Here is a 138,095-nt window from a genome sequence, read left to right on the forward strand (position 1 = left end):
CTGACCACGGAGCACTGGGGATCAGGGCCTGGCCTTGACTTCTCTGGATTTCAGTGTCCACTTCTGAAAAATAAGAGAGCTGGTGTAGATCATCCTTAGGGTCTCCTCCTGGATAAAAATTCTGTAAGGTTACACCACAGAGTGGTTCAGAGTTTCAGCTTTGGAGTTGGGCAAACTTGCATTTGGATCCCATGAGCTATGCATGCTTGGACAAGTTACTTTACCTCTCTGAGCCCGGGGTAATAATGTAGAGATAAGTATGATAATTCTACCGAGTGTTTAGCACAGGGCCTGGCACTTCCTGAATGCTCAGTGAATGATGGTGATGATATGGGTGATGACTCTATTTACCAAAATCACTGTATCACATGGCAGCAGGTGGTTTCAACACCAACAGCCTGAGTGCCATGGGCGTTTGGAAGGATCTGACTCACTCAGGGGCCGATCCGGGAGTCAGTTCTGCAGTGGGATTAAGAAAGCACAATTCCGGGGCACCTGCGGGTGGGGGCGGGGCGGGTGGCGGTCAGTCAGTTAAGCATCTGACTCTTGATTTCGGCTCAGGTCATGGTCTCTCGGTTCATGGGATCGAGCCCTGCGTCGGGTTGCACGCTGATGGTGCAGAGCCTGCTTGGGATTCTCTCTCCCTTCTCTCTGCCTCACCCCCACTTGCACTGCCTCTCTCAAATAAAGAAACTTAAAAAAAACAAAACAAAACACAAAAACCACAAGTCCAAGGGGGGACCACATGACGTTTGGGCTGAGGGCTAGGTGACCCATCCTCCAGCTCTTCTTCCACTCCTTCCTGAGGATATGGAGCCTGAGTCCTGGGCTCTCCTCTCTGCTGTGGGGGCAGGGGGTGCTGGCAACAAAGAGGACAGTTGAGTCCTCGGCCTGACTTCTCTGCAGCTTCGTTGTGACATTCTGAACTGCAGACAAGGTCAGTCCTGCAGCCACCTGGGCCTCCTGTCCCCACAGAAAGAGTGGACAGTAAGAAGCCAGAAAGATAAAAATGTCATGAATTTGTTTTACAATTTTTTTATATTTCTTTTTGAGAGAGAGACAGAGCACAAGCCAGGGAGGGGAGGAGAGAGAGGGAGACACAGAATCCGAAGCAGGCTCCCGGCTCCGAGCTGTCCGCACAGAACCCCACACGGGGCTCGAACTCACCAACCGTGAGATCATGACCTGAGCCGAAGTCAAACGCTTAATCGACTGAGCCACCCAGGCGCCCCAGAAAGATAAAAAAATTTTTAAAGCCGAAGATGCTCCCTGACCTTTTCTGAGGGTATGCCAGTCTTTTCTTTTCTTCTTCTCCTTTTCCTCTTCCTTTTTTTCTTGGGATTCCTCTTTTTGCTCAGTAGGTTGGGGCCCCTCTGGGTAGGACGGAGGCTTTCCTGGTCAGGAAGTCTTCCAGGGAAGTCACTTCCAGGTTGATCTGCTCCTACGAGGCCCTGGCTAATGTTTGCTGACTGCAGAAGTGACTTTCTTTTCCTTTTTTTTTTTTTTTTTTAACGTTTATTTATTTTTGAGACAGAGAGAGACAGAGCATGAACGGGGGAGGGTCAGAGAGAGGGAGACACAGAATCCGAAACAGGCTCCAGGCTCTGAGCCGTCAGCACAGAGCCCGACGCGGGGCTCGAACTCACGGACTGCGAGATCATGACCTGAGCCGAAGTCGGCCGCTCAACCGACTGAGCCACCCAGGAGCCCCTGCAGAAGTGACTTTCAACTCCAACCACAGCGGTCCAGTTCTTCTCTTGCTCCAGCTCCGAGGAGTGGGACCACAGCAGCCTGCCCTCTCCTGGTTTTTATTCCATTCTCTTCCTGCACCCCTTCCTCCACCCTGCGCCTTCTGCTCTGTGTGCTCTGTGATCTCGCCGGCCCCCTGGCCCACCCACACCTTCACCCTCCTATCTCCATGTCCAGCTCTAGCCTTTCTCATGAACTGCAGATAATTCCTTTCAGTCAAGGCTTTCCCCCACCCTCACGCCAGGTTCTTCCCCCCACAGGTGAGTGTCTTGCCGTCCACCCCAGCCCAGGGGTCAGCCTTGACCTGTCCCTCCTCCACTGCACAGCCAAAGCCCCGTGACGCTGGCCATTTCCCTGCACTCTGCTCTTTGCCACCCTCCGGACTGCCCCTGCCTCCTGTCCTGCGTGCAGCCTCCTGCTCCAGCCTATCGTGACCCCAGCTGCCCGTAAGGGAGCCCTCTAAACACCCTGCTCACGTCCCTGTTCCTCCGCTTAGCAGCTTGTAACACTGTCCACTGCCTTTCAGATAAATGTAAACTCCTTGGCCTGGCCTACAAAGTCCTTCCTGGCCCTGCCTCTGCTGACCTGTCCAGGCTCCTTGTTCCGAGCTCCCAGGCCCTCTCTCTGCAGTCCCTTGCATTCCAGCCTCCTTGACATTCTTGCTGGCTCTCAGGTGCGTGGCCTACTGTCACATCGCTAAGCCTTTGTATGTGCTGTGTCTTCCGCCGGGAGCACTTCCCTCCCTGCTGTCTGTCTGGCAGGCTCACAGTCATTTCTCAGGAAGCACGCAAATGCCCCCTCATCTGGGAGGCCTTCCAGATCCCTCCAGGCTCCTCTGGGTTCAGACTTGTCCTTTGCCTTTCACAGCATCTATCACACTGAATTGTAATTATTGATTTACATATCCCTTTCCCCCTCTGGACTGAAAGCTCCTTGGTGGCAGAGGTCTTTTACGTATTTGTTTTCTGACTGTCTGGAGCATAGCAGGTGCTCAGTAAATACTGGTCATTGCAAATGTCCATCCATCTCGTGATCTCGTGTCTGGATCAGAATGCGTTTTTCGATTTTGATTTTTTGCTTTCCGCGAGGAGTTCGGGTGGTTAGAAGGCAGGCGGATGGACTTGTGCTTGTTGAGTTCAGAGCTCTGGAGTCAGATCCGGGTCCTGGGCCTGGCTCTGCCGTGTATCAGCTATGCCGGTACGTGACTGAAAGCCTGCAAAGGGGTGATAATAGCATTTACCCCATAGAGCTGTTGTGAGTGTTCGTCAGCTGAGTGCTAGGATCTAGGGAGTGTTCAATAAATGACAGTTTCAAACGTAGGAGCTGCCTGAGCATTGCCTCCCGAGGCAGAGTGTGAAGGCCTGTGTTCCAGTCCCCGGTCTGCCCCTCCACACCGTGGGACCCTAGGCCAGCCACGTCCCCTCTCTGGGCTCCAGCCTTCTCTTCAGAGGCTGGGAGCAGGTGGCCTGTGAGGCCTCCGCAGGTCTGACCTGCCGTTGCCCTGTGGGGCCCGAGGAGGAGTGTCCTGGAGGGCAAGATGAATGCTCTATGTCCAGCAGAGGGCCTTGCCCGGCCCCTGGCCAACGGGGTGGGAGGGAGAAGCTCGGGTCCACTGGAGCAGGCTGGTGATGCCAGACGCCTGACTGGAGGCGGACCAAGCGGCCAGCTGCCTCTCTCCGGTCAGCCCTGCGCTTGGACCCCTCTCTCTCACCTGCTCTTCGTGGGGCAGCTGCCTCCTGCTCGTCCGGCCATGCAGTGGCTGTGGCCGCTGGCCGTCTCTCTTGCTGTGGTGTTGGCCGCGGGGCTGAGCAGAGTGTCTGGGGGTGCCGCCCTGCACTCGGGCGGGCACAGAGCCGAGGCCCAGGAGCAGCAGAGCCGGTCCAAGAGAGGCACTGAGGATGACGAGGCCAGGGAGGTGCAGCAGTATGTGCCCGAGGAGTGGGCCGAGTACCCGCGGCCCATCCACCCTGCTGGCCTGCAGCCCACCCAGGCCCTGGTGGCCACCAGCCCCAACCCAGACAAGGACGGGGGCAGCCCAGGAGGCAGGCGGGAGCCTCGGGGCAATCTGACGGGGACGCCGGGTCAGAGGCTGCAGATTCAGAACCCCCTGTACCCGGTGACCGAGAGCTCCTACAGTGCCTATGCCATCATGCTCCTGGCCCTGGTGCTGTTCGCTGTGGGCATCGTGGGTAACCTGTCGGTCATGTGCATCGTGTGGCACAGCTACTACCTGAAGAGTGCCTGGAACTCTATCCTCGCGAGCCTGGCCCTCTGGGATTTTCTGGTCCTCTTTTTCTGCCTCCCTGTTGTTATCTTCAATGAGATCACCAAGCAGAGGTTGCTGGGTGACGTTTCTTGCCGGGCCGTGCCCTTCATGGAGGTGAGTGTGTGTCCAGCTCTGGGGCTGCAATCCGTCAGGCTGTCGGAAGTGGGACATGTGGGTGTGCGGGACCCCAGAGGCCCAGAGCTCCGTCTTGCTTCTCCTCCAATTTGGGCAAGGAGACAAATGCGGTATTGGCTCCCAGGGAAACCAAGGCATCTAGGGGGTGCAGGAAGGTGTGTGGGAGCCCTGGGGGCCAGCCTTAGCCTGGTCTCTTACTTCAGGAGCAGCCTCGAGGCAGATCTCTCCCCCTTTCTCTTTACTCTGAGCTGTCCCCTTCCTGCCTTAACCCCCCTCCATCTTTCCACCGCAGAAATCGCTCCGTCAGCTGTGTGTCTCCTTTTTCTCCCTTTTTGCCACTGCCGCTGCCCTGCACCCACAAGGTATTGACTTCTGAATATCCTGCTTCCCTAAGCAGTATGTAAAGGGAGATTCCAGTCTTCTGCAGCTCCCCCAGGTCAAGTCAGTATCTACTCCCCTTGAACGCAAACGCCAGAAGGAAAGTCCCTTCCTTACTGTGACTATTGTCATCCCTCTCTAAAAGGGAAGACCTAGTTCTGGATGCTAGAGCCTGGGGGCGAGGGGCTTAATGTCAACTTATGTCTCTGACATACCGGGTATCACTGGGGCAGGTCACATCTCCTGTCCAATTTGCTTATTGCCCCACCATGGGGTAGACCAGATGGCCCCACTGGTGGGTTTATTCTACAATTCTAAAATATATCACCAACCTCATTTCTGGGAACTCCCACCTAACGACAGGCACATGAGTGATGATGGATGTATAGATCCTACACAGAGAGCCTAACCCAAACATTACAAAAATATACCAATATATGTGCATTTATGTGAGACACAGCAAGGCCACTGTGTCTATATAGGGGCACAAAATAAGCGAGCAGCCTTTTAAATTTTGGCTACGGGCGGGGCGGGAGGGAGGCTACTAATGAGGACTGGAGTAGCTGTGGCCTCCCCATGAAGGCTGCTGCTCCTCTCGAGAGTGGATGATGCTGTGGGACGTGAGTGGCTTGCCGGAGTGGAGAAGGAATCAGGATCAGGCGTCTGGACGTAGGTTCTGTTCCCAACTCGGTTCCCAGTTCACTGTATATTAGTGATGATTTCATATTTGGACAGACTGAGGCTCAGCAGTTGGGGCAGCCCTTTGTGTCCTTCCCGACCCAGGAAGACTGCCTCACCGTGGCCCAAAGGTACCCAAACCTGACAGAAGGCCCTATGGTTGGGACTAGCCCCGGCATCTTCGTTATCATCTGGGGCTTAGGACCCAGGTGCGCTGTGAAAGGTTGGGCAAGAGGACTAGATTAGAAACCAGGCTTTGCCCCTCACTAGCTGAGTGACCTAGGTCTGCTTAATCTGTCTGAACCTCAGTTTTCCCCTCTGTAAGTTGGGAATAATAATAATAACCATTTGAATGAATTCTTGAAGGATTAAATGGGAAATATCGACAAAGTCCTTAGAATTAAAATAATTCAGTAAGTGGTGGGTTTCACCAGGGAGGGTCTAAGAGCAGGAGAGGAGGAGGGCAGATGCATGTGAACTCTTGTCTGCACGAAAGCCTGCCCTGCCTGACTGCGGGTCTCAACATACCTAATACCTAGGCTGTGGCTCACAACCTCCTGGGCCACCCGCTCCACACCTCCTGGAGGATGGAGATGGTTCATGAGCTGACAGAGCCCCCCTTTAGGCTGGGTGATGGGGAGGAGTTGAGGGAAAAATACCCTGTCCCAGAACACTTCCGTAGGGGGGATCTTAGGAAGGCCCGCAGGAGGGAGCAGGAGAAGGCAACTTGGAATTTTTTTGTGTGTGTTATTTTTGGTTTTGTCCAAGCCCCAAGGCTGCTCTTCCGCAGGCCTGGGCTCCCCTGCCAAGGGAGTGGGGGGTGCCGGTTCTCACAAAGATCACTTGGTGGCTGTGCTAATGAGCCAGAGATTGTGTTCCCCCAGCCAGAAGAGGGAAGAATTTGGACAGAAGGGGGGATCTGAGCACAATCCCTGAGTGTGGTTGAGCATCATCTGATAGCTTGGGAGGGTTCTCCTCTTCCTCTCTTCTCTCTGGCACTTTCTTCCCCTGCTGCTCTGGTTTCTCTCTCTTGGCTCACAGGGTGATTTTCCTGTGTGCTCAATGAATAGCATCAGGGAGGGTGGGCCCGGGCTGTTTTGGAGGAAGGCTGCTTCCTCACACAGCCAGGCCCCTAGCTTTCTTGGATAGGATGAAGAGACAGAGAGAGAGAGAGAGAGAGAGAGAGAGAGAGTGTGTGTGTGTGTGTGTGTGACTGAGCCATGTTTCAAAAACCTTTCACCTGAGGCACATAATGGAATAATGGGATCTGGGGATGGAAGGACCCACAAAGACCCAGAACTGCTATGTCTTTGTCTTGATTCTTCGTTAGGGAAGATATTCCAGAGTCTCTCAGAGAGCATATGGGTCTGTGGGACCCAGGCCATTCATTCCCTAGCCCAAGAGGCAAAGAAGCAGGGTGGAAAGAGTCGGGCCCGTCTGTGTGTGGATCTCAACTCTGCCATCCACCTAGGGCACTCATCCTGCCCGAGCCAGTTTCTTCGTCTGTACGATGGTTGGCTGCAAGGATGTGGCGACGTACGTCAAGTGCCTGACTCGCGGAAAATACTCACTAAAGGGTGGTTGTCATTACTGTTGTTTCTACACTTACCACCCAGTTTCCCGTCTGAGCCAGAAACGCAGGCCTCCTCCCGCCTCCTGGGTTTGACCACGTGCTTCTCTCCTCCTCTACACCTTTGCCCACAGGTCTCCTCCCTGGGAGTCACCACCTTCAGCCTCTGCGCCCTGGGCATCGACCGCTTCCATGTGGCCACCAGCACCCTGCCAAAGGTGAGGCCCATCGAGCGGTGCCAGTCCATCCTGGCCAAGCTGGCTGTCATCTGGGTGGGCTCCATGATCCTGGCTGTGCCCGAGCTCCTGCTGTGGCAGCTGTCGCAGGAGCCTGCCCCCGCCACGGGCACTGTGGACTCATGCATCATGAAACCCTCGGCCAGCCTGCCCGAGTCCCTCTACTCGCTGGTGATGACCTACCAGAACGCCCGCATGTGGTGGTACTTTGGCTGCTACTTCTGCCTGCCCATCCTCTTCACGGTCACCTGCCAGCTGGTGACGTGGCGGGTGCGGAGCCCTCCCAGGAGGAAGCCGGAGTGCCGGGCAGGCAAACACGAGCAGTGCGAGAGCCAGCTCAACAGCACCGTGGTGGGCCTGACCGTGGTCTACGCCCTCTGCACCCTCCCCGAGAACGTCTGCAACATCGTGGTGGCCTATCTGTCCACTGAGCTGACTCGCCAGACCCTGGACCTCCTGGGCCTCATCAACCAGTTCTCCATCTTCTTCAAGGGAGCCATCACCCCCGTGCTCCTCCTGTGTATCTGCAGGCCGCTGGGCCAGGCCTTCCTGGGCTGCTGCTGCTGCTGCTGTGCCGAGTGTGGTGGCGCCTCGGAGGCCTCAGCCGCCAGCGGCTCGGACAACAAGCTCAAGACCGAGCTGCCCTCCTCCATCTACTTCCACAAGCCCAGGGAGTCGCCCCCGCTCCTGCCCCTGGGCACGCCTTGCTGAGGCCTGGGTGGGGGTGGGGGGGCGTGGGAGCAGGGGCCAGGTGGGGCAGGGCGGGTGCCCCCCAGCCTGTGTCTGGTGTTTCTGGCCCCATAGGTCTTGCTTCTCTGCCCGTCTTGCTGTCTAGAGGTGGACTTGGTCCCTCTTGTGGGGGTTCGGGTGTGCCAAAGCCCCTTCCCCCAGCAGGGCCTTCCCCGGCTGTTTCTTGGCGTCTCCCAGCCCTGTCCTCAGTGGGTGGTAATGCTTCCAGGTCCTTAGAACTGCCTAGAAACTCTCAGTCCCCCAGCTGGAAGCCAGAACTTCACCTGCCTCTGTCTTGGAATCTGCTGTACTTTAGTTGGCTCTTCTCTAAGCGTTGCCTGCTGACTCTCATTCATCCTAGAACAGGGGGCCTTTTGGGGGCCAGTCCTGCCTGGCTCTTCTCTAGACCAGGTCTGCCCTAGCCTTAGACATCTCCTCCTCCCGGCACCTTCTCTTCTTCCGGAGGATTTCTCTCTCTTTCTTCTTCCTTCTCTGACATCTCCTGGGTTGCCCTGTGCCAATCCCCCCTCCCCCCGCCCCTGCCCCGCCGCCATCCGCCCCGTGGTAGGTACTCCCTTGTAGAAGGCCCTTCTTCAAAAACAATAAACTAGGTAGAACTATCCCTGTGCCCACTGGAGTTTCTTGTGCCACATCCTGACAGTGCCCGGATGCACCTGGCCCTTCTCCAGGACAGGTGGCGCCCTGGGGGGATTCCTCCCGGCCGCATTTGGCCCTTTATGGCCTGTGGCTGATGTCCTGCCCAGCCTTATGGCCCTAAGGCTTTTGAGGGGCAGAGTGGATGAAGGGCTTGGGAGGTGGAGTACTAAGTCTTTGTCCTAGCCTGAGCCCAAGCATCCTTGGGAAGTCAAAAGGCGCCAAACTTATCTCTTCTGGAGCCCCCACTCTGTTCCTCCTCCTCCACAAAGCCCCCATTTTAGAGAAACCAGCAGCCTTGCTCGGTGAGCCTGGGGCCTTCCAGCCTCTCTGACTCTGAGAGCTGCTCTTTTTCAGTTTCTTAGAACAGACTGTTTTGCCCGTAGACGGCCCAGCTGCCTGCTCCCGGTCTGCCCCCACCCTGCCCCCACCACACCCCTCCCTGGCAGCCAGAGCTCCGTCCTGTGCCCCCAGAAACCCCTCAGCTCCTCCCGCCAGTCTTGCCCCGGGTGTCCCACTTCCGCCAGGTACCCCTCTGGGGTCCTTCCACAGCCCCCCTTAACCCTGTTTGGGCCTCGAGGAGCTGGCACAAGCTCAACCAGAAGGGACACCTCGGCCTAGGCCACAAATCACTCCCTGCCTCCTAAGCCCAGCTTTGTCTCAAGTGCAGCTCTGGGTCCCAGTGGCGACTTCTGCCCACCAGATCCACCTAAAACATCTGCACGGGGCCTCGGAAGGGATGATGAGGGACAGAGGTTGCTGAGTGCACTGGGCTCCTTTCTCCTCTGACCACCCCACCCACACCCCTTGGCCTCAGCCCGGCCCCGACCCAAGCCTCCTTCCCCCCCTCTCTTGGGGATCTTAATGGCCTTGTTCTCTCTTCCTGGCACCCACCCCCAGGACGGGTGACGCCAAGAGAGAGGGAGGCCGTTGCTAAGTGATAGAGCTGCCATGCACACACTCTTTGTGCTGGGGAGTGACACCCACCCATTTCTCAGCAGACCTGTTGCCACAGTGACCGAAGCCCTCAGCTGTGTCCGTAGAAACTTAAGATGGGTGGGCGGGGGGCAGGTTGGAGAGGGAGCCAAAGGCAGGCTTGCGGCACTGAGGATACGGGGGCCATTTTCTCCACCCCCGCCCAACTCCCTCTCTACCCCCGTCCCCACCCTCGTTCTAGACGCACCAGTAGCTTCCTATGGGATGTAGGGAGGGGGCCCGGGGTGAACTGAGGTGAAGTCTGGCATGGGGAGAGGGCCGAGGATGGAAGGCTGAGGGCAGGGGAGGGGGCACCTTGACATCCTGTTTGGGGGGACTTTTCCAGAGGGCACCCCCCCCACCCCTGCTTCTCCCTCCTGTTGCTTGGCCAGCTCAGGGCTGATGAGAGGGGGAAGATGGTGTCTCGAGGCCCTGCCACCAGCCCCGCCTTCCATGCCTGCCAACGTGAATGGCTTGCAAGATTAGTCAGCAGGCCAGCAGGGCCTTGGGAAAGAGCCACTGTCCCTCCGGCCTGGGCCAGCTGGGGGAACAATGTGGCGTTTGTTGCTCAGGGGTCCCAGGCTGCTGGTGGGGGGCGGGTTGGCACACTGGCGGGTGGTGGATTTGAGCTGGGATGCTCAGAGGCAGCACAGACATTCTCCCTCCCCCTCGGGGCAGACTTTAGACCAGCCCTCAGACCCCGAGGCCAGGTGGGGGGGAGAGGGCAATCCACGGAGCCTCCCCCTTCAGCTGGGAGTGGGGGGCAGAGAGCACGAGCACTTTGCATTGAGAATCACCTCCCTCCAATGGGACCGGACGTGGTCATTGAGCCTCTCAGTTTCCTCATCTGTAAAATGGGAACAACCCCTCTCTCACAGAGGACTACAGTCATTAAACGAGACAAGATATATAAAGCATGTGGCATGACGCCTGGCACCTTTTCTTCCTTCCTTTTGGGAAATGAATTCTCTAGTACTACAGACTAGGCTTGCCAGGGTACTCTCAAAACTCATCCAGGCTTTGGGACTTGAAAGGGCCCCGAACGATGATTTACATATATACGCACAGTCTGTTCCCGGTCCAACTTCCACAAATTCTTTAGGTCCTATTAGGCACCTGCTGCGTGCAGCCACTGTGGTAGGATGATGCCTGCTTGCTGGTAAGCAGCTCATCCTGTCTAACCTCCAATGTCACCCCTCATCGGGGGATTCAGGACTGGGAAAGGCAGGTCTGCCCTGACACCTGCCCCGTCCTGCTCCCCACATGAGTGACCGTCAGGCCTCTCCAGCCTCCTAGGCCAAGGGCAACTCCTGCCACCTCTGCAGCCAGGAGAGCACGGGGGCAGCCTGGTCCCACCTTCAGCCTCCTTAACCAGGGGGCACGTTTCCTATTCCTTAGGAGCTAGAAGACACCTTAAAACCACTTCTCTCCATTTGCCTAATTCCATCCACATTCTTTCCTCCAACTCCTCTGGTAAAGGGGAACTGCCTTTCCAGGCAAGTCATTTCTTTCTTTAAAAAAAAAAAAAATTTTTTTTTGGACTTTTATTTATTTTTGAGAGACAGAGCACTAGCAGGAGAGGGGCAGAGAAAGAGGGAGACACAGAATCCGAAGTAGGCTCCAGGCTCCAAGCTGTCAGCACAGAGCCTGACGCCGGGCTCGAACTCACAAACTGCGAGATCATGACCTGAGCCGAAGTCTGACGCTTAACCGACTGAGCCACCACACAGGCACCCCCCCACCGCCCCGAGTCATTTCTGACTATAAACTACCTTCAGGAGGAAGCCCTGGGCACCAAGAAGTTCAGAGCCAATAGGTGCCAATAGGTGAAGTTCAGAGCCAATAGGGCAGGCCCAGGACCCTTGAGGCCGAAGCCCTGGGATCCCTGCTCCCACATCTAAGGGAACCATGCCTCCTTCTTCCTGCAGAAGTGACTAGAAGTGACTTCCAGCAGAGGCAGGACTAGAGGACGAGAAAACAGCTGCTGTAGGGGCCTGCTCTGTTCTCCAGGGGGACGGGAGACTGAAGGGGGCGGAGCAGGGGAGAGGCGGGGCTTTCCTGCGAAACTGGGTCAAGATGGCCCCGGATTTGGGTAAGCTGGGCCTGCAAGGCTCAGAAGCCGCAGCTGTGGGCAAGGAGGAGGGGGGACCAGCTCTGAAGGCTGGGGTCAAGTAGGGAAAGGACTGGGATTGGGCACAGGAACAAGGGTACGGCCTCTCTCCCAAGAAACCGGTGGCACAGACACCAACAGAGAAGCAGGGAAGGGGGGAAGCCGTCAGGCTCTGCAGGCCCGGCACCGCCCCCTGGAGGACAATTCGCTGTGGCTGCAGGTAGGGCTCTGAATGGACTCGAGGGAGGTGCAGCCCCGCACACATCCGGGATGCAGCCCCACACTCCCGCCACGCTGACCCCAGCCCCAGGCAGGTCCTTAAACAGACTTCCTCTTTAGCTCCACTTGGCAGCTGGAAGCTCAGAGCCGACCGCATGCGAATCTGACGAGGGAGGGAGAGGGAGGCCCGGCGAGGCCCGGCACACGCGCGGGAGGCTGCTGTGTGAAGTGCCATTGTGTTCCCGGTGTGAGCGCGTGCCTCCCTCTCCGTGGCTGTTTGTGCCCAGTGTGCGGGCCAGCCAGTCATTCCGTGGCATCTAACGGACAAATAACCAGCCCCGTACACCCCCCCCGACACAAAACTGGTCATTTATTCGTGTTGTTAGGAGGCAAAAAAATGTACAGTTACAAGAATCATTTTCCAAACAGAGGTTAAATATGAGCTGAAAAGTGTAAAAAAGGAAGAGGAACATCACTTTACAAATCATTAAATTAAACACATAAACCAACAGAAAACAAAACCCAAAGAACCAACCCCCCATGCTGAGTTCTCTCCTTGTGCAACTCTGCAAAATGAGAACAGAAAATGAGGTGGCCCATGGAGTTGGGGGGGCCCCAGGAAGGGGCAGGAGCTGGGAGCCAGGAACGGGCAGGAGGGGCTGCTGGGGCGCCCCGGGCGCTGGCCTCCTGCCCCTTCCGCCTGGTGCTCTCTGGCACCTGGTTGTGCCTGGTGGCCCTACTGAGGCTGGGGTGGGGGGTGGGGGGCAGACAGGGGCACCTCCGGAGGTGGCAGTCAGCCTGTGACGTTCAAGCACTACGGGGACAAGCCAGATCGGGAAGTGGAAATGAACGCGACATGGGGATGGCCGCCAGTGCCCTGGCTGGTACCTGCCCCCCAGGTGCCAGCCTTCACTTTCCTAATCTGAACCTGCCCCAAGCCCACCCCGCATCTCTTTCCTTCTTTCCAGACCGCCCCCCTCCCGGGTCCTGACGGGCCCCTGCAGCATCAAATGGTTGATTTTAGTCTTTGCTTAAATTAAAAAATTAAAATATATATACATATATATACTGTACACACAGGACGACAACAGAAGAGTGTTGAAAAGGGCAGTGTAGGAGTGGGGCACGGGAGAGAGGAGGGCAGGGGCTATGGGGCCAGGGCTGTTAAGGGGCCGGAAGCAGGGCCGGCAGAAGGCAGAGGGAAGGGGAAGGGCGAGAGGTTAGGGGGCCAGAATGGGAACGGTTTATTTTACAATAAAATCAGGAGTTCAAACCTCAGCAGAACAGGACTCTGGGATCCCCAGAGGGCCCCTCCCCACACTGAGTGAGGAGGGGCGGGCTTAGGGGGGACGGCAGGGTGGGCGGGGAGCTCGGCTTCGGGTTTGGATGACAGCAGGTCCCTGGTCCGAGGGGGAAGGACCGCAGTCTCAGCTTCTCCGTGACTTTGAGTGTTGAATAAGCCACTGTAGGGTGATATCTGGGTGGGGGACGACAGAGAGGTTTATAGGCCTTCTAGTTTGTGCTGGGCCGACTGGGGAGGTGGAACAAACACCTTAGGGAGTGGCCTAAGCCCAGGGCTTCCAAAACTGCAACTGGGGATTGACTCTAAGGGCAGCAAAAGCCCAGAGCCATCGAGCTCCAAACAGCCCCAGATGAGTGGCGGGGGGCATCTGGGTGGCGTGAAGGACGGAGCCATGGGACGTCACAGCCAGAAGGGGCCTGGGAATCGCCTGATCTAACCCTGTGACCGTTATAGTGGGGGAAGCAAGGCTCCAGGAAGGGAGCGATTTGCCTAAGATCACACAACCAGTAGAGGGCAGAGCCGGGTGATGCTCAGATTCTGAGCTTCCCCGATGCCTGTCCTACCCCAGGAGAACCATAGAGCTTTGGGCTTCAAGGAAGGTTGTGGAGTGAAAACCTTTGAGAGTCACTGCCCCAGAACACCCAGAAGTGCCTCTCCGCTCCTCCCCTTGTCCCAGGCTCTTCCCAGAATGCCAGCAACTCCCCCATACCCACGCGCACCAATGTTGTCCTTTTCTTTGCAGGAAATGGAGTAGCAGCAGATCTCTCGGTCCTGGATGGCAGAAAGATTCCTGGGGGGAAACCAGAGTAGAACCTGCTGAGGCTAGGACTGCCCAGGAGGCCTGGGGCTGGGGGCGCCAGAGTCCTTTTCTTGCTCAGGAGCTACAATGGGGAGGGCGAGGCTCCGGGAAAGGTAGGCTCTGCTGCCACCATGTGGCGAATACTGAGAGCAGCAGCAAGCCGTCTCCCTCTCCCGTGGCCTGGGAAATCGGGGGAGCAGGGAGGAAGGACAGAGAAGAGTAGCCAAACTCACATTTTCTCAATCAGCTCCTTCTCATCCAGTGCTCCTGGAAGGTCTCGCTTGTTACCCAGGACTAAGACCTACAGAGGAGGACAAAGACTAGGTCCAGGGCTGCCGGGCCAGGCCGTCTGTTTCCTCTCCCCACCTCAACTGTGCCTGGCCTTCACCTGCCTCTGGCCAGGCCCCCAGTGACTTCCCAGCGGGCTCCCTCCCCGCCTCCCCCACTCCAATGCACTGCTGACCGGAATGCCCTGCAGCTGGGGTTTGTCCAGCAGGTTGTGCAACTCATTCTTGGAGGCCTCAATCTTCTCCTGGTCAGCGGCGTCCACCATGTACCTGGGGGACAGCAGGGTGGGGACAAGCAGGTTGACACTACAGGCTGAGAGGTAGGAAGAGAAGGACCTGCTGCTTGCGGGAGCAAACCTCTTGTTTGGGCTTGGTCACCTCTTGATCTGTGGGCTATCTAGGCCTCCTCCAGGGCCTGCCGTTATCCCGTCGTCCAAAGTCCCCTCCGAAGAAGCTGTCATGCAGGGGGTGAAGCTTGGCTCTTTGAGATTATGTGTAAATCCCTCCCAAAGTGACCCTCTTAAGTGTTCAGGGAAAGACTAGCTATGGGTGAGTGAGAAAAAAGCAAAGGATGCCCCAGAAGATTTTCTTGCAGCAAGATACTTTTAAAAAATGAGGTCAGGGCCACCTAGGTGGCTCAGTGGGTTGAGCGACCGACTTCGGCTCAGGTCGTGATCTCGTGGTCCGTGAGTTCGAGCCCCGCGTCGGGCTCTGTGCTGACAGCTTGGAGCCTGGAGCCTGCTTCGGATTCTGTGTCTCCCTTTCTGACCCTGCCCCGCTCACGCCCTGTCTCTCTCTCTCTCTCAAAAATAAACAAACATTAAAAATAATTAAAAAAAAATTTTTTTTTAATGTTTATTTATCTTTGAGACAGAGACAGACAGAGCATGAACAGGGGGAGGGTCAGAGAGAGAGGGAGACACAGAATCCGAAGCAGGCTCCAGGCTCCGAGCTGTCAGCACAGAGCCCGACGCGGGGCTCGAACTCACAGGCCGCGAGATCACGACCTGAGCCGAAGTCGGTCGCTCAACCCACTGAGCCACCCGGGCGCCCCCCCAAAAAATGTTTTTTACATGAGGTAAAAAACAATGAAAACAAAACAATCTTTTGTTTGGGCATACACATGTGAGATAAAATTATTTTTTAAAAGCAAGGGAATGAGCCATTTAAATCGCACAAAAGTCAGGAGAGCGGTGACTCTAAATTGGGGGGAGGCAGGGAGACACAGGTACTTTGAGCCGGTTGATGCTCTGGTTCTCAGATTGGCCGGGAGGTGCCCAGAGTGTTTCACAGATATTCTTATCTGCACACAAAGTAAAGGCCGGCCGTGTACGGACAGTGTGTTGCGAACCCAGCACTTTGATGGATCCAGTTCTGGACCTGTGGCTCCTACAGGTAGTGAGGTTGCGGGGCCGGGGCGGGCGGGGTGGTGGTGGGGGGCGGGGAGCCAGGTGAGGCTGAGTCCTGCCACCAGCCTGGCCCTGCACTTACACAATGGCACTCACTCCTCGGCAGTAGCGCTCCCACATGCTGCGGAATCGGGGCTGTCCCCCAATGTCCCAGAGCTGAGCGAGAAGAGGGTGACACGGTCTCAGCAGCAAGCAGGCAATCGAACCCATCTTGGCTCCCAAGTCCCCCTCACCGCTCCCCTACTCCCTGCACACACCACCCCCCCCCCCCCCCCCCCCCCCCCAGGATTCACGTGCTGTCCGGTCCTCCTGTCTCTGCACCCCTCTGACTGCCTCAGAAGTCTTGTGCTCTTTTCCGCACTATCCTAGCCTCGGCTTTCCTTCAGCTTCTCCCCCCAGGGGTCGCAGATGCCCTCCCCAACTCCCTTCCGGGTGCCCGGCCCCAACAGGCACACACGGGCTCTTCTGTGGCCCCAGCTGTGCCCAGAGTTTTGGCTTCCTGCCGCTCACCTTGATGGTCACGTTCCCTTTGGTGATTTTGCGCATGTTGAAACCCACGGTGGGGATCATGTCCTCGTTGAACTGTCCTGACTGGGAGGAAGAGTCAGAATTGGAAAAGGGGTAACAACTGACAGAACCCAGATACGCCACCTCTGGTGGCCACGGCCACAAGGCTGCAAGAGTGAGGCAGAGGCCAGGCCCGAGCTTCACAGGCACCCCTCTGCGGGGGGGCATGGGGCCATCTCCTGAGTGTCCCTTGGTTTCAGGGGGGGATGGCCATAAACAACTCAGGTGTTCACCCAGTTCCTGGGGCTCTCCCATGAACACGAGGCCTGTCTTCTTCAGGCAAACTCAAAGTCTCGCAGCCCAGACCGGGGAAAAAATTCCTCCTAAAGTCTAACCTACATCTCTCTGTTGGAACAGGAGCCCTTTTATTGTACTTAGTCTCCAGTGGAGCAGAAGAATTACCTCCCAACAAAAGAACTTCAAGCAGCTCATGATAAGCAGTGAGGGGGGATCTCAAGGGAAGGAGACATATCTTCAAACTGGCAGCAAATGTTTTGAGGGAAGGTAAAGTGGCCACCCCAACGTGCAATGCCCACCAAGTAATTTCTGGATTGTCCGGTGGTTGTGGTCTATTTGTACTACACTCCCATTTGTTAGGATGGATAATCCACACTCTGTACTCCCTGTTGACTTATGTGTCTCCCCACTGGACTGAGAGCTTCTTGGGGAGGGGAACCATGCCTCCATTAACAACATTAGCAAATGTTTGCTGAATAATTAGGAGTTGACTATAACTCCATATCCCATAACCCACTCTCGAATTCAAACGATCGTCGTTTCTCCCCCCTCTAAATGGTCTCCAAGATGTCTAGATTGCTCTAAACTAGCCCAGGCCTGCAGGCCAGACCAAACTTGCTCCAAGGTCATTTCCGTGTTCACATGTAGGACAATTTTGCTTACAACCAACCCCTCAGGTGCAGGAGATGGGACTTGCTTAACCTTGAATCTGAGGGTGACAGCCTTGTCTCTCTACCATGCCATTTGTTTGTGCTAGGTGGTAGGAATAATTTGCCTCAGGTCACGTAAGGAAGTCAGGGGCTCTGCCCCTTAGCCAAGGTGTAGGAGATGACGATTTCTTATCCAGAGCCTGTAGGCCTGAATGAAGACTGCCTGAGGATCCATCCAAATGAGAGCGAGCGATTCCCTTTTATCCAGAGGAATCACCCAAACTCATTCACCAAAGTTCTTGCAAGTGAGAACTGAGTCCTTATGACTCATGCTCATGACACGGTAGAGTAAGGGTTCCCACCCCAAGGGTCACAGGTGGACTGCAGAGAGTCCGTAAACCCCCTGAAATTGCTCCCGATGTGCATGTACAAAATTTTTGTTTGTATGGACACTTCTCTGGGGAAAGGGTGTCTAATTTTTATCAGTTATCAAAAGGGTCCCAGAGCCCTAAAAGTTAGGAATCACCGAGGGAAAGGGAGCATCCTGAAGGAGGACAGCTTTGCTTCCAGCTAAGTATGGAGGCCCTAAACACATGTGGTCTAATATCCAAACCCCAGCAAGGTGCCAGGGTGGGGGTGGGGGCACCCGCTGGACCAAAGTCCACTCCTCCCCATCGGGGCTGCTGAAGAACATAAGGGTCTAAAGAAGAAAGCCCAGTTTTTATTAACCATTCACATGGAGGAGCGTGGGCAAGACACTTCAACCTCATCGGGCCTCAAGGCTTCCTCCCGTGAAATGGGGACCAGGGTTTTTGTTTCCTAGAGACTGGCAAATAAGGCTCGCAAAGTGCTTGGAAATGGAAATGGTCTGGGTGTCGCATGAAGAGCCATCTGGCATCTCTGGCAAATAGAAGATTCATAGGCTCCCATATACCTGAAAAAGCCTGGCCTGGCACAATGTGATTTGGGGCTAGGAAAACGTTCGGGAAACCAGGCTCCCCGGTACCCAAATAGCCAGTTCAGCTGTGAATCAAAGCTAAGCTGCAACCAGGTTATGACTTCATTTCCCTGCTGATGCCTCCTGATCTCACAAGCTCCTCACTTAACTGCCAGAAGTAACCTTTTGTCTCAGCCTCGAATACCCCCTGGCTCATTCCCTCTTGGGTGGGCTCCCACTGTCTGAAAATTCTGTATACTGAGTCAAAAATTCATCTTCCTAGAACTTCCATCCCTTGTTCCAAAGACTTGGGTACCCCAAGAGTAGTTCTTCCATAGGACAGTCTTTTACACTTTTAAATATTTGAAAAGGGCTCTCTTTTTTTCCCTCAGGCAAAACATCTCCTACTTTCTCCATCACAACTTTTTGAGAGGAACTCAACAGAACACTTCTAGGTCCTTAGGAGGACTGTGAAGTCTCTGTATAATTTTTTTTTTTCCAGTTCACATTAGCCTGCTGAGTAGCTAGACACATAAACTCAACTTCTATTTACAGTCAGACCTCATAGGGGGAGTAGAAAAAGCCAAATGGGAAAAAAGCTGAGACCAACAGATGACAAATGAGTGGGCAAAGGTGATTCAGAAAGTCAGCGGTGGGCATAGGAACAAAGGCCAGGGGTCCCGATTCTTCATTTCCTTCTGAAAGACATTCTACCGTGGTTATACACAAGGTGGGCAGAAATGCCAGTGCGGGAGCCCTGGAGGATTGGAGAACACCAGTTTCCCTGATCCTAAAACTCCCGCGGAAGTCCACAAGGGGTGATTTTTCTTGGAAGGCCTCTTTAAAGGGAAATTTTGCTGGCACATTTAGGATGGTGAGCCCTTCGGGTGAGCCGAAGTGGCAAGTTGAGTATCGAACGAGGGAATGCATGGGCTAAGAGCTGTACATCACCCGAACTCTGACCTGGCAGTGTAATATGTGACTCTTGGGTTCTGTTCCTGGGTCTGATCCTGTTTTGGATATGATGCAGGTCTAGAGGAGGCCCTCCTGACGAGGAACTGGAACCCACCTGGGTACCTGTGCATCTCTGCCCAGGCGCGTGGCTTCCCTGGGGACTGGAGGTGACACCTAGGGTGAGCTGTTAGAGCAGCAACAACTTGGTCCTCCTCTTGGCCTTACCCTGGAGACGTCTCCCAGATCTAAATGCCTAGAAGCCAAGCCACCCAGGCCTGCAGGATCAGAGTCCAGGTGTTATGTTCCTGCCTAAGGGGGCCCAAGAGCCCAAGTCAATGCCAAATCTAACTAGGGGCCAAACTCTCAGACAGGAGCCCAGGGGCACATGTCGGCTAGGAGACTATCATGCCAAAAAACCAGCAGGGGCCTGAAGGTCCTGGCCTGTCGGATGAGGAACTAGGAACCACTGGGTGGAGAAAGGGGCAGGAGTCCTCTGCAAAACATGTTTGGAAAAGGAAGCCAGTGCCTAAATATGTGACCGTGGGGTACCCGCAGCTCCAGCCTCCAGCCTTCCCTCTGCCCTCCTGCCTCAGGCCATGCTCCTTCTGGGATGCTGAGATCCATCAGGGGGGCCCTCTTCTTCCGGGATGGGCCACAACACAGAGAAGTACCTGGGCTGACCGGCCATACTTCTTTGCTAACCCACATCATCGGCATTTTTGGCCAGTGTGTGGCCAATCCACAATTCTCAGAAACCCCAGTATGGGTACTGGGACCGGCGGGGGGCAACCCCAGCACCTGCCCCAAGCCTCCCTCAGCCCCACACGCCCAGTCCAGCCAAGCTCTTTAATGCAGGCCGCAGCCATTACCGCAGCCTCAGCTCACACACCCATGGAGCCCATCTTCCCTTTTTGTAAGACAGATTTTAACTCCTTCCCCACCACTCCCTGGCAGTGAAAGACTTACAATTGCCCATCTCCGTCTGGACTACCCAAAGCCCTCAGAGCCACTCTCTCCCGTGTCCCTAGAGTGGGCAGCGCCCCTCCAACTCATCCTCTGGTTGGGGCACCTCCTGCTGCAACTTCTGAGCCAGACGGAGACTCCAAACTCCCTTTACGATGCCATCCTCCCCGGACCCCCAGCTAAGACGCCGCGGGTTCCTGGAGAGGAGGAGTCTGAGCTGGTGCCAAGGGCCTCAGCTGATGCCACTACCCCCAGGGGACACCTCCCCTCTCCCTCAACAGCGCCGGGGCTTCCCCTTCCGGCAGAGAGGGGTTAAAGCCTCGGGGTGGGGCTGGGCTTGCCCAGGCCCCTTCCCCAAGCCGCTCCGGCCGCCGGGTCCCGCGACCCTCCGCACGCGGGGCGGGAAGGCCCGGGCGCTTTCGCCCCGTCATGCCCCCTCGCGCGGGGACCGGAGGGAGCCTGTCTCTGCAGGCGGCGGATCCCGCCAGCCTCGTGACCCCCAGGGGCCGCCAGGCCCAGGGCCCCAGCCGGTGTCCTCGCCCCCCTTCCCCCGCCCCCAGCCGTGCCATCCCGGCCCGGGCGGGACAGCGGGTCGCGCGCCACCCAGGTCTCCCACGGGCCGTGCTAGGCCCCAAGCGCTCGGGCCCGCTCCTCCCCCGCCCGGCGCCCGGCGGTGCCCGGCCATGCCAGGCGGCGACCCCGGCTCACCAGGGCGCGGCGCAGGCCGACACAGGCCCGACCCTCGGCCGGCGCCCCGGGCCCGCGCCCCGCGCCCCCGTACCGCGATCACGTTGACGAAGGTGGTCTTGCCGGAGTACTGCAGCCCGACCAGCGTGAGCTCCATCTCCTCCTTCCAGAACAGGGCCTTGAACCAGTCCAGCAGCTTGTTGAACAAAGCGATCATGGTCGCTGCGGCCGGCCCCGCCCGGTGCCGGCTGCCCGCCGCCCCTCGCTGCCCTCGCGCTGCGGCCCGGAGCGGCCCCTCCCCGGTGCGGCCCGGGTCCCGCGGCTCGGTGCGGGCGGAGGCTGGAGCGCAGCGGCCGACGACTCGCTGCCCCCGGATCCGCTCGCCGATGGGTGTGGCTTCGGCGCCCTCCTCCCCCTCCTCCGCCGCCGCCGCCGCCGCCGCCCTCCGCCCTCCCGCGCCGCCGCTGCCCGGCCGTGTCCGGCTCGCACCCGAGCGCGCGCCCCTCCCTCGCCCCTCGCCGGGCCCGCGGGTGGGGTGCGCGGGGAGCCCGCGAGCCTCCGGGGTAGGGCCTGCGCCTGCTGGCGTCCGGGGACACTGGGGAGAGAGGTCCCCTTCCCGGGCTGCGGCGCCCTGGCTGGCACCCCTTTCCTTCTTAAAGGGCGGTGGGCCCGAGGTGCGTGGGGTCCCCGTTAAGCAGGGTGGAGAAGGATGCTTCACCCACTTTCCAGGACGCGGAGATGAGCTCTCTATGAAAGGGAGAGAAATGGAGGCTTTTTGTTGCCTGAATCCTTGGCCTCTGAACATCTCTGGGGACGGAGTCTTATCCTCTCAAAACCTAACGGGCGGAGAGTCACAACCGTCTTTGGGTGTTTTAATACTCCATCTTGTTTTGTTAACCACAGTTTACCTGGACTGCGTGTTTAGGAAGCCTCTGGCCCAAAGTGAAACAGCTGTTTGAGGCTGAGGTTGATTTTCACTAGTATCACCATAATTCGTAGATAAAATCCTGCCGGGGTGGGGGGTGGGGGTGCCAGTGAGGGAGATCTGCAGCGGATGAAAAAGTTGGCCTGTTTTGGTAAAAGTCAAAGTTTTCTTCAGGAGGAGAACTGATGGTGGGAGATGTAAGGCAGGCAGAGATGCCTCCCTAGCCACAGGGCTGCTGAACCCAGGGGCTGGCTGTTCCCCAGTAGTTCCAGGCATCAGGGCAAACCTCCCACCTAGGAGGAGTGCTCTTTAGAATCAGGTTTTCAAACACACTCAGGTGTAGTCTCTTGTTCTGGCTAAAGGTGCATAAACTGTCAAACCATATGTCAAACCTACCCAAGATGACCAAATGATCATTTGATCATTGGTCTTGAAGCAGAGGGATCACAGAGTATCATCTTTCTAGCTTCTGCCCTTTTAGGTTCCCGTCCAGCTCCGAAGGTGCACCTCTGCCCCATTTCTTAAACCGACTACTGTGTCACTTTGTTTGATGTGTCTCAAGAAGTTGCTAGAAAAGTGCATATCCTGGGATAAGGATCGGCAGCCTATTCCTGGGTCTCTGGGGTCTTACTCTCTTGCTATAAAGAGGCCTGAGAAAAGATGGAAAGAAGGAATGAATCAGTCATCCAAAAGGTTTTTATTCTCCCACTTGGTTCCTTTTCCAGAGCTTGTACTCTCTAAGTTCTAGAATGGGGTTGGGGCCACAGTTATAGGGTGGGGAGCCTATGGGTCTATGGCCACGCGCCTGCTTCCCTCCCGGTTGGGTCTGAGCTCAGGGCAGGATCAGGCACTTGAGAGCTCTGTGCCCTCCTTCACAGGCACAGGCTGCGAGTGCCTCCCAAAGGGGTTAGGAGCAGGTGAGCCATTCCTGGGGCTGTAAGGAAGGAAGAATTCCATTGTGAGACCAAGCGGAGGTGTTACGAAAATTAACCTCAGTTTCAACGTTGCACGTGCTTCAGAAACGATGTCATGAATAAGGAGGCCCAGCTGCTCGCCAGGATCCAGCTTCTTGGGGGGTTCCACAGAGAGCTGGCATCAGTCAAGGCAGACCCCAGGGGCTGAGTGCCCGGAGAGATGGTGCCTTTCTTCATCCCCACAGGCAGCTCATTTTGGATTCAAGGACGAAGGATCTGGATGCCTTCCTGGGGAGTGTAGGTGAGCCCTGAGATAGATCTTGGGTGCCCTGGAAATTGTATTGGTGCCGAGATGATGAAAGGAGTTAGTTTTCTGGGAGAGGCTATGAGGGTCCCAACTCTGCGGTCCCAGGCTGAGGCCCCTGGTCTGCGTGCGGTGCTTCACCCAGATAGTTCATGGAAACAGCCAGGCTCTCCAGCTGTACTCTGCAAATGCAGGGGTGGATGGGGGCAGGGTGCAGGAGTTTCTTGTTTCTTGCTCCTTGTTTCTTCCTCACCGTTCGTTCTTTTATACCTCCTGGTACCCAGGGTACCTTCTGAGGTCATGAAAGGAAGACAGAAGATGCTGGGCCTCTCTCGGGAGTAGCTGGGGTGAGTGGCTGGCAATTATGGAGGCAGGGGCAGCCCTCTGGGCCTCTGAGGGGTCGCCACACTTTCCCTCTTCCAAAAGTCTCAAATGCCTGGCCTGGTCACCTCTGTAGCCTGATCCCAGGACACAGGTGTGGGCACAGGGGTAGTCTGGGTCCTTGTTCTCTTTGGGGGGGTATCCAGCCCTCACAGATGTGGGGTGAGGAAGCGGAAAGTCACTGCCGGGATGTTGAGAACTTGGCCACGGTCAGGACCAGACTTTTCCCAGCTCCTGCATCTGGCCAGTTCTTGGGCAGGGCCCAGGTGGAAGATGATCTTGGGATCACTCTCTTGCCAGGCCCAGGAAGGGGATACAGCTGGAGTGGCTTCTGGGAGCTTCTCTGATTACTTTTCCCTATGGCAGCAAAGCACTTAATGCCCATGTCGTAGACGGAGAGATGAAGCTCACAGAACACTTTAGACAAGACTGGGACACTGGTCCTTTCTCGGCTGTCTCATAAATGTCAGTACCTAGCTCGAAGTTCAGAGAGACACGGGAGGTTCCCCCAAGTGTCCACTTGGGGCTACTAGAGGAAGCAGAAGAGTGGCCGGTGGTAAAGACCTGGAGTCTGGTCCCAGTTCTTGCCGATGCAACTTCCTGTGACCGCACGTGCCGCTGAGGAAGCACCCCTTCCCCATGCCTGCCCAGGGGATCCCTCAGATCACAAGGCCCACTTTCCCCAGAACCACCTGCCCAGACGTGGGGGGATCTGGCACCTGGGCTGGTGGAGGTACCAGCAGTCAGGGGCAGGGCTCCTCCGGTAGCTGGGCTGCATACAGGGCCAGGGTGTGGTGCAGGAACTGGTATTGCTCTGTGGTCTGGATCATCCCGCCCCTGCAAGGAGAATATGCAGAGACCATGAGCACAGGAGGGGCGAGTCAAGCATCCCATAGTTCTGCAGGGAGAGTCTCCCAAAGAACCTGTCGACCCCTTCACATATGTTTATCCTTTGTGCTTTCTCCTCTTTTTTCTGCCCCTCAGACCTTCCCCACGAGCGAAGCCCCGCCCCTCTCCCCCGCCCCTTACTCAGGGCTGGGCCCCATTGCTAGCTGTGCCCAGGAGGAGAACTTTTTCCTCTCTGACCCATCGGCTCCTGGGGCAGCGCCAGGCCCCTGATTCCTCAGGCCAGGCCAGGAATATTCCTGAGCCTCAAGGTTTCTTCCTCCCTGTCTTAAAAGTAAAAATAATAATTCTGTGTATTTGTACAGTAGGTTCTCATCTTTGAAAAACATGTTCCCTATGCATTAACTCATTCCTTAACGCGGCTCCTGGAGAAGGAGCCGTCGTTTCTCTCTAGATGAAGAAACGGGGGCCCAGAGAAATACAGTGATGGCTCAGTGAGATGCAACTCAGAATCGGCACCGCGGTTCCCGGTCTCCAGATGCAGAGGGCTTCTGTGCAGTATCTGTGCTTGCCTGGTGTCTAGAACCAACCACACCCTATCCCTCCACCTTTCCCTGAGCAGGGGATTTGGAAAACCACAACCAAAAACCAAAAAAGATACAAGGCTCAGATATCCGCAGAGTGGCATATTTAATTCTAGGCCGCCAAGCTAAAATTTTAGATAGAGATTCTTTCCTGGGTGTTAGTTGCACAAGGAAACCGCTCTTTAAGCCATGGGCCCTTTCCTTTCTGGAAGGAAGTGCTTGATGGTGATGAGCCTCTAAGTGCCCTGGTGCCCAGGAAGCACTGATGCCACTCCTTCACATCGTTAGTCCTATTTACGTTCATAGACCCACCTGTCCAGCCGCAGTTGGCACACGATACCCAGAATGTCCACTTCCCCTCGGGCCTTCAGCTGTTGACAGCCAATTCGGGTGGCGATGAAGCAGCCAGTCCGGCCAATCCCTGCACTGGGTACAGCCAGGGAGGGGACAGGGAGGTCACAGGAGACCAGAGAACATGGGGGCCAGGCCTCAAACTACAGAGAAAGCCGTAGGGCCCCCTATTTTGGGGGTGGGGACATGAGGGCTGAGGAAGGTAGCAACACCTTCACAGGTTAGAGCTGGCACTGGAGCAGTTTCCATTTCGTCTAGCCTCACCATAAACCTATCCCAGGTCACCCTCCAGCCCCCGTGGACATTTCGAGGAGCTCTCTTCTGCTCAGCGGCAGGCAGTGGTTTCCAACTGTCCGCGTTGCCTTTGACCTTGTTGAGCCCTTGAGCCCTGCTTGTCTGACCAGGACACCATCTCCACAGCTGCTGACACTCAGCCCCCTTCTCCCACCTCGGGTCCCTCCCACAGCTGTCCCCTCCACGCTGCTGTGTCTTGCCCTTTGTTCCAAAACCTTTTCAAGGACTCCCCGTCTTTGGGAAGGCTTCTTATCTGAAGCCCTGGTAGAAGCCACTCACGACCTCCCAACACTTATGTCCAGGTGCGCCCTGTGGGGAAGAGGCTCATGGGCCCCCTCTGTCTATACTTGTGCCAGTATGTTCTATTCAGGGTAGGTACCCCCAAATGGTTACCTTATCGTAAGCTTGTCCCCCGTGGTACCCCCCCCACCCCACTCCACCCCACCCCAATCGGATTCTTAGTATGTAGCCAAAGCATTCCTTTGAAATGACACTTAGCTAGTCTTATGAGGCCCCTTGTGATCTGGCCTTCCGGACTGCTTTCTCATCACTCTCCTTCCCTTCCCCCACATGACCTCCAAGGCCCCATCTTCTAACTCTGCTCCCAGCAATGTCCATTTACAAATTTCATCTCAGGGGGTGCCTGGGTGTCTTAGCCGGCTGAGCATCAGACTCCTGATTTCAGCTCAGGTCATGATCCAAGGGCATGGGATGGAGCCCCATGTAGGGCCCCTTGCTGAGTGTGAAGCTCCTCTCCCTCTGCTCCTCTCCCTTGCTTGTGCTCTCTCTCTCTCTTAAAAAAAAAAAATTCATCTCGGAGCCTTTGCACATGCTGTTCCATCTGCCTGGAACGCTTCCTCTTTCCACTCTTCACTTGATGAATTCACCTTTCAGATTTTAGCTTAGTTTGATGTCCTTTCTCCTGGAAAACCTTCTCTGGCCAGTCTGGGATGGGCGACTTGGTTCTGTGCTCCCCTACACCTCCCACTGTGCTGTGCTTAATCATTTGATCTGCTGTCTTTCCCACCAGACTATAAAACCAGCAGGGCAGAAACTGAGCTGTCTCCTCGGCATCTAACACTGTGCCTGACAGTAACTCGTTCTCAATCAGTAGTTGTTGAATAAATGAGTTTCTCGGAGCACCCGCGTGGCTCAGTCGATTAAGCGTCCGACTTCAGCTCAGGCCATGATCTCACGGTTTGTGAGTTCTAGCCCCGCATCGGGCTCTGTGCTGCCGGCTCAGAGCCTGGAGCCTGCTTCAGATTCTGTGTCTCCCTCTCTCTGCCCCTCCCCTGCTCACACTGTCTGTCCCTCTCTCTCGAAAGTAAAACATTAAATTTAAAAAAAAAAAATTAAAAAATAAATGAATTTCTCAACACCGGGGACCATGTTTATTTCCCTCCCCAGAAGACTGGGAAGCTTTCTGATGTTCTGTCCCCTCTCTGGCTTGTACCTGAATGTCCAGCCCAGATGGCCAGGTTCTGCATGAAGGAGAGAATGAGCTGAATGACCTAGAGATTCCCATCCTAGGTAAGACTTGGGCCTGCCCGGTGCTGTCCTTAGACCCCTTCCAAGAAGAGACCCAATGGCAGGGAATGGGGCACCTGCTCATAGGCTGCTGGGGAGGGCGGGGCCACATACCTGCAGTGGACTACGATGGGCCCAGTGTTGGCAGCTGTCTCTGGGCTTTCCTCCACCTCGGCCACCAGGCGCAGCAGAGGCCCAGCCGATTCTGGGGTCTGGTGATCAGGCCAGGCAGAGAAGAGGACATGTTTCACTACCCGGCACTCCTCCTGGTGCTGGCATAGGAACAAGGCATGAGAACCAAGGTCAGGGTAGGGGGCACTGGCAGCCTTCTTCTCTGGCACCAGAGGAGGGCAAGGGCTAGAATCCCCCCCTGGGTCAGTCATGGACCCTGAGCAGGCCAGGTCAGCCCTTCTCCTGCTCATCATACTCCACCATTCCCTCCTCTGAAATGCTGGAGGGAATGCTGTCCAGGGAGCGGGGGAAGACCCAAGTTCAAGTCCTGGCTGTGCTTCTAACTAGCATATGACTTTGGGCAAGTCCCTTAACCTTATTTACTTAGAAGAAGGAGACCGTGATATCTTATTGGTTTGCTTCTCAGGATGCTTGGAGGATAGGAGTTGAGAAAGAAATGCTTTGAAAAGTATAAAATGCTATATGATAATAGAAGGCATTTTAAAGCACTTCACATGTGTCATTATACATCTGCCTGGACTTCCGGTGGTTCCTTCAGCATGACTCTGGGACCCCTCCTCTCCTCTCCTGGGCCATTCAGCATGGATGGGCAGATGGGCCTTCCTGGTGGTTTCTGCTTGGCTAGTTGGCTCTGCCCTGTTAGACTAGGGCAGTACCCACGTTCTCTTGCTTTTTGCCTCAAGCTATTCTTCTAGATGTGCGTTCAAGAAGGTTTCGATGAATAAACCCTTGGATCCCAGTAAAGGTCAGGCCTGAGTTTCAGCGATGCTGGAGACAGCCTGACCTCCCTGTACCTGGATGGTGAGCTGCCGCACAGTGTATTCTGGACATTCTTTTGTGCCTTGGATGCGGATCCGGAAGGGTCCATAGGTTTCCTCTTCTGTGGGCCAGTAGTGGACACATTTCTAGGAGGGAGGGAGCTGGGAGTCAGAAGGGGGAAGTGTCTATCAGCTGGAGCGGGGGCCAGGACAGCAGAGAAGGAAGTGGGGTCCCCTCCCCATTTCCCTCCCCCATCGGAGGTGCTCCGCGCTGCCTGGCTCAGTACCCAGGGGCTGGGCTCTCCTGCAGGTGAAGTGCTTACCCCACCCCCCATTCTGGCTGTGGAGAGCCCCGATGGTGTATATCTCAGAAACTTTTCTGGGAAGTTCAGGCTGGGCCTGGCTATAGGTATCGTCAGCTTCCAGGAGAGGCCCTAGTCCCAAGCTGCCCTGAGTCGGGGCATGTGTTGTGGGGTAAGAAGTAACCTTTTCTGGGTTCACTAAGGACTGTGACTCCACCTCCTACCTCCTTGCCTTCTCGGAGCTGAGTGAGCATGACAATGAGTGACACTTCTTCCTGCCACACCATCTCCCAGAAGTCTGATACGGTGTTGGGCATGGGGCCCTGGGTCGCAATGTAGACCTTCTCCTGCCCGTCGTAGCCCTGGGAAGATGGATGCATAAAAGGAAGGGTGGGAAGCAGTGAGAGTAGAGCCCCAGGGAAATCCTGGACTCTGGGGGTCCTGGGGTCAGGCTGAAGACACTGAACATACACACCTGGACATACCCGTGCACACACTGGAAGGCATGTGGTGGAAAGGACACAGGCTCTGGAGGGAGGAACACGTGGGTTCAAATCTCTGTTCTGCTGCTTACTAGCTATGGCACCACAAGCAGGTTACCTAGCCTCCGTTAAGCCTCAGCTTTCTCATCTGTAAATTGGGCACAATAGCTATCTTGCAAGAATGTAGCACAAACCACATTCAACAAATCATATTGAGAGTCTAGCGCTATCAGGTCCTTTGGAAATGTTTGTTCCCTTCCTCCCCTATTGCTTTCTACTAGCACAAAATAAGAAAACGGTGTTCAACATTGGTTGAGTGAATGTTTCACTTTTACTATTACTTTTACATATATTTAGTAGCAAGACGTGGCACATTATTGCTAGCCCTTTTCTCTCCCGGTCAGAATCTCAGCTCCTCAAGATGATGAAATCCAGACAGACCACTGTTCACTAAATTTCTGCCAGCAAATAGGAGATTTGCAGAGTCCCGGGCTAACAGCTTTCAACCTCTTGGCACCTCTGACCTCTGGCCTAGCCACTTGGAGCCACTAGAGGGCGCTACTTTTACATCTACTTCGGGCCAGTAGAGGTGGGAAGCTGGGGTAGAGAAGCCGCCTTGCCTCCCTGGTTCCTATAGTTTGATGTTAAACCATTTCCTCAAAGGAGGGGCTGTTTTGGGAGGCAGTTAAGGGTAGAGAGAGAGAAAAGGGAGGCAGGGGAGCATTCCTATTTGTGTTAGCACCTTCCATGCAGACCTAAGAGCCAGGAGCCCTGGGGCTACGTGGGGGTGAGTTCAACAGGGCAACTTCCTCCATGTGTAAAGGGTTGGCAGGGATGATGTGATAACGTGCGTTAAGGAGACTGGGTGGTTTCTTCTTTTCAGCCTAACATCTGCTCTGTTTTCTCAGCTGGTGTCTTGGGGCCTCTTCGGTGTCTGTCCCATCTGGGGGGGGGGGGGGGGGGGGCATGGCAGTAGTGATTTGGAGCAGGAACCCACAGCTGGACGATATTCTCTGGGGATGTCCTCAAACACAGCGCACCCCCCGACCCCACCCCCATTCCCTGCACAGCAGCCCCAGCTAGGCCACTCACTCGGATGTAGTTGGCGTTGATGTAGTCTCCGTCTTCTTGGCTCTGTGCCCGGCCTAGACAGACACGGCTCTGGGGATCTAGGAAGTTAAAATCATCAGAGGTCAGAGGTCAAAAGGGGACCAACTAAGGTGCACTCCCAACAGGGTCAGGAAGAGGTGAGTTCCTGTGCGTATCACAGTACCCCGTGTATCGCAGGTGGTCAGAGACCCCCTAAATTACTTTATATGCAGACATTAAGGAGCCACAGAATGTTTCTGAGCAGTAGAGTGACATGTTCAAAGGAATAACTGGGGAAGGCTTACTGCGTGGTGCTGTGCAGGACGAATGAGGAAAGGGAATGGGGCCGCAGAGACCCTAATGGGCAGTTACTGAAATATTCTAGCCTTGAAGTCAGGAAGAGGATAGAGCACAATTGTACCAATAAGGCAAGGGAGGAAAAAGAGGGGTCATGGAAGAAGAGTTTTTTTCCTTTCTAAATTTATTTTAGAGAGAGAGAAAGCATGAGGCAGGGAGAGGGACAGAGGGAGAGAGAGAGAGAGAGAGAGAGAGAGAGAGAGAGAGAACCTTAAGCAGGTTCCACGCTCAGTGCTGAGCCCAACACTAGGCTCCATCCCACAACCCTGGGATCATGACCTGAGCTGAAATCAAGAGTCAGACGCTCAACGGACTGAGCCACCCAGGCACCCCAGGAAGAGTTTCTTTCTGATGGTGAATATGAGATTTGGATGAGCGACTAGCCCCAAATCCCGCAGTGGTGACGTGGGACCAAAAGTCGGGTTTCATTCTGCCACGGGGCGTGCCAGCCTCTCCCTCGAAGTGGGGAGATCCAATCCAAGCTGGAATGAAGAAGTTAGCTTGTAAGGAAAGGAGACGAGCTCTGCCAGTGCTGGCTTGGTTCTGGACGGAAGAGAATTGCAGGGAGACTTCCCTCCTGGCCGGGAGTGGGGGGGTGGGGGGGGGGTTGGGGGGGGGGGGGGGGGGGGGGGGGGGGGGGGGGGGGGGGGGGCTGGTTAGACTTAGATCAAGAACAAGGGCCGCTCCCTCCTCCCCCCCCCCATTCGATGAGTGCTGACCCACCCCTGCGGGCAAATGGCTGTCACCGCAGGAGCCGGGAGTGGTGAGCTAAGGCCTCCAGACAAGGAGTTGCTGGAGGTGGGTGGGCCAAACAAGGCTTCTCTGAGTGGGGGGAGGGGGAGAGTCTGAGGGTCTCCTGCTTGCCTCTGCAAAGCAGGAGGTGCTGATCCCTGGGCCCTTTGAGCTTGCAGGGTCAACCCCTTACAGCCCCAGGACTCCCGTCTCCAAACTCTCTCACTGCTCTCTTGCAGAGTCCCTGCATTTGACTTGCTCAAAGCCCTCTCTCTGGGAGCCATCCTGATGGTGCCTTTGCCACTGCAGACCTCTGCTGGGCATTTCCCACAGTGGAGGAAGAGGAGAAAGAAGCTGTGACCTCAGGCAAGTTATGCCCGAGGCAACTTTTCTGTGATTCCAAATCTACTCCCTGGGGTCGTTTTGAGAAATGAGTTAACATCAGCAACTCCCAGCACCGCCTGGCCCATGGTAAGCATCTGCAAATATGAGTTGCTGTATTCGCACTGTGGTTATGATCCCTGCCCAGCCTGGGGATGGTATTGGTGTTTCTCTGCTGAAAGAAAATGCTCTATGTGAGGGAGCTCTTGCCTGGCTGAGGCTGTGTGTCGACTCCTGAACCTGTCCAGCCCCAGGGACAGCATCACCTCCCTTGAAGCCCGCCGCACTTCTTACTTGGCAAGATGGTCTTATATCGGTCCTTGGAGGCGTGGCCAGGAATATCCAGGTCTTCAGAGTTGACAAAGTTTGAGGGGATCTTCTGGCAGAGGGAGGAAATGAGTGAATATAGCCGATATATCTTCCCAGCCTCCTTTGCCCCCTTCCCCTGCTTTATCTAGTAGAGCTGGGCCCTTGCTCTTCTCTCCCGGCTTCAGTAGGTCTGGATGGGGTGGAGGGCAGAAGAGGGAGCATGGGGCAGTTTTCTCCCCTGATTCGAGGGTTCTCTTTCCTGAGGTCCCAAAGAGGAGGCATCCTGCAGTACCCAAGATAGTACGGTGCCAGCTGGCTGTCTCTGATTCAGAAGGGCGGATGGACTCCGAGGAGACCCCAAGTTCTTACCAGGAATTCCTCTTCCAGCTGCTTGGGGCTGGGTGGCTGGTGCTGCAGGGCCCAGCGGGTGAGGGGGTGTCCAGCTGTGCGCAGAAAGTGTAGGGTGACCTCCCGGGGTGTGTTCACTGAGCAAATGGGCTCTACAGCTCCCAGGGACCGCACATCCAGCATCAAAGCCACATTGGAGCCTCGCCTGCGCACGGACAACCAATGCCTAGTGAGTGCCCGAGAACATCGCTGCTCTGACCATTATTATTGTTATAGGACACACCTGAGGAGGCTGCTCCTTGTTTCCCCCTTGACCCACAGGCCCGGTGGGCTCCAGGTTCAGGACCCTGCTACATGCGTCAGATCGGGGTAGCCTTGAACCCAACTGTTCTCTCCACCTGCCCACCCCTGCCCATTCCTCCCTGGCCTCCAAAGGTCAGACCTACATCCAGACCCAAGACAGCCCTGCTCCAGGGGCTGGCTGCTCAGCCCATCTTGGGGTTTGGGAAACAGGCACGAGGTTGCCGTGACACTTTATGCCCCAGACATGTAAAGGACATGCAAAGGACATGCAAATGAACACATGTGGTTTCCTTTTCCAGATTGGAGTCAACAGCTGAGGGCCCTCTGGACTCAGCTGTCAGAGCTGGAGAGGCAGATGGAAGGAATGGGACACAGTCTCAGAGCTGGGAAGGCCCCCCCCCCCCCCACTCCCAGGAAAGATCTCACCTCTCCTGCAGTCGCACATGCTTCTTGGCTGGTGCTTTGGTGGGTGGAGGCTGGGTCATGGCTGCCCCCAAAGACCAGGTCGGCAGCCGTGCTCTGGAGCACCCCCCCCCACGGTCCTGGACCATGCTGGGTGGGGTGCTGGGCCCAGGGGAGGCTTACTCAGCCATGAGGTTCACCTGAAAGACAGGAGCCCTCAGCTGTTGCCCTCTGGCCTGTCTGACTGGCCAGGAGGAGGCTCCCAAGTCCTGGCCAGCTGCCTGTTTTCTGGTACCTCTGTTTTTACTGAGGTGTCTTCTGTTCTCTGAGCAGCAATGTCATTTTCACTGCGGGAAGGCCAGGATCTCTATGAGGGGGACCCAGGGTGGTGGGGAGTCTGAGATTGGAGTAGGGGCCCAACAAGGGGTAGAGACTGTGGGGGAGGGCAGGAAAGCCTCCAGAAGGAAGGAGAGAGGGGAAGAGAGGCGGCTCAAAGCAAGAGTACAAGGGGCTCTAAGCTGGGACCCAAGTGAAAGAAGGCAAGGGAGGAAACACAAACAATTTTGTTCTGTGTAGAAGGGAGAGAGAAGGCTCACAGAAACCACCTCTAGTCCAGGCCTTCTCTGAAATGAAAGGTTTAAGGCTTCTCGAAGCGTTGGAGCCAGTTGGGGACCCTTGTAGACCCTGTCCTAACCGCTGGCAGCTTCCGAGTTCATTCTGGCTTCTGGGGTCTCTGTCCAGGGAGGTAGGCTGGGGGTGGTGGTGGGGGTGTGTTTCCTTCCTCCTCTGCCCATCCCCCCATCTCCCGCCTCTGTAACTGTCACAGGAAATGGCCTCACCAAGCCCTTGAGCATGGTGAGGCGACAGCTGGGGGTACAAGAAGGGGCATGGAGGTGGTGGGGCCATCTCCTCTTGGGGGACAGTCCCTATCTTCCAGAGCCAGGTCACGCTTCTGAGGAGCGGGGGCGGTGTTAGAGTTGCTAAGCCCGCAGGGACAGAGGTGAGGGGACAGAGTGGGCCCCGTGCAGATGTGGATGATAGAGGCTGTCCCGAAGCAGAAAGGGGTTCATCGGCCTCTGCTCTCCTTGCAGCCCCCTGCGGCTCCCCTGCCCCCCCCCCCCCCCCCTCGGGGCTATCAGCTGGGTCAGCACCCATTCGACAGCCAGGCACTCTAGCACCCAATGCGACGTTACTCACACCCTCCGTGGAGATGCCCTCCCGTCTCCCCAGGGTTCACACCACCCCAGGACCACAGGGACCCCTCCTCCCCCCTTTCAGGTACTTACTGAAGTAGCTGCGTCCCCCAGGCTGCCTCTTGCCAGCTGTCTGTCTGTCTGTTGGTTGGTCTTTGAGGGCTGAGGAGGCTTCAGGAAGCCAGCTTCCTCCCTCTGCCCCTCCTTGTTGCCACCCACGCACACCCCAGCTGCACGCTGCCCTCCCGCGCCTGCAGCCACCGCCAGGGGTCGGGTGGCTCTTGCCTGTGCCCCTTTGGGTGTGGGCTGGCTGTGTGCCAGCACTTTTGCCATGGGTCTAAGGCCCTGCTCCCTGGGGATAGACCAGGTCCTGTGGGTCTTTGTCACATTCAGCCTCTGCCTGCTTACTGGGCAGAGCTCAGCTGTCCCACATGGAACGCCTCATTGTTCCTGTTCAAGCTGGCCCTGTCCACACAATGATTTCTACTCCTCTGCTTTGGCCTCAAAGCCCTAGTCCTGGAAGCCCTTGCCCTCTCAAGCCTTGGGAGTTGACGGTCAGGCACAGGTTACGCCTTCTCAGAGCAGAGGTGGGTGTGGACTTGGAGTGGGGTGGGGGAGAAAGGAAGCAGGAATCTTTGCTCCACAAAGACCCAGGCCAGACTAGAAGGGTCGGCTTCAGGACCTGAGCCACACCCCAGCTCTCAGCTGCCTCCGGTTTGAGATGGACCAGCCAGCCCGGAAGTAGATGGCAGAGGCTGCTCGTAGAAGAGTCTGGGGGGCTTTCCCCCTGCGCGCAAGCCCTTCAGGCCTCGTCCCCAAATCCTAACATCTATTGAGAAGACTTACAGATAGTGGACAGTCTCTGGCCCTCACATGGGGGGACTCCCACGTCTTCTTCGCCTCTGGGGCATCTGGATGCCTGGGGCCTAGGAAGTGGCCCCCACGTCCGAGATTCCACTGCCCACCCCCCCCTCCCCCCCCCCCCCCCCCCCGCCTTGCCTCGGCAGGCCCCTTTCTGGCCAGCAGCCCAGCTGGTTCATGCTCGCCGCGGCTTCTTCTCCCTTGTAACATTCCAAACACCCTTCCTTTCCCAGCCCCAACACGCGCAATCCTCGTCCTCTCTCTTCCTCCCACTACTGATTCAGCTGTCAAACGGTGACAGCAGAAAAGGAATGATTTACAATAGACACAGGGGGTGGGTACACTGGAGGGGCGGTGGGGAGGGTGCTGGCCTGCTGCTGGCCTAAGGGGGAGGAGGGTTGGGATAACCCTCTGGAGCTCTGGAGGCTTCCCAGCGCCTGTCTTTTCTCCTGGAAGTGGGGACCAGGAACCGGCTCTCTTCGGAGACCCTCCAGGGCCAGCTGGTCCTGGACCCTTCTTTACTCTGGGGAGTGGTTTCCCGGAAAGGAGGCTGATCAGAGCTGGAGTAGTAGTTGGCTGTGGTACCCAGAACAGGGTGTGGTGTGTCGGGGGGGGGAGTGCAGGAGAGCCTGGCAATCCCTGGTCAACCTGTGGAAAGCGACCCGAGGCTGGCCTCTGCTCCAGCTGTTCCCCTGAGCCCACTGGGATCTCCACTAATGGGCAGTGGGGCCCTGGGGATCAAAGAAGGGGGCAGGAGGGGATTAGAAAGAGGGCCACCCCCACTGGGCCAAGCTGTCGATTGTTATCAGGAACAGGAAGCTAGGATACCACAGGGGTGGGGAGGAGGAAGCAGGCAGAGCCTTCCCCCCACTGGTCCGCCAGTGCCTCCAGGTTCCCACCAGGTCTCCGGGGTCTGAGCCCCATTGGCCTCGGGCACACCCCCTACCCTCCCAAGGCTCACCCGGCAGCAGTTTGAGGAGCTGGAAGCTGAGCTCTTGGGTGAAGAGCAAGGAGGTTGGGGGCCAGGAGATGGGAGGGGTGGTTGGTGGTGGGGGTGGGGGTAACGGCATTAGGCAAGACCCTGAGGATCTCTCAGTTCCCTTTGGGTGTGTTTGGAGGTGAGGGAATAGTCACTCTTTGCCTCCTGCCTCACCCCTCTCGCCCTCTGCTTAGAAATGCCTGGATACGCATGGAGGTGTGGGGCTAGAGCCCAGGAGGGGTGAGGGCACCACCCATAAGCCTCAGATGGTCCCAGATACCCTACAGCGCCTCCTCCCCAGACTGGCCAGGCTCCTGGAATGGGGAAAGGCCTGGAGTTCTCTGGGAGTGACTCTACCTCCAGAACCTTCCCCGTCCCCGGGGTGGAGTGACCCCAGACAGCTCTGAAACCTTCATCACTCCAGCCACTGCTTTGCCTTCCAGAGTTGGGATTTAGCTTCCAGCCACCCTTGACTCCAAAAAAAAAAAGTATAGCAATAGTTGAAAACCAGAAAGACCCGTGTGCAATCTTAATTGTGGCCCATTAGCTGTGTGACCTTGGGTGCGTTACTGAACCTCCCTGAGGCTCAGTCTCCACATGAGGGTCCTCCCTGCCCAGGGGGATGTGCCTAGCACCTCTCTGGTCTGTCAAGTGGTGCCGGGCTGTGAGCTGGAGAAGCTGGCCAGGGCAGGGGGCCAGGGGAGTGGTGTCCGGTGGGAGGGTCTGTGTTTCCTCTCCCACAGACCCCCGCTTTGTCCAGCTAGCCTGCAGGGACAGAGCTTCCTGGGCACACTGCCCTCCTCCTTGCCATCCCCCAGTCCCAGCGCTGCCAGCCACAACTCGCTGCTTTCGGGGTCAGAAGCCCCTTGCAGGGGCAGCCGTATCTGGAATTCTCAGAAGTTCTGGTTTCTTGGAGGCACCTAGGGAGCAGGCCAGGCCGCTGCCAGCCCCAGAGGCAAAGGCTGCCGCCCTGTAAAATTCCAAATTCCAGAAGGGAGGCTCTTGGGTATGGGGTCTGCTGCTGGGGGCCAGGACTCCTGGGTCCTGCACTCTCCACAGGTCTTGCTCCCCTCCCTAGACCTCTTCATTCTTCTCTGGAGAAGCCCTAGGATCATATGTCCTCCACCACCCCCACCCCCAAATCCTGGGCCAGCTTAGGCCCGCTTCTACCACAGTGTTACAGGTGCCTGCTTGCCTCTGGCTGAGTGGGGGAGGCAGAGAGGCTGGGAACTGGGAGGCCTTATCCAGGAGAAGCCAGGGAGACACTGGAGGAGACCCTTGGTGGGTGGGACAGAGAATTGCCATTAGGAAGAGTGGCCATGTCTGGGCCAGCTGGTGTGAAATCTGAAGAAAGAAGGAGACTCATCGGGCATGCCCTGGGGCCCTGCCTCTGTCCTGGCCATCCCGGAAGCCCGCCCGACCCAGTTTCCCTGACACCTTTTGGGTACCTGCCGGTGAAAGGGACTTTCCCATACCCCCTGCCCCCAGTGCTGAAGGACCACCTCAGCATCTGGGGAACCAGGGCCAGCCTGCCTGGAGATCCAGGAAAGAGCCCCATTCTTTTCCAGGTTGCTGGAAGTCGGGTCCCTGACTTTAGGACAGAAGAGAGTCTCTCCCTTTCTCCCAAGCCTGGAGCTGGTGAAATGGACATCTATTTTACAACATGGGCCTTTCTTCCTGGGGCTCTCCCCTCCCCCTCCCCCTCTATGATGTCCCTGGATGCCCCCATATACACATCCATCCAGATAAATATGTACACCCTCGCGGCTCATGCACGTGTGTGCGCACGCAGTGTGTCCATCCACACACGTGCCCAGGCTGCCGACACACACACACACACACACACACACACACACATCTCACCAGTCTGCTGCCTCCAGCCCTTTGCTGCCTTCCCACAGCCTGGCCAGAGGGATCTAGGCCTACCCTCTCCCTGGTGACCTTCCCCGAGGTGTGGGAGGAAGAGTGGGAGACTTGGCTGTCCGGATCCACCCTGCCCCTCTCCTGCCTGGTGATTATCTTCCCTCGGGTGTGGGGGGTGCCCAAGGCCTGGCTTCAGGCCCCGGGAGAGGAGGGGGAGGGCCGGAAAGGAGCTGTGTGGGACAGCTGCAGGAAGAGACCAGGCTGGCTCACATTTGGGAATCAGGATGCCTGGACCTGTCCCTCCCCTCCTCTGCCTCCTGGCTGGCTTTCTCCAGAAGGAATCGGTAAGGTGCTCTCAGATCTCAGGAGGACCCCAAGAGTTCTCTAGGGAGAGGATGTGGGTTTGTCTGTGGGAGTGGTTGCTGGGCAGGAGACACAGCCCTTGTGGTACTTTTTTTGCTGAATGGAGAGGCTTGGGCTGGGGAGTCTGCATCTTGTCTGTTAGAACCTTTCTACCCCCCTGGAGCTCCTTTTCTGTCAGCACGGCTGGCGGGGGGGGGGGGGGGGGGGGGGGTGGTGGCTGGCAGGCGTGCCTTCTACGGCCAGGGACCTTCTCCAGGACTGTCCGTAGGACTAGCTATGGAGTCTGTGCTGTCCCCCACAGGCCCCTATTGTGGCGACTCTCAAGCAGGGTCTCAACGTCCCCCCCCTCCCCATTACCTACAACCACGTCTTGACACATCGCTTCTCTTAGATTCTGAATTAGGATGTTTCCACCTCACTTCTCCCCTTTGCTGCTGCTGATTGAGACTCTGCGAGAAAGAGCAAAGAAAGAGGTGCCCCAGGTGAGGTGGATGGGGGAAGGGACAAGGGTTGGCCCTTTCTTGGGGCCTTCTCCTTTAACGTCAGTTTCCCCAGTTGCTCTCTGCACCCCCCCGCCCCGCCCTTTGAAAGAGCACATGCATGAATGTACACACGCGTGCGTGTGCGCACACACACACACACACACACACACACGGCCTGGAAAATCTGATGAGTCTGCAGTGCTCAGTTTCCAGGCCCCTATCCAGAGGCTGGGTGGGTGGCTCTGAGGTTTGGGGCTGGGTGGAGTGGGGGAAGGGCAGGCAACCCCTGGCTCTGAATTGAACCAGTGGGAGGCTGAGTGGGTTTCTCTGCGGGCCTGCCACCCCCCCCCCCCCCGAAGCTGGGGCTGGCCCCTGAGAGTCTGGCTCCCAAGAAGCAGCCTTGCCCTTCACTTTTCATACCTGCCTGTTTTCTGCGTATTCCCCCTCCCCACTTCCTGAGTTAGCGGCTGACTCCTGGGCTCCTTTCCCGGGGGCGGGGAGGGGGGGATGCCCAAAGCCATTTCTTCCCCTTCTGTTCTGCCTCCCCCTCCCCTCGCCACCATCAGCTGTCTTGAGGTGGGGACACATGGGTGAACAGTTCCAGGTGAGTAGCTGGCCTTAGGCTGGAACGAAGCAGGCCTGCTTCTAGGCCAAGTGCCAGGGAAGGTCCCCTTGCCTGCAGCCTGCTGGGGGCTGGGGGCCGGGCAGAGGCTGGGGTGGGCACCACTGATCTATGTGGACAAGGGATGTAAGTAAGCAAACGTCCTAGGGACTTAAGTAGCTCCTCAGAGAGCTCTGAGCTGAGAGGACCCTAATCCGGGGGGTTGGGAGCAGGACTGGCCTTCTCGGACCGGGCTCTTCCCCTCTCTGGAGACCAGCTTCCTCATCTGGGCAGTGGGGGTGTGGGAACAGATGGGTCCCAGGGGCCAGGTGGGCTCTTCTAGATCTATAATCGCTGTGACTCAGGGCCTTTAGGATGTGTTCTTGTGCCTCTGTCCACAAGGGCGTGGTGCCACGTGGGTGCACAGAAGGGGACACACACCCACAGCTGTGGTCCATCCGTTCCACAGCAACACATCCACGCGATGTAACCGGGACCCTCCTTTCCCTCCGCCGACTGGACAAACACTCTATCCATCTGCCACGTATTGATAGGGTCGGCAGAACCACACTCGTCTCTGGGGTCGGGGAGTGGGGAGCCAGCTGCCTTTGCTATGTGTGCCCACTCGAGAGGCCATCCCTTGCCTTGGTCTTTCCCGAGACCCCCCTGGAAGGTCAACTGCTGGAGGAGGGGTGGAGGCGGGGGAGGCAGAAGGAGAGACGGGCTTGTCTGCAGCCCACGGGGTGCAATGCCCTTCTACTTTCTGGGCCCCGGGGTCGCTCTCCCCTCGTTGAATCTTGCCAAGGCTGGGTGGGCAGAGGGGTTAGGGTCTGGACTGAGAGGCACCTCCTTGGTCTTTGGCTGCCTGCCACCTGCCATCTCGCTGAAACTCGGCCTTCCCACCCTCGCCCGCCTGCCCGTCCGCGTCCGCCCGTCAGTCAGCCAGCCAGCCAGCCAGCCAGCCAGCCAGTGGGGCAAGGGGAGGGTTGGGGGGACTGGCTCCACCCCTGCTGCCTCTTAACTTTCCTTTACAGACATCGGGATGAGGCCCTCAATCCTGTTTGCTGTCTTCCTCTGGCTCCGGGGTTTCTTGGTCCAGGTGAGGTGGGCACAGGGGGCAGGCAGGCAGCTGGGGAGCTGTTCTCCAGGGCCCGTCCAGGCTCCCACCTCTCTGTGGGGCCCCACAGCTGGTCTGCATTAGGCAGAGCAGAGGCTGTTCCTTCCCAGCCGCTGGCTCAGAGGACAGAAAGAACAAACCGCTTCTGCCTGCGTGGGGCTGCCTCCTGAACTTGGGGTGTGCCTGTGGGTGATGCCCTTTTGTCCCTGTCTGGGGGAGTGCCAGACAAGAGGACAGCCTTCTCTCTGATCTCGGCCCTGTCCCCTGCTGGCTTCCACAGACCCCAGAGCCCTCTGCCCATCTCCTCCCCCCTCCTCCCTCCTTCCTATAGGGACATGAGTGTCACACTCTGGCAAGGAGCCCAGACGGAGAGAGTGGAGGTAGGTGTCTTCAGTGGGGGAAAGGAGGTCTGGGAGGTAGGAGGGAGTGGGGGTGCAGGGTTGGTTTCTCCATGCCAGGCCTTGCCTCTGCTCTGGCCCTTTTTTTTTTTCTTTGCCTTTCCTCCTTCTTTAGGGGAGAAAGGGTATCGGGAGACTCTGAATGCACCCCTTTTCCCCAGGACCACCTCTGAAAGTGAATGTCAGCAGCCAGGGGCGGCCTACTAGCCTCTTCCTGAGCTGGGGAGCCCCAGGGCCAGACAAGTTCAGCCATGCCCTCCGCCTCACCCACCTGAGTCCCCTGGGCTCTCCAGCAGGGCCGCAGCTCCAGGCCCACACCAACGCATCCAGCTTTGAGTTCCGGGACCTGGTGCCAGGAAGTCGCTACCTGCTGGAAGTGACTGCCCTGGGACCCTGTGGGCAGAATACCACCATCATCCTCACTGTCCGCACTGGTGCGTGGGGGCGAGTAGTGTGCAGGCATTGCAAGGGATCCGAGCAGGAGGTATCTGTCCTGCAGGGTTGGCACAGGGCAGGGTAGCCAAGGAGGGCAACGTCTCTGAGGACCATGCCTGGTACCGTGACCCATTTAGAAGCATTTGAGGCACAGGGATGATGCCCCTTTGGCCCTGAACTTGGCACGTCTCTCTACCCCTGTTGCAGCCCCATCACCTGTCTGCAACCTGCAACTCCGTAGCCCTGGGAGCCCGTCCAGCCTCGAGGCCTCGTGGGGCGCTGCCCCTGGGGGGCAGGATGGCTACCAACTTCTCCTCTACCACCTAGAATCCCAGACAGTGGCACGTAACATCTCCCTGCCGCTGGGCAGCCTGGCCTGCAATTTTAGCAACCTCCTACCAGGTAGCGAGTATGTTCTGGAGGTTACCACCTGGGCTGGCAACCTCCAGGCGAACACCAGCGCCCACCAGTGGACAGGTAAGGCAGGCACCTGGCAAAGGCCCAGACCAGGCGGTTGGTGTGGGACGTGGCGGGGGCAGCCCAGAGCCTCCTAGGGAACCCTGCCCCAACATAGCTGGGCTTCTAGTCTTCCTTGCTGCCAGGGCTGGTGCCGGGATCCCACGCCAGGGCTCTTTCTCAAGCCTGACTTTGCTCTCTCCATCCCCCTTCCAGCCCCCGTGTCTCCCCACCAGCTGGTGCTGCACGCTCTGGGCACCCGTGCCCTGCGAGCCTCCTGGAACAGCTCTGAGGGGGCAGCCTGGTTCCACCTCATGCTCACAAACCTCTTGGGCGGCACCAGCCTGACTGCGGTAGTCAGACGGGGAGCCTCCAATCACACCTTCCTTCACCTCTCTCCGGGCACCCGCTACGAGCTGACGCTCAGTGCTGTTGCCGGGCCCCAACAGGCAGCGGGGCCCAATGTCACCGAGTGGACCTGTGAGTGCTTGGGGTGGGGGTGGGGGGCCAGGGGGTTACAGCGGAGGCTCCTCAGCTCTTCTGTGGCTGAGTGGTGGGATATACGTGGCGGAGGCCGGGGTTCCTTTGGAATCCTGTGGGGAAGGGATGAGGCACAGAGGGAGTGCGCCACCTGTTGGCTGGTGGCAGGTGTCCACCTGAAGAGGTGATGGCGGTGTAGTGGTCACCCCTCGAAGCCTTCGTGTGCCAGCCACAGATGATCTCATTTAGTTCTCAGACCGGCCCCACGCAGTCATGTCATCCCCAGTGTATGGTAGAGGGAGCCGAGGTTCAGAGACAGGAGGGACCCAAGGTCAAGCAGCTTGTGAGTGACCAGGCCAACCTGAGCCCGGGCTGGGTGCCTGCAGAGCCCATGTTGACGTTGCCATGTTTTTGCTCAGAGAAGCACTGTCTTGCATGGGCTACCGGTGGAGGAGCCAGACTGCCTGGGTTCTGAATTTCATCTCTGCCTCTCACTGGCTGTGGGTCTCTGGACAAGTTACTTACCTTCTCGGTGTCTCAATTTCCATTTCTTTAAACATGGCTGGTGACAGTAGCACCCTCTTCGCAGCGTTGTGGGGAGTAGACGTGAGATACTGCGCGTAGGGTACTTCGTGCCCTGCTGGCATCTATGCGCTTGGTACTTGATGCGTTATTATTTCTGTTATTGTTGTCCGTGGCCTGATCCCAGAATTCACCCAGAACGTGGCAAACGGTGGCTGCTGGCCTCTGGATGAGACGTGGTCTAGTGTTGGAGGAAGAAGCTAGTGTGAGGAGGGTAGGATCTTTCTTATCCACCGTTTAGGTCTTTCTGCATATGTTTTCTCCTTTTACCCATAGATCCTTCTGCACCCTTGGACCTGGTGGTCATTCCCCTGCCCTCAGAGCTCTGGGCAAGCTGGAAGGCAGGGTCTGGTGCTCGGGATGGCTACCTGCTCAGGCTAAGTGGGCAGGTGGAGAAGACCATCACACTGGGTCCCGGAGCCCTCAATGCCACATTCCCAGGGCCCCTGCCTGCTGGACCCTACACTCTGGAGCTGAGGGTCCTGGCCGGGCCCTATGATGCCTGGGCCCGGGCCAGTGCCTGGCTGAATGGTGAGTCTGGGCTGATGGGGAACAGGATGAGGCCCTGCCCAGGGGCACCTGCCTTGAGTGGCAGCTGGGTTCTCACTCTCCAGAATTTGCATCCTCTGCAGATTCTGCTGCCCAGCCCAGACAAAGCAATGGGACCACACTGCAGCTGGATGGGTTGGGGGCCACCAGGGAGCCCAGGAGGCGGGCACTGCTCTACACTGAGGGAACCCCAAGCCTCCTCGGAAACATCTCCGTGCCACCTGCTTCCACGCAGGTCGCTTTGCGTGAGCTGGGGCCTGGGGCCAACTACCAGGTGGACATTGTCTCGTCTCTGGGAAACACTACCCAGAGCCCCACAAGCCATACAAGTGAGTGTCAGCCACTGTCCCCTGACCCTGCGGAGCGGGGGCGGGGGAGGCCTTGCCCTGGGGAGGGAAATCTGGGTAGAGGGGAGGCTCAGAAGAGCTGGGAAAGGGCTTCACGGGGCCACAGACGCAGTATGGCCCCCTTACCAAACTGTCCCTCTCTTCAGAGCTCCTGGCACCACAGTCACTGGATGTCACTGGCAGAGGCAGCCCCTCTGACCTGACCATTGGCTGGGCCCCAGCACCAGGGTGGCAAGAAGGCTACAGGGTCACCTGGCATCCGGAGGGCAGCCAGAGGTCACCAGACAGTCTTATTGACTTGGGACCAGACAATTCCAGCCTGACTCTGAGGGGTCTAGTGCCCGGCTCCTGCTACACTGTGTCAGTGTGGACCTGGGCAGGGAACCTCAGCTCCCCCATCCAAAGGACCCGTGCCTGCACCCGTGAGTTCCCTGGCTTCAGCCTCTGGGAGGCCAGCCCAGGACAGTGGGGGTGGGGGCCCAGCTTCCCTTACTGTCCGCTCTTCTGCGTGCCTCCTCTTGACTTAGACGGTCCCGTGTCCATCCAAGGTGGGCCTTTCAGGAATCTATTGGCAAGCATTTTCCACCTCCTACCATTTGGGTGGCCATCCGCCCATCTATCCATCTATTCAACACACATTTAATGAATGCTTCCCATTTTTTAGGTATGGGGCTAGGTGCCGAGGCTAAACATTATGAACAAGACAGTCTAGGAATATTGACAAGTAAACAGAGGCTATATAAATATATGTATAAATACATATATGTGCACACACATATATAATGTGTATTATTTTACAGATCATATAAAAAACATAAATGTATGATGGGAATATGTACAACGTATTTCGAATCACATGCAACTGTGTTCTTATAGGTTAAAATTGATGACTAATGGGAAGTTTATGTGGTTCGGTCTAATCTTGTAGGACTTACAGAAGGGAAGCCTGCTTAGGGAATCAGGGAAGGCTTCCTGAAGGAGGAGGAGAAGGAGAGTGAACTGAGAAGCTTGTAGTCTGAGTCGGACAGAGAGGGGCTTTATGGAGAGGCTAAGCATGCACCAAGGCCCTCAGGAGAGAGAGGAAGAGGGAGGAAGAGAGGGGAGAGGGAGAGACAGAGACAGAGAAGGAGAGAGAGAATGAGCTTGCAGGCACTGAAGGTCAGCAGATGAGCTGGAGACCAGGACCCAAAGGGTTAAACATTTAGGTGGGTCCTGGGCCTTGTGGGGACCCTGTGAGCCAGACATCACACTGTCAAGGAGCTGACCGTGTGGGGAGGGAGCTGGATTTGTAAGCTGGCAGTGTTTGGGGCTCTCTTGGTGCCCAGGGGAAGGGGAGGCAGGGAAGACAAGGGCAGGGGGTTTGCGTCATTCCAAATCTATTTCTTCCTTGACCTTGCAGTCCCTGCTCCTCCTGCCAACTTGAGCTTGGGCCTTGCCACCCAGCCTCCTGCCCTGACCGCCTCCTGGAGTCCCCCGCCTGGGGGCAGGGATGGCTTCCAGCTGCGGCTTTACCGCCTGAGGCCCCTGACTCTGGAAAGCAAGGAAGCTCTGGCTCCCGAGACTCAGAACTTCTCCTGGACCCAGCTGCCCCCAGGCACCGCGTTCCTGGTTCAGCTGGCCACCTTGAGGGGCCCAGATGAGAGCAGCAGCACCAATGCCACCGGCTGGATGCGTGAGTGCCCCCTGCACACCCCTTCCTTCCTGGCCACCCTTGCTGGCTGGATTCCCCAGCGGGGCGAGGGGGGCTGCGAGCTCCCCTTGACCTCTTCATCATCTGTGCGCAGGCAGCTGGGTTGACTGTGGTTGATCCCTGATCTCTAGGCACCAGGACATCCTTAACTGGGAATCCCCAGGGATCCTGGAAGGTGGGCAGAACCCAGGGGCTTGCTCTTGTACAGTGGCTGGGCCGTGCCACTCTCCAGGCTCTCATATGGCCAGTACGGGAGTGGGGAGCAGTGGGGAAGGGACCCAGGACCCAGCCTCGAGCTCCCCCTGGGCTGGGAGTGTTTGAAAGCGACAGCAGTGACTCGTGTTCACTGGGCCGTTTGCTAAGTGTTCTCCCCACGTTCTCTCATTTCCTCCTCATGACAACCAGCCTAGGAGGTGGCTACTATGGCTCTGCCCATTTCACAGATCAGGAAACTGAGGCGCAGATAAGCAAAGTGACTTGTCCTGGGTTCCTCAGCCCTAAGTGGGGAGTCGGGATTCCATTTCTGACACTGTGACCCAGAGTCTGTGCTCCTAGCCACACGCTAACCTCCAGAGAGGAGCGGGGGAGGGTGCCGGTGCTGGACAGGGTCACGCAGTTACTGAAGCATGGGACACACTGAGCAGCACACAGCAGAGCTCTCTCCTTCTCCCGTGGAGCCTCCACAGCCATAGACCTGGGTTTGGAAGCTCCCTCTCACACCGGCCTCGTTCCTTCTGCCTTCTCTGAGTGCTGCATTCTTGCTAGAGCCAAAGTATAGCTGCTGTCACCCCTTCCCCCACCCTCAGAATCATCCTTCTCCAGGGTGGTGACTCCCCCACCCCCTGCTCTGTCCTCCTGATTCCTCCCAGGGGCCACGTGACCTCAGACAGGTCTGAGAGGAAGCTGGAAAGAGCACCGGCCTAGGAGGCAGGAGACCTGGGTTTTAGCTATGGCCCAGTCCCTAGAGCAAACGTTGTCCCTCTGTGAGCCTCAGTTTCCCCATTTGCAGAGGAGGTGTTGGCTGGGTGACTGGGCCAGGCTTATGTGGCTCCAGGGCCTGGGCTCCAGCTGAGGGTGAAGGGGCGCAGCTTGGGCCCCCAGACTTTGCCTGTCCTTGAGAACCTGCCCAGTCACTCAGGGGGTCTTGCAAAGCTGTTTGGGTACAGGGGCTGGTGCTGCCTCGTCCAGCCCTGCCTCCGAGAGGCCTGGCTGCTTTGGGAGGGGGAGGGGTTAATGTGTTCATGCAGTACTGTTTGAGCCGGCCCTGCTGTTGGCCTGAGCTGGTGCTTCCTGGCCTGAGAAGGATGGAGGGACACAGGAGGGAGGAGGGAGCCAGAGATGTGGTTTGCATTCTTTTCTTCTGTATTCGTTTGTCCGGGCTGCCATAACACAGCACCACAGGCTGGGGGCTTAAACAGCAGAAATTTATTGTCTCACAGTTCCAGAGGCTGGAGATCCGAGCTCAATGAGTTGGCAAGATTGAGGACGGCAGTTTCTGTCCCAGGCCCCTGTCCTTGGTTTGCAGACGGCCCCCTTCTCCCTGTGTCTTCACACAGTCTTCCCTCCGTGCGTGTCTGTGTCCAGATTTCCTCTTCTTATGAGGACCCCGGTCGTAGTGGATTAGGGTTCCATCCTCATGACGTCACTTAATTACCCCTTTGAAGATCTTATGCCCCCAAACAGTCATATTCTGGGGGTTAGGACCTCAACATGAATTTCGGGGGGACATAGTTTGGCCCACAGCACCTCTCTTCTTCTCCACCTTCCCATATCTTGCTCTCCCCACAGCTCCCCTCGCCCCTCCTCTGGTGAACGTGACCACTGAAGGTCCCACCCAGCTCCGGGCATCCTGGGTGCATGCTCCCGGGGCGCGAGACGGCTACCAGGTGACTCTGTACCAGGTGGGTGCCCAGGCAAGCGCCAGCACCGTGGGACCCGAGGTGGACAGCACAAGCTTCTCAGCTCTGACCCCAGGCACTCAGTACGAGGTGGAGATCATGTCACAGGCTGGGCCTCTCAGCACCGCAGCGGCCAATGTCTCTGGCTGGACCTGTGAGTCGCGGCTGGGAAAGGCAATGAGGGGAGGAGAGGCGGGCAAGGCTGCCTCTGAGACCCCTGGATTCTTTTCTTAGCCGCCACTCTAGTCCCATCTCCCAAATTCCGCACCTGAGGGCCTTGCCTGGAGCCAGCGAGCTTGCGGCCTCACGCACCCCACGCAGCTTGGTTCACCGGCTCTCTTTCCCTCCACAGCCCCGCTCGTGCCCAATGAGCTGTTGGTGTCGATGCAGGCGGGCAGTGCCGTAATCAACCTGGCCTGGGCCGGTGGCCCCCTGGGGCAGGGGGTGTGCCATGCCCAACTCTCAGAGGCCGGCCACCTCTCCTGGGAGCAGCCCCTGGCTCTCGGCCAAGCCCTCCTCGTTCTAAGGGACCTCACACCTGGACGCCATCTGTCCCTGTCAGTGCTGTGCCAGGCGGGGCCACTCCAGGCGTCCACTCACCCCGTCGTGCTGCCTATTGGTATGTTGGCGTGTGTCGGGGGAGGAGGAGCGGGAGGCTCCAGTCCGGGCTGCGACGCTGTCCATTCTATTCAGAGCCACCTACTCCCCTCCGGTGGGGGCTTACCCACCCCTTCCCCGGGGATATGCTTCCTGTGCTTCTCCAGATGGGCAGTGATGCCCAAAGGAGAAGTTGTTTCTCTGTGTGGCCAGGGCCTCTTCCTGTGAACATAAACGCCCAGTCCCTTTGTACCTGCTGATTCTGACAGCTGCCGCCCCAGGTGCCAGCCTCTTGGGGTGCACCGACCCCCACACAGCGCAGAACCTTTGCTTCCCACAGAGCCTGGCCCCGTGGAGGATGTGCAGTGCCAGCCCGAGGCCACTCGCCTGGCCCTGCACTGGATGATGCCCTCGGGGGATGTGGACACCTGTCTGGTGGTGGCAGAACATCTGGCTGCGGGAGGGCATGCTCACATCGTCTTCCAGGCTAACACCTCCGGGGATGCCCTCCTGTTGCCCGGCCTGCTGCCCGCTGCTTCCTATCGCATCAGTGTCACCGTGCTGGGCCGGAATGGTCTGTGGAGTCGTGTGGTCACCCTGCTGTGTGCCACTTCTGCAGAGGGTAAGCCCTTTCCACCTTCTCCGGAGCCCCCTCCGCTCCCTTAGCCTTCCTCCAACATCACCGCTGGGGTTCTCACTGCCGTGGCCCTCACTGCCGGGGACTCTCCCTGTCCCCCAACTCCCAAGCCTTCCTCTGGCCCTGATCCAGATACCATAGTATGGAGCCTCACCGCCGGCACCCCGACCCAGGGGTCTCCTGGTTCTTATTTAGTTGCACCCATCAGGCACTGGTTGCCAGGCACCGTAAGAGGTGCTGGGGATGTGACAGCATGGCCCCTGCCCTTGGCCACTGGCACCTAGTTAGGACCTCACTCTTCTCCTCTCCATCCCCAGGCTGGCGCCCCCCGGACTTAGCTGCAGCCCCCCAGCTGGAGCCTGAGGCGGGGATGGGAGTGATGATCACACGGGGTATGTTTGGCCAGGACGATGGGCAGATCCAGTGGTACGGCATCATTGCTACCACCAACATGTCACGTGAGTCCTGGGCCAGGAGGGGATGGGAGACCCTGGCTATTGCCTGGCATGGGATGGGGGGGGGGGGGGGGTCCAGATATGGACCGCTAAGGTGAAATGCCTGTGGCTGGCATGAGTGCTGGAGTAGGAAGAGAGACCCAGAACATTCTTAAAGATAGGGCTGATGTTGTGCTATGCATGGTGGGAACATGCTAGAGAAACAGGGTAGCCGCTTTGTGGGCAGGGAGAGAGGCTTCAGCCTCACTGCTGCCCTTGCGCTGCCCCTTTCTTGTTCCTCTGTAGTGGTGCGGCCTCCCCAGGAAGCCATCAACCACACGTGGTATGACCACTACTATGGAGGACAGGACTCCTACCTGGCCATCCTGCTCCCCAACCCCTTCTACCCAGGGCCCTGGGCTGTGCCGAGATCCTGGATGGTGCCTATGGGTACAGAGGACTGTGGCCAGACCCAGGAGATCTGTAACGGGCAACTCAAGCCAGGTTCCCAGTATCGGTGAGGGCTAAGACTGAGGGGGCGGGGGCTTTTAACTTTCACTGATGGGTTGTTTGCACATTCCCTCTGCAAAAGATCTGGACTGACTTACGAAGAGAAAGCATTTGTTGGCCCATAAGGGTCCACAGAGTTATTTCGACTGGGCTCCCTGGTAGGCAAGGCAAAAAGGAAAACACCCATCTGTTACATGGTTCTTTTTTTCAGGAAAAAAAGGGGGGGTGGATTCTGTTTCAGCTTTCCAAGGATGTTTAGCTACCTATGTTAGGGCTTCTTGCTGTGGGAAGGGAAGATTGAGAAGAAGTCAGGGGTAGCTTGTTCAGGTAGCGTGACACATAACCTCTTAACAGGTGTGGAGAGAGGCTCTCGCTCTCTGAGTGTCTATTGTTAATGACTCAGTGTCTCGGGAGGGGCTTTGCCCTCTTTGTTTGCCCCTCCAGAACAGAAGGTCCTGTTTCTCTGCCCCAGGTTCAGTGTCGTGGCCTTTACCAGATACAGCCCTCCTGAGACCGTTATCTCCTTCTCAGCCTTCTCAGGTAGGGTGGACACCTGGCTAGGGTTCCAGCTGGGCCCCGGGGCAGGGGAAGAGTGCTGGGACCCCCTGTTCTGGGCTCGTCCCCAACCGGCAACGGGTAGGATTGAGCTTGGATTCCAGGGAGGGCACGTCCTGCCCAGCAGAGCTGGGAGACCCAGAGCCAATGCTGAAGGTACTGCTAGCACCTGACTTGGCCTGGGTGGGCTGGGGGGGGGGGGCGAGGCATTAATGAAAGGGGTTGTCACTGCCCACGATCACACTACCTTCCTGCACTGCCCCACTCTGTGCTGTCGCTCCCAGGCCACTGGGATTCTAGAACAGCACTGTCCAATAGAAACATAAGGCAAGTCACAAGGGTGAACCACATATGTAAGTTAATATTCCCTAGTAGCTGTGTTAAACAGGTAAAAATAAAACAGGTGAAATTAGTTTTAGGAACATTTTATTTAAACTAAGCTATCAATATTATCCTATCAACATGTGATCAATTAAAAAATTCTTAATGAGGTATTTTACATTCTTTTCTTACCAAGTCTTCGAAATTCTGTGTGTATTTCATGCTCATAGCAAAGCTTAATTTGGAGTAGCCATATTTCAAACACTCCATGCCCCCTTGTGGCTAGTGGCTACCATATTGGACAGTGTAGTTCTAGAAGGTCCAGGAAGCCAGGTCCCTACCCTCTTCTTTTCTTTGAGGGTGTCAGGGAGGGGAGTAGAGCCTTTGGGGCAAGCTCAGAAGCCCGGGGCAGGGAGAGCTTGCTGGGCATTTTCAGTCCCCATGCAGGATGGTCCCCCTGGCAGCCATTTCTGGCCTCGGGTGGTATTTGGGACTTCTGAGGGGGGTTGTCACTGTGCGCTCCTCCCAGAGGCTCTCAAGTCCGGTCACCGCAGAACAGTGGGACAAGGCTACTCTACTCTACTCTCCCTTTGCACTTCATAGATCCCAGGGCCAGTGTCTCCAGGGTAGCCGTGTCCCTCCCAGCGGCAGTGGGCATCATGATGGGCTGTGTCCTCACAATCTGTGCCCTGCTGGGCCTGCTGTACTGGAGGAGGGTGAAGGGACAGAGGTGAGTGAGAGCAAAAGCTGGGGGCCAGCATGGCTGGGGGAGGAATGGCTTCTTCCCGGAGAAGCTCCCCATGCCCCTGCCCCATTGGGCTCCCTCCCACACGCCTCTTCATCCTTTGCAGGGCAGAGAAGAGTCGGTTTTCCCAAGAGCTGACAGCTTACAACCTGCGGTGAGGGCACTTTCCCATGTCTCCTCGTGGTGTGCTGGGCAGTGTGGCCATGCCTGGCACGGGTCATGGTGGCATCGCCCAGTCTCCCCAGCAGCTTGCGCCTCCGGGACTCCCTTGTCCGTCACCTCACAGCTCTGTCACACCTTCACGAGGCCTTTTCTCCAACCCTAGAGCTCATGTGGCTCCTCTCTGCCCGTTCAGCCTCCTCCCCCTCCTCCCAATTCACCTACTCCAGTCCTCACCTTACCCCTGACAACTGGGCGATATCAGGCCGAATCTCTTTCTTTCCCCGGTGATGTTAGATCTGTAATTCTCTCCTCTGGTCCCTCCTGTGCTCCCCTACACCGACTTCATGTCGAACCCACATCGGTGAGCATCGACTATGCACAGAAGCCCTCCTCAGAACCAGTGATGGTGGCAGGGGCTGAAAGCCTCGTGTGTGCCTTCACATGTAGATCCTGTCTGCTCTGCCCTCCTCCGTCTGTCCCCTTGTCTGTCTTTCTGCACTGGGGGCTGGCGGCCCAGGCTGTGCATCTGCGTGTGCAGAAAAATGCGTGCCGGCTCCATTCCAGGGGGTGTTCCAACTATCCACTGAGCTCAGGGCAGGACCCTACCGTGGGCCCACTCCCTCCCTCTCCCACCAGGCGGACCCATAGGCCAATCCCTATCCAAAGCTTCCGGCAGAGTTTTGAGGCCAAGAGTGCGCACGCTCACCAGGCTTTCTTTCAGGAGTTCGAGGTAAGGCCTCTGCTGCCCTCGGGCTCGGAGCAGAGAGGACCTGGGCCATCTAGGTTGGGCTGGGCCTGCCCTGAAGTCTGGGGGGAGCTCCCAGCCGTGCACACCCCACCCCTGTCCCTCCCCTGGTGTGGGGAGAGATGGGTCCACTTCAGAAAGCAGCGCCTGGCCCGATCTCTGCAGGAGCTGAAGGAGGTGGGCAAGGAGCAGCCCAGGCTGGAGGCGGAGCACCCCGCCAATGCCACCAAGAACCGTTACCCGCACGTGCTACCCTGTGAGTGCCGGCGAGCAGATGGCCGGGGCTGGGCCTGGACGGGGGTGGGGGGCGGTGGGGGGTGCTCCCTATGCCCGGGCACTGCACACACAGTTTTTCCCTCTGCAGATGATCACTCCCGGGTCAGGCTGACCCAGCTGGAGGGAGAGCCCCACTCCGACTACATCAATGCCAACTTCATCCCGGTAAGGGCCACCTTCAGAGCTGGCTGTGGGTGTGTCCGTTGGGGAGACTGGCTGCTTTGCAGGACACGCTGTCCTACCCTGGCTGTAGCAGTCGTCCATGAAGATCACCAGCTTGTGTTCTTTTAGGTCGACCTGGCACGTATTTATTGAGGGCCTACTGTGTGCCAGGCACTGTGCTGGGCCTGTCGGAGTCAGAGCTGGCTACCTGTATTCTTGCCTTCAAAGCAGCACACTGTGTGTGTGTGTGTGTGTGTGTGTGACAGGCACACATGCGCTGCTTGTGTGTGTCACATCTACCACTCAGTGTGACGAGTGCTGTATTAAGGGGAGAAGAGTGGTATTCAGAGAACATGAAAGAAGGAGAAATTCAGTCCACTCGAGGAGTCAAGAAAGGCTTCCTGGAGGAGGGGACGTGTAATCTCTTGAAGGATGAGTAGAATTTTGATAAAAGACGAAAGAGGGGAAAGGTTGGAAAGAACAGCCAGAGAACAGCTGGGTGCACATGCACAGACAGCGTGGGGCTGGGGTGCCGGGTTGGGGGAGGTGAGACAGCACAGGTAGATTGGGCCCGGATGAAGGAGGGGCTTGATTGTTAAGCTAAGGGCTTTGGATTTTACTTGCTGGGCCGTGGGAGCTGTGGAAGATTTTTGAGCATGGGAGAAACGTGGAGTTTGGTTTCAGAAGGGGGTTGGTGAACAGGTTGGACTGGGGAGACTATTTCTGTCACATTAGTACCTTCTTACTCTCATGTGGGCTTTTCTTGCCCCTCCAAGGTGGCGCTGGGGTGCTGGTGGTGTCTCTGAAGCCACCCCTCCTGGTTTGGATTCTTGGCGCACACATGTGGTCATGTGCACACGTGTAGGCACACTCTCCTCCCTCCTGGAAATCGCACACGGGACATTTACTGCTGTGTGCCCGGTGGGGCCTGGGGGACCGAGGTGTCACCAATTAACATGCTCCTGTCTTCTGCACTCCCCAGGGCTACAGCCACCCGCAGGAATTTATTGCCACCCAGGGCCCTCTCAAGAAAACTCTGGAGGACTTCTGGAGGCTTGTGTGGGAGCAGCAGGTCCGCATCATTGTCATGCTGACCGTGGGCATGGAGAATGGGAGGGTGAGCATGCCTTGCAGTTTCCTAGAGTGGCCACGGGGTGGCGCATGTTCTCCTTACAGGAGTTGTCCCCTTGCCATCTTAGGTCTGGTAAGGTGGGTGAGGCCTGAGAGAGGCCAATCAGTCCTGGAGGTTGGTAGGGGTCCCTAAGGCCACCCAGAATGGGAGGCAGTTAGAGGGACCAGGTACTTAAGCTCCCCGGTTGACTCCGTTTCCTCTGACCTCTGCTGTTTCTTCCCCCCCCCCCCGCTTTTTTTAAGTTCTTATTTATTTATTTTGAGAGAATGAAAGCACAAGTTGGGGAGGGGCAGACAGAGAGAGGGAGAGAGAATTCCAAGCAGGCTCAGCACTGTGAGCACAGAGCCCAATGTGGGGCTTGAACCCATGAACTGTGAGATCATGACCTGAGCCAAAATCAAGAGTCTGGTGCTTAACTGACCGAGCCACCCAAGCGCCCCTCACCTCTGCTGTATCTCATTATTTCCACTTGCTCTTGTTCTAGGCAGAGGGGGGCAAAGGCGTTGGGGGGGAAAGAATGGGGTACAGACTGTCTCAGGATGGGCGTTCTGCATCCTTTCTTTCAACAAGCCTGGTGGATGGATGTCTCTTCTGTGCCTGCTCAATGCAGAGCCCAGGGACAGAGAGAGCACCTGCTGAGTTTGTCCTCCAGCTGAAGCAGTGAGGCAAGGCCAGGCAGCCCTAAATAAAGGCATCCAATTTTGTAAAGGAGCCCAACAGCTGCCTTGAAGTCTTAAGGGTCATATGAGAGGTGTGGGGGTGATGGTGCTGGAGGCCAGCCAGAACAGAGAAGCTTCTGGATGAGGTAGCTGGGGACTCGGGTTTGTACAGAGAGCAGAATTTCAACAGGGTGGCAGAGACCAGAAAGATGACTGTGTGTGTGTGTGTGTGGGGGGGGGGGTGGTCCGGATAAACCAGGGGTGGCAGTAATGAGGCTGGGCCCACAGCCACCCCACACCCTTGCTCTGACCCTCTGGCCCTAGGTGCTGTGTGAGCATTACTGGCCAGCAGACCCTACCCCTGTCACCCATGGTCACATCACCATCCACCTGCTGGCCGAGGAGCCCGAGGAAGAGTGGACCAAGCGGGAATTGCAGCTGCAGCATGTGTGTGCCCCAGGGGACACGGCAGGGTGGGGCGGGCATTCGAGCTGAGACTCTGAGAAGGTTGCCTCACCTCCTGCGTCCCCTGGCCTCCTTCCTTCTGAGAATTGCAAGCACTCAGCCCCTGTCCAGGGAAGTTGGTTAGGGAGGGGGTAGGGAGGCACAGGGAAGGTTAAAGTGTTATCCGAAGCGACGCAGTGCGTCAAAGGTAGAACAGGGTGAAGCGACGGTTTCTGCCCTGCCCTCCCCTGCCCTGCACTCAGTTCGGGGCTCCCTGCTTCACCCCTCACCCCTTGTGCCCATCAGCCTTGCCAGGCTGTGACCTCCTGGGGCAGGAGAGCCAGGGACTGGCCTCACCCCTCTGCCTGGGCATCCCCTATAGGCCGACGCTACTCAGGAGGCTGGAGAACGAAGGGGTCAAGGGAAGCATGCGATCTGAGGGGCAGGTTTAGCTGTCACCCCGCTGAGGGTGGAGGTATCAGTCGCCCTGCCCTCAGGGATCTGGTGAAGAAAGCCGAAGGGCTGAGGCCAGGGACCCCTGCTCCCGTCCCTTCCCGTTCCCAGATTACCCAGCAGCAGCAGCGGAGGGTGAAGCAGCTGCAATTCACCACCTGGCCTGACCACAGCGTCCCTGAGGCCCCCGACTCCCTGCTCTCCTTCGTGGAACTGGTACGGGAGCAGGCCCGGGCCACCCAGGGCACCGGCCCCATCCTGGTGCACTGCAGGTGAGGGCAGGTGGGCGGGCCTGAGGGGAGGCAGGGGAGGCGGGGCTCTGGGACCTCGGGCAGGGCTCAGCCCAGGGCTGTCCCCACAGCGCGGGCGTGGGCCGCACGGGCACCTTCGTGGCCCTGTCAAGGCTGCTGCAGCAGCTGGAGGAGGAGCAGGCGGTAGACGTGTTCAACGCTGTGTATGCGCTGCGGCTGTACCGGCCCCTCATGATCCAGACCCCGGTGAGGGCTCGGCAGGCTGGGCGGGGCAGCCAGGGTCCTGAAGGAGTGGGCGGGAGGTGGGTTGTGGGGGGCGGGGGGGGGGGGAGCCCATATGCCGCGTGGGGCGGATCTGGAGAGGAACCGGGGGGGACGCGGGGGACCGGGGGGGCGGGGCTCTACCGTGTCGCCATCCTATCTGGGCTTCTGTTTCCCTTTCTGTCAAAGGGGAGGTGGGGCAGGCCTCTGGCGGCTTTGATGCTGTGCGACAGCGACAGCGTGGGCAAGGTCCCAAATGGCCCACCCCCCCTCACCCCAGCCCTGTCTTGCCGGTTGGGCCCTTGGAAAATCTCCCTGCTGGGCCATACTGCCTTAGCAGACTGACTCCTCCTCCTCCTGTCAGACCCAATACATCTTCCTGCACAATTGCCTCCTGAACAAGATTCTGGAAGCGCCCTCTGACACCCCTGAGTGAGTTGCAGCTCCCCTGGGGCCCTTGTGGGGTGGGGGCACGGGTTCCCTGTGCCCTCCCACCAACAGGCCCCTGATCCTATCCATGGGCAGAGCTGAGAAGACCAGAAGCGGGAGCTGGGGAACCCCGAGTGCCTCCTCCCCTCTCCGCCCCTCCCCCAGGTCCCAGCCCATCTCGGTGATGAACTTCGCAGAGGCCTGTGCCAAGAGGGCGGCCAATGCCAACGCCGGCTTCTTGAAAGAGTACAAGGTGTGTTTCAGACCAGGGGGTGGGTGACAGCTGAGGGGGCTGTCCTTGCCCAGACAGCACTTTCTGTGGGTTCCGTCCCGCGGAGCGCCCTAAGCGCATCTCCTTCGCCCCCGCAGCTCCTGCTCCAGGCCATCAAGGACGAGGCTGACTCTTCCGCGCCCCCTCCTGGCCATAAGCAGGACAGCACGGTCGCCTGTGAGTGCCCGCGGACTGTGGGTGGGCGGGCGGCCCCGGGGCCCCGGGGAAGAGGGCCTCAGGCAGCCTCACCCTCGCCATCTTCCCTCAGATGATTCTTCTCAAGTGCGGTTTTCTCCGGTGGAGGAAAGTCCCCCTAACGAGATGCTCGAAGCCTGGCTCTTCCCTGTGAGATGATGCCCTATTACTTGCCCTCTCTGATCATTTGCGCTTATTAAGCTGGAGCTGGGGTCTCTGGGGGCCCTAGAGCTGTGGTGAGCAGGGGGCACCCTCAGTCCCTGGGAGCCAATGAGTTGTGCTCTGCAGGGTGGGCCTTCTGGACATGACCACGTTGTGCTGACTGGCCCTGCAGGACCCGAGGAGTTCTGGGAGCTGGTGTGGGAGCATAGGGCCCATGTGCTGGTCTCCCTGTGCCCACCTGACACCTGGGAGAAGGTGAGGGGGGCAGAAAGACCCCTAACCCTAACCCTAACCTAAGGGTTAGGAGACACAAGGAAGGCCTTCGGCATCAGATGGCAGTCAGGGTGGAAGCCTCGGGAGCTGGGACAGGGGTGGGGGGTGGAGGTCGTGGTGTGGCGGGCCTGTGGGCAGGGTGTGTGGGCAGAGAGCTCGGGAAGCCTCCTGAGCAGCCCTGACTTGGTCCCGGCGACAGGCGTTCTGGCCGACGGAGAAGCAGCCCGTTGTCACAGACATGGTGACAGTGCACTGGGTGGCTGAGAGCAGCACAGCGGGCTGGCCCTGTACCCTCCTGAGGGTCACACATGTAGGTGCTGGGGCCGCAGGGTGTGGGGTGGTGGGTTCTGTGGAGGAGTCCTGTGCTGTTTTCCTCTGCTCCTCCCTGGCACCAGTGCCACTGCCTTTGTCCCCAGGGGGAGAGCAGGAAGGAGAGGCAGGTGCAGAGGCTGCTGTTTCCGTGCTGGGAGCCAGGGCGTGAGCTCCCTGCCACCACCCTGTTACCCTTCTTGGCCGCCGTGGGCCGGTGCTGCTCTCGGGACACGATGAAGCCAGGCACACTGCTGAGCCACTCCAGGTGCTGCGGGACAAAAGCCTGGGGGGTGTGGGTGCCAGGATCCCCTCACTGCCTCTCCAGCAGGGCCTCACATCTATCCCACTGAGCCCTGCTTGGGTCACGGGTCAAAAGGACACGGTCTACACAGTCTCCCAGTGCTCCTGTCTCCTTACTCTGCCTGGATATCTTCTGGGAATATGACATCTTTTAGGAATATACCCCCTCCTTGCTTGGGCCCAAGCTGGCTGGCTCATCAGGCACTCGGTGTCCCCTTCCCAGTCCCCAGGCCCACGTTGGGTTTCCCCATATACCTGGATACCCCAGCTTTCTCTGCACCGCCCCCCCCCCCCCCCATGCCCTATCTAACTCAAGGTCAATTGCAGCAAGGGTGTGGCTCAGCTGGGCACCTTCCTGGCCATGGACCAGCTGCTGCAGCAGGCGGGGGCTGAGTGCACCGTGGACATCTTTAACGTGGCCTTGCAGCAGTCACAGGCCTGTGGCCTCATGACCCCAACGCTGGTGAGAGGCCACCAGGGCTTAGTTGTGGGAGGGAGTGAGGAAGGGGGTAGGGAAGGTTCTAGGAGCCATCTCTAGGCAGCACTCTCTGGGGAGTCACCAGGTGGTGCTGGGGACCACGATGCTCCCAGATGGAACCCTAAGGGTTAGGAGACACAAGGGAGGCCTTCGGCATCAGATTTGGGCAGTCAGGGTGACGCTCCTTACCCCGACGTCTGCCACCAGGAGCAGTACATATACCTCTACGACTGTCTGAACAGAGTGCTCACGGACGGGCTGCCTTGAGTCAGCACTGGTGGCTGTGCTGTGCAGGAGCAGAAGAGGTCTGCGCCCTGTTGGTCAGTGCCAATCAGCCTCAGCAAGCCCGCTGGGGCCTGGTTTCACTGGGAGGGCCTCCTGCACGCTGGACCCTGTGCCGTGAAGGGGGAGAGGTGAGCAATAAAGAATGTGCTCAACCTAGGGGCGCCTGGGTGGCGCAGTCGGTTAAGCGTCCGACTTCAGCCAGGTCACGATCTCGCGGTCCGTGAGTTCGAGCCCCGCGTCAGGCTCTGGGCTGATGGCTCGGAGCCTGGAGCCTGTTTCCGATTCTGTGTCTCCCTCTCTCTCTGCTCCTCCCCCGTTCATGCTCTGTCTCTCTCTGTCCCAAAAATAAAAAACGTTGAAAAAAAAAAAAAAAAAAGAATGTGCTCAACCTGAGACTGAGTGTGTTCCGTCCGTCCACCCTCCAAGGAGGAAAGAAATGGCCTCAAAGGCTTGCACGACACGGGGCCCAGTGCAAGGGCCGGGTGGGCAACCACGAGCAGGGGTCGGGCTGAAGTGGCTGCCCCACAGCCTGCATGCCGTGGCTTTTCCCGGGGAGCAGCCCCGATGCCCCACCCTCCAGTTTTCCAGTTGCCTCAGACTTCAGTCTCTCCACTTGGTCCCTAGAGTCCCGGCGTGCCCCAGATCCAGAGCCCCAGGTACTCAAGGTTCTCCTGCCCCACCTACCCACCCCCCCCAACCCCCCCCGTGTGCAGCAAGGACCAATCCTTGCCTTCTGTTCCCTTCTCCTTGCCTTCGCTTGCCTTCTCCCGCCATCCCCAGCTGTCTCCACCTGCCGGGGTCCCCAGGGTCCTCCTCAGCCACTGTGTGCTGCCCCGTCAGGGTGCAGGCGTTGTAACCACACTGACGTGGAGGGCAGGGGCCGGGAGCTTTGCTGCTTCCACGGGAGGCTGTGCCTCGAGCCAGAGTTGCTGAGTTTTCTCTGCTCCTTTGCTCCCAGCTTCCTCCCCTCCGCCACAGGAGGGAGGTAGGAGAGAAGGCAGTGAGGGACTTTTGGAGGAGAGAAAAACCGGGAGGGGGAACAGAAAATAGGGTGGGGTTGAGGCCCCCCCAGAGGTATCCCACACTCTTTGGGACTCAACTGCACACCGTGCGACATGATATGGTCTCATAAGCTCCTGTCTGACTCCCTGATTAGACTGCACAGTATTGGATGGCAATGTGCCTGACGCTGGACACCAACTGTCCCTGGTGGAGGGCCCTCGGGCGGCGGAGGGGACATAGAGAAAGCCTGGACAAATCGGAGCAGGAGGCCCTGAAATGCAGTTAGGTCCCCAAATGAAAGGGGAGCCACAGCTCCCACTGGCCAACCTGAGTTCCTACAAGAGTACAAGGGGTCAGAGGTCAGAGAGGGCATTTCTCAGGCCTGGCTGGAGAAGGGCGACAGAGGTAGGGCTTTCTGCTCCATCAGGACCCTTCCCAAGATGAGGTTAGACCCTGGTGCTCCCTGCCCCCTCCCGGGGGAATGGATATGGTGTTCTCTTCTAAATTATGTTTATCAAGAGTCAGAGGTTGGCCCCATAATGACCCTCAAACTGGAAGACTGGAGACTAGCTCTGAGCCCCCCAAGCCTACCATGAGGGGCTGCTGCTGAGGTCAAAACAGGGCACAGCCATGGCTTTTCCAGTCTGGGCCCCTCACACTGGAGCAGCGGGAGCTGCAAAGAGGCAGGGGAGTGGAGCCAAGCTATGGGTGAATGAAGCCGGAAACTCAGGCAGACCTGGGAAGGCAGGGGCAGCTCCGATTTGTGGGTCTTTCTGGTAATGGGAGCCCCTCAGTCCCTGGGAGGTTAGCAGCAGAAGAGAATGGGAGGCGGCGGGGGTGGGGTGGAGAGGGTGATGTGAGGTATGGAGGGGTATGGAGGTATGGGTGGAAGGAATATTGGCTGCCTCTGAGGTCTCCAGACTTCGGGTACACACTCTGGATGGACCATGGGAAGAGGGCCCAAAGGGGGAGACAGAGCCTAGTTCTAGCTCTGCCCTGGGGCTTGGCTCAGCGTGGGAGAGACCACAGAAAGCAAAAGGCTACACGAAGGAAGAACAGCCAGCCCCAGGTGGTCTAAGAAGAGAAGAGGGACTTGAACCCACCTTTAGCCACCATCCGCTCTGCCCCTCAAAGCCCTGGGCCGCTGACCAGGAAGGACCCTGAGATTCCCGCCTCAGGGTGGTGGTTGAGATGCAGCTGCAGCGCTGGCCTCCAGGTGGCGCCAATCCGCTGACTTTCAGGAAGCCTCCGACAACCAGCCCGGCTCAGTCTCCAGTCCATCTACCTAGCTCCGCCCGGGGACAGGATCAAGGCGATCCCAGGGCCTTAGACGTGACTGGGGCTGCCTGCATGCAACGTACACTCGGTGGGTGGAATCCGCACCCCTTTCTTTGGTGGCAGGGCATGGCTCCTCAGTGAGAAGACCCCTCTTCGTTGCCTACCACTTTTCTCTCTCCATACCTTTCACGGCCTGATCCCTTTGGGGCAACGCCTCACTGCCCTCCTCCAGGAAACAGGGTGACAAGGACAGACTCTGAATTCCAGTTCTGGGGCTACACCCCCCCCCCCCAGCCGTAAGACCTTGAACAAATCACTTCCCTCTTGGGTCTCAGTGTGGAAAATGTGGTAGAGGGTTGGGGGCCTATGGGAACTCTTAAGGTTGCTTGCATAGGGCCTCCTCCAAATCCCATGTGACCGGGTGGCTGACCCTGCAGGCAAGAGGGTCCCCAACCCACAAGTGTAGGCCCTGGGGACATCACATCCTTCCAAACAAGTGCAAGTGCGGGTCCCTGACATGCTCTCTCCGCTCTTTCTCTTAGGGTTTCTTTGCCTTTTTTTTTTTTTTCCTTTCCTGGATGAAATTCCTGCCAGCTCCGAAGGAAGGAGGGAAGGGGAGCGAGCCGCAGCGCCGAAAGTTTCCTTGACTCCTCCTCCGCCTGTGTCTCCCTCCCTTGCCAAGCCCAGCCTGTGAAACTGAATAACGAAGATCACTCAACAATGCCTGCCCCTCTCTGACTGCACCGACCCGCGCTCCCCGCCGCTGCCGCCGACACCCAGCAGAGCCCGCGGGGCGGTCCCCACCGACGGCGCTGCCCGCCGGCCCGGCCGCGGGCCCCAGAGGCGAGCAGCGGCTGCCACCGCGCCGGTGCGCTCGCCCGTCCGCCCGCCAGGTGCCTCGGCCGCCGGCCGCGGAGATGCCCAGCCCCACCGGACTCAGGGCGCTGTGGCTTTGCGCCGCGCTGTGCGCCTCCGCGCGCGCCGGCGGCGCCCCCCAGCCCGGCCCGGCGCCCGCCGCCTGCCCGGCTCCCTGCCACTGCCAGGAGGACGGCATCATGCTGTCTGCCGACTGCTCTGAGCTCGGGCTCTCCGCCGTGCCCGGGGATCTGGACCCCCTGACGGCTTACCTGTGAGTACTGGCCCGCACGTCCCTCCCTGGTCCTCCCTGGCCGCCCGCTAGCGCCGGCCTCGGTGTAGGGCACCTGCCAGGCTGGTGCCGGGAGGCGCGGGCATCCGGGGAGGGCTCTTCCCCTGACAAGTGGACTGCTGCGGGACTGGGGTGGGGCGCGGCTGTGGGAGGGGGCGAGTCGGACTGAAAATCAGGCTGGCCTGCCTTGGTGTCTCAGTGGCTCCCGTCTGGGGGTTCACTGTGGGAGCTCAGGCTTGGTGAGAGGTGGGTGTCTGGACCCTGGAGCTGGAGGGCCCCGGGGCTGGCCGGCCCTCCTCTTGCTGCTTTCGCCTCCAGCACGGCAGTGCCCAGGAAGGTGGCTGAGGACAAAGCTGACTGAATTGGTGGTGGAGGAGAGGGGAGGGGCTCCAGTGGGGTGCGGAAATCCTCCTCTCCTCTGCCCCGCAGGGAGAGCACGGCCGTCGTGGTGAGGCTGGGTGGCCTTGGTGGGGGGACCCCAGAAGCTGGGAGGGGGGACCCAGAAGCTGGGAGGGGGGACCCAGAAGCTGGGAGGGGGGCCTTGCTCACTCTTGGCTTCTCCAAAAGGGACCCTGTCAGCACCATCTCCCTCTGCTGAGGCCTCCTGGCTCCCCCAGGGGCCTCCCTGAAGTCATGTCCCAAGAGGCCGTGTTGGAGACACTAATTTGTGGGCAGGCGCCGAGGCTGAAAACCAGAGAACCATTTTTAGAGCTGAGTTGGGGTGAGATGGCGTGTGAAGGGGACCCTGTTGGGGGCAGCTGTCCTGAGGAAGGCTCAGAGGCTTCCCCTCAGAGCCTCAGGGCTGGGGGCACTCACTGCTCCCACCTGCGCAGGAGGAGGGTGTGAGAGCACATTCCAGACTACCTAACTCCACCTCCTCCCCTGCTCTGGGGAAAGGAAACCTGCTCTCCACCCCCCCCCCCCCCCCCCCCCCGGGCCAAGGCACCCCCCCTCCCCCCCCCCCCCCCCCCCCCCCAAGGCCCAGCCCTGCCCAGGCTCCTTCACCTTTTCTTAAGGAGTTCAGGTGGGAAAATCTGGGACCATCTGTCCCAGGCGTAGGCTGTGGGGCTCCAGGACCTGGGATCTCTGAGGAAGAGGGGGCTGGGCTAGTTTTCACAGGGGTCCAGCACGTGTTTGTTGAGCTCAGGGCGATCAGTTGTGATGGTGTCCTGGCAGCATGTGGAGGGTCCGAATTGCAACCCTTCATGGGGCTCCCCTCCCAATCCTTCTGTCCTTAGTTGGATGTCCCTGTTCATTTGAAGAGACATAGGCTGGGGACCAGGGCAGGGAGTGAGAGGAGAAAATAGTGTCCATATTCCAGAAGGGCAAATTGAATCCTTCACAGCCCAGGGGGTGAAGGCAGGGGCAGATACTCTGAGGACTGGAGGGCTGTGAGGGTGTCCCTGCAGCTGCCAGAGGAGGACTGACAACCCCCATGCCTGCGACAGCTAGGGTGACCCCACTTTTAGCCATTTTATATATTGGGGGTATATGACATTGTTTTATTTGAAGGCAGGATTCTGTGGCTAGAAAGAGTTTGGGAATGGCATCTGTAGAGTCTTTCCCTGGGGGTGGGGGGAGCAGAAGGAAGGTCCCTTTCCTGACTTGAAGGAACCTTCTTCCAGAGATTGGTTGCTCCTTTCTCAGCACCTATCTTTCCAGATGGACCCTTTTTCTGGAAGAACTTGGGGAAGGAGAGGTACAATGTCGTGGGCTCCGGAATATTGGAGGGAGGTGGTAGAAAACCAGGTCCCCTGCCCTGGGTGGCAGAAGGATCCCATGTGGAAGGTGGATGAAGAGGTCTCTGCTGGGGGCAGCTGGCCTCAGGGGGGCTCAGGGGAGGAGCCTTCTTTTTTGCTTCTCAGGAGAGCAGTCTGGTCACAAATGCATTGAAAGTGGAGCAGGCATGAGGGTTGTCACTGAGAAGAGCAAAGACAGAGACATTGTGGGGCTCCTTTCCTTCTTAGCAATGATAGGAAATGCCCAACCTGGCCTTGCCTCAAGGAGCCCAACTCTAACCGAGGCTGGTGCAGATTTGCATTTGATGATGGAACCAGCAGTGCCTTTCTGTCTGGGCCCCCAAACCCTGGTTCCTTCCCAGTTCTGCCACCCACTGAGTCACTGAGCTCCTCTAAGCCTCGGGTTCGTCATTTGTATATGGAAGGAAGTGGGTGGGTAACAGGGAGGATTAAATGAGATAATATGCCTGTGTAAATTCCCCAGTGCGGTGCCTGACACACGGGGGGTGGGGGTGGGGTTGTAGAAATAGTGGCTGTTATTATAGTGCCTGCTGTTGGGTGGAGATGGATGCAAGCTCCCAGGACCCTTCACACGACAGGGAAACTGAGTCCAGGGATGATGAGTATGGAACTCAAGGGAATGGTCTGTGGCAGGAAGAAAAGTGTGTGCTAGGGACTCAACTGTGGGTGCTAGTCTTGGTCAATGCTTGGTCGTTCTAGGGGCCTGGGATCCAACCAGTTGGTTGACAGTGGGGGTGGGGGGGGGATGGGAGAGGAGTGGACACTTCAGTCTTCCTAACACAGGGTCAAGAAGGAGAAAAGTAAGATTAAAACACCTGGTGTCCAGAGCAGGCCAGACGGTTCTTGAAGATCCCTAGAAGGAGCCATAGGTTGAACCCTAGGAGGCACCAAGAAACTATGGGCTCCAGAAGATACCTGCGGGTCCTTGACCTGTCCCGGTAAAAAGTACTTCACATCTGTTTCCCCACCCTGGAAAGGTGAGAGTCTCTCCTTCTAGCCAGCTACCCTTCATGGTGCACACACCTCCACCTTCCTCCACCTTGGTTCTTGGGAACACTGGAACGTCTTCTTTACACCCAGCTGCTATCCTCTGCTTTGACACCCAAGTCCAAAAATTATGACTCTTTTGGGGTCCGATGCCAGCCCTGTTCAATCAGGGTTGGGAGGACAGACTTCAAATACCCATGGTCTTTCAGGCATCTCTCATTAAAAAAAAAAAAAAAAAAAAAAAAAAAAAAATCTTCCGAACTGAGTCTCCACGAGCCTCACTGGAGTTTGGACCTTGTCCCTGGGTAGGGCCTGTTCTGGGAGCCCACCTGGAGGAGAGGGAGCTTTGGCATTCTAGTCTGATGGTGACGTGAAGACATGACACCTCTTGCCGTATTCCACCCCCCAGACACACAGCGAAGGGGCGGGAGAGTCCGGACGGCAAATACTTGTCCCCGAGCGGGAGAATCTGAGTAGTTACCCTGAGCTCCTCCTCTTGCTCCCAGAGTCAAGCGGTATCAGGGGCAGACGGTGGGAGAAAAACTGCCTTGGGAGATTGTAAAAGGCCCTACACTTGCGGTTACCCCTGAGTGCCCCTAGCCATCTCCCACTTTTCCTGCTCCCAGGGCTAAAGGGAGGGGCTGCCCCTCCATGCAGCCTTAGTCAGACCCCTTATCAGCCTCTTGGGACTTCGCTCCCCTTAAGACCGCCCGTGTTAACCACTAAGCTTGTTTGAAAGGTCAGATGGTGTGTGTGTGTGTGTGTGTGTGTGTGGCCATGAGAAGGAAGAGTGGCTGGCAAGGAGACAGAAGTCGCTATGCTGGGAACCCAGAGTAACTGTAGTTTTCTGCTGGCTGGTGCGGTCTTAGAGTGTCAGGGGCAGGAGGGGGGCAACAGGTGAAAGACCCCAGCCTACTCCCAACATGCCCAGATGGGCCTTGCAGGGCCTGTCACATGAGGACGCAGGGAAACGTGCAGCCTCAGTGGACGAGAACCGGCCTTGGGCAGCATGAACCCCGGGGGCGCAATGTGCCAGTCTCATTTCTCACCTCCAAGGCTACCTTTCCTAGGTGGGGCCTTGGAGCCTGAAGGGAAACTAGAAAGTCCCCCTTTCTAGTAGATTCTAAGAGCCTGAGCTGTGCCCGCCTTTCTGAAACTTGGGATTTGGGAGTTCCAATCCTCAGTCCCTCAGTTGCCGTGATGCAAGCTCCCAGACGTTTCTGGACCTCAGTGTTGACACATTTCATTGAAAACCTAGAAGAGGAGAGGCAGGGAGAAATCAACTCTGAGCCTGCTCTCCTGATGCGGGAGGGAGAAAGCCCCCAGGGAGAGCTTGGAGGAGGTGGGCAGTAGGAGAAAGGGACAGAGGGAAGGTGGGGGGGGGGGTGCGGAATCTGGGCAGCACGGAGACCAGGGCAGAGAGAAGGGCGAAGCAGGGGAGAGTGATTCCAGGAATGGGCTGCCAGCCTTGTTCCAAAGAGGAGCCTGAGGGGCCGGGCCCATCAGAGGGCAGTCCTGGGGGGGTCGCCGGAGGAGAGTGAGTATGTGAAGAAGCCAACACCCCAGTTCAAAGGAAAGGCAGGAAACAACCCTAGGCAAAAGAAAAAGGAAACCTCTTTGCTCTGGCAGCAGCGGGCGCTGGGCGCGGCCGGGTGGGGTGGCTGGCAGAGGAGAAGAAGGCCTGGCTCGGAGCAGAGCTGGCCCCCAGCCCGCCCCCCGCTCGGCCCCCCCGCCATGTCGTGGGCCCTCAACCCTGATGGCCCCACACGTGCCGCAGCCCGCTTCCCACACTGACCCGTGCCTACCAGGCAGAGACACACACAGGGCACAGGACAGGGTGCCACGTGGGGAGGCCCTGCCCGGGGACCGCGGGGCTCTGGCTCTGCATGCGGGCTCCAGTCCCCGCCCCACCGTCTATGAGCCGCGCGTCTCTGGACAAGTCACTTAACCTCTCCACCGTTAGTTTCCTGCAATGATCAAATGAGGCAAATGATCTACTGAGGCCCAGAAAGAGAATCAGAGAGCCACCTGTGACAGGGTGGGGATTTAAGGTGCCAGTGTGATCTTCTTCAGTCCCATCAGGTGGCCGGCCCACCTACCTTCCTGCCTCCCTCCCTCCCTCCCTCCCTCGCTCCTTCTGTACTAATAAAGTCCCCTCCCGCTGACCTGCAGGGAAAGGGGCCTTTCACAGAGCCTGGTCTGCTCTTGGGCTCCCAGCCCCGGGATGATGGAAGAAGTGGTCCTCCTCACAGGGACCCCTGAGGAGATGCACCCTGGCCTGGCACCTGGTGGGAGACTCTCCAGAGAGGAGAAGTCTAGGCTTCCAGATCACTCCCGTCTGGAGAGTCCAACTTGTCCCCGGAAATGGAAGTTCCGTGAAATTAGAGCCTTCTCTGGTACGGCCTTAGGAAAGGAAGGGATTTCTGCCCTGGAACATGCCCTAAGGGACCGGTAAGGATTCTCTTCAGAGCTCTCAGCCCTACTGGGCTGTGTGACCTTAGGCTAGTAACTCATTCTGTTGGGTGCAGGGCCAAGGACAAGGAGTCCTAGTGGCTGGGGCTTTGGGAAGGTACAGGAGAGGGGGGGGGGGGGGGGGGGGGGAGAAATTTCCAACCCTCTTCCTCATATTGGGAGTGATTTCTTTCAGCCAAACTGAAATGGATGCATTGACTCAGGGGCTGTCAGAATTGTGGGAGCCCCTTCGTGCTAAGTAGTCCCTTGCTTAAAAAAGGGGGTGGTCCCTGATTTCTAATGACAGTTCACGTCTTTCCTCCCGCCCTTCAGACATGGGAGAACAGGTCTCAGGAGGAGAAGAACACCCAAGAGGCCAAACTTGGGCAGGGAGCAGAGTTATTTTGGAAGCAGCAGAAGGACATGGTGGGGGGAGAGCTACGGGGTTGGCAGTGCGCCCCCCGGAGCCATGCCAGAGCAGGCCACGGGCGGGCTGGCAGCGGGCAGGTGGGGGCTGGGCCCGGCTGCTCAGCGACAGGGCACCTCCAGAGCTGAGGTTTTCTTTGTGCCACTGTCTTCTTTCTCCTTCAGAGCCACTAGGAAGTCCTGTCTTTTGAATTCCCCGGGACCTGGGCCCCCTCTGATTAATTGGGTGAGATACAGAATCTAAGGCTGAGGCCAGGGAAACATAAAACCTGTGCCCAGTTTTATGCCTCTCCTGTCTGCTGGTGGGGATGCCTTCACAGCTGATGTTTTCATTCCCTGGACTGTAACTTTTCTTCTAGGAAGAAACCAGATTGTCAGGAAGGTCATTCTTGGGGCCCAGACAGACATATCTAGAAATTGCCATTGTGCCGGTGTCCCTGCCTCCACTGATAATGGTAACAGATGGCACGTACCACGTTTATTTGAGCACTCCCCCGGCATCGTCTCATTGAAACGCTGGGAGAGAGGTACTGGTGTTATCCCCATCTTATGGATGGAGAGACTGAAGCTTTTAGATGTTAAGGGTCCGGCCTGAGGCCACCAGCCAGTGATTGCTCGTACCAGGATTTCAACCCAGGCAGTCTTTGCCCTGACCACTGTAGTGCCCTGCCTCTCAGGGGGTCAGAGCTGGGGGCTTCTGAGTCCTGAGGGGATGGGCAAGACTCTGGGCATGTTAAACTTGCAGGCTGAGCCGTTCCTCAAAGCCTATTTCCAGTTTCTTGTCTTTCTCAAGTGCCAGTGGCTTCGTTCCCCTCTTATTGGCCAGCAGTGTCTCGGGGAGCTCCTCTCTGGGGCTGCTTGAAGGGAAGATGTTGGGTCCTCTGTGAAGCAGTCAGGATGGGGATAGGGATGTGACGGCAGACGGGGTAAGTTGGCTCACTGTACCAGATGGTCATGGGGCGCGTCCCCCAAGGACCAACAGTGAGGTCAAGAGCATTTCCAGGACAGGGAAGACTGGGCTGGCCAGGGGAGGCCCTGGAGAGGGAGGAGAGGCCCATCCTGAGTCCTGCAGAACCGGGAGATTCAGCCGGGGAGTGGGACAGGGAAGGCTCTCCAGGAGAAGGGAAAGCATGGGCCTCGAACACAGAACACTGTGGCTTCTGTTCCTTGATCACGACAGCCTTTTCTGTCTCACTCCTCAAGGCAGGATATTCCAGAGCAGGGCTCTCAGCCTTTTTCTCCTTGGGCCACACTTAAACACACACACACACACACACACACACACACACACACTCACTCACAACTGATTCAAGGTGTTTAGCAGCTGGGATAAATCAACTAGCCTGCTCCCAGCCAAAGGCATCTAGCCAACCCCAGGCAGCATCTGGCCCCCCAGGGGCCGATACCTTCTCAACACACCTGGAAACACTGCTGTGGAGGAAGAAGCTCATGTTTGCAGCCTGACTGCACAGGTTCAAATCGCATCTCCAGCACTAACTCGCTGGATGGCCCTGCCTGATTGATTCTTCACTTTCCTGAGCCTCCACTTCTTAGCTTCGACATGGGAGTAAGAACACAAGCTCTTTGAAAGATGTTCCTAATCTGGCAGCGTGCTCAGCACACAGCAGATGCCCAATACGTGGGAGCTGTTGTTATTACCCACTCTGATCTCTCTGGGGAGAAGCACCTGGCAGGAGAAACTGAGGCAGGCACAAGGTGGCTCTGCGTCTCACCTAGGCACCTCTGTCAACCTAGGGCTTTGGTGGGAATGAGACGCAGAGGGTTGGCTCTAGAACACAGTTCTCTGCATCCTCTCCTCCAGTGTACCCTCCCCTTTGCCCTTGGAGGTGCTGGAGGAGGTGGAGCGTCCCTGAGAGTGTCCAGACAGGCGGATGGGAGGAGGGTGCTGAGTGCCTTCCATTACACTGGTGTCAGGGATTTGGACACGGTCCCTAGGCTCAAAGCCAAAGCAGTGAGACCACTGAAGGGGGGCGAGGGCAGCAGTGGTTGTGCACAGGAGGTGCCATCACCGCTCCCATCTATCACCCCAGCCCAGTACATTGCTGGGGTCACCACAGGGCAGGGAGGGGGTGCTTGTTTAAGTGGTCTACGGAGGACCAAGAATGTCGAGGTTTATTCCACTTCCCCGTATGATTTGCAAGCCTGAATTGTCCCCCGACCTGAGTTACCATTGACTCCTGGGAAACGGGCCAAAGGCAGCAGCCGCTAAGGGGCTTTTAACACCTCCTGTAGGAAGGAAGCCTTCCCAGGTTGACCCAGCCTAAGGATTCTTTTCCCCAGGTCTCTGGGTCTCTCGCAATTTGCTTCATGTTCCTTTGCATAGAAGACTGTGCAGGGCAGTGGGGATATCTCTGTGGGTAGAGTGCGTTCAAGCCCCGTCTAAGCACTGTTGCCAAGGAGCGCTGTTCCAATTCGGATAATACCCTCAACCCCAGCTCATGCTGAGGTCTCCCTGTCCCTTTTGTTAATGGTCAGTGATAATGCCGCTCAAACTGTCAAGCTGTGTGGGGAGCAAACATTCATTTGTTCACTTAGCGGACGTGGGCTGTCTGCTGTCTGAGAGAGCGCCCTGCTGAAGGCTTCCTCCTGCATCCACCCTGTGGGGCTGGTGTCCTCCTTCCTCCCCTTTCAGACAGGGAGCGGGAGAGGGGGGACATCCAGTGAAGAGATAGAGCCAAGGTTGGAGGTAGGCTTGGGGGCTCCAAAGACCTTGCTCTTTCCTCTGCCCTGGGGGCTCGGAGGAGGAGATAAGACAGGCACACGGGTAACTGTGACACATTTCAGGGAGTGAGGCGTACACCAGGCAGTTCCAGATAAGGAACAGCGGGGCAAGCGCACGGAGGAAGGAAAACTCATGCCTAACTGATGCCATTGACGCAGAAACCCCTGGAGGGGCAGTTGTGCAAGGGAAAAACCACAGGGGTGGGCGTTAAAAGCCCTAGATTGACGCTCATTTGCAAAACAGAATAATCATCTCTCCCTGATGAAGTGGTTGTATTAAGCAAGGTCCTGCCTGGAAGAGTGCTTAGCACATAGAGGATGTTATTTCCCCTGCTGTGAAAATATCAAGTAGGACTGCATAGTTGTGTGTGTTTATGGGGTGTGTGTGTCCATCTGTCTGTCCACCTGACAAAGGCTGTCTGCCTCATCAGATTCAGGGCGCCTGAGGGCAGGAGCCATGTCTCTTTGCATTAGAAGTTGGAGCTCCTAGGGGAAGAGGGGCCATACCTCAGTCTGCAGACAGGGAGCTTCCAGAAGGGCAGGATCTGTGCTCCTGGTTTCCTTCCTCTTAAGACCACATCACAACTCTCTTGTTCAAATGCCAGCGTACACACACAAACACACACACACACACACACACACACACACACACACTCTAGTACCGGCCCCTACCTGCAGGGGGCACTCTGAACAGGGCCACAAACAATACAGGAATATGCATTCAGTCTTTCTCCCTCCCCCTTAGCTCCAGATCTGGGGCAGCCCAGGGGCGGGGGTGTCTGAGGATGGGGAGGTGGATTGAGTGTCCAGGGATTGCGAAGATTGAGGCAGGAAGGGGCCGTAAATGAATCCCTTGCCTTTGTGGTGGACAGAGCCGATTAGGAGGCTGGGAGGAGACAAGAAAGGAAGGGGACTATTGTCTCCGACAAAAGCAAGAGAGAACGAGAATTGGGACAGGGCCTGGGCTGCCCGCCCTCACTTACCTGGGGGCAGACCCAGGAGAGTCTGGAGCCAGGAGCCAGCTCGGTTCTCAGCCCAGACTGGACCCCAGCTCTCCCAAACACCAGCCTTGCACTTGTGAGCTGAGTGACTAGGGCAGACCCCCTAAACCAAGGCCCACTTTACAGACATGCCTCCTCTTCAGTCACACAGGCCCTTGTCTGGGTTCACGCTTTGCTGCCACCACCATACAATTCGTAATAATTTTGTAACTAGCAGCCCTGCATTTTTATTTTGCCCTGGGTCCTGTAAACTGTTCCACGCTGACCCTCTCTGAGCCTCCTATTTCTAGTGTGTAGGATGAGGAATCTCTTAACCAGCCTCTCTTTCCAAGTGGTCATGAAGTCAAATGAGACCCCTTCTCTGTGCTCTGCACTATGATCCCTAACATGCCAGATACGGGTCTTCTGTTCTCACACTCATGACGGACGTGGGGACAGGGCAGGAATGGGTGGGGGGAGGGGGCGCCTGAGGGACACCACAGGGTAGAAAAGGCAGCCTCTGTTCAGAGGCACCTGAGGTGGCCTCGGGGCTGGAAGGCACACTGGGTATCACTGGGCTGGAGACGATCTTTGGCCTGAGCGTGGCATCTGCAGGGGGCGAGGCTGAGGGGGTGCCTGTGCCGAGGGGAGGCACAGAGACCACCTCATCCTGGATGAGTCACTTGTCACACTCTGGTGGGCAAGACCATTGTTTGAACTGAGAAGGCCTCTGTGTGTGTTTTCCCCCTTTCCAGTTTTTCATAGTTAACATTTTTTTTTTTTTAAAGAGATGGAGACAGAGCACGAGTAGGGGAGGGGTGGAGGGAGGGAGACACAGAATCTGAAGCAGGCTCCAGGCTCTGAGCTGTCAGCACAGAGCCCGACGCGGGGCTCGAACCCACGAACCGTGAGATCATGACCTGAGCCGAAGTCAGACGCTTAACCGACTGAGCCACCCGGGTGCCCCAGTTTTTCACAGTTTAGCAGAGTAGTTAAATGTATGAGCCCAGCTCTCCAGGGCTCAGACCCTGCCTCTGCCTTTTACCAGTCTTTGGGGAAGGATTTACTCTTTGGTGCCTTAGTTTCCTCACCTGTACATGATATGGATGTTAATGATACCCACCTCCTAGGGCTCTTGGGAGGGTTGAATGAGTTAATAAATGGAGAGTGCTTAGAACGGTGTCTGACGCATAGTAACCTCAATGGGTGTGAACTATTATTATTCATTTATTCACCTGACAGACGTTTATGGAGTGTGTGCTCCCTGGCAGGACAGCTGTGCTCCGCACCCATATGATATGAAGAGTTCTCCACCTACAAGCCGCAGCGGCTGGTCCAGGGGGGAGACAAAGATTTAGTGCCACCCTGTGTGAGCCCCCCTCAGGATATGCTCCCACCCCGCTGCACTGCCCTGTTCTCCCCCCCCCCCACACACCCAACTGTCCCACCCTTCTGCTGTGGTTTTTCTTCCTACTGTGCGGTGAGGGGCTGCACATTCTGGAAGAATGGGGGGGGTGTCAATAGGTCTCCTCCTCCGATTTTGTCTGAAACTCCCCTCCCCCCTGCCCACCTGTAGCTGTAGGTCTGCTCTCTGTTTGGTGGAGTTGAAGTCAGGAGACCCTGGGCTAAAATTCTGTCACGGCCGCCAACTTGCTGAGTGCCTTTGGACAAGTCCTCTGGTCTCTTCAGGCCTGCTTCCTGTTGGGCTGGCAGTCCCTGATCCTAGGATGTCGTAGAGAAAAATGATCACGTATAAATACGGAGGCAGAGGGAAGGGAGGGGGAGAAGGAGCACAAGTGAGGCCATGTCGAGACGGTGGGATGAGGAAGGTGCCAGGGTCCCTGGAGATTTGCAGCTTCACTCAGTGAGACTTGAGATCCCGGGGGCTGGGACAAGGCATGGCCATCACCAGCACCTCCCAGGGCTGCGTGCCCAGCCAGAACAAGGCCCCCCATTAACTATGTGCAGCCAGCGGAAAGAGGAATGCCCGCCCCCCCGCCAGCCGACGCCACGCCAACCCTCGTTTCGCTGCTGGCTCCCCTGATCTGAATGCAGAAGCCCAGGGTGCCGCCTCTCCCTCTGCCTGCCCTGCCTCTACCTGCCAGAAAGTATTAGCCTCACCCTCCAGATTGGCATGGGGGTGCAAAGGCACCATGCTGCGGGGGCCCGGGGGACCTGCTGGGGGTGGGGCTTGGGGTCAGGAAATACCTGGGCTAACCCCTAGAACCCTGGTGTGCCCAGTGCTGATGGACAGCCCCGGAACCTGTAGGGGGGCCGGGGCCGGGGGCGGGGGCGGGGAAAGAGTGTAGTGAAAGGAAGAGGTTTGGAAATTCAGACTCTTGCCCCGGGAGCCCTCCTGAAGTTTTGCCGCAGCCCCCAGCCCCTAACCCTGGCTGGAAACCACCGCACACGGACAGACCAAGTCCTTCACCACTCCACCACTCGTTCAGTGTCGCCCCTCAAGAGCGTGATCACTGGGAAGTTCTTCCTGGTGTCCCTCCTCCTTCCTGCTGCACTATTCCTGAGTTTCCTTCCTGTTTTGGGCAGAGGGGAGAGAGCCAGCAGCTACCCCTGCTTTGTTAGCCTTAAAGGCCCTGGTGGATGGACTGGAGGAACGTGAGCACGGAGGCAGCCTCAGAGGCAGATGTGGTGTGGTCCCCAGGGATCCTGGAGGGGCTGCTGAGGCCGCCGAGGGTCTCTGCCCGCCCCTCCATGGGGACCACAGAGCACTGCAGCTCCCTGCCCCGCAGCACTCAGGGCTGCAGTCGGCTGTTCAGTGCCCCTGTGGCCCCAGCGTGCGGGGAGGGGGCAGAGTTGGTGAGTGGAGCGAGGGCCAGATTTCAGCCTCTGCTTGGCCTCTTGGCCAGGCCACAACTGGACCTCTCTGTGAGTCAGTCGGATCAATACTTAGCAAAAAAGTGATTGAAAAACTATGAGGGGCTGCTTACAGAAGATTTATGCCATCTAGTCCCTTGGATCTCCCAAAGCCTTTTTACTCTAAGTACGTGCTTTAGACCAGCAGTATATTTAGACCACTGGGAACTGAGAGAGTGTGCGAAAGCTCAGGCCCTACCCCAGACCTACTGAGTCGGAATCTGCATTTCAGAGCGTGCCTGGCACTTGCCCTAAAGCTTATCCTTGCAATAACTCAGGTCATCAGTTCAGTCTCTGGCCAGCCACTCTCCCCCCACTCTCCCACCCAGAATTGCTTTAACCTCATTTGTACTCAGGTGACGCACCGTTGGCTTACGTCTAGGGTGATAAGAAAGAGCCCCTAGGACATCACTGTGAGTTACTGCAAGGATGTGGTGGAGAAGTGGGTCCAGACAACAAGTCTGCAGCTCTGGGGGCCAGTCTTCGGAGAAAACCAGGGAAACAGCAGCTTGATTTAGGATGCAAGGGGCTGACTGAGATGTCTCTGCTTCAGGAAAACCTTCCCCAATCCCTCAACCTGGGAGAGGGCTCCCCATGGTGTCCTGCTCTGCCCCAGGGCTTGTCCCCTCTGGGTTCTAACTTCTGTCTACTTGTCTGTTTCCCAAACCACGCTGGGTGCCCCCAGGAAAGCAGGGCCCCAGCTGCCAGTGCCCCCTGGGATCCTCAGCGATGGCATAAGCGCCTTGCACAAAAGGTGCTCAAAAATATTGGTGGAATGAATGAGGAAAAGAATGAATGGATGAATAAGCTAATGAATGGCCAGAGGCAGGAGGCACAGAGCAGAAACCAGCCTAGGCTGAAGCAGATGTGCTCGCCTGAGAGAGTGCCAGGAGGGAGGCCACCCTCGTCAGACCTGGTGATGGCCCTAACCTGGCTCCCCCACAGGCCGGAGGTGTGGCATCCAACCCAGACGGCTGCGGTGAGCGCGGAGCCGTGCTGGGGAGCCTCTTAAGCTGCCAGTTAGCCAGCTCGTGGCCAGGCTTGGGTTTCATTAGAGTGAGGCATCTGTTCTATAAACCCTTCTACTTAGAAGCTTTTGCCTTTCCTGTTCGTTCTCCTTACTCTTTTTTTCTTTTTAAAGAACACTTCTTTTGAAAATTTCCATCCAGTTTCAAACAAGCTAAGACAAAGGTATGTGCCTGCCCCTGGGCTTGGATGCAGAGAGGGCTCCAGTAACTTGAGGTTCTTCAATCTCCTGTTGCGTATCCGGTTCTCACCTAGGCTCTGAAGGTCCAAGATGAGTAAGCCCCGTGGTCTGCGTTAAGAGAGATCTCAGGCTGGTGGGTCAGAAAGTTACCACCTTGGAAGTGCTTAGATGAGGATATGCACAGGTTGGTGGTGGGGGTACTCAGGAGGTGGGGGGCAGCAGTGGAGAGGAACGTGTGCCACCATGGAATCCTGTGACGATCCAGGCTGCTGGGGCCCATGGCCAGGGAACTCTGGGAGGGAAGCATGAGAACACCAAAGCCCTTGGCCATGCCAACAAATGTCGGCGAGTGTTTATTGAGCACCTACTATGTCCCAGAGCCTGGGCAATGTACTAGGGATACACAGATGAAAATGAATCATGGAACTAAATTTCTGATTTAAATTCAATAAGGTAGAGGGGTGCCTGGGTGGCTCAGTCGGTTGAGCAGCCGACTTCGGCTCAGGTCATGATCTCGCGGTCCGTGAGTTCGAGCCCTGCGTCGGGCTCTGTGCTGACAGCTCAGAGCCTGGAGCCTGTTTCGGATTCTGTGTCTCCCTCTCTCTGACCCTCCCCTGTTCATGCTCTGTCTCTCTCTGTCTCAAAAATAAATAAACGTTAAAAAAATAAAAAAAAAATAAATTCAATAAGGTAGAAAGTTGAGAAGTGTTGACAAGACACCATGGGCATCCAGAGGGAACTCTTAGCCAGGGTTAGAGCTGGAAGCCTTAGTCAGCTTAAGGTTCAAGGAAGAGTCTTTTCCAGAATGAGTCTCTCTCTTTTTTTTAAACTAACTTTTTATTTAAGAATAATATACAGGGCAGGGGCGCCTGAGTGGCTCAGTCAGTTAAGTGTTTGACTTCTGCACGGGTCATGATGTTGCAGTTTGTGAGTTCGAGCCCTGCGTCGGGCTCCGTGCTGCCAGCTCAGAGCCTGGAGCCTGCTTCGGATTCTGTGTCTCCCTCTCTCTCTGCCCCTCCCCTGCTCACGCTCTGTCTCTGTCTCTCAATAACAAATAAATGTTAAAAAATTTAAAAAAAGAATAATATACAGGGCAGAAAAGACTACCTGTCACCTGGTAAATGTTTACAAGCTGAATACACTGGCATCAGCAGCACTCAGAACAAGAAACAGAATGTCCACAGCTTTCTCGAAGCCCTCCACCTGCCATGCCTTCTAGTCTCTACCTGCCCCCACAAGGGTAACCGCTGTCATGATTTCTAACAACATAGGTAAGTTTTGCCTGTGTTTTGCACTTTATATAAACAGAGCGCTATTTTATATGTGGCTTCTTTCCCTCATTGTGTTTGAAGATTTGCCCAGGCCACACTGTTGCTTGCAGCCATAAGTCACTCACACTCGCCTGCCGCACGTATTTGCTTTGGGAGAACGCAGCACGGTCCATCCATTCTACCGCTGATGGGAGCCTGACGCTTCCCAGTGTGGGGGCATTATGGATAGCGCGGCCATGGTGGTTTTGTCCAGGCATCGGTGAGCATATGGATGTGTTTCTGTTGGTTATACACCCAGGAGTGCAAGTGCTGGGTCACAGATCCCGCGGTGGGGTCTTCAGGGTCAGGATGAGTTTCCTAGGTGAGGTGTGGGAAGGGTCACCAGCTTCGTCTGTGGCATCAGGAGGGAGGCCAGTGGCGGAGGAGAGGGACGGGGCAGGGAAGCCCGCAGCAGGGCCACAAGGACCAGCAGTATCCCGAGACCCTTCTGACTACTTACTGTATACTTTCCAGTGGCTCCTATTACAAAATACCGTAAACCGGGTGGCTGAAAATAAAAGGAATTGATTCTCTCACATGCTGGAGGCCAGAAGCCCAGAGTCAAGGTGCCAGCAGCACGACACTCACTACAGAGGCTTTAGGGGAGAATCCACCGCACCCCTCTTCTAACTCGTGGCGGCTGCCAGCTTCCTTGGCTTGTGGCCACATCACTCCAATCTCTGCCTCTGTCTCCCCATCAGCTTCTTCTCTGTGTGTGGCTTATAAGGGCACTTGTCAAGGGCCCACTCAAATGATCCAAGATGCTCTCCTCATCTCAAACTCCTTTTCTTAATTACCCCTGTGAGGACCCTTTTCCTAACTAAGTATGGTCACATTCACAGGATCCAGGGATTAGGACACAGACATCTTTTGGAGGGGCCACCATGGAGCCTAGTGTACCACCCCTCACTGCCATCCTCCGTGTCCCAGCCCAGTTCCCCCCTTTGCAAAGCTCTCAGGCCACTTTCTAATGGCCAACCTGTCCCTGCTGACCACCACAGGCCAGGCTTTCTCCTGATCCTCAGGCACTTGAGATTCTTCCAGCACTAATGTCCAAGGCTCTGTCCAGCTGTGTCTGTGGTCCTGCAACTCTCCTCAGGTTGAGGTGTCCTCCCTGTCTGCACACACGGGCACACATATGCCTCCTCCGTGCTCAGCGAGGCTCTGCACACAAGGGCACTAGGAACAAGGAACTTAGGCTGAAGACATCTTTCCAGCAGAGTCCGGTCCAGCCCAGGGCACCTTGCCCATGGCATGCCGGTGGCCAGCCCTTCTCCATGTCCCCTCTCCCCGACATCACCACCTCAGAGGGAACCTGGCTATTACCTTGTCCCAGGGCTTCTGTGGTAGTCCTGATTACACACACACACACACACACACACACACACACCACAGGGAGGAGGGAGGAGCTTGGAGGAAGGGGAAGGAACCCAGCCCTTTGCTCTTCCTTGGAGGAGGCCTGGGAGACAGGAATGCCTTTGGCTGGGGGACCCTGGCCAGAGATCAGAAGATCAAAGGATGCGAAGATCAGGGCTGGGGCAGGTGGCACTCACTTGGAAGCATCAGAGAGAAGCAGCAGCTGGTGCCTCCTAAGGGCAGGGCTGACCCAGAATGCCCTCCCCCTCCCCTCCCCTCCCCTCCGCCTCCCTGCCCCATTTCCGTTGTGACCCTACTGTGCTGCTCCCCCAGGAGGCAGGGCTCTAGGGGTTGAATGCGGGGGAGGGGGGAGATGCTAACTAGCATCTATATGCCACTTGGGAGGCACAGCCACTACCCCCGACACACAAGGACACTCTCACGCAACCCTCACAATTCCCGTAAGAGAAACCGTTGCATAACGCGTTAGAGATGCAGAAACCGAAGCTCAAAGAGGAAAGGTAACTTGTTCAATGTCAAACAACTGGTAGGTGGTGGGGCCAAGTCACAAACTCAGGCAGGCTGACACCGCAGCCCACTAAACTACTACACCCTAATGGAAGGCGCGGAACTCTGTTCAGTTCAACTGCAGCATGATGGAGTGAGGCTAGACTTCGGGAGGGACTCCTTGCCGGGCAGGGATGTTAGATCCAGATCTTGTACCTAGTCTTTCTACAAGTCTGACGAACCAAACAGGTAAGGGGTTGGAGAAGAGAGTAGGTTGTTGGGGCACAAGCCAGAATGTAGGACACAGGCAGCAGGACAGGAGAGAATCAGCAAGAAGGAGGCAGGAATCGCCCTGGGGACCGGGCATGCGGGACCTCAGGGGCCTGACGGGGCTCCGGATGGCAGGACTGCCCTCCCACCCCCACCGTGGCCGACTGGTGAGCAACAGCAAGGTGAGGCGAGCCAGCCCAGGTGGGCTTGGAGGAGGGGAGCTGAGTTCCAGAAAGTTCCACTGGTCCTCGAAGCCCCTGGGAGTGAGACTCAGAGCAAGACACTTCCCGAGGGGTGGGGCTCTCCTGGGCAGACCCTCATCCCTCTGCATTGTTCCCAGACCTGCGGCCTTGGCCCTGCTTCCGGGCCCTTCCAGCCCCAGGGGCTCACGCTGCCAGTGCCCGCGGGGGACCCAGCGGCCTCGCAGTGCGCACCAGCTCCTGTGTGCAGCTGGGTTCAACAGAGCAAAACGGTGGGGGGTTGGCTCTGCCATTTATTAACTGTGTGAGTAGATGTGAAGTAACTTAATATTTCCCAGTCCTCCTTTCTTCATTTAAAACGGGAATGAATAATGCTTCACTCCCTGGCTTGATAAAAGGATTAAATGAAATGAGACCGAGGACGTGCCAGAGCTCTATTGAAAGGCATTCAAATAGAGGGGAGCTGGAGAGGCAGAGGGGAGGGGTTGGACACGATTTGGGACTTTGGCATCAGAGGGATCTTGATTTTGCTGGGTCTCATCTGTAAAATGGGTCTGTAAAGCCTTTGGCACAGTGTCTGTCACAGCAAAGGTTCTGAGCTTGGCTTCTGCTCTCTCCCACTAGATTCAGGTTGAATCTGGGACTGGGTCCAATTTCGAACGCCTCCTGACTAGGGTCTTGGTGCTGCCCCTGGCCGGGGTGGGGGTAGGTGGCAATTGGGTGCTCCTTCTTGTGTCTGTCTATGGAGGTAAGTGGAGTTGCTGGGTTGGGAATAGGAGGAAGGGATCCTAATGTGAAAGGAAAACTTCCATTTGGGATGTGAGGGTTGGGGGGGGGGGGGGGGGAGGGAATGTGGTTCTGAATAGAGGGGCCTTTCCTCTGTTTTCCGCCCCCAGACACACCCTGCCCCTTTATCGGGTAAAATAAAGGGTAAACGCAGCAGGATCTCAGCTAAACAAACAGGGCTCAGGGCTGTGGTCTGCACACAAAGGGGACTCCCGCCCTCTGGCGGCCCTAGTCCTTCCCACCTGTGCCTCCTCAGCTCCCCACCCCACCCAGCCCTTCTGGGGGCCCTGGGGGGGAGCTCAGGGATGTCCAGTTCTGAGGAGGGACACATAGTTCCTCCCCTCAGGAAGGTCTTATCCGATGGAATGTCACAGTCCTCTCTAAGGTGCTTCCGGTCTGATAGGGCAGATAGAAGTCACCCGTACACTCCCACGTACAGAAATGATGTCCTTCTAGATGGAGCCAGAGATCAGAATAAGGGCCAGAAAAGATGCTGGATGGTGAGTGGAGACCAGAGCTTGACCCGATTAAGTGGACAGGTCCCCAGATGCATAGCCACTGCTGCCTTCCCTTGCTAGGTTTATGCTCTACCCTCCTCCTGAACATCTGTCTTACATACCTCCTCAGTCTTCCTGGCCAGGGTCTACCCATGGCATGCTCAGCCATCCTTGCTGCATAGAAAATGGACCTTGAAGCTGGTGGTGGCGACGGCGTGTGTGTGTGTGTGTGTGTGTGTGTGTGTGTGTGTGACAAACACAGGTAACTGGGAGTCATGGAGAATCTCCCAGCCTGTGTGGGGAGACCAGGCACATAAATGAGCAATCTGAGACTAGGAGATGAGAGTTTGTAGTCTAGAACAGGATTGTGTGGCCCAACTCTGTGACTGAACCCTCTGAGACCGGAGTCAAAAGGCTGTACGAATTAGTCTGAGGAGGCCCTGTGACATCCAGCTGCTTGGTCCCAGCACTCGCCACTCAGGCTTGTAATTGTCCACGGTCTTGTCCTTGTTCCAACTGGACTGGGCTCTTTGAGGTCAGGGATCATACATTGGCCTCCTGGCTGTGCCGTCAGAATTTGAGGAGACCTACACCGTACAGATGAAATAGCAATGCCACCCTGGAGTGACATTACCTGACTTCTGTGGTCTTTTCACCCGGGGCTAAAACTAAAACCAAAAACCAAACAAATGAAAAAAACCCTTCTACTTTTCTCTCACCTGACTTCTAAGAATGTCTCCCGCCCAGGGCACCTGGGGGGCTCAGTCGGTTAAGCGTCTGAGTTTGGCTCAGGTCACGATCTCGCAGTCATGGGTTCGAGCGCCGCATCAGGCTCTGTGCTGACGACTCAGAGCCTGGAGCCTGCTTCAGATTCTGTGTCTCCCCCTCTCTTTGTTCCTCCCCAGCTCGCGCTCTCTCTCTCTCTCTCTCTCTCAAAAATAACTCAACATTAAAAATGTCTCCTTCCCTTGCCCTTATCCCTCCCTGCCCTACCTGAATTAATTGGGTCACCTGACGATGATGCTCTGGGTTTCCTGTATCTCCCTGGTTCAGTCTGACTTGAGCAAGTCTGGCCGTTGCTTAGCAACCACAGGGGAACCTTCTCTCCCCTTACAAATGAGCTCCAAGTCCAGGTGCCAGGACCTCCCCGTCCAGCTCTCCAGCTTCTCTCTTACTGTCCACGACTCGCCTCCGTTCCCTGCCCTCCTGCCACTCCAGGCAGGCTGGGAGACATGGTTGTTATAAACAAGGGAGCCAGAACATGACACGATGAAGCAATAGCCCTTTTATTTAAAACTACAGCACTTTTCTCACTTTGTGTAAAGCCTAAGAGAATGTGCTGTGCTGTCATGTGTATGAAGACAGATACACTTTATCCTGATTGGAGTACACTCCCTTGTTTGGAAATCTGGGAAAATTGCAGAAATCCAAGAGAACTTTGTGTTAACGAGTGTGCTTAGAATCTCAAAGACAGCAAGTACCACGTCATCTCTGATAAGGAGGTGCCATCTAGGGGAATCAACTGGGCAGGGAACGCTGCTTTAGAAAACCCAAGACCAATGTGGTGGGGTGGAAAGAGCATCGCCCTGGGGCTTAGGAGACCTAGTTCTCACTGCCATTAACTTGCTCTGTGACCTCAGGTAACTTTGTCCAGCTTTGGATATTTCCTCGTTTGGAAACTGATATCGAGCGCAGGAAGAGGGAAGCACCTTTCATTCGCGGGGTGTTTCGAAATGCATGGGGTGTTCTGGAGGGTCGCAACAACTGGGAGATGCTACCCGCATAAGGAGGGATGCTAACAGCCCCGCAGTGAATGACCAGTCCGGTCCTCCCTGCCGATGAACCCCTTCCCCCACTGTGTAACTCGGGGCGGTCTCTGGATGCCTCCCACTCCGAGCTCAGTTCTGCAAGCTACTCATGTCTCATATACACCCCACCCTCATTTCTGCCCCAGGAAGCCAGCCTGGTTTACCCTATCCCCCTTCTGTGCTTCTCTCTTAGTCTCGAGTCTGGACACACACTTTTAATTGGGATAGTGGCTGCAGGAGCAGCTTGTAAACCACAAAGCAGAGTACATATGTGGGTTTTTTGTTGTTACTCTGTGAGTAAACAATCCTTCCCCAGCAACACTGTAAACTCCTCCAGGGCCCAGACCCTGCCCTGTGCTTTGTCTCCGTCCCCTGCCTAGCACTGTGTCCAGAGCACTGCAGCCAGTCAGGAAATAATGACCTGTAGGGCTGGAAGAGACCTTGGTACTGGCCTAATTGAACCAGGTTCCCTGATTCCAGATTCGGTGTTCTTTCCTCTTCACCCTGTCACCTGCCTCTCTTGTTGACAGAAGAATTCAGCAAGTATTCTCTGAGCACCAGAGGGTCCCTGTGGCAGCCAGCCTATCTCCCGGCCCTTTTCGGGGGGAAGGAACCCCCTCCCCATTGGGCTATTTCTACACTGGCTTGTCCTGCTCCCTACCACCCCCCGACGGTTGCCCTGAAGGGAAAAGGCCAAAGAGAAACCTGATGGTCCACTGTAGGTATCTGAGGGATCCTTCAGAGGAGGGCCCCACTCTGGCCTTTTCTAGAGGATGCTGAATTAAGAGACGAGTGAACATTGTTAGCGACAGGTCCCATGGATGGTGCATCAGATTGGAACTAAGCACCGACTGGGTTCTTTATAGAGGGTATGCCCTCAAAGAGCAGTGGGAGAAAGTCAAATCAGACAACAGGAAGAACTCCCTGAGAGCGAGGGTTGTCAGCCCCGGGAAGAGAAGCTGGGGAAGGCCGCGTCATCTATCTCCATCGGTCATGCGATCTTTGGATGTTTATTGCACACTCTTATTTGCCAGGTGTCCCGCTAGGACTGGAGGATACAGAGAGGACTAAGATTAAGTCCTCGCCTTGAAGAGGCTCATAGTCCTATGGGTCATTATATACTAATCATTATAATTCAGTTAGATGAGTGGAATATTAATAAGGCATATTTATTAAGTACTATGTTTTCCATTTAGTAACGGGTAATTCTCACTACAACTAGTGTGAGGCAAGTACTATTATTAGCCCCCTTTCCCAGATGGGAAAATGGAGGCTTAGAGATGTCAAGTGGCATGGCCAGGATCACGCAGCTAATTAGCCTTGTGCTGGGGTAATAATGAAGGCGGGTGCCATGCTAGGTGCATGGCAGGGGCTCAGAAATCATCGCTGAGGGAGTGTGGACAAAATATTGTAGGCGCACAGGGGGTGCCGCACTAGCTCTGCCTGAGGGGGCTGGGCAAGCCCTCATCAGGGAGGTGACCTTGGGGCGTAGCCATGCCTGGGAACAGGGGTTCGTCTCCTGGTCACTCTACCCGCCTTTTCCCCGGCTGCAGAGACAGGCAACCTTAGCCCACAGTGGAGACAACACCAAAGGGGGCCCAGCTTCCTGAGCATCTTCTCCAGCCAGGTGGGGACAGTCCTCCAGGCCTGTCCCAGCAGAACCCAGGGGCTTCGCCTTTCTCTGTTTCTTCTCCCAAAGGAAAAATGCAAACAGAACAATTTGCCAGCGCCCTTGGGTATCAGCCAGATTTCCGGGGTGGGGGGGGGAGGGAGGGTCTCCTGTTACCCCACCCCCCTCCAGTTTCCGGTTTTGCTGCTCTCTGTCCCCTCAGTTCCCCAGCATCCTCCCTCTTATCAAACCCTGTTCCTTGTCTCCCTGGTGACACTGCCTCACCCAGCTTCCTTGGGTGGTCCGGTTGCCTCACAGGGTAAAGCTCTGAGAACATTTTCCTAAAGTGCAGCCAGAAACTTCCACTTCCTGTGCCCAGGGCTGCCCCTCACTTCTCTCCCCTCCCTCCTCCTCCTGCCAGCCTCGCCCCACTGACCCTCTCCTGCCCACTCCCCCCCTCCCACGTGTGGCTGTGTCCAGCTACAAGAACATATAGCCCCTCTGGATACCGCAAGAAAACTTCTGAATGGGGCTGTAACCCATTCTCTGAATCCCCTGGCATTTTGATTGAGAGAAGCAATTTGCAGGGCTCACTGCAAAATGAAAATGTGGTACCTCTTTGTTCAAAATGTATTAAGGATTTCAAAATGACAACAGGAGAAAATTGAACTAAGCCGGACCCTTCTGAGTGTGGGTGTCTGTGCGACTGCACAGGTTGCACACCCACACAGGTCACACGCCCAGGAAGCCGGTTCTGTAGAGCTGCAGTGTGTGTGTCTGTGTGTGTGTGTGTGTGTGTGTGTGCGTGTGTGTGCACGCGTGTGTATTTTTAGTAGCGATGGGGTGAGAGTAGTGGAGCAGGCATCGGGATCTCAATCAGCCTCATGTTAGACCCCCAAACAGCATCACTGAGCAGCCTGTGTCCCTTCCTGGGGCCAACAGCACGCTGGGATAGACCAGAGAAGGGACCTGAAGCCAAGAGAAGGAACTGGGCTTGCCAGAGGTCACACAGCCAAGAAAGGTTTTCCAACCACAGGAGTGAGACTTGAGTCAGGCTCTTTGTTTCTCCCAAGGAATATCTTTTTTATTTATTTTTAAACATTTTTTAAAGTTTTGTTTTGTTTTTGACAGCGGGGAGGGGAAGGCAGAGAGAGAGGGAGAGAGAGAAAATCCCAAGCAGGCTCCATGCTGTCAGCACATGATGTGGGGGGCTTGATCCCACGACCCTGAGACCCATGACCTGGGCCAAAATCAAGAGTTGGATGGTTAACCGACTGAGCCACCCAGGCACCCCTCTCCCAAAGAATTTCTATCTTTATAACATGTGATGCTCTGAGAAAGTTTGTGACTTTTAACAGTACAATACTCTAATGTGCACACGGACAGATACACACGTGTGTCCTCACATGCATGGCACACACATGCCCAGCACCCTACAAGACAAGCACATCCAAGAACTCATGAGCCCAATATGTGCCCCCGCCCTTGTAGATGCTTACAAGTTCATACAGCCGAGCAAATGCAGCCACAGCCAAGCCCTAGGCACCCCCAGGATCAGAAACCCTCTTATTTCCCCTGGGTGCAAGTATGGCCTGAATGTGCTCTCTGGCTTGCACCAGGACAGCTGAGCCCCCAGGAAAGTCATATCTCAGAACCACCATTGCACAGGACAACCCCTGTGTTGAGAGTTCCTGCATGGTGACTCCTTCCCGGAGACGGCCCAGGCACCACCGCCCCCCCCCCCCCCCCCCGCCCCGCCACCACTCTAACGCCAAGCAGGGCCCAGCGCCTCTTGCCAGGGCCCTTCACCATTCCCAAGGCCTGTGGCATCGGAGGATCTCGGCTTTGAAACTTGCACCTCCCTCTCTCAGCTGCCACATTCCTCTTCCTTCCCCTTTCCTGGGCACCAGCCCCACCCCTTGCCTTCTGTGAAAGGGCCAGGTCTGAATGGAGCTCCCCCCCACCCGAATTTGAAATCCACCCTCCCGGCCCCCCCCCCCCCACCTTACAGAGCCCTGCAGCTGGGTCATGTGTTGTCTTGGGCAGGATGTGGGGGCGGGCGGGGGGGTGCAGGCCCCCTCCTCCCCAGGGGAGAACAATGAGGCCGCTAGCTAGTCGGGGTGGTGGGGTGGAGGGCGTGGGGTGGGTGCATGGAGCCACATCAGAGCCTCTGAGGTGCGGCCCCTGGAGGGACAGCTGAGTGATGAGGCCTGAGTCACATGCCCCGTGTGCTCCTTGAACTCCCGCTCCCGCTCCTGTGGAGACATGTCCAGAAGTGCGCAGTGTAAATATTTAGAGGTAATCGTTTTTTGTGGCACCTTGTGCCTCCCTGCCTGGCTGAGAATGAGCCAGGCCCAGGACGCGAGGGGGAGGAGTCCAGTCAGATGCAGGTTCCGTGGGCCTCGCCATTCTTTCCTTGGCCACGGTCCGGTGTACCCCTACATCTTTACCTCTCCACCGGAACCCTGGGCTGGGGGAGCCTGGAAACACCCTGAGAACAAAACTCTGACATGAAATCCACCAAACACCCTTCTTGGTTCTGCACCATCAGCACCCCAGCAACACCTTCTGCCTAGCCCTCTTTCTGGATGGGGCAGGCCCAGGGATGGCCCTCCTGTCCCCACATGGAGCGGGGAGCGAGCTGCGGACAGGAAGCAGCCCAGAGCTCAGCCTGCCAGTTCCTTGGCTCTACTCTGAACAGAATGTCTTCCTTCTTCAGAGGACATGGCGTCCGGAGGCCAGGCGTTATCAAAGATAAAACATTTGAGACTAAACAGTCTTTTTATAGACTGGAACCGAGCTCCCCAGCACACATTTCCCCACCATCTCCAGCCTGCTTTTCTGAGCACACACAGAAAGCGCCCTCATTTCTTGGGGGAAAATGGAGACACTCAGGTTTGACTGCAAAAGTGCATTCCTAAGGAAGGGAGAAAGCAGCAGGAAGGCCTGGGGGCGGTACCCAGCAATGCGGTGGTCTGCTTTGGGCCCACATCTATACCCCTCGGGGAGGGTGCTGGCAGAGGCGAGAAGCAGCTGTTAAGAGTTTGAAATAGGATGGAACCCAAATGTGAGACACACGCGTGCACTCCGACATTGCTACTCAGCCAGGCACAACCAAGAAGGAAATGCTAACAGAGCAGGGCCAACAAAGAAGGCACCGACTCCTTCCCACCTCCTCCCCCCACCCCCCCTCCACCTGTTGGTTTAGGACACTTGCCCACAGGTCACTGAGGGACAGACGGAGGGAAGAAGGCGTATTTATTGTGTATGTACTATTTGTTAGGCAGTCTGTAAGCATTGGCTCATTTAATCTTTACAAGGACCCTAGGAGTTTAGTGTGATTCATCCCATTTTTATGGATGAGGAAACAAAAGGTCATAGTGGTTAAGAGCCCAAGATCTGATAGGTAAGTAGAGGAGAGAGTTGACCTCAGGGCCTTTAACATTTTTTGTCTTTAATGTTTATTTATTTTTGAGAGAGAGAGTGAGCATGCGCACAAGTGTGGGGGGGCAGAGAGGGGAGGGGCAAAGAGAGAGAGAATCTCAAGTAGTAGGCTCCATACTGTCAGCAGAGAGCAGTGCTCGAACTCACTAACCATAAGATCATGGCCTGAGCCAAAGTCAGATGCTTAACCCACTGCGCCACCCAGGGGCCCCCACTTCAGGGCCTTTTGACTCCAAAGCTCAATGCTTTTTCCTCTTTGTTTTCTTGAATGTGAAATGGAGATAACAGTGGAGTCTACCTTGGGGCCGTTGCAAGAATTACGTGGAATTCTTTGGTTAAAGGTTAGCCTGTGCCTGACACAGTAGGCCTTGCATGTGTGCAAGGCATCATTAGAGGACGGTGACCCTGAAACCACCCACTGGATCTCTCAGATAATATGGGGAGGATGGACTGATCCAAGGTGGGAATCCACGGAGGGATCAGGATCTGCATCCCACGGCTCAGGAATCTAGGCATCTTCTGGAATGTGCTCCAGGTCGGGTCCTCTGGCCAGAGAAAGGCAGGAGTCTGCAGGAGGAAAGTTAACAGGAATGTGGCTGGCAGAGAACTCAGAGGGCAGCAAAATCGCGCTGGTTCTGGGATTGAATAAAAAGATGAACCCTCACGGACACTGCCGGGATGAGTGCGTGAATATTGCATGAACCTGCTCTACAGATCATTAGTAATGCCAGGAATCTCTGGGCTTCCGTTTCCCCTTTGGTTAAAAGAAAGCATGAGGTGTTACTTGTATCCAGCGGCCCCTCCCTTCTGCTCTGAAACTCTATGAGTTGTTCTCCAGCTTCTCCCCTTACCGGAAGGTCAGCCTCCTTCAGAGTCCTGACGGCAGCCATTCCTGGGGGAGTCTGGCAGAGGAAGGAGAGAGGCAGAGGGCAAAATTGGAAACCATGGAGGGAATGCCCATATGAACCCGGAAGGCCTGACTCCCAGCCCAGTGCTCACTCTTTTTTTTTTTTTTTTTAATGTTTATTTATTTTTGAGAGAGAGAGAGACAGAGCACCAGTGGGGAAGGGGCGGGGAGAAAGGGAGACAGAATCTGAAGCAGGCTCTAGGCTCTGAGCTGTCAGCACAGAGCCTGACTCGGAGCTCGGGCCCACAAGCAGTGAGATCATGACCTGAGCTGAAGTCGGACCCTCAACCGCATGAGCCACCCAGGCGCCCCCCGGTGCTTACTCTTAACGGACGCACCTGCTGTGTGTGGGCAGGCTGGCTTTGGAATTAGATGGCATGGTGTGTGTGTGTGTGTGTGTGTGTGTGTGTGTGTGTTGGGGGTGCTGTGGGAATGGTGGGGGCCCTCTGTGGGCGTCTGGAGCTGGACGGTGCGGGTTGGGGCCGACGGGCAGCTCACGGCTCCCTTCGCATTTTCTCTCCATGCAGAGACCTGAGCATGAACAACCTCACGGAGCTGCAGCCTGGCCTCTTCCACCACCTGCGCTTCCTGGAGGAGCTGTAAGTAGAGGTCTCGTGGGGCTGGGGGTTGGAACTTTGGGACCACTGAGAGCTGTAGGAGCCAGGGCTCCCCGGGAAGAAGGCTGGAGCTCAAAGGAAAGGGGCTTGGGATGCTGTTCTTGATAGCAGGGTATTCGGCCGATGCCTGGGCCAGCTGTGGACCCCGGGTGCTGTTGTGGGGCCACATGGTATAGGGACTCTGAAATCTAGCTCTTGTCCTCCCTGCCGTCGGCTCTTATTTGCACCTTCTCCCTCTTTCTGTCAATGGCTGCGTCTCTTCCTGGGGGTCATCTTTGACCTGCTCCCATCCCCCACGTCCGGCTACCAGCCACCATCCTGGGGGTTCTTTCTCTGCAGCACCTCTCACCTCTACCCCTTCTTCACTATTCCCACTGCTACTGCCCTGGGTCTCCACTCACAGCTGGAGGCTGCACCAGCCTCCCAGCTGAGATCTTCTGCCTTCTTACAAATGTACTCTGCACATCTTCAAGGTGCATCTCACCAGCTCAAGAACCTTCTCTGGCTCCCCATTGCCCAAAGGATTCACTTTTTTTTTTTTTTAGAGAAAGTGAGAGTATGAGAGGGGGAAAGGGCAGAGGAAGAGAGAGAGAGAAACAGGGAGAGAGAGAGAGAGAGAGAGAGAGAGAGAGAGAGAGAGAATCTTAAGCAGGCATGGAGCCTGACATGGGGCTCGATCCTACGACCCTGGTATCATGACCTGAGCAGAAATGAAGAGTCGGATGTTCAATCGACTGAGCCACCCAGGCGCCCCTAAAAGATCCACTTCTAAGACCCTCCCCCAACCTGGCCTAAACCTACCTGGCCAACTTTGCTCCACTGAGACCAGTCACGTTCACCATCCTGGTTTCCGCTCCTGCATTTGAGCAGGAGACTTCCGCTCCCACCTGGCATCCCACCATCTTTTCCTCCACTGGGGCACAAACCATTCCTCTATCATTGCCAAACACAAGGCCCACTTCCTCCACAAAGTCCCCCCTGGTTAACGCCTTCCCACGGCTGTTCTCGCGTGCATAAATCTACTCTTTGGTTGGAGTGCCCAGCCTGTCTCCTTGGGGAAGCCAGGCCAGTCTGCTCCCCATCCTTGCATTCATCCCAGCCTTGTCCCTAACCTCCACCCACCCCCCCGCCCCGCCCCCAGCCTGCTCGTTCTTGGTTTTGCACCACTGTCGATCCGCGGGGCTCTACTAAGGTTTGCTTCAACTGTGCAAAGCGTGGGCTCCTGGCTCTGAAAACACTCGCAGTTCCACCTCCACCCTGGCCCCCCTGCTCCCCTAACAGATTTCCCATCTCCACCCTCGTCAGTACTCGCCCCAAAGGCAGTCAGCCTGGCCCTGCTGCAGATAGGATCCCATCAACCCCCCAGGGCCACCGCAGGGTTTTCTAGACCACATACTTACTGAGCTCCCCCTCTGTGTGAACGACAAGCTCAAGGTGCTCGGGAGGAAAACAAGATAGAAGACCTGCCCGCTGCCCTCGGGGAGCTTCCCGGTGAGGCAGCAGATCTGTGCCCAGGAGCTAGTAGGAGGGGTGGCAGCTGAGTGTGGGCACCTGGGACATTCTGTGTAAGGAAGGGCTCAGGGCGCGGGTGCGGTAGGCTGGCCCGCAGAGAAGGAGCCTTCTTGGTGGGGAGTAGTAAGGCAGTTTTCTTTCTTTCTTTCTTTCTTTCTTTCTTTCTTTCTTTCTTTCCTTCTTTCTTCTTTTTTTTAAAAAAAAATTTTTTACATTTATTTATTTTTGAGAAACAGAGTGAGACAAAGCGTGAGAGGGGGAGGGGCAGAGAGAGAAGGAGACACAGAATCCGAAGCAGGCTCCAGGCTCCGAGCTGTCAGCACAGAGCCTGATGTGGGGTCTCAAACCCACAAACGTGAGATCATGACCTGAGCCGAAGTCGGATGCTCAACCGACTGAGCCACCCAGGCGCCCCATTTCTTTCTTCTTTTTAAGTTTATTTATTTGTTGGAGGTGGGGAGGGGCAGAAAGAGAGGGAGAGAAAGAGAATCTGAAGCATGCTCCCGAACCATGAGATCATGACCTGAGCCGAAATCAAGGGTCCAACTGAGCCACCCAGGGACCCCAAGCTAGTTTTCAAAGGAGGTGACAGAATGAGGGGCAGCCAGGGGCCTTCTAAGGTGGAGTGAAAGGCAGGAGTGAAGGCTGAGGAGCTGGGGCAGGTGATCTATACACCCTGGGAACCGAAGGCTGGTCCTTCCACCTTTAGGTCCCTGCAAAGGGCTTGGGCCCATTTTAAAGGTTCCATCTCTAGGACCCTTCCATGGTGAATGCCCACCTCTAGAATCCAAGGTTGGGGACCCCAAATATCATGATGTCTTTCCACACATTTTTGTTTTGTTTAAAAAAATTTTTTAATATTTATTTATACTTTTGAGGGGGAGGAGGGGCAGAGAGAGAGAGAGGGAGACAAAGAATCTGAGAAGCAGGATCCAGGCTCCAAGATGTCAGTACGGAGCCTGATGAGGGCTCGAACTCACGAACCAACCATGAGATCATGATCTGAGCCGAAGGTGGACACTTAGCCGACTGAACCACCCAGGCCCCCCTTGTTTTGTTTTTAAATTTTTTTTTTTAAAGTTTATTTATTTTTGAGACAGAGAGAGACAGAGCATGAATGGGGGAGGGTCAGAGAGAGGGAGACACAGAATCCGAAACAGGCTCCAGGCTCTGAGCTGTCAGCACAGAGCCTGATGCGGGGCTCGAACTCACGGACTGTGAGATCATGACCTGAGCCGAAGTCGGCCGCTCAACCGACTGAGCCACCCAGGCGCCCCTTGTTTTGTTTTTTAAACAACAAATGCCAAATAACAAGATTCTTAACAAAGATATATTTTAAAAAAAGAAAAAAAACAGCTTTAGAGGTATGTCAACCTGTATATCGGCAGCCTCTCTGTTGGAACTGAGGTGCATAATAATGTCACTGGGGACTTGGGAGCTCCCAAGTGCCTTCCGCATCATCCACGGTTCAACTCTGTTCGGTCCGGTTTGGGCATTAAGTATATTCCATCACATTTGCTCCTTTTAGAACTGGCGATCACCCCATGACAAATGTGGAGACGCCTAATTAGACTCGAATGTTAAGCTAATTCCCAAACCCCATTTCCTAACCCTCCTGGATTAGCGTGGGTTAGCTGTGTCGCTGAGGGCATGGGGAGACAAGGTCCCACCCTGTCTGTGCCCAGCCCTCCCTTGGTGACGGGATGCAGTGCAGTCCGGCAGGTGAGGGCAGTGGTGGGTAATCCAGGTTAGCAGGGGACGGGACGGGACACTGTGGAGCGGGAAGGACAGGACCGTGGAAGTGAGTGAGGTCCGAGTGAGAACACCAAGTTGGGCCACTGCCTATCTCTGTCACCCTTAGAGGAAAGAACTTGACCTCTCAGAAATTCCTCCTTTGAAATTTGGGGATAATGCTAGGCACCACGCAGGGTAATTGTGAGCAGCGAGAATGGGTGTGAGGTATCGAACACATTGTAGATCTCAGCAAGTAGTTTTCACCCCTGCCTTCCCCTCCCAGATCCCCGAGATGATGACGAAGGCAGTCACCCCCTGTGGGTTCCCTGCCGACATCACTGACCCTTCTTCCTGATTTGCAGGCGGCTCTCAGGGAACCATCTCTCACACATCCCAGGACAAGCATTCTCTGGCCTCTACAGCCTGAAAATCCTGTAAGTATAAGTAATCCCCATTTTACACAGAGATGTGAGTCTCGATTCGTCACAAGCTTGCTAATTTCCTCATCTTTACTTTTCATTTTAATTGTGATTTCCCTAGCTTTGCTTTCACCTTTTTTATAACAAACCTTCTGATTTGTGAACGAACATTTAATTGCACCGGATAGTTATGGCAGCCTTCCAGGGAGGTGAAGTGTGTGTATGTGTATGCATATGTGCGTGTGTGTGTGTGTGTGTGCGTGTGTGTGTGATGTGAATAGCGGCCAGCAGCATAGGTCTTTGCTCTCTCTGAGACATCTCAGGCCAGGGGAAGAGGAATCCAGACTGGATTTCCTTGGCTGTTCTTTCTCCTGAGACCCAACCTTTCTCTGCAGCTACAGCTGAGTCCCCATTCCCGGTGTAAATATCTCGCTGCCTTTGGTTTTCAGGCTCCTTCGTCCCGGCTCCTTTCGTCTTTCCTTTAAAGCAAAAGGAAGCTGAGAGTTGGAGAGGACCTTATGTTATTCCACTAACTTTGCCCCTTGCTACTCAACCACTGGTTCCTTCTAGAGAAGGGAAAGCTGAGACACCTATCTCCTTCCATCCCAATCCGTGGCTCACTTTGTCCCAGCCAAGACTGTCTTCCACAAGGCCCCCTTCATGTTCGTACGATGAGTGAGGCTGAGAGGACGTAGAGGGAAGTGGGTGCACAGAGTCTGAGGTGGGTAGGAGAGGTTCCTGGGGAGGCACATCACCACAGGGGCTGTTGAGGATCTGGAAGGTTGATCCTGGAGTAGTAGAATGAGCACTTGGAGCTTTCCCATACTGGTGAGCCATTCCCCAGTGCTGCTACTCCCTCGGCCCTCACTTGACCTATGGATCTTCTTTGTACGGTTGAGCAGGCTGTTGCCTGCACAAGAGCATCTGGCTGAATGGGTAAGAAGGGGGCTTAAATACGTCCTGTGCCTGGGTTGGGGCCATATCCATCTAGAAAAGAATATCTTTTCTAATTTGTTGTTTATGGGCTAGTAATGGCCCCGCCCCTTGGTCTATGGCTTCAGGCTTTTCGATGATCAACAAACAGTCCATGGTCCATGGCTAAGCACTTTCTTCTTTTTTTTTTTTATTTTTTTTTAATGCTTATTTGTTATTTTTGAGAGAGACAGAGCACAAGTGGGGAGGAGCAGAGAGAGAGGAGACACAGAATCTGAAGCAGGCTCCAGGCTCCGAGCTGTCAGCACAGAGCCTGACCCGGGGCTCAAACTCACAAACCGCAAGATCACGACCCGAGCTGAAGTCAGAGGCTTAACCAACTGAGCCACCCAGGCGCCCCTAAGCACTTTCTTCTCTTTCATGTTGTTGGTCTCTGACACCTCTGGCCTTTAGCCTCTCTCTGGATCCGCCTCTGAGTCTCTGACTCCAGGCTTGTCCTTCCCTCACCCTCTGCGATGCCCTTGGGTCCTCCAGCGTCTCTCCCCAGCCTCAGTCTCCTTGTCACTGCGGCCTTCCTCTTCTCTGTCTCAGACCTTGCTCTCCCTCCCTCCGCCTCTCTGTGCCCCGCCCCTCACTTCTCCTTCTTCCTGCTCCTCCTCTCAGTCTGTCTTGATCCCCATCAACATTGCTGCCCCGGGGGTATGGGGCGGCATCCTGAACCAGACGCACAGCGCAAGCAGCCTACTTGGTGGCGTGTCTGTGCCCAGTGGCAGGCTCAGACCTGCAGCCAGGATTAGAGAGCGGGCTCTGTTTGCTGGGCCTTCAGAAGATGTGAGACTCCTGTCCCGTTCCTAAGTCTCCGGCTTAGAGATGAGCCTCCTCTTTCTTCTTTGCCTGCATTAGGCAATAAATCAAAGCCTTGGAGAAACCGCAAGCCTCCCGCCCCCTTTCTGCAAACTGGCGCCCTTGGCTCAGTGAGCTGGGCGGCCAGGAGAGGCTGCTGGTTGGAGCCCAGGACAGCCAGACCTCCCACACCCCGCTCTGCCATTGACCCCCACGTTGCCTCCTCCTTGAAGACCCACCTGGTCCCCCCAAACCTTTGTGTCAGGACTTTGACTGCAGAGTTCTCTACTTTAGAGATGAGTTGGGTGGTCTTGGGAGCTTATTCTCTGACCTGAGTGCTTCACAGCAGGGGATTCTTCGTGCATCTGGGCAGGAAGTACTTTCTGATGTCTCCTGTTGTTTCTTTTGCTGCAGTGTCCTTCCATTTCCAGACCCGTAAGAAAACTAGAGCCGTAAAGCCCACCATCAGCAGAATAATCCCTTTTTGTCCCGGGAGACTGTCACTTTAGCTGCTGCCCTGTCTTCTCTGGGTCTGGGACTCTTACCCGAACTGCGTCTTCCTTTCTCTGAGGCCTGACTCTCCCTGCGGGACACTCTGCCTCCTTGTTCTCAAAAGCAAAGGACGAAAAAGGGAAGGGGGGCTCCCTCTCTGGTCTTCTCTTAAGTGACTCTGGCAGACGCCTCCCTCTGTCCTTCCCACCGCAGCCCCACGCCTGACCTGGAGGTATTACTCTTGGATCCTCTCCTTCCTCTGCTGGCTTTCCAACTCTTCAACCCCACAGGCTCTGGTCACCAGGCTGGCACTGAGAGAACCAGCGCTGCGGGAATTTCCAGCATCAAGCCTTTTCTCAAGACTATATGTGGGCAGGGGCACCTGGGTGGCTCAGTCGGTTGAGCGTCCGACTTCAGCTCGGGTCACGATCTCACGGTCGGTGAGTTCGGGCCCCGCGTCGGGCTCCGTGCTGACATCTCAGAGCCTGGAGCCTGCTTCAGATTCTGTGTCTCCCTCTCTCTCTGCCCCTCCCCTGCTCATGCTCTCTCTGTCTCAAAAATAAATAAAAACATTAAAAAAAATAATAAAAAGACTGTATGGGGACATGTGTGTCCTGTAGAGTTATGAAGGCCCAGACCCTGCTCCTGCATCTGAGCTGTCCTGAGGGGAGCACAGTTTTTGTTGCTGCAGGTGTGTGGGAAAGCGACTGCCCCCCTGAGGCCACCTGCCCTGTGTGCCCTGTCAGGGTAAGGGCACAGCTGAGGCCAGAGCTCCTGTATCCTGACCCACAGTCTCAGGGTGTGGAGCTGGCCCCTAGGAGGCTGTCATGCCCTAAATGGCTCCTGCCTCATACAGAGGAAGCAGAAGGGGCAGAAAGAGAGAGAGAGAGAAGGGAGAGAGGAAGGGGGAGAGAGGAAGAAAGGGAGAGAAAGAGGGAGATAGAGAGGGAGGAAGGGAGAGAGAGAGAGAAAGAGTGAGGGCAGGAGGGAGGGAGAGAGAGAAGAAGAGAGAGAGAGGGTGGGAGAGAGAAAGATAGAGGGAAGAAGAGAGGGAGAGAGGGAGGGGGGTAGAGAGAGGAAAGAGGGAGGGGGAGAGGAAAGGAGAGAGAGAGAGAGAGAGAGAGAGAGAGAGAGAGTCTATGTGTGTGTGTGCCCCAGCTGCCTCTTCCCTCACAAGTTTCTTCCCCCACAGCTGCCCCCCTCCCAGAGAGCTGCGTGAGGCTTGAACCTTGGTGTCTTTGCTGCTGAGGCCTGCACCCCTGTCTATGTTAGGCTGGTCTGGGCCATCCAGAAAGACTCCCGTTGGGCCTCGGTTGCTTCTCAACAGACCCAGACCTGGGAAACAGAGGGGTTTGACAGTTCAAGGACTTGCCTCCGCTCTATGCCCTCAAGAGACTGGGCGAGAGATTTTCCCCAGACTCTCTACTCCTGGTTTGAGCCCCCAAATCTCTGGGAGGCTGTGGCTTGGGGTTCTTGGCTCATGCCATGTTGTTAAAGATTGAGGCTGGAAAAGGGCATCGGGCTGCCTCCAGGAGCTCGGGCTCAATCCCAACGGAAGCCCTGGCCTGAGGCCACAGAGGGGTGGGGAGGAGTGAGTACCTCTCAGGCCCCGCCCCTGAGGGCCTCTCGTGTTGCCCTCACCTTGCTGTAGTGAGCGGTCTTAGGTTGACGCTGACTGTGCTTACTCTCCTGGCTGGACAGCAGCCATGCCTGGCCCAGAATTGGGGCTCCACTGGTGTTGATGAAATGAACGAACGGACCTAGGGAGGAGAGACCTGTGAGTTGTTTTGGGGGACCCTTCCCCTTGGCTCACGGGAGAAGGCTGCTGGAGGCTCCAGGAACCCAGGGAGACCTTCTGAGCCTTTCTTCTCCAGCAGGTGGGGCCTACTGCCCTTGTCCTGTCAAAAGACTGGATGTCCGGAAGTGGGTCTCGTGAGCAGCAGATTCCAGAACGGATGCCATGGAGGACACTCAGACTTCCTCTCCCTGGGCATCAGTTTTCTTACCTTTAAAAAGCGGATGCTGGAATACATTTTCCAACATGTTTACCTGCAGAAACTTAAAACACAAACACCTTGTGTGGAAGTCCTGAAAAATAAGAAAGGGGAGGGAGGATATAAACTGGATGAGGGGGGTGATATAAACTGGATGAGGGGGGTGAGTAGAGCCCAGGCTCTAGCTTGCCTGCCCACCCCAGTGACCCCAAGGCCCCTCCACAGAACCAAAGGAAGGACCTTTGTCAACCCACTGGTGGATCGCCTCTCTGGAACCTTCTAGCTCTTCACACTCATGGTTCCTGTCCCCAAATGCCTCTCAGGCCAGACAGATGTTTCCCAGTGGTGCTTCCCAGGTGACCCAGGGAGCGGTCTAAGTGCTAGACTTCCCCTAGACTAATGATTGTTCATTGGAGGCGCCCTTGCAAAACTTATGCCTAATGTCCCCTCACCCAGAGATTCGGCCCCGGAGAGTAATCGGGCTGCACTGTGGTCTGGACACTGGGATTTAGGAAAAGCTTCCCAGGTGGTTCTAATGCACAACCAGGGTTGAGACGCAGTGCGTTAGACAGACTCTGGCTCACCAGACAGAATGAGGGCCAGTGAGAGAAGCAGGGAAACGTGCTCCCGAAAGCAGTGGCCTAGGAGATGGGACATGGGCCCTACGCCTGATGCTGCCATGAGTTTGCTTTGTAACTGAGGGCAGGTCACTTTTTTTTTCTTTTTTTTTTGCCCGTGTGAATTTGGTTTTTATGAACAATCCATTTTCTGTAAACATCGCGTCTAAATAGCCCCTGCCTCGTCATTTGGAAAGCAAAAGGGCTCTTCCCTTCTAAAGGTACTTCCAGCTTTGACAATCCACTTGTGGTTCAGTAGAGGGGTGATGGCTGGGAAATGAGGCCAGGGACAGCAAGGGAGAGAGCGGCAGAACCGCCAGCCGCCATGGCGACCTTCAGCTTAGTGGGTTTTGGTTCCATGAAAGCGAAGACTTTCTTGACACACAGACCAGACTGCCTGGCATGGGATGAATCGTCTGGAGAGGCACCAATTTCCCTGGCACTTGGAAGGGTGATTAAGTGCCCTGTGAAGATGCTACAGCATCTGGGTTGGGAGGGAGGTACAATTCGGGGAACTTCAAGATCTTTCTGGATCTGGGATTTGACAGAGGAAAGGGCAGGGGGATCTGAGGGGGTGATGGGGGTAGAGATGCATTGCCAAGCTCAGGGGAGGCCCAGTTCTGCCTGCAGAGGGGCTAGATGCAGCCTCTGGGGCCCCTGGAGGGGGTGGGCGTCCCTTCCTGTTTGCCCAACCATCACGTCTCTTGTATCCTTGCTCCAGGCATCCTGAGGCCTCTGGGTGAGAATCAGGGCAAGTCAAGTGAAGTTTCCACTCCTTATTTTATTTATTTATTTATTTATTATTTTTTTTAAAAATTTTTTTCAACGTTTTTTATTTATTTTTGGGACAGAGAGAGACAGAGCATGAACGGGGGAGGGGCAGAGAGAGAGGGAGACACAGAATCGGAAACAGGCTCCAGGCTCCCAGCCGTCAGCCCAGAGCCCGACGCGGGGCTCGAACTCACGGACCGCGAGATCGTGACCTGGCTGAAGTCGGACGCTTAACCGACTGCGCCACCCAGGCGCCCCTACTTATTTATTTTTTTAAGTTTCCACTCTTGCGATGCCAGAGGTCAACATGTCTGGAAGAAGTACTAAGCAGGGCAGAGGGCAGGAAATGTCCTGGGGCACTGAATATTGTAACTGAGTGAGGTTTTCTGCATCGGTCTGGTAGCCTCTTCCTTTGAAAGGTGAGGAAATTGAGGCCCAGAGAGGGCGAGTGACCTACTCACGTCATCTAGTACGTGATAAAACTATTTGATCAAAGTAATAACAGCTGACACGTGACTGAGCTCTTCCTTTGTGTGAAATAAGTGCTCTACAGGGGTTATTTGGTTTAATCCGTTTAATCGGTGCCCACGGTCATTAGCGTTATCCCCAATTAACAGAGGAGGAAACTAAGGCCCGCAGTTTCAGTAGTAGCTTGCAGCTATCACACAGCTGGAGAGAGGCAGCATTGAGGACACAAATCCAGGGCTGTGGGACTTCAAAGCCTGCAGTGTGACTGTTATACTGTAAGGAAGCCCGGGAGGCACAGGTTTAAGTTCTACCTTTGAGGCGACACTGTAATTGGAAAGGTCCCACCTTGTGCTGTGTGGAATCTGGTTGGAGGGGCCAGTGGAGGCGAAGAGACCTTCAGGAGCACGGGGTATGAGCAGGAAGGGGCCCTGCTTGGCCCTCTCTTCAAGCCACACTCACCCAGCCTCGGGGCAGGGAGGACCCCACTCCCAAGCCCCCGGTTCTCCGTGCTCAGGGTCTGTCTCTTCTCTTCTTCCCCCTTTCTCGGCTTTGCCTGCCTCAGGGGCTCTTCTCTGGCTCCAGGCCGTGCCCACAGCGAGGGCAACGGTCTTTTGTTCTTGTGGTGCTGTGGTTTGGTGCATGTTTGGGATTCTTCTGTATCTAGAAAAGGAGTTCAGGAGAGATAACAGGTGTGGCTCTGACCAGGACAGTCACAGAGGAGGCATCGATAACTACTTAGGCGCATCATCTTACCGCTCGGTATTTTCTGGCTGTTGCTGTCCCCTGCCGTCATGACAGAGGCCATGTGTATAACGGTTAGGGGCTTGGACTCTGGGACCAAACCCTGTGGGATAAGTTTGAGTCAATACATACAAAGCTCTACGACCAGGCACATTAGCTGTTACGGTGTTTCGGCTTAAAGCTTAGGAAATGAGCTACTTTTCCGGAAGCGCGGTGATCGTACCTGAGCGATCCTGAGCAAGATGCCTCTCTCCTCTGAGCCTTCCCCTCTGAAAGATGGGTTGACAAGTCTCCTAAATGGGAGGATGGGTGACATAACTGGCACGCAGTAGGACTCACTGAATGCTCATTCGCTCCGGGTTCCCGAGGCACCCGGCCCTAGTCTCTGGGGCCATGCCTGGCCCGGGTGGCACAGGGCAAGGTGCTGTGAGGACAGCCCGGGTTGGGGGAGGGCCCACTCACTCTGCCTGGGGCACTCGGTAGCTTCCTTCCTTATTCCCCCCTATTTCCTGGACTCCAGAGCGCCTGCACCCTATGTGCCCCCCTCGTCCTCATTTCTGGGGCCCAGCTCTCCAGGCCTACAGGTAAAGAGCGTTCAGATGGCAACTGCCAGGGGCTTTTTTTCCCTCCCTTAGATATAGGCAAGCAGGATCCTTGCTCAGCGCCCCCTGTCTTAGATTCCCTGTGCCTTGCTCAAACCTTTGAAGGCCAGCTATGATGCCTGGGGAATGCTGGGGTCAACAGTGCCACCCAGAGGGACAACCCAGGCCTCCGTTTCTCCCCTCTGCGTGCTCCCTGACCCTCTGCCCTGCGCATGAGGTTTCCCAGGTGCCCAGAAGAGCTCCAGGACTCTTAACTATGGGGTCGTCCTGGGGACCTGCGGCCAGACCAGTTCCAGAAGAGCAGCCTGCCGCTGACATGCTGATCCGGGGCGCCTCAAATTGTTTCTGTAGACAGGATTCCACAAAAATATATTTGCCTGGGCCCCTGCCACCCTGGGGGGGGGGGAGTCTTGCCTTCATCCATATCCTCCCCTTCCCCAAAGACATCTTCAGTTTTCCAGGTGCATAGACAGGGAAACATGCCTGGGGAGAAAGCGGACATCTCCCAGTGTCCTTCCTGAGCAAATCGTGACAGAATTGCAAGTGTGCTGACGTCCGCCTCTCACTGCTTCCCCAACTGTCTTCTCTGCTTCTTCTCCAAGGTCCTCTTCAGCCCTGCCTCATCCCAGAAGCCCTCCTGAGACACCCTCCCAGCCCCTGCATGGCCCGCAGTGCCTCGGCAGCCTCTGACACCCCACTAACGGGGCAGGGCACAGGGCACTCTGGGGCACGGCAGCTGGGGCAGGAGGGAGGGGTGTGGCACGGGTCAGGGGTGCAGGGAGGATCCCCCAGCTCCGCGCACGCTGTGTGGGTCCTCCAAGCCCTTTCCTCCCCTTACAGGATGCTGCAGAACAACCAGCTGGGAGGAATCCCCGCAGAGGCGCTGTGGGAGCTGCGGAGCCTGCAGTCTCTGTGAGTCACTGGAGGGCTGGGCTGGGGCGCCAGCTTCCTGGGGCCTGACTCACAGTCCCAGGCCCCCTGCCTCGTCTTCCCCTCCTTTCTGTGCCCCCCCCCCCCCGTTCTCACCCCATGTTCCAGACAGAAAGCTGCTCCAGGCTTTGAATTTTTTCGGGGGTTTTGTTGTCGACAGCGTGTGTATGTGTACTCTTGCATTCGGGAAGGAGGGCTCTAGGCCCCCACCGGAGGACTGTGGGAATGGGGCCTCCCTAGGTGGGGCCACCGGGACAGCGGTCCTGGGGTGTCTGGCTTTCTGCCATGGAGCCCCGGGGCGGAGGTTGGAGATTGCCGCCTCAAAGAAGTGTCAGGAAGGAGCTCTCTCCCCCCACCCCACCTAAACTGCTCTAGCCCCCAGGGCTCGGGGGCAGGGCTGGGCTCAGACACCCATTTCCCCTACTTGGGGGTGGGACTGCATTGAGAGTCTCGCTGGCCACCCAGGACAGAGCCATCTCTTCAAGGAGCCCTGCAGTTCCTTTCTCACCCAGTAGGGGCATCATGGAGGCAAGACTGAGTCCAAGGGCGGAAGCAGAAACAGGTGCTATCTAGTGATTTAAGCCCGCCAGCTGTGATCCTCTGGGCCAGGTGCTGCCTTTTATTCACACAGTGCACGTCGCAGGGCCTGGGTCATAGCCGGTGCCTAATACGTGCGTGCTGAGCCAACTGAATTTTCAAGTACATCCTACATCTGATGGGAGAGTAAACAGATGTTTGGGGAGAAATCATAATTGAGAGACAGGAGTGGGCCTAACATTTAGCCATGAGGGAAACTGAGGCACAGTGAACCTGCACTGTCAGGACGAAGGCCTCTGGCATCCTTGGCCTGTGGGTTCTGTCGTGGTCCCTGCCCAGTCCGTGGGTGTAGGAGTCAGACAACTCTAAACTGTCTTGATTGTCCTCAGGTGGAAGGACAAAGGAGGTGGGAAAGGTGGCTTTCCTTCCCATAACCCATATTCAGGCCCCCTTACACCACAGACAGAGGGGCCCAGCCGTGGGGGCCCTGGCCAACCCTCTGTGCCACACCCACCCAGAGTCAGGGCTTCCCTCCCCTCCCCCTGCCCTGGACATTCCCTACCCTCCTGCTTCTGTGTCTGCACCCCAGTGCCCCCAGCTGCCTGATGGGCCCGCCCCTGCCTCCCCTCATTCTCTCACCTTCCCACCTTCCATCCCAATAAGTGCTGGGCCCCTGGCCCCAGGCACCTTTTCTCCCTCCATCTAGGTCACCCCTGAACAGGGCCAGGCAGCCCAGCATCAGAAGATCAAAGGCCAGCAAAACCTGTGCTTGGTCTCCACACCCGAGGGCAGACTAAACATTTACTTAGGGCACCAGCAAGGCAGGGGCAGCCAAAAATGGAGGGATGCCTGTGTGCAGATTCTGACATTTCATCCAAAGCATCAAAGAGGTATTTATAGGGAAAAACATTAGACTTTTGCTGGACTTCACACTTATTTTAAGGTTAAGTTTTGTTGGTTTGTTTGTTTAATTGTGAATCACATCTTTTGCCTGCTTAGTGATCCCAAAGGTCTCATCTTTCAGACATAGGCATGATGCTTTGGGGCTATAAGGCAGTTTCTTCTGCACTTTCTGAGAAATGGGCAGACCCGGTGGCTGGGGGAGCTAGGTAAATGACTTCCACCTGCAGCGCTGTCACTCCCCATTGTCTGGGTGGGTCAGGGCAGGGGACAGAGGCCCAGTCCCCTCCTCCCACAGTTTAAAGGCACATGAATAGATTTTTGCCCCTTGCAATCCACCCTGTGAGAGAGCACTGGCCTGTGAGGCAGAGAACTTGGCTTCAAGTCCTGGCTCTGATCCTCACTATTGTGTCACTTACCCTCTCTGTGCCTCAGTTTTTCCACCTTCAAATTGGGGATAATTACCTTCCCTGCCTATCTCACAGAGTTGTCAGGACGATCTAATATGTAGTAAACTAATATGAGAGGGATTTGTAAACAGAAGCCTCCACACAGCTGCAATGTGTGGTGATGCTGTTATGCTCTCATTCATTTACCTAGCCAGTGACCCATTCATTTTATACACATTTTCGAGGCTTTGCAACCTGACTTGCCTCTTGAAGGATTAGTAAGCATCAACCAGGTGAAGAGTCAGGAAGGGACATTCCAGGCAGAGAGAACAGCACATGCAAGGACACGAAGATAAGGAACCAAGTAAATTCTAGAGACCCTACAAGGCAGTGAGTTTGGCTGCACTGTGTGTGTGTTGGGAGGCCGGGGGTGGGGGAGGGCAGTGGTGGAGAGAGATCTGGAATGAGCAAGAGGTAATGCCTCACCAGTAGCCATGAACCTTGTGAAGGATTTGGCCACTGGTGAGCCACAGAAGAATTTCTAGCAGGAGAGCAAGGTGATAGAGTCTGCATCGTCGAAAGATTACTTTGGCAGCAGTTACGGAGGACAGCCTGGAGGTGTGGAGCCAGTGAAGGGGCTGGTAAGCCAAGGGTGCCTGATAGCAGCTGAAGAAAGGCAGGGGTAGTGGGGGTAAAAGACGTTGATGGACTCTAGAGTCAGATGTTCTGGGCCGGCTCCTTCGCTCACCACCTGTAGGACCTTGGGCGGGTTAACTTCTGTGTTCTCATTTCTTTGTTAGTAAATTGGAGGTGGCGTCTCTGTACCTCGATAGACCAGGAGGAAATGAGTTAATATACATTAAAAAAAAACCAACCAGGGGCGCCTGGGTGGCGCAGTCGGTTAAGTGTACGACTTCAGCCAGGTCACGATCTCGTGGTCCGTGAGTTCGAGCCCCGCGTCAGGCTCTGGGCTGATGACTCAGAGCCTGGAGCCTGTTTCCGATTCTGTGTCTCCCTCTCTCTCTGCCCCTCCCCCGTTCATGCTCTGTCTCTCTCTGTCCCAAAAATAAATAAAAAACATTGGAAAAAAAATTAAAAAAAAAAAACCCAACCAGTATCTTTTGTTGCTGCTACTACAGTTATTACTGCTAGTAGTATGGACTAGATGTGAAGTGGGGGTTGGAGGAGAGGAGGAATCCATTTGATAGCCGTGTCTCTGGCTTTCACATCTGGGTGGCCAGAGAGGCTGGTCACTGAGAGCCTGGCACATAGTAAGAGCACAGTAAGAATATGAGTGAGTCGTGAACCCCAGAGGATGAGCGCTCTGGGGAGGGGCACAGGGAAAGGGGAGACACCGAGGTCCTTGTGGACCTATTGAATTTGAGGTACCTGTGAGTAAGGTGAGTAAGCATCTCAGACAAACTGGAAAGGGGTCACTCTACATCTCTACATGTACGACATCAGTGTGTGTGTGTGTGTGTGTGTGTGTGTGTGTGCGCGCGCGCTGGGGAGAAGAGGGAGAGTGCATAACCCAACTCGAAGGTTCTATTTGTAGGGGTTATATCCTGAGCTGTTGGAAGCTGGGGACCTCTAAATGAGGCTCTGTCCTACTAATTCAGGCCCCTCTGTCTCAGATAGAGACAGTAAAACCAGCCCACGTGGCTAGGTTGAAAGGAGAAGGTGAGAACAAATGACAATTGTGGAAGGCCCTCCATGTGTCAGTGCTACATGACATGTTTTATGTACGTGATCCGATTTCCTTCTCACCAAACCTCCTCTTTAATATGGGCCACCTCTGTTGGCAGATGAAGAAATAGAGGCTCACGGACTCTTCCAAGGTCAGAGTTAGCGAGTGGGAAAAGCAGGGCTATCCCTCGGGGTTGTTAGGCTCCAAAGGCTGTGCCCTTTCCATCATGGCTGCAAGGAAAGCAAGTCACTTTTGGTGGCCGTCACTGGGTGGTCCTCCCTCCCTCCTGACAGATACCAACAACTAGAAATTTCCTCCTTCCTGTAGGAAGTCAGTGGATCAGGGAGGTAGTATATAGGAGACACATCCCTGCCCATGCCAGGTGGTACGTCCTCCCCAGAGCACCTAGGGGCTCAGGTCCCTGGAAAGGGCTGTTCCTCACCTCCAAAAGGGAGGGTCCCTGCACAGACTCTTGTGGACATTCCTGGAACCACAGTGAAGGTTCCGTCCCGTGGTTCGCTTTCTACCAGCTAGAACCAGATACCGGGGAGTAGAAAGTGGGTTTGGATTAGTCAGGAGTGGGGTTAGGTTAGGGGATAGGGCCCTAGGTAAGCAGTTGCACATGGTGCATGGGCTGTTTGGCTTGGCACCTGGGTGGGTAGGACCCAGCCCCACAATACCACCTCCCTGGATACACTTGCTTCTTCCCCAACCAGTGTGGGAGGGAGAGGATGGCAATGCCAGATGTGTCACGCCAGGCTTGAGCCAAGGCCAAGAGAAACCACGGGAAGCCAGTGGAGCCTGGGGGAAAATAGAAACTGAGTGGGGGTGAGGCAGGGCAAGGGGGAGAGTGCATGGAAAAGCAGAAAAACAGCCCAGAAAGACCTCAGGACTGGGCTGGGGCAGGGCCCAGGAAGTGCAGGCTGGCGGGTCCCTGGAGAAGAATCAGAAAAGCACAGTGGCAGGAATAAAGGGGAGAAAACAGGAAAACAGCCCAATCTTGGACACCCTACGGGGAGAAATGCATAATTGCAAAGGACAGCCACATGAAACTGGCCAACATTGTGCCGAGCTGGGGAAATTAATCAAGAGCAGTGCCAGACTCCAAACTGAAACCCAAGTTAGAACCACCACAACCCTCTCAGCGCAAGCCAGCCAATCTAAAACACATTGGCTGCCTGCTTCGGAGGGGGAAGAGATGGAGAAGTCAGAGGTGGACAGACGTCTGTGGGGGTAGGGGCGTGCCTGTGTGCATGGAAAGGCAGCTGGGCTCAGGGTGATGTGGGAAGGGAGGGGCGGCTCCCACTTATCACACTTCAAAATGCTGAGCACATTCATATCTCATATAATCCTGAAATCCCTATAAAGTAGCTTCTATCATTCTCATTGTATAGATGGGGCAACTAGAGTCCAGAGAAGTTAAGCAACTTGCCCAAGATCACACAGCTAGAATGTCACCAAGCTGGCATTCTACTGCACTACAGATTCCAAAGTACCATATTCTTAACCTCCATCTCTTAACACCGCCTCTAAGACACGATGCTTTAGGATCCAGAGACCTGGATTTAAGTCCTGGCTCTGTCACTAAGAAGCAACGAGGCCATTGGCAATTCTCCTCCCCTCTCTGAGCCTAAAGTTCCCTCTCTTTAAAGTGGGAGGGTCAAATGAAGTGACTGGCAGACAGGTGTCCCCAGAGGAAGGGTGTCATGCTCCAGAGATACAAGAATGTCCTAATGGGGTTACTGGCCCTGTCTCTCCATCGCTTATGATTGCTGTGTGCTTCCTCTCTCCGGGTCTCTGTTTCTCTCTCTGTGCAAATGGAGAGCATCCTTCTGAACGCTGCTGGCCTCCTGGGAATCTGTGAGGGGGAATGAGGAGGAAAGGCTTGAGCTTCTCCAGGAGAAGACGGTGAAACCATTCTGGCCAGTGCCAGAGGTTCTGTGAGGACAAGGATTAGAAAAGGTGAAACAAGGGGCTTTTGAGCAGGTCCCCCTCATTCCATACCTCTGACCGCCCTCCAAGGGACAGTTGTCCCCCCAGACAGACGACCACAGCCAGACTGATAATAACCAGCCCTTAGATGGCACTTTGCATGTGTGAGGGGCTCCTACTTCTTACGTCTCTTACCCCTTACGGCACTCCTTCAGGATGCTTACTCGTAGCTGTCTCATCGCCCCATTTCATAGATGAGCAGACCACTGAGGCACAGGGGGGTGATGTGACTTGACGAATGTTCTCGCAGTGAGTATAGAGCAGAGCCATGGGCAAAACTCAGGCAGCCTGGCCCAGCATCTACGCGCATAACTGTGGTTCTGGGCTGCCTCTCAAGACCCGTTCTGAGGCTGCTGAGCAAGCAGATGACAAGCCTTCAGGAATGGTCATCTCCGGCGTTCTGGGGACCAAGATGTTTCCAGAGCACCTGCTCCCAGGGTTGGATTTGGGTTGTGCGCTCTGCTGTTGCGGGGGGGGGGGGGCAGCGGGAAGCCTGGATTGGGCTGTTTCAGTCCTTACTCTGGGAGTTCTAGGGTTGAATGGAGCCCAGTCTGGGCTGCTCTAACAAAGCCCCATAGACTGCGTGGCCTGTAAACAGTGGAAATTTATTTCTAACAGTTGTGGAGGCTGTAAGTTTGATATCTGCTTGCCAACACGGTTGAGCAGGAGGGTGAGGGTCCTCCCCTGAGTTGCAGACGGCTGACTTCTTCCACCCTCAAGTTTGGCAGAGCAGAGACAGGACACAGGCTCTCTCTTGACACTTCTGGGGCACTAATCCCATTCGCGAGGGCTCAACCCGCATGACCTTACCGAATCCTAATCACCTCCTAAATCCATTACTCTTCAGCCCGTAACAAGGGGAGAGTGTTGGTTGCCTGGGGAAGCTGGGGCTGATTATTTGGCTTCAGCATTGATCCCTAGAGACCCTTGGCTTTGATCATAACCCCCAGACTCCTGGAGAGAGGGCCTGAGGCTGGTTGTGCCTATTAACAATCTACTTGTGTGGAGACTTAAGATCTTTCTAGGGGCCCCTGGGTGGCTCACTTGGTTAAGCGTCTGGCTTTTGGTCTGGGCTCAGGTCATGGCCTCACAGTTTGTGGGTTCAAGCCCCACATTGAGCTCTGCACTGACAGCACAGAGCCTGCTTGGGATTCTCTCTCTCTCCCTCTCTCTTTTTGCCCCTTCCCTGCTCACTCGCATGCTCTCTCTCTCTCAAGATAAATGTTAAAAAAAAAAGATCTTTCTAGAAGCTTTTCATGAGGAACAGTTTTTTTTCTATGTTACCCTTGCAAGGAGTTGCATCTGCATTTATGGCCCATTTTACAGACACACCTGAGAGGGAAATTGCTCTGCTCAAGATTCCCCAGTGGGGTAGAGTTAGAGTCCGGCATGGAACTAAGTAGGGTCTTCTTGTGGTGAGGGTAGTAGAGCCTGACCATGACTTACCTTACCACTCACAGCCTCGCTGAAGCAGATCTTTAAAAGGCCCCAGTGGAAGGCCTGGGGGATTTCAAAAGAAAGAGCCAGTTACACATAGGACTGGAGAATTCCCTCAGGGAGGCATTTTCTCAGCTCTCCTCAGCACCCTGGGAAGGAGGAGGCCATCACTAGGGGAGGGGGGTTGTTGAGGAAGGTGCTTTTGGGGGAGAGAATGGGCCAACACAGTCATGAATAGAACTTGTAGAATAGTGGTTCTCAAAGTGTCGTCCCAGGACCAGCAGCATCAGCATCACGTGGGAACCTGTTAGAAATGCACATTCTCAGGCCCCACCCCAGACCTACTGAATCAGAATCTTTGGTCCAGAAGGACCAGCAATCTGTGTTTTAAGAAGTCCTCCAGGACACCTGGGTGGCTCAGTTGGTTAAGCATCTGACTTCAGCTCAGGTCATGATCTCATGGTTCGTGGGTTTGAGCCCCGCATCAGGTTCTGTGCTGACCGCTCAGAGCCTGGAGCCTGCTTCAGATTCTGTGTCTCCCTCTCTCTCTTGTTGAAGGAGGAGGAGGAGGAGGAGGAGGAGGAGGAGAAGGAGAAGGAGATGGAGAAGGAGTCCTCCAGGGGATTCCGTGTGCATTGAAGATTAAGAACCAATCCGGAAGAAAAGAGATATATTTGTTTCTTTGGGCTGCCCTAGCAAATTGGGTGGCTTAAAACAACAGAAATTAATTCTCTCGTAGTTCCAGAGCCCAGAAGTCTGAGAGTAAGGTGTCAGCAGGGTCGCTTCCAGCTTCTCTTGGTGTCTAGCATTCTTTGGGGCCGCATCATCCAATCTCTGCCTTCTATCTTCACGTGACCTTCTCTTCTCTTTGCATCTCTCTCTGGTCTCCTATCAGGACACTTGCCATTGGATTTAGGGCCCACCCACATAATCCAGATGATCTCACCCTGAGAGCCTTAATTACATCTGCAAAGACCCTTTTCTCCAGGGAAGGTCTCATTCACAGCTTCCGGGAATTAGGACATGGGCTTACATTTTAGGGAGCCGCCCTTCAACAGGCTACAGTGAGGAAGGTGGACAGTGGAGAAGAGAGAGCGAGTCTGCATCCTATGGGAGAGTGCATGGGGTGAAGAGCTGAGGGTTGAGTCAGAATGAAAACAGAGGGCTTAGAGGGAGCAGTAGCCCATGGGCCAGCCCATGGGCATCTGGCAAAGTAAGGTCCAAGGCTGACAGCCTGCGGGGAGAATAAGGCCCTGAGGTCAGGGCAGTGCTGATCCAAATCCCATTCTGAAGACGTCCAGTCTGCCATGGAGAAGCCCCCAAGCTGCCCCTGAGCCCATCAGGTGATCTAGTGAATATTGGAAGTGCCACCCAACTTGCCTGCCGGCCAAAAAGGGCCCTGAGGCCCAGCCATGCTGTGGGGCCCAGCTGAGGGGTCCCCAGAGACGCACCGAGATGGCAGATGGCCTCCCTGGCACAGCTATTTCGGGCTCCGTGATTATATGCTACTGTATTTGGATCTCCTCAAGGTTCCGGGAGTTGATTACTACATTCGTCTGGGGCAGAGGCCTCTCTGAGGTGGGTGGGTGGGCGGGCACGCGGGCAGCCCCCTGCATATGATGAAGCTCTGAACATGGGTAATTTGGCTCCTGGAGAGTCTAGGAGAGTGTCCGTGGTGGGCTGGGCCCTGGGATTCTGTGGAGGTTTTTTCGGCCGTAAATGCTGGTCTGGGATAGAGTTGGCCCAAGCGGGGCCACCCAGGAACAGTGTGGTGCCTTGGCCCCATGGGGAACACCTCAGCCCAGACTTGTGGGTGTCCTCACCCTCCTGCCTCCTGAGTCCCATGGAGCTCTCCCAGGCTTAGGCCTGAGAGATCTGAAAGAGGCAGGAGCACCCCAAGTGGCGGTGTGGGAGCGCATAACTCAGAGGTGGTTTCGGTGCACGTGGGCCCCAGGTGGAGCCAAGAAGTGGGTGACCCCTTCCCCCATGGAGAGAAGACAGAGGCAAGTTTCCTTCCTCCTGTATTAATGCCCTCACTGAGCAGCTGGCATCAGGGCAGAGCCCTGGCCTGGGTTCCGGGTATGTCTAGAGGAAAGAGGATAACCAACCACTGGCGTCCATCCATCCATCCATCCATCCATTGGTTTGTTTATTTAGGCTTTGCTGAGTGCCTAGAACTATAGCAGAAAAGTTCCTGAGACCAGTCCTAAAACAAGGGCCTGCCTTTCAGTGGCTCGTGGTTTGTTGTGGGAATATCACACACACACAGACACCCATCTTTACCCTGCCCCTCCCATACACTGTGGTCTTAAGCTTCTAAGACAGAAAGTCAGTGCAAGTGAACATGATATAAAATTAGTGTATGAAAGCAAAGCGGGAGTTGACAAAAATGATGAAAACCAGGTGAAGCCCAGTAGGGGCGTGATAAGAATCGTCCTGGTAGTTAATGTTTGTTGAACACTTACTATGATACCCGGTTCTAGGCTAATGCTTAGCAGACATCACCTTTGTTCCTTGCAACAAATCTCTATAGGAGGTACCGTGATTTTCATTTTATGGAACAGAAAGTTAAGGTTTGGGGAGTTGATCACAGAATTGATAAATGGTTTGTCTGAATTCCAAGCTGATGTGTGTTCTTAACCCCGATCCTAGACTGTGTGGAAGGGCAGCTGTGAGGGATCTCAGAGGTCTGTTCCTACGGTCATCTGCCCCACGACACTGAGGCAGACCCAGATCTGGGAACTGCGGTTCTGACCCTCACTACTCCACGTGTGGCTCACGGGCCAGCAGCACTGGCATCATGGAGCCGTGGGAGAATGTTAGCTCTCAACCTTCACTCCAGACCTAGTGACTCGGAATCTGCATTTTAACAAGACCCATCCTTTTACCTTCTAGGCAATTGGTATGCAATTAAAATGTGAGCATCACTGTTCTTTTTGTCCAGGAGCTCCTAGGGCTTGCTGCCCCTCCCTGGACCCCAGTTAAGTTGGGCCACAATCATTCTAAGCCTTCCATTCACCACCCCCTGCCCCCGGCACTGCCCGCCATCTATGCAAAGTCCTCAAGCCTTAAACCACCCCCCCTTTTTTTTTTGGTCCCCTGCAATCCCTTGCACATATGGAGTGGAAACACAAGGTTTGGTTGTGGACCCACCCAGAGGCAATGAGACGTACCAGATACTCTCTTGGAGGATGCAGGTGGAGACATAAAGGTTAGACTTTGAGAAGAACTTCCTGGCTCTCTAAAACCACAGGGAGGGGGAAAGGCTAGAGCACTTCCTTCTGAAAGTTCCCTGGAATCACACTGCCTGCATCTGGCTGGGGGCAGGAAGGGGTTTGACCCCATCTCACTCCAATCCACTCTACATTTTCTGGGAGCTCACAACATCTTGTTCAAATTCCGTGCCACGGAAGCCTTAGAGTAGTCCAGAGAGGAGGTAAGAGAAGGTTCAGATCACAGCCAGGAAGAGGTGGAGAGAGCGCCCGTGTGCCTGCGGCCTGCCTTCCCCTGGCCGCACCTCTGAAACAGGCTGCCTGCTTCCCATTCCCCCAGCCTGCCGCCATCCTTCCATCCCGCCATCCCGCCATCCCGGTGAGAGAAGACTGTCCGGGGCTGGGAAAATGTGGTCTTTTCCGAGAGTCTATGAGTCATTTTCCACCCATTTATGAGCCTTTGGAGCCAAGGTGGCTGTCAGCCGCTTGCTGGAGTGTGGAAATCCACAAGCCAACCGGAAAAGGCTGTGAACACACCGGGCTCCTGCTCTGGCCACCGGCAGAGGCTGCGTGGGTGGAGGCTGCCCACCCCAGACCACAGGACCTTGGAATACCCAGCTGGAAGGCGCTGTTGGGGTCAGCAGGTCCAACAGCCTCTTCTGCAGGTGAGGAAACCAAGCAGCAGAGAGGGGAAGTGACTTTCTCAGTGTCACCCAGCGAGTCAGTGGTAGTGCTGCAGCCAGCAGGAACCCAGGCCAGGCCGGCAGATGCTGTTTTGCTCTGAAAGGGGACTGTCTATTTATGAGCCTAGGTGTCATCTAGGTGGCTCTAAGATCAGTTGTTCTGGAATATGACCCCCTGGGGGACTCTCTCACAAGCCAAGGTGGCTTTTCTTCCTCGCTAGTCCTAATGCCTGTTTCTGGACTTGGAGCCCGTTCCTTCCCCTGTCACCCTTAAATAAAACAACTCAAACAAGGAGCTGGTCATGAGGACTTTGGGGACCTTGGAGGGGTCTAGGTGGTAGGGAGGGAGGAGAGAAGGCCCACGGTGCTTGGTGGGAGCGAGCTGCTCTGGGGTGGTGGCTGTTAAAAGCATGCTGAGCCTTGGTGGGGGGGCCCTGGCAGCCCGTGGAGAGGAGGTCACTTCTGTCCCCTTGTGAAGTTTGGCCACCCCAGCTCTCTCCCCAATCCCCATGCCTCCTAGAAGAAATTAACTCTTTCTCCGGGGGATTTTTCAGGGGGTCCTGCCTTAGTCACCCTGTGAGTAGAGAATGAAGCACCTTTCTGGGGCTGGAGGCCACAGAAGACCATCAGAAGAGGTGACCTTGGCCCCATGCCTCACCTCAGTGTCAAGGCAACCGTTTGGGAAAGACAGAGGGAAGAGAAGGAAAGAAAGCAGGAGATAAAAGAGAGGGCAAGAAGGAAATTTCTTTGAGTTTCTCCCATGTGACAGACATCACACCAGGTGCCTTTAACCGACTGATACTCATTCAGCAGCAGGACCACCCGTACGTTATTGAGGCTTTGCCCCAGGCCCCTTCCAGCTATCACTTTCTCTCTCTCCTCTCCTTCCAGTCCATGCCAGATGCCACCATTTTTGTCCCTTCCAGTCTGGCTTCTGTGGCCCTCTCAGACCATCAGAATGGCTCTTACCAAGGTCACTGGACCTTCACCAAGTCCAGCAGGCCCCTTCCAGGCCTCACCTTACATGATCTTGTAGCAGCATATGCTAACGTTGACCACTCTCCCTGAAGGCCTCTGTTCCCGGGGCTTCTATCCACGGAACTCAGATCTCCTGGCTCTCCCCCACCTCTCTGGCCCCTCCTCAATTTCTTTGCAGACTCCTCTTCCCCTGCCCATCCTATAAATGGTGGAGTTCTTTGGGGGCTCTTTCCTTGTCCCTCTGTTCTATCTGTTCCTCAGTTTGTCCCCCAGGAAGTTTCTTATCTGCCCGTGGACCCAGTTAGCCTACAGGCTGATGGCTCTGGGTCTACCTCTCTAGCCCAGATGGGCACATGGCTTGCCCATTGGAATCTCCAGCTGGATGAGCCAATGGTACCGCAAACTGAACATTTCCCCAAACGTTCACCATCTTCCCTCCTGTGAGTGCTCCTTCTCTAGTATTCTGTCTCAAGAAATGGCACCACCATTCATATAGTTCCCTCATCCAGGGATTTGGCAGTCATTTTTGACTCTGTCACCACTCCCACATCTCATCAGTCCCAGCGACTGTCCATCGGATTGCTTCAGAATAAATCCTCCTGCCTTTACTCCCCTGTGCACTGTCATCTGCCCGCCATCATCCATTGCCTGGCTCGTTGCAACAGCCTCTGAATGGTCCCCTGCTTCCACTCTTTTTTAAACTTTTTTTAATGTTTTTTTTTTTTAATTTATTTTTTGTGAGAGAGACAGAGCTCTAGCAGGGGAGGAACGGAGAGAGAGGGAGACACAAAATCCGAAGCAGGCTCCAGGCTCTGCGCTGTCAGCACAGAGCCCGACGCGGGGCTCGAACTCATGAACTACGAGATCATGACCTGAGTCAAAGTCGGACACTTAACTGACTGAGCCACCCAGGCGCCCCCCTTCCCCCACTTCCATTCTGAAGTTGCCTTAACCTGTCCCCCGTGCTGCTGTCAGGTGGGTCTTAAAACGCAAATCTGAACACGTCACTCCCCTCCTTAAAAATTTTCAGGGACTCCCAGTTGCTCTACGACAAAGCCCAAACTCCTTGGCTAAGCTACCCCTGCCCTCCTCTCCCTATTTCACCCTCCCAGCCTTTGCTGAGGTCAGAGGGAGCGACTTGTAACCCTCCTAGGCTGCAGCCGGTACTCCTGCTCTTTGCTATCCCCTCTGCCTGCAACACTCCCTCCTATTTCTCCATCTGCTTGCCTGCCCAAGTCTCACTTGTCCATCAGGCCTTGGCTGAGATGTCTCCTCCTGCAGGAGGCCTTTTCTGACCCCACATGCATCCAGGGCCCCTGTGGTACAGCCAGGTACTCACGGTGATGTGGCTTCAGCCGTGGGCGGGGACTCTGTGTGCGGTGTATCCACGGATAGAAGGTGTGAGCGGGGCTCTCACCCTCCATCATCAGATGGTGTGTTATTGGGGCTGCACTTTAGTACGTGTCTCAGTCTAAATACAACAGAGATGGGAAATAAACTTATTTTTTAAAAAGCCATGTCATACCTTCCAAAGCCAAGAATAACATTATTTAGAACGACCTGCTACTTAGGGTTGATCTCTGTCCCTGCAGCCCTTGGCCCTGTCGGGCATGGAGCTCTAACTGAAATAAACAGCAGCGGCTGGGGTAACACCTCCTAAGGCTGACTACCTGGGGGGCATTCATAATTTCCGGAGCTCCAGGTGGGGGTGGGGATGAAGAGGAAACCCCGGACTCATCCCAGCCAGGGAGTCAGGAGGCTCTGTTCCCCAGCTGGGCCAGCCCCCCAGCCCCTTCCCCTTTCCTTCCTGCTCTCTGCTAGGCCTCCTCCGGGAGGCACCAGGCCTTCTGGGCCAACGCAGCTGCCTCGGCCCCCAGCCCCAGCCCCAGCCCCAGCCGCCTCCCCTGGCCCCAATTAACCTGCCTCTCAGCTGCACATCTGCTAACCTGGGGCCTGCAGGGCCTTATAGTAGAAAACCTTTCAGAACATCTGGAGAGCAGGGGAGGGGCCCACCTGGAAGGGAGAGGGGGCGGGAGGGGGAGAGGGAAAAGGGCCTGAATAGGAGAGTGTAGTCTGGTGTGTGGGGTAGGGGAGGTGGCAGGGAGGCTGGAAATAACGAAGCGGTCCCAGGATTCTTAGTTCTGTTTGTTGAGGCAGAACGGTCAGAGGGGGCGTGGTGAAGGGGGGGCTGCACCCAAGCTTCCTCCAAGCCGGCAGGTGGCACCACTTAAGTAATCCTGTTCCTCTGATCAGAAACCACCCACAGACCCCCAAGGCCTGGCTGGGGCAAATCTTCCTTTGAGTTCTGTCTGCTTTCGTGTTGGTGTCCCTGCCTTCCACTCCTTCTAGCGAAGTCACTGACCCCTATCTTTCCCTAGTTCCCCAAATCTGTCCTCTTCTACCTCCAAGCTTTGGCTTAAGTTCTTTCTCAGTCAAGGACCCTTTGTTCTTTCTTTCTGCCTAGCCTTGCCTCTCTACTTCCTATCTCAGTGCGACACTCACCTCCTCCAGGAAGTCCTCCTAGACTGATTCCATCTGACTCTGAGCCCGATGGGCACATGGGGAGCACTAGGTACCCGAAGCAGGGATCCTCAATCTTCATAACCAAGAGGGCAGGAGGGAAAGCCCTAGCCAGAGCAGAGCAGGAAACATTCAGGCAGAACTCTCTTGTCTTTGCAGGACCTAGAGGAGAAGCTGATCAGAATTCAGATTTGTGGAGGGGGACAGGGTGTGGGCACAGACAATAAATACTCTTCAGATATTGTCTAGAGACCTGGTTTCAGAACTAGGGGGTTGGGACACTAAGTGGTGACCTTCTGGCAAGTCTGGAAAGTTCTGAGAAAGGGCTCCATGCCTAGCCCAGGGCAGATGGCTACCCTTCTTGGTTCATCTCTCTCCCTAGTATGACCTGACAAGTGTTCTGAATCTGACTGGGCCCAAGCTGCTCTGAGTCTGGGAAGTCCGAGGGCAAAAGGAAAGTAAGTCTCAGGGAGCATTTGCTGGCTTCCTGGCACTGTGCCAGGCACGTGCATGGGCTCTCTCACCCAACCCCTTAATCAAGACTCTCACCCGTCCAGCCTGGGAGGGGCCTGGCAGAGGTCTATCATCCTCTGAGTCTCGGTTCAGTCTGGGGCTTTAGACTGTGACGACCCAGAAAATCTGTCTCCTTTCTGCTGAAAGGGTGGTGTGTGATTTTAGCTATTTCTTTGGAAATAGAGGCTGCCATTTTTTTTTTTTTTTTTTTTTTTTTGGAAGCCAGCTTTGCCATTTTCTAGATGAAGGATAACGGGCAAATTGTCTAAATGTTCCGAGCCTCTTGGTTTTGTAATCTGTAGACTGGGGAAAATAAAGTGATTGTTAGGAAGATTTATGAGAAAATGCATAGATAATGCGTAGAATCTATACCGGGTATATCCTAAGTACACAATAAATGGTGTTCCTATTATTAGACTAAACTCTAGAATTGTCTCCCACAGTGTCATCACTTGCACTAGTGAGGGGACAAGAGGAGGAGGATTTGGGTAGCTCAGAGAAACCCTGGCTGTCAGGGGCAGAGTCAGGCTCTGGGGGCTAGGCTGTGACCTTTCACCCCCTGCCAGGGTCTACTGGCAGAGAGGGATAGATTCTCCCCCACGCCTGACCCCAGGAATGGTCCCTTCAGGTGGTCGGTCACCCTGAGTGAGCATGTATCACCCATTCCATATCCCTTTCACCGTGCAGATCTATGGTGAGTACCAAGTGGGTGCAGTGGCCTTCAATGAGTTTGCAATCAGGACACACAGAGCACGTTCAAAACAGTACCTGGTAGAATACGGCAGGTACAAACAAGAGGTCCAGAGTGCAGCGGGAAGGGGGCAGCTGACACCTGCTGGGCTCCTGCAAGGTCAGGTGCTGTGCCTGGTACCCCATGGCACCGAGCATCAGAACTGAGATTTCAACTCCGTATCTGTCTAACTCCTACCGTTCTGCATAAGTGAGAAGTTTGACAACCCGGTTCCTTTTTTTCTTTTTTGGTTTTATATATTTCTTTTCAAAGGGCAAAACACTGAGATAATGGACTGATTTATCTTAAAATGTTTACTAATTTATTTTTGAGAGAGAGAGAGCACAAGCTGGGGAGGGGCAGAGAGAGGGAGTACACAGAATCCGAAGCCAACTCTGAGCTGTCAGTGCAGAGCCCAATGCAGGGCTCGAATCCATGAACTGTGAGATCATGACCTGAGCCAAAGTCGGACGCTTAATCGACTGAGCCATCCAGGAGCCCCCACTTAGATCATTTAAATACAAGTCCAACGGAATTACTCTGTCCAAGTCAGCAACGATGCCAAAATGCGTCCTCACTCCCAGACACTTGCCAGTATTGTCTGAGACTTCTGTCAGTGAAAACAGGGGACGGATATCTTATTCTTAAACAGCTTTCCTATCTGCAGTGTAATCTACCATTTACTGTGGACACCTTAACTTCTCCACATCCGTCTCAGCAATTTCAAACCTAAACCTATCATCCTCCGAGGCCATGGTAATCTCCACTTGGTTCCGCTAAGCAGGGGGTTTTCATAAAATGGGAGTCTACTGAGACTTTTCTGGGTTAGTCTTGTCATAAAGACTCAACACACATAGAGAACACGGTCCTTGATTCCCTCAAACCTCCAAGGGGGGCAGTGTCACCATGCCAGTGGCACCGTGACTCCACCTGGAGCCTAGAGCAAGGGCAGGAAGGAGACACTGTCACCATACATAAAGGGCCTCTAAATACACACACAAAGCTGTAGCTATCTTTCCCAAAGTGTTTAGGGCTTTGGAGAACCCACATCATCTGATTCTAATTGTGGCCACGAGGACGCACGGAGTCACCACGCTGGTAGTCTCAGCAGCCTGACAACCCAGCTTCTGAGATGAGAGGGCAGCTCCATGGTGTGTGGGGATAACTTCCGATTGGGAAGATCAGCAAAGCTCCGTGGAAGAGACAACCTTTCCATTGGGTTTTGAAGGTAGAATAAAGGGCAGACAGGTGGAGGTAAACGGACAGCTTTTCTGGGAGAGGAGGGGACTGAGCAAAGCATGGAGGCAGCGAATTGGAGGCACGGGAGGTGGAACACTGGCTCGGGGGCCAGGGGGGTGCGGAGGCAGGACTCGTTTCCCAAGGTTGTAGCACCACACACCGGCCTACCTGAGAGAAGACCTGGAGAGGGGGCCTGAGCCTTTGATGACCAGCCAGGGACCGCCTCGGAGGCGGTGGAGGCCACTGCAGGGTTTTAACAAATCTATGCCTTTGAGAGGGCACAGGGGACTTAGCCAAAGGGGGACAGTAAGCCGGCCAGGAGGGCACGGCCGGAGAGAACCGAGGCCGTAGCAATGGCCCTCGGGTCAAGAGGAGGAGGCACGACCTTGAGATTCCATTGCTGGGGCTTGGCGATTGCTTTGGTAGAAGATCCAGGGAAAGAAGGGACACAGAGGCAGACGTGAAGCAGGGAGTGTCCTTTCGTTGCTCACTCAGATCTTTCCCTCGCCAGCGCCCTTCCCCATGCAGGCTCCGCAGAGAGCTCCCTTGCTGGCCTCCCTCATCTCAGCAACTCCGGAGCCTGGGACTTAATTATACACTGACGCACTTTGTTTTTTAAAAACATGTTTATTTTTGTTCTGACTCATTGTAGAAAATTTAGAAAATACAAAAAAGTAAAAAGAAGAAAATAAAAATCACCCACAAGTCTACCACCCAGACACAATGCTTGTTAACATTTCTGTGTAATTCTGTATGAACACACATGTTCTTATAAACAGACATGCTTCCTTTGTGACACGTTAAATCTTTACAAATTATTTGGGATCTGTTTTGTTGTTTCGGCAAGATTGCACTAATATAGTGCTGATGTAATCATTTTGGATTTAAATTTTTTTTTTAATGGAGATTAATTCACGAAGCATAAAATTCACCCTTATAAAGTGGAAAGTTCAGTGGTTTTTAGCAGGTTGGCAAACCTGTACCTCCATCACACTATCTACTTCCAGGGCATTTTCATCATCCCCAAAAGAAAACCTTTGCTCATTAGCAGTTATGCCCCGTCTCTCCTTCTCCCAGCCCCTGACAAGTGCTAATCCACCTTCTGTCTCTCTGGATTTGCCTGTTCTGGACATTTCATACAAATGGAATCATACAGCACGTTGCTTTTTTGTGTCTGGTTTCTTTCAGTTAGCATGATGTTTTCAGGACTCATCCATGTCTGTATTCATGCATGTATCAGTACTTCATTTCTTTTTGTGGCTGAAAAATATTCCACTGAATGGACATACCACATTTTGTTTACCTATTCATCAAGCTGATGGACGTTGGGTCATTTCTACTTTTTAGTTACTGAGAGTAATGCAGCTATGAACATTGTGTAGACATATGTTTTCATTTCACTAGGAATATTTAACTAGGAGTGCAATTGCTGGTTCATATGGTAACTCTACGCACGAGTTTTTGAAGAACTGCCAAACTATTTTCTAAAGTGGCTGCGCCATCTTACGTTCTCACCAGCACTGTATGAGGGAGGGGTCTGATTTCTCTACATCCTTGTCAACACTTGTTACTGTCTTTTTTGATTATAGTCATCCTCATGGGTATGAAGTGGTATCTCACTGTGGTTTTTTATTTACATTTTCCTAATGGCTAACGAGATTGAGCAGTTTTTCACGTGCTTATTTGGCAATTTGTTTATCTTGTTTGAAGAAATGTCTTCTCAGATCCTTGGCCCATTTTTGACTGGATTGTCTTTTGTTGTTGAGTTGTAACAGTTCTTTATATATTCTCGATACAGTTCCCTTATCAGATATATAATTTTCAAATAGTTTCTCCTGTTTTGTGGCTTGTCTTTCCATTTTCTTTCTTTTTTAATGTTTATTTATTTTTGAGAGAGAGAGACAGAACATGAGTGGGGGAGGGACACAGAGAGGGAGAATCCGAAGTAGGCTCCAGGCTCTGAGCTGTCAGCACAGATCCCGACGCAGGGCTCAAACTCATGACTGTAAGATCATGACCTGAGCCGAAGTTGGATACTTAACTGACTGAGTCGCCCAGGTGCCCCGGTCTTTCCATTTTCTTGATAGTGTCCTTTAAAGATTGAAAGCTTTTAATTTTGATGAAGTAAAATTTATCTATTTTTTCTTTTGTTTCTTGTTCTTTTGGCGTTATATTTAAGAAATGATAGCCTAATCCAAGGTCCGGAAGATTTATGTCCATGTTGTATTCTGAGCATCTTACAGAGTTTTAGGTCTTTGATCTGTTTTGAGTTAATTTTTGTATATGGTGTAAGGTAAAGGTCTGACTTCATTCTTTTGCTAAGTTGTTCCAACACAACATTTTCATCACCCCAAAGACTATTCTTTGAAAAGACTATTCTTTCTCCTGTTGAACTGTCTTAGCACCCTTGTTGATATCAACTGGCCACTAAAGAACGAATTTATTTTTGAACTCTCGATTTTATTCAGTTGATCTGTATGTCTATCTTTATGCCATTACTATACAGTCTTGATTACTGTAGCTTTGTAGTAAATTTTGAAGTTGGGAACTGTGAGTTCTCTAACTTTGTTCTTTTTTGAGATTGTTTTGAATATTCTGGCTCCCTCCTATTTCCATATGAATTTTAGGATCAGCTTGTCAATTTCTGAAGAAAAAAAAAAGGACACTGCGAATTTAATGAGGGTTGTGTTGAATCTGTAGATTAATTTGGAGAGCATTGCCATCTAAATAATATGAAGTCTTCTAACCCATGACTATGAGATGTCTCTCCATTATTTATGTATTCTTTAATTTCTTCCAACGTTTTATAGTATTCAGAGTATAAATTTTGTATTTTTTGTTAAACTTACTCCTAAGTATTTTACTCTCATTTATGTTATTGTAAATGGAATTTTCTTAATTTCATTTTTGGATTGCTCATTTTAAGTGTGTAGCAACACAATGGATTTTCATATATTGATCCTATAACCTGCCATCTTGCTATACTCATTTATTAGTTCTAATAGTTTTTTATTAGGTATTTTAGTGTTTGATGGGGGAGTTCTAGTCTACTTTTCTGTTTTATTTTTCTCATCTATTTATTTTATGACATGGACTTTAGTTTTATTTTGTGAAGATACTCCCAACCCCTGCCAAAAAAATCCCACTGGGATCTTAGTTGGAACAACACTAAATCTATAAATTGAATTGTACACAATTTACATATTTATAAAATTTATTCCCATACAGGACTTATTTCTCTTAATTCAAAACATCTTTTATACATCCCAGTAACCTTTTGTGGTTTTTGTTTTTTCATGAAGTACCTATGCATTTCTTGCTAGAGTTATTCCACAATGTTTATTTCATTTTGTTTGTTCATGAGCTTCTTTTGGTGGTTACTAGTAATGTTAAGGAGATGCTTTCAGCATTCCATCTTCTGTTATTGTTAGAATTTAGGAAAATATTGAGATGTACACATCCATTTGTATCTTGGCACTTTACTGAATTCTTTTATTAATCATAAGGGCTTTACCACTGGTTCTCTTAGATTTTGGAGGTATCTAATGTTATTTTCAGACAATAAGCATAACTTTTATTTCTGTTTTCTGCCTTATGAATTAATCAGAATTTTCAGAAGAATGATTATGATTATTAACAATTATGGCAACGAACATATTTATCTTGTTCTGGGTTTTAATAGGAAAATCTCTAACATTTTCTCATAAAGTATGATGCTTGACTTTTTTAAAGTTTATTTATTTATTTTGAGAGAGAGAGAGTGAGAGAGAGAGAGAGAGAGCACACGAATGGGGGAGGGACAGAGAGAGAGGGAGAGAGAGATTTCCAAGCAGGCTCCACACCATCAGCATAGAGCCCCATCTGGGACTTGATCCCACAAACTATAAGTTCATAACCTGAGCCCAAATCAAGAGTTGGACCCACTCAACTGACTGAGCCACCCAGGTGCCCCTAAGTCTTTAAAATTAGGATTTGCGGATGTTACTGAGTGACTTTTCAGAATATATGGAGATTACATGTACTGAATCCATTATACTGTAAGAGAATTCATTATTTTAATTACCATAGTATTCTTGGGATCATTCTGTCTTCATGGTGGTAGATGGTAGATTATACTTATTGCATTATTCTGTTGCCAGTGTTATACTTAGAATATTTATATCCTAATAAAATATTCATGAATGAGAATGGTCTATAGCTTCTTTTCCGTGCTTTTATTGATAGCTTTTGCTATTAGGCTAAACTAAGTTCAAAGAGTGAATTGAGTATGAATACAGCTTTTTCTGTTCCTGCAACAGTTTATAAAGCATAGAAGTTATTTTTTACTTGAAATTTTGGAAGAACTCATTGATAAACCGTCCGGTTCCAGACCGTTTTTTGAGAAGTGGATTCTTTGATAACATTCCTCGTTTCTTCTTTACAATTAAAAATTTTGGCAGAATATGACTAGGTATGAATTTCTTTTCATTCAGTTTACCTGGAACATAATAAACATTTCTTAACAATATATTTTTTCAGCTTCAGAATGTTTTGTTTTGTGTTTCCCCCAGGTAAAGCTGTCATGCTTCTGCTCTATTCACTCTGGGTTTAATCCTCTGCAATACCTGTAGTTTTCAAGTTCAAATTCAATTCTCTCCTATTTACTCATCTTCATTTTCATAACTTTTATCTTTTATTCTGACTTCAAAGATCGGGTCTTGTATTTGTTCTCCCCATTGCTGATTCAATGTTCTGTGGTGCCAGTTCTACTCATTATTACCTACAATGCAAATCTGAATTCTGCTCTTTCAACTTTACTTTCCTTGCAACATTCCCATGTCCCACCCAGCTCCCTTTGCATTTCAGTTTGTCTTCCAAATTTATCTTTATTTTTTCCCATTTTATGCTGATGTTCTTATATCTCAGCTTTTTTTCTTCTTTGGATTTTTGCTCTTATTTCCTAGGGATCAAAATTTCTTATACATTATTGAGGATGCCAAATAAGCATCTACTTTTTCCCCCCTCATTGTAGTAATAAATTATATTCAGAGGTTTGATCTTTTCCTGGCTTTCAAGATGCTATTACCATCTTCTTGTTCTTCAGAATTAAAAAAAAGAGTACCTTAAATTTTTTTTCTGTATCTTTTGAAAACATTTAAAGAAATGTGGCAAAATACAAAAAAAAACCCCATAAAATTTATTAACATCTTAACCATATATAAGTATACAGTTCAGTAGCATTAAGTACATTCATATCATTGTGTAACCATCACTACCATTCATCTACAGACCTCTTTTCATCTTGCAAAAGTGAAACTCTATACCCATTAAACAACAATCCATGTTTCCTCCTTCCCCCTAGGCCCTGACAACCACCATTCTGAACCACCATTCAGAAGTCTATAGACTTCCTGTCTATAAATATATTACTCTAGGTAGCTCTCATGTAAGTGTGATTGACTGCCTTGTTTCACTTAGCATAATGTCTCCAAGATTCATTTATGTTGTAGAATGTGTCAGAATTTCTTTCCATTTTACAGCTGAATATTCCATTGTATTTATATACGTATATACCATATTTATTTATCCATTCATCCGTCAATAGATACGTGGATTGCTTCCACCTTTTGGCTATTGTGAATACTGCTATGAACATGGGTTAACAAATATCTCTTGGAGTTTATGCTTTTTCTCCTTCTCTTTGAATAAAGTTAATTTTATCTAGGTGCAGTGTTTGTCATTAGGGAGGTAATGTGAGTTAAATGGTTTGGTTTTCTAGCCTTTTGGTGCTAGTTCAATCAGCTTCTCAGATACATAGATGAAAAGCAGGTTGGTGTGTACAATTCCCAGGCAAATCTTTAGCATCTAAGCAGATATTCATCTAGCATAGCTCTGGTATCCTGCAGTGGAATCTTACTCCTCACCCAGTGAGTAGTTATCTGATTCTGTCAACCAAGGACTATCTGAAAGGCTAAACCGGTGGTTTGCTAGCCTGGCTGAACATTAGAATCACTGGAGGAAATTTTGAATGATAATATGTCTAGGCCCGAACTAATTGACTTGGGAATTCTGGAGGTAGGCCTAGGCACCATGGTTTAAAGAAGCTCCTTAGGTGATGCTACTATGGAGCTCTGTCTCAAGATGCATGACTACTAAGGCTGCCCTCCATCTGCCACAGGAGGGTCCTTTCATTGGGGAAACTCACCTCCCAGGATGAAGGTGCCACTTCCAGTCCTTACCTTCCTGCCATGTTATTTTCAGGGAGTTGAAATCTCTGGATAAATATAAAAATAGGGGTTAGGGTGGTGGTGGTGGATGGCACATTTGCTACCTCAAGTGTTGCTTTTGGTTAAAGTCGAAGTTTTCATCATGTCTTTCTGTGTCTTTCATCATGTCAAGTTTTTCTGTGTCTTCGCAGGTGTTTTAGTGAGAAGGTGGTTAAGTTTTCCTCCATTTGAACTGAAAACAACTTAAGTGTGTTTTACTTGTTTCTTTCATTTCTCTCCTAGGCTAAAGGAGAGGGATTATGGCTAGTCTCTCTGTGTCAGTGATCTTAGCATGGATTCAGGGTACAGTAAGTACTTACAGATCAATCAGGAAAGACTGAGAAGATGATGCATATAGGAAGGACCAGCACCATGAGGGGTTAGGTCAGGAGGCTCTTGAAGGAGTTTAAGTAGAGCTTTGAAGAGAGGAGGGAGAAGCATATTTCAAACAGTGGCACCAACCTTGCAAAAGAAGAGAGATGAATAAACCATGAGCTCCAAGACAGGGAGGTAGGTAGAGAAGTATATTTCCCAGATGAAATGGAGAGTGGGAGACCTTCTGAGAAATGAGGTTAGTGAGAGAGTCAATCCAGGGAAGGAATCCTGAAGCTCATGCTTAAACGGTTTAGAGTTTACCAGAGCCATGAATGACTGATGAAGAGAAAGACAAGACCACAACATGGTGGTGGAGGGGTGGTGGTTCTCTAGTCTATAAGGATGGATAGATGGGTGGATGGATGGATGGATGGATGGATAAATGGATGGATGGATGCATCAGTGGACAGATGGATGCACAGATAGATGAATAGATGGATAAACAGATGGATAGATTGATGGGAAGTAGAGACGTTGGGGAGGAGAGGATTGATACCACATATCTATAACCTCCCTAGTTCTCATACTGGTCCATAAAGAGCCTTGGAGCCCCTAGAAATGAGGAAAGAAAAAATAGACTATGGGAAGGACTGGAACCCTGTGTTAGGGAAACCAGATATGATATACACTTTTTTCCCTTCCTTCTTTTTTCCCTTCTTCCCATGGTACATTTAGAAGTATTAACATGTGGCTTGGTTTTCCCTGGTACCTATTACCACAGAGTCTGCTTGGATGACTTTTAAGTATCTTCAAAGTGCTGGGATGTTGCTTATATTCCCTAAACCTCTGACATCACTGCCCCCTCTTTGGAGAGGCAAGTTGGGAAAATCCCCATCTGCATCTTCCTCCACCAACCACAGTGCCTTTTGCCAAGGGCAGCCATCCAGGCCCCAGGCAACCACAGGATCCAGATCTCAAACACATCCCAGGAAGCCCAGGAAGGTCCCCAGAAGCCAGCCTGATGTCTGGAATCCAATGGCTAGAGGCTGGGGGATGGATAGGATGGCTTTTTGTGGTCCCCACCCGAGGATTCCGGGATCGTCACCCACAAAGCTGGCTTTCTGCCCAGATCTCTAGGTCTATGTCTTCTGGGGAAGCTCATAAAGACTATACACAGAGTCTTCTCCCTGACTCCCTCCTGGAGGGCTGGTAATTATTTTTATATATTGCTGCCAATTAAAACACAAGGAATGGCTTGGAGGAATGCTCAGGTATCATCCTTTGATGTATACAAAGGAAATGCTTTCTCTGCCTCCTGGGGTTCTTGCACATCCATCAATTCTCCTGACAGATGGAGAGAAAGGGTGATTTGGGCATTAGCATAGCCTGGAGAACGAGTTGAAATTGCCTTCGTTTTAATATCCCACCTTTGATCTGTTGAAAGGCTGACAGTGAGAGGGGAGAGATCTTATTAGGTGGCATAAATCAGAACTGATGAAATCACTTTCCTCCAATAAACTCAGACCTTCCCCTGCGTAAGGAGAAGGAGGAAAAAGCATTGCTGTATCTCTAAGCTGCCCTTTGCCCTTCAATCATGAGCAGAAGCACAAAGATTAATTGAAGGCTCCATCTGCCCCCCCGCCCCCCCGCAGGGAAGCTTGAGTTCTCTAAGTTTCTGGTGGCTCAGTCATGGTCCTCTGCTCCCCATGCTCTGTCACCATGGGATCCATCCATCCCCCCAGGAGTGTTTGGGTTCCAACTCCCAAGAGTTTTAGTTTCTGGACTCTCAGAAGTTGTGCACACCCTGTGAGGGCCTGGTAATGGGTTCTGGGTATATAAAGGCATGGCTAGGACCCAACGGGTGGGACCCAGCTGTTGGACTCTGCCAGAAATGGCTCTTGGAGACCAAGCTCTTCATAAGGCCTCAGCCAGCAACATAGGGAGAGAAGCAGACATCTTCCTTTGTGGGGTCTCTGGGGAGCTATCCCCATGGCACTGTCTATGGGTCAGTGGTTAATGAATACCTTCTTTCAGGTGAACAAGGGCAGGAGATAAGTAAATGCTGGACTCAAAGCCAAACACCTTCTTTGGCTCTGCCATCTCTTCACTCTCTGACCTTGGATGATCACCCCTTTTCTCTTGGTTGAGTGTGGTCCCTTTCAGCTCCCACTTCTATGACTGGTTTCTCAGCAGGCAGTTCTCTGAGCAGTGCTGGAAGCACTCATGACTCCATTAATAAACAAACGAACAAACAGATTGAATGCCCACTGTGGGCCAGTTTCAGGGAAAGAAAGGACAAAGCCCATGCCTTCAGGGCACTTCCAGTCTAATGGAGAGAAAAGCCACTTAAGTGGGGCTTACTAAAGTTGTTCAAAGGTCCAAAGTTGGCCTTAGCCTTTCTCCCACCTAGACTGATCATCCCTCCCAGCTCTTTCTGGCCCAAAGCTCTTGCATTCCAAGTCTGTGTTCCATTTCCAGAAGTTTCTCTCAAAAAGCTGTTCTCCATTAAAAGACTACCTAATAATACTTGCCAGATTTAAAAAAAAAATCGTTAATAGGCAACTTCTACACTTTAAGAAGGAACATTGTCCAATAGGTAGAATTTTAGTCATCTTGAAATGCTTGTGGATCATGGGAGTGGGGATTGGCTGCCCTAAGCCTCTGCATGACACCACATGCTTATAAGTTGGCCTGCTCAGTAAGCCCCTGTCTTGGGTACACAAGGATACAACACAGAAGACTTGTCCAAAGAAGGCATACACATCTAGAAGGACAGAGTAGGAAAGACACTTAAAGCTAACCCTCCCTTTTCAGGTGAAGAAACTGAACGCAGAGAGGGGAAAGAGACCTATCTGAAGTCAAGAGCTCTGTGATTCCATAGGACAAGATCTTTGCCAGCATCCCTTCCCCAACCAGAGTTTTGTTTCTCAACCATAGTTGAGAAATGCCTAAGCCATCTCAATGCCTACAAGTTAAAGTTCAGATTCATAAAGCCCCCAAGAACCAGCACATTTCCTTCCCAACTACCTTTCCCATCTTACCCAAGCCCTTGCTCCTGGCACACACAGCTAGTTCACATGTTGTACTTTGGTCAGCACCTTGGCACACACTCCTTTCTGTGCTCAAGATGCCTGTTCCCTTGTCCACTTGGTGGAAATTCAGTTATTCCTCAAGGCCCAGTACAAATGTACCTCTTCTGGGAAACCTGTCCTACCTTCCCTTCCTTGGGTGAATAACTCACACCCTTCTATTTGTTCCCCCAACTCTTGGTACACACCACACACAGATTCCCTCTCTCTCTCTCTCTCTCTCTCTCACACACACACACACACACACACACTGCATCACCATTGGTTGTTTATTTATTCATCTTCATTACTAGACTGTAAGATCCTTCAGTCAGGCATTCATGCCTGTATCCCTAATGTCTTGCATTGAGCCTGACTAATTTCTTTTTTTTTTTTAATGTTTATTTATTTTGAGAGAGAGAGACAGAGAGAGAGAGAGAGAGAGAGAGAGAGCTAGCAGGGGCAGGGCAGGGAGAGAGGGAGATACAGAATCTGAAGCAGGCCCCAGGCTCTGAGCTATCAGCACAGAGCCCGACGTGGGGCTTGAGCTCACGAACCACGAGATCATGACCTGAGTCAAGGTCAGACGCTCAACAGACTGAGCCACCCGGGTGCCCCGAGCCTGACTAATTTCTTAAGGCTGTGTTGTCCAGTATGGTAGCCACTGAGCACATGTGTCAATTAAAATTAAGTAGATTTTAATCTACTCAATGGTAGATTGCTCAATGGTGTTGCTCAGCCACACCAGCCATATTTAAACTGTTCAATAGCCACGTGTGCCTAGTGGCTACCATTTTGGATATTGTGGATATTGAACTTTTCTCTCATGTCAGAAAGCTCTGTTAGACAGTGTTGTCTTAGAAAGTTACAGCACCCAAGTTGGAGGAATCATGGGTCTGGGGAGTCCTTAGCTGCCCAGACTACATATATGTCAGTGCCTTGCACAGAGAAGGTGTGTGAAGGAAATCTCCTACAGGTGGGTCTGGTGTTCAATCACTTGGGTTTGAAGCTTGGTTGCTATTTCTAGTGTAGACACACTGCCAACACCTTTTCTGACTATAGCCCCAAGTTATCAGCTGTCTAAGAGCATCTGCTGGACTATTCTCCTTAGCTAAGAGATTTCTTTTTGTTTGTTTGTTTTTTAACTTTTAATTTATTTTTTTTAAATTTACATCCAAATTAGTTAGCATATAGTGAAGCAGTGATTTCAGGAGTAGATTCCTTAGGGCCCCTTACCCATTTAGCCCATCCCCCCCTCCAGTAACCCTCTGTTTGTTCTCCATACTTATGAGTCTCTTCTGTTTTGTCCCCCTCCCTGTTTTTATATTATTTTTGTTTCCCTTCCCTTATGTTCATCTGTTTTGTCTCTTAAAGTCCTCATATGAGTGAAGTCATATGATTTTTGTCTTTCTCTGACTGACTAATTTCCCTTAGCATAATACCATCCATTTCCATCCATGTAGCTGCAAATGGCAAGATTTCATTCTTTTTGATTGCTGAGTAATACTCCGTTGTATATATATACCACATTTTCTTTATTTGTTCATCCATCAATGGACATTTGGGCTCTTTCCATACTTTGGCTATCGTTGATAGTGCTGCTATAAACACTGGGGTGCATGTGTCCCTTCGAAACAGTACACCTGTGTCCCTTGGATAAATACCTAGTAGTGCAATTGCTGGGTCATAGGGTAGTTCTATTTTTAGTTTTCTGAGGAACCTCAATACTGTTTTCCAGAGTGGCTGCACCAGCTTGCATTCCCAAAGAGATTTCTTTTCATTGAATGGAAAGGGCCTTTCAGGACAAGCACTGACATCTTGCCAAGGGGAAGGCTCATCAATAAACCTGGGCTGAGCGGTGTCTACTTCAAGGTGAAGAGCTTTGGCTCAAGGATTGTCTGGGTTCTCTCTTCCCTCCCCTGACCTTTACCATCCTAGACAGGAATAAAAGTTGTTAGCTGAGGCAAAGGGTGGACTTGCCTAGCATTCACTTCCTGCAGCCCCCGTGAGCTAGGGGATCAGGATGATGGGGCAGCCTGAGGTCCCGCAGGACATGAGCAGCATTGGAAAGACTTCTAGAATTATGTGGCTGACCCTGGGCCCCTCTGTTCTATGCAGCTGAGGGATATGAGGCGTTTACATCAGAGTTCCTGGCCTGACAGTCTTGGAAAACTCAGTTTGCTTTCCCTTGGTGCCTCACACCCCTCCTGTCTGTACCTTTTCTGATTTCCTGGGGCCTGTGCCCCAAGAGCCTTACTTTTTCATAAGGAGAACTTGGAATTCTGCACTAGAGACAGACTCCCAACTCTCTCTCCCTGCCCTCTGCTTTCACCCATCCCTCCCAATCCAATCCCAACATGGGAGCCTCAGTGGTCTTCCTAAAATGCCAATTTAACCTGTGACCCACTATAACCTGCCCCTTTGCAGCTTTCATTGTCTCATCTCTGGACCCTTCTCACTCATGTGTACACCATTGACTATTCACCAGACACCCTCCCTGCCTCTGTGGTTTTGCCCTTTCTGCTCCTTTGGACATGCATCCCCTTTTCTAATACTGCCTCTTTGGAAAACTCCTCCTCCTCCCTTGGGAGCCAGCTCAAATGCCACCTTCTCCGTGAGGTCTTCTGGATTTCTCACAGACAGAAAGAGTGGGACCCAGCTTCCTGAGCATTTTCTATACACTTGACTGAAGTATGTATAACTGTGGGTTTAAAGCCACAGGCTTTGGAGTCAAACAAATGGCTTCACCTCCATGAGCCTCCTTTTCTGCATGTAAGACGCAGGTAATAAGATTCCTACTCCATCGGAATGGGGTAGAGATTCAATATGAAAATATATGTAAGATGCCAAACACAGCTGGCAATCAGCTAACTCTCAATAAATGTTAGCTAAAGAGTTTATATTGTTTTTATTAAATAATAAATAGTCTGAGAGCTTCTCTGGAGAGGGACTATGTGTTATACTATTTGAATCCCAGAACTGAGAACAATACTGGCCTAACAGTAGGTATTCAGTGAATGTTTAGTGGATTTAATCCAATCCACCGGATTGAATTTTTTAATCCTTTTTGATTGAACTAAATCCAATCCGACTGAATTCAAGACCAAAGGAATGACAGTGATTGAGTTGAGACTAATGTAATGAGGGGGCATTTCAGGCAACCCCATGGGTAGTGGGGAAATATTTGGGGGTAGCAGAGACCTTACAGGGTCCCTCATGGAACCACAAAGGGCCGTCACAGGAGGCAGGCTGTGGTCTCTACAAAGGGAGCCTGGGAGGGTGTCAGTGTGTCTGAAGGTAAAGTCATCTGAGTACTGGGCCCAAGCTGGTTGAGTGTGCCTGGTCCCCAGATGCACGAGCCCTCCCTAAGCAGGGCCAGAGCATTCTGTGGGCAGGGAGCACCCCCCATACACACTGTTAGAGCCTCATGGCCCTCCATGCGGAGGCTGGTGGCTGGCACTTGTGGCTGGTGCTGGGGCCTGCTGCCTGTGGAAGGCCCTGGAGCACCTCCTTGCCACTCTGCAGGTGCCAGCCTGCTCTCTGCTGGAACCCTCGCCTTCCCTGGCAGGCTTTCCGTCAGGGCTGTTGGTCCCTCCAGGCAATGAACGGCTCCCACATGGAATATTTTCCCCACAGAATAACCATTTCCATAGTGGCTGCTTTTTGTTCTTTTTTCACTTTCAATATCCTCCCCTTTCTACCCTGCCTGTACTCCACTCCAACCAGAGCCTGAGAGGCTCCCTGCCCCTGTACTGCCCCCTTGTCCTGCTGAAAGTCACCTCTGTGCCTGTATGTGCTGGGGATGGGGAATGGGGCTTTTGAGGTGAAAATCCAGACTGGGTTTTGCTCAGAGCAGCTAGTTGACAACTGGGTGCCAAATAGACAGTCCTTGTCCTCAAGGTACCTCACCCCCAACCTCTTTCTTACCCTCATACTCACAATCAGGAATTGAGAACAGAAGGTCTGGCCCACAGCTTTTGAGGGTTTCTGAGCTCAGGAGCAGTACTGGCTTCGTGGGCATGTGGCCTGTGCAGTTATTCAGGACTTTGGCTCAAAAGATTTAGTGCTCTGCTGTTGCCATCTTGAAATTCTCTCTCTTTTTAAAAAATGTTTATTTATTTTGAGAGAGGGTAGAGAGAGAAAGATGGGGAGAGAGAGAATCCCAAGCAAGGTCTGGGCTGTCATTACAGAGCCAGGCATGGGGCTCCATCTCATGAACCATGAGACCAGGACCTGAGCCAAAATCAAGAGTTGGATGTTCAACCTACTGAACCACCCAGGCTCCCCGCCATCTTGAAATTCTTAATCATTTTTGAATAAGGGTTTTCCATTCTCATTTTGTGTCTATCCCTGTAAATCACAAGCCCATCCTACTGGGGAAGGCCTGCATTGTGAACAGGTTCAAGCAGAGAAGCAAGTAGCTAGGTAGGAGTGAGAGTTGGGGCAGAGAAGCACACCAAACTCAGTGAGCCAGTCACAGGATGAAAGCTGTCTCTGAACTTCTGAAATGGCACCTTGGCCCTCCTCTCCTTCTCTGCAAAAACATGATGGGCTGACAAAGGAAAGGGATACTCCAGAGCCTAAGATGGGCTGTGGATACTTTCTTAGGATGGGGGACCACATCACAGAAGGGACCCTAGAAACACAGATTCTGTCTAGATAGATGAGAAACAATAGTCTTCCCTGAATGTCCCCAGCCTTGTGGAGCCCACTTCAAGCCCATCTATCTTTATGGATCCTGGTTTCTAGATTTTCTTTGCTCCTAAGGATCTTGTCCTATAATCACCATAGTCTCTCATATCACATGGCTCCAGCCTGGAGAAAGGACTCAAGTCACACATGACCTGAGTGTAATAGAACAGAAAGACCCTTGCTTTCTTCTCCCTGCTGGCCTCTTGATCCTCCCCTGGGACATGCTGACCTTTAGATTCAAAGCCAGCCTGTGTTCAGGGAGCAGGTACTATGTGACAGGCCCTGAGCTTGGAACTTCACATTCATGATCCCTTTTAAATGAATACCTGGTGACATCTGTGGATCAGCTGGTGGTCCACTAGGAGCCCTTAATCTGTCCCTCTAGTCTTGTATGTGACTAAGATCTGGTAGGAAATAAGATGGATTAAAGAAGGAAATTCCAGAAAGAATCCATTAGGTCAATCTAATGCCCTATGGGCTGTAAGGGACTTTGGTTTCCAGATATAAATATGCTTCCTGCAGCTGAGAGAGATGTGTGTCTTTCTGTCATCCTATCCTTTTAGGGAAGCCAGGCTGATGGAAAGAAGTAGAAAGAAGCCCCGAGTTTGAGTCCCAGCCCTGCTACTCCCTTTGGGCATTTCTCTTTATCTCTCTGGGCTTCAGGTTCCTTATATAAAATGAGTGAGGCTGCCAGGCTCCTTTAGGCTGATATAATGTGGTTCTGAGTTTACACCATTGTCCTTCTGGGTCACTGTCAGTGAGCAACTTCTTGCTGTCTAACCCAAATATCTTCTGCTGCTACTTGCTTCCTGTTAGGTCTTTATCTCCTTTTAGTCCAACAGGACCAGGCCCCCAAGTCGCCAGCTCTCTGGAATGTCCTATGGCCAGGTGACTTTCAGACCACCTGCTCCTTGGGACTTGGACTTGGAGGGAAGGGCCCCCAACCTTCACTTAAGCTTTTCCTGCCCCCTTGCCTGCCTCAGCCTCAGCTCTGGGTCGGGGGAGTGTGATAAGCCCTAGAAAGGTTAAATTGTTTCTGCAGAGCCCAAGCAAGCCCAAACTGGCCTGTGAGGTCCCAGCGAATCTGCCCTATTGCCGCAGGTAAGAATTATAGTCAGGAATCATTCAAGCAGGCTAGGCCCACGTGGGAGAAAGAGAAGGGCTGTTGGGGGTTGTTGATTTTATTCCAGAGCTTAATTGGTATAATTGCTCTTTTCTTCCTGCCAAACCAGAGTCCGTCTGGATTGGCCCTCCCACCTGTGGATGGGGAACAGCTCAAAAAGGTCCATTATTCCCAAATGGAGAATTCTGCTGGTTGCTTACAGGTTCCTTTGTCTCCTACCCAGATGCACAGGAGCCTGGCCCACTTGCCCTAGAGGGACCTCAGGACAGCCTGAACCCTGACTCAGGGGGGTCAGGCAGCTTCCTCAGACAGCACCCATCCTTCCAGATCTGAATTTATGTTTAGGGTGAGCTGGAAGTCCAGGCACATCACTCAGGCCAAGGTAGGCTTGGGCTGGGATGTGGACCCAGCATAGCGTTGCTGGATTTAGCAAATGAAAAGACATGTTGACCATTTAAATTTGGATTTCTGATAAATAACAAATAACTTTTAGGATAAGTATGTCTTAAGTAATATGTGGGTTGGAGCCCAGGTAAACCTGAATTTCAGATACAGGAAGAGAGTGGAAGGGACTTCTTGGGGGCTCCCCAAAGTTCAGAGGTCCCTGAGGGAGGGAGGGTATGTCCCATAAGAGGAGAAGGAGGAAAATAGAAGCCAGTACTGCTCCATTTTCTTCCCTGCTGCCTCCCCCACTCTGCTCTGGGCTCCTCAGGAAACCCACCTCAAAGGGGGTGCTCTGTCCACACAGCCAAACCCACCAGGAGGATCCATAATTGCCAGATTCCCAGTTTCTCCCTTGGGTCCCCAGGGCCCCTGTGGATAGCCTCCTTGTTAGAAGGAAAGGTAATTCTGGGTAGCAGGCCTCAAATGGGGTGTTTTGTCTGCATTTAACCTCAGTCTCTGAGATGAGCAGGTAGTCAACCTATATAGCTGAAGAAAGCAACCCAAAAGTGTTAAGAGAGGGGCTTTGTGACTAGATCTGATGGCTAAGCTCACACTTCCTTCCTGCTCACCAGAGCCCCTGGGTTAGAGTCACCACATAAAATAGGAATATTGCATGGGACTTACTAATTTTAAAAAGTTATTCCTTGTGGGTGTGCTTTGGTGGCTCAGTTAAGCATCTGACTCTCAGTTTCGGCTCAGGTCATGATCTCACTATTTCGTGAGTTCAAGCCCCGTGTTGGGGAGAGAAAATCTGCTTGGGACTCTCCCTCTCCCTCTCTCTCTCTCTACTTCTCTCCTGCTCACATTGTCTCTGTCTCCCTCAAAATAAATAAATAAACATTAAAAAAAATTTTTTTTAAGTTATTCCCGTGTATCTGAAATTCGGGTTTACCTGGGCTCCAACCCACATATTGCATGGGACATACTTATCCTCAAAATTATGTGTTATTTGTCTGAAATCCAAATTTAAATGGGCAACCTGTCTTTTTATTTGCTAAATCCAGCAACGCTATGCTGGGTCCACACCCCAGCCCAAGCCTACCTTGGCCTGAGCGACGTACCTGGATTCTGCTCACCCTAAACACAAATTCAGATCTGATTTCTTCCACGTGTTCATCCCACCTTCTTCATTTGTCAGTTTGCTTGATTTCCCTCTCTGGCACGTCCCTGTCCCCAGGTATCAGGAGCAGGGTTTCAGGTACCTTCCTTCTAACATGCTCCACCACCCCGCTCCAAGAGATCTACAAGCCCAGCTGGGAGAGGAATTCTCTCCAATAGAGCAGAAAGGGGCCCCGGGGGTTCATCCAGCCCAGCCCTTTCCTGGGGAAGTATCATCCTGAGCCAGGCTTGTGCTTGGCCCAGCCTGGTAGAAGTGACCCCTCTCGGACCCTCCTTCCTCTGGGTTGCACAAAATGCAGGAGGTGGAGTAATCAGGGCCATAGGTTACATGTGAAAGTGTGCACATGTGCATGCATGGGCACACGTGTGTACTCACACATATGCATATGCATGAGAGGTAGCTTCCAAATGCCGCCAAAGCCACAGGGTAAGAGACGGTTTCCCCCCTGCCCTGCCCCAGCGCCACTTTCTGTCTGCCCCATAGCACCTTCCCTGTGTCCATATACCCGGGGCCATTGTCTACCAGGGGCTCGGCCATGGCCTCTGCCCTGATTCTCAGGCTTTGTCAAATAGAGCAGCAGGTTCCCGCCCTCCTCATGCCCCCCATTACCAGCATCACACAGCGGTGAGGCACATGGCTTTCGGCACCAGACAACCTTGGTTGGAACCCCAGCTCTGTGACTCACTGGCTAAGGGACGCTGGGTGGCTTCATCTCTCTGTAAAATGGGGCTAATCAGACCTACGTCATGGAATTGCTACAAGAGCACAGATCACACACTTGCACCTGGCGTATGACAAGGTCTCAGTAAGCAGAAGCATCGGTTGCTATTGGTGTCACACTTGTCACTATAGGATTGCTCCCAGCCCAAGGCTTTAGAGAGAGAGGGAGCACCCCCACCTTGGGGATTCAGGCCTCCTGGGTCTGTTCTACCCTTTAGGTAAGCAGTTGCAGAGAGCAGGACGCAGGCCTGTCTGACAAGCCATGCCCTAGCTGTCCTGGTCCCCTATATCCAGTGGGTTGTTGGGCCTTATTGATTTGACTTCCTAAGGATGTCTGAAATCTGTGCCCACTTCCCCCATCCACATTGGCCCTGTGTTGTCCTGCTTTGAGGCCTTCACTCATGATACCCCGCTTTCTACCTCTCCTTGTCTGAATCTTATCTTTTCTTAAGGCTCTCTCAAAGGTCACTCTGCCTGTGTAGTTCTAAGATTCAGGGCTTGGCTGTCTGTCTGTGGTCTCTGAGAAAGCTGGGGCCAAGATGCTGCCCTCACTGAGAGGAAGTAAGTAGGGCAGTGGCATTCTTTTTTTTTTTTTTCAACGTTTTTTATTTATTTTTGGGACAGAGAGAGACAGAGCATGAATGGGGGAGGGGCAGAGAGAGAGGGAGACACAGAATCGGAAACAGGCTCCAGGCTCCGAGCCATCAGCCCAGAGCCTGACGCAGGGCTCGAACTCATGGACCGCGAGATCGTGACCTGGCTGAAGTCGGACGCTTAACCGACTGCGCCACCCAGGCGCCCCAGGGCAGTGGCATTCTGATGGGGTGCTGAGAAGACCCCTGGAATTGCTGGATGACTTTGTTGTGACAGGGAGCCTGCCAGGCCAGCAGCGTACTCTCCCGAGTCAGGAGCAACAGGGGTCACCATCAGGAGAGGACACTTTTTGGGACTGAATACCAGAGGGGCAAAATTTACTTCTCAAGCTTTATGGGTACGGCTATCCCTTTCTGGACCAGGAGGTTGTGTAAAGCAACTATCTCTTTGCCTGTCTTCCGGCCTCCAATATGGCCCTTCTCCTATACCAACAAGGTCAACAGAGGAATCTCTCTGAAACAGAAATCTGGCCGTTCTTCCTTCGCTTTAAACCCTTCAGTGGCTCCCTGTTTCCCTGAACATAGCATTGCTCACAGGGCCCAGCAAGCTCTGGCTCCGCCCACCCAGCTAGCTCCACCTTACATTTTTCTCTCCTGTTTCCCCTCTCTCCCCTCCTGTGGCCCTACCTGACCACTTTCAGTCTCCTACAACGCTGCACCCTCAATTTCCCATATGTCTTTGCTCTGCTTGGAATTCTTTTCCCCATCTCCTCCCCTGACCAGTTCCTCCTTGGCCACCAGGTCTGCATGTAAACATCACTTTGTCCGGGAGGCCCTTCCTGAGGCCCACACACCTGTGCTTCCCCCGTATCACTGCACTCTGAATATGGCTGACTTTCCCACTGGATTGTAAGCTACGTAAGGAAGTACAGGGACACTGTCTTCTCGGCAGCTGATACTTATCCAATGTTTCCTAAACCTGTCTGTGCAAAGAAGCATCTAGGGTGTTCTTTAGAAACAGATTCCTAGGCCCCACCCCAGACCTTCTGAACTAGACTACCCTGGGGAGGGGCTTGGGAGTCTGTATTTTCATAAGCTTCCAGTCAGTCAGACCATTAAGGGTATGGTGACCACCATTGGTATAGACTATATCTGGAGTGACATGCCTTGCCAGCAGAGGGCACCTACTGAAAGGTTTTTGGTCCCATCAGGTGAGGTTTCATGTGGGTGGGAGGTCTTTCCTAATCACAGCTTTCAAAGACTATCTCAGTCAGTTTGCTTTTCCATCTAAGGTTCCAGCATTGGCCTGTCCACCATTCCCCTTGATGGTAAGCCAGGGAGTGTCTCCAAGTGGCGCTTAAGATGTTTGGCAAGAAGAGCACTGGTGAAATGGCTTAGGGAAGAGATAGAAGCACTTCTGGACCTTCCTCTGCACACCCTGAACTCCCAGTCACATCAATTGTCCTTTAGGTTCAGGATTAGGGAGTCTTAGCACCTTTGTGGACAAAGGCTGGGTTTCAGTGACTTAGGTGCCATATACCGTGTGGGAGAACCATGCCTCAAGGCAAAGCCTCTCTTCAAGATAGAAAAGTCTAGGAGTAGACCAATGGTCACAGGCCAGCTTGTCTGGTCCCTATGGGACCAACCACCCAGGGTGATCTGATTTCAGCCCAAGAGACCAGGAGGCAGAAGACAGTAGCATATTGGTAAAGGACATCACGGATGGGATACACCTGTAAAAAGCTAAGATGGGCTTGCCTTGCTGGGCTGAACTTCTAGATCTTTTATAATTTACATTAGAAGTTCTCATGAAACCTAAGAATCTCTGGTTTTGCACAGACAAGATCACCACCAGCTGTTCACCTGTTCTGAAAAGTAGCATATCAAGGACTTCAACTGTATTATATAGGGACCTCCCATAGGTCCCATAGGTTCTAAGCAAGAAGCCCCAGGACCTTGTCAGGAGCTTCATATACTAGGAGCAAACGATACTAGGGTTGGGTGACAGGGAGTGGCTAGTGTCTTTGGGGAGGCGTTTTCTTTGCTTAGGTCCAGAGGGAGAAGATTTCCCTCTGCAAATGGTGGGAGCATCCCCACTATATGACCTTGAACCGGACAGGGTTGGGAAGAAGAGTGGCACACCCAAAGCAGGGGAGCTAGGCCATCAATTTAAAAGCCTGAGGGTATGAGGGAAATACTGATTATCCACAGATGGGCTATGGGTTCAACATTGGGTCTGAGAGGAAGAGTTCGTATCATAAATAGGAACATATGGCATAAAGAATCAAGAATTCTGGGTTGGAATGGAGGCAAAATATGGGAGCTTGAACAGGTGGGGTATAGGATAAGTGGTGGCCAAGTCGCAACTTTAGTCCTAGGGTACTTCAAAGGCCCTGTTGGGGTCCTGGCTGGCCCAGCTCGGCCCAGTCCCAAACCTTGCTCTGCGTCTTGCCCTGGATTGATCTTCTCCATCCTCTCTTCCACCAGGCGCCTAGATGCCAACCTCATCTCCCTGGTCCCGGAAAGGAGCTTTGAAGGGCTGTCCTCCCTCCGCCACCTGTGGCTGGACGACAATGCACTCACCGAGATCCCTGTCAGGGCCCTCAACAACCTCCCTGCCCTACAGGCCATGACCCTGGCCCTCAACCGCATCAGCCACATCCCTGACTACGCCTTCCAGAACCTCACCAGCCTTGTGGTGCTGTGAGTGCTGCTCTGCCTCCCACTCTGGGGTGGTGGGGGGAGGGGTCCTGTTGGGGGCTGCATGTTTACTCCAGAGTTGGGTTGGAAGCCTGGATTGTTTTGCTCTTCCCTACATGTTACTGAACTGTCTGGCTTCAGTTTCTCCTTTATAAAATGAGGATGATCATCCCCTGTTGACCCCATGGGGATTATCATGAGGCCAAATGACAGTAGAGCTGTAGAAATGCTCTTACACCATCATCAGTAAGCAGAAATTAACCTATTTGTTTCTCACTATGCAAATATAATAACTATACCAAGCTAATTGGAATACAAGTCAAGAATCTCTTAAATGATTTCTACCATATTCAACAATCAGATGGTGCAGTCTGATGCTTTGGCACCAGGATAGGATAAATTCATCTCAGTTCCCAGGCCT

The 138,095-nt window shown here is 54.2% G+C and overlaps 4 protein-coding genes across 8 annotated transcripts; 2 read left to right on the top strand and 2 right to left on the bottom strand.

Annotated features, from left to right (window-relative positions):
• The first annotated feature begins 3,402 nt into the window (after nucleotides 1-3,402).
• On the top strand, nucleotides 3,403-7,723 carry GPR37L1 (G protein-coupled receptor 37 like 1). Its single transcript, XM_049634355.1, has 2 exons — nucleotides 3,403-4,129; nucleotides 6,911-7,723. The coding sequence occupies exons 1-2, from the start codon at nucleotides 3,500-3,502 to the stop codon at nucleotides 7,721-7,723; spliced, it is 1,443 nt and encodes a 480-aa protein (XP_049490312.1). The 5' UTR covers nucleotides 3,403-3,499.
• A 4,327-nt stretch (nucleotides 7,724-12,050) lies between these two features.
• ARL8A (ADP ribosylation factor like GTPase 8A) lies at nucleotides 12,051-20,875 on the bottom strand. Its single transcript, XM_049634354.1, has 7 exons — nucleotides 20,587-20,875; nucleotides 16,008-16,088; nucleotides 15,580-15,653; nucleotides 14,265-14,358; nucleotides 14,035-14,102; nucleotides 13,722-13,792; nucleotides 12,051-13,176 (listed from the first exon to the last, which is right to left on the bottom strand). The coding sequence occupies exons 1-7, from the start codon at nucleotides 20,707-20,709 to the stop codon at nucleotides 13,127-13,129; spliced, it is 561 nt and encodes a 186-aa protein (XP_049490311.1). The 5' UTR covers nucleotides 20,710-20,875; the 3' UTR covers nucleotides 12,051-13,126.
• Nucleotides 20,876-22,095: 1,220 nt separating this feature from the next.
• On the bottom strand, nucleotides 22,096-34,264 carry PTPN7 (protein tyrosine phosphatase non-receptor type 7). Of its 3 annotated transcripts, none has more exons than XM_049634353.1 (10): nucleotides 33,560-34,264; nucleotides 32,298-32,473; nucleotides 31,590-31,773; nucleotides 31,206-31,287; nucleotides 29,445-29,521; nucleotides 28,095-28,232; nucleotides 27,605-27,715; nucleotides 26,733-26,890; nucleotides 24,759-24,872; nucleotides 22,096-23,853 (listed from the first exon to the last, which is right to left on the bottom strand). In XM_049634353.1, the coding sequence occupies exons 2-10, from the start codon at nucleotides 32,420-32,422 to the stop codon at nucleotides 23,760-23,762; spliced, it is 1,083 nt and encodes a 360-aa protein (XP_049490310.1). In that variant the 5' UTR covers nucleotides 32,423-32,473; nucleotides 33,560-34,264; the 3' UTR covers nucleotides 22,096-23,759. The 3 variants fall into 3 exon arrangements, with proteins under 3 accessions (XP_049490310.1, XP_049490308.1, XP_049490309.1); XM_049634351.1 differs by having other exon boundaries at nucleotides 31,206-31,290; nucleotides 33,560-34,262; XM_049634352.1 differs by lacking the exons at nucleotides 32,298-32,473; nucleotides 33,560-34,264 and adding an exon at nucleotides 32,015-32,276 and having other exon boundaries at nucleotides 31,206-31,290.
• Nucleotides 34,265-37,256: 2,992 nt separating this feature from the next.
• Nucleotides 37,257-57,771, top strand: LOC125925403 (receptor-type tyrosine-protein phosphatase V-like). 3 transcript variants are annotated; one of them, XM_049634358.1, is made up of 35 exons: nucleotides 37,257-37,513; nucleotides 37,924-38,014; nucleotides 39,650-39,714; nucleotides 40,064-40,112; nucleotides 40,292-40,564; nucleotides 40,773-41,042; nucleotides 41,238-41,501; nucleotides 42,360-42,614; nucleotides 42,716-42,961; nucleotides 43,126-43,401; nucleotides 44,379-44,651; nucleotides 46,458-46,721; nucleotides 46,920-47,186; nucleotides 47,505-47,786; nucleotides 48,119-48,259; nucleotides 48,542-48,752; nucleotides 49,218-49,285; nucleotides 50,225-50,351; nucleotides 50,473-50,520; nucleotides 51,165-51,258; nucleotides 51,439-51,529; nucleotides 51,638-51,714; nucleotides 52,694-52,828; nucleotides 53,827-53,949; nucleotides 54,511-54,671; nucleotides 54,761-54,896; nucleotides 55,276-55,343; nucleotides 55,506-55,593; nucleotides 55,710-55,788; nucleotides 55,880-55,956; nucleotides 56,095-56,223; nucleotides 56,441-56,551; nucleotides 56,658-56,818; nucleotides 57,181-57,316; nucleotides 57,539-57,771. In XM_049634358.1, exons 3-35 carry the CDS (start codon nucleotides 39,658-39,660, stop codon nucleotides 57,596-57,598), a joined length of 5,097 nt encoding a protein of 1,698 aa, XP_049490315.1. In that variant the 5' UTR covers nucleotides 37,257-37,513; nucleotides 37,924-38,014; nucleotides 39,650-39,657; the 3' UTR covers nucleotides 57,599-57,771. The 3 variants fall into 3 exon arrangements, with proteins under 3 accessions (XP_049490315.1, XP_049490314.1, XP_049490313.1); XM_049634357.1 differs by having other exon boundaries at nucleotides 37,258-37,513; nucleotides 52,694-52,783; nucleotides 55,437-55,593; XM_049634356.1 differs by having other exon boundaries at nucleotides 37,259-37,513; nucleotides 55,437-55,593.
• Nucleotides 57,772-138,095: the final 80,324 nt, after the last annotated feature.

This window comes from Panthera uncia, chromosome F1 (assembly GCF_023721935.1).
Source record: "Panthera uncia isolate 11264 chromosome F1, Puncia_PCG_1.0, whole genome shotgun sequence".
NCBI lineage: Eukaryota > Metazoa > Chordata > Mammalia > Carnivora > Felidae > Panthera > Panthera uncia.

What these genes read in the sequence shown, in the direction of transcription:
- ARL8A (XM_049634354.1), bottom strand. Translation starts at nt 20,709, where the DNA reads ATGATCGCTTTGTTCAACAAGCTGCTGGACTGGTTCAAGGCCCTGTTC. An exon ending in AAGGGAACGTGACCATCAAG is followed by an intron (nt 15,654 to 16,007) that starts GTGAGCGGCAGG and finishes CTTCTCGCTCAG; the next exon opens with CTCTGGGACATTGGGGGACA. An exon ending in CGAGGAGTGAGTGCCATTGT is followed by an intron (nt 14,359 to 15,579) that starts GTAAGTGCAGGG and finishes GCTGTCCCCCAG; the next exon opens with GTACATGGTGGACGCCGCTG.
- LOC125925403 (XM_049634356.1), top strand. Translation starts at nt 39,658, where the DNA reads ATGAGGCCCTCAATCCTGTTTGCTGTCTTCCTCTGGCTCCGGGGTTTC. An exon ending in CATCCTCACTGTCCGCACTG is followed by an intron (nt 40,565 to 40,772) that starts GTGCGTGGGGGC and finishes CCCCTGTTGCAG; the next exon opens with CCCCATCACCTGTCTGCAAC. An exon ending in CTGACAGCTTACAACCTGCG is followed by an intron (nt 50,521 to 51,164) that starts GTGAGGGCACTT and finishes CTCTCCCACCAG; the next exon opens with GCGGACCCATAGGCCAATCC.
- GPR37L1 (XM_049634355.1), top strand. Translation starts at nt 3,500, where the DNA reads ATGCAGTGGCTGTGGCCGCTGGCCGTCTCTCTTGCTGTGGTGTTGGCC. An exon ending in GGGCCGTGCCCTTCATGGAG is followed by an intron (nt 4,130 to 6,910) that starts GTGAGTGTGTGT and finishes CTTTGCCCACAG; the next exon opens with GTCTCCTCCCTGGGAGTCAC.
- PTPN7 (XM_049634351.1), bottom strand. Translation starts at nt 32,422, where the DNA reads ATGGTCCAGGACCGTGGGGGGGGGTGCTCCAGAGCACGGCTGCCGACC. An exon ending in TGCGGCAGCTCACCATCCAG is followed by an intron (nt 26,891 to 27,604) that starts GTACAGGGAGGT and finishes TTCCTATGCCAG; the next exon opens with CACCAGGAGGAGTGCCGGGT. An exon ending in TGCCAACTGCGGCTGGACAG is followed by an intron (nt 23,854 to 24,758) that starts GTGGGTCTATGA and finishes TTCTCCTTGCAG; the next exon opens with GGGCGGGATGATCCAGACCA.